Source organism: Garra rufa, chromosome 1, assembly GCF_049309525.1.
Source record: "Garra rufa chromosome 1, GarRuf1.0, whole genome shotgun sequence".
Taxonomy (NCBI): domain Eukaryota; kingdom Metazoa; phylum Chordata; class Actinopteri; order Cypriniformes; family Cyprinidae; genus Garra; species Garra rufa.
In genome coordinates, this window is record NC_133361.1 from 35,088,235 (window position 1) to 35,230,704 (window position 142,470).

Consider the following 142,470-nt stretch of genomic DNA (forward strand, 5'->3'; position numbering starts at 1 on the left):
ACCGCGTCTCTCTGGTCAGCCTAGGGTCCAAGATATGCCAAAAAAACAATCGGCGCTATCAACTATTCCACAGATAAACAAACTGTGTTCCAACCAATCAGCGTCAGGGGTTTGGTGTTGTGGACTTTCCTACTGGTGCAGGGATGTGAGGGAGGCGGAGCGAAAGTCCACAACACCAAACCCCTGACGCTGATTGGTTGGAACACTGTTTGTTTATGTGTGGAAAGGTTGGTAGTGCCGATTGTTTTTTTGGCATTTCTCGGACCCTAGGCTGACCAGAGACAATTTATGGGGCAGGCAGCGAGCGGATCACGATGAAAGGTCAGCTGAATTTGACACTTTATGTTTCAGGCTAGAAATCGCTGATACAACCTTTAAGATTTTTAATGTATTTTAAATTAGTTTCTAATGATCATCAAGGGTGCGTTTGTTAGATCACAAATACTGAAAAAAAAAATGTAATAGTGAAATATTATTACAATGTTGCTTAATATTTTTTTGGAACCTGTAATACTTTTTCAGGATTCTTTGATGAATAAAATTTGAATCATTATTTAAAATAGACATTTTTCTAACAATATACACACACTACTGTTAAAAAGTTTGTTGTCAATACATTTTATCCTTTCTTTTTTGAAACAAATTATTACTTTTATTCAGCAAGGCTGTGTTAAATTGATAAAAGGTGATAGCAAAGACTTATATTGTTAGAAAAGATTTCTATTTTGAATAAATGTTGTTCTTTTCAACTTTTTATTCGTCAAAGAATCCTGAAAAAAAGCATCACATGTTCCAAAAACATATTAAGCAGCACAACTGTTTTCAACATTGATAATAGAAGTAATAAATCAGAATATTAGAATGACTTCTGATCCCAGAAATAAATTATCTTTTAAAATTATATTAAAATATATTTTTTACAAATAAATAACTTTGATGAGCATAAGAGAAAAAAAAAACATTACAAATCGTACTAATCCCAAACCTTGTGTCAAAAAATGTCTTCATGCAATATGATCTTTACATAATATCCTAATGATTTTTGACATAAAAGAAAAAAATCGATCATTTTGAACCAAACAATGGCTATTGCTACAAACATACCCATGCTACTTAATACTGGTTTTGTGGTCCAGGATCACATATGTAACATTATTGTAAAATTCTGCCATATGTATGGTAAGTAAAAACTATGAATTACTATACAATTGACTGTGAGAAAGAGTAAAAGAACTTTCCCAGAAGTCCTGGTGTGACACATCGCGTATTTTATATAAAGTTAGTCATAGTTCTCATTTTGCGGCATCAGTAATGTACATCAGGGTGTTTTGTTATATTTTCTAAACATTAAATGAACAAAAAGCCACATTTTGTTGACATTCCAGTTGAAAAAAAGTTTGTTCATGAAACAGCTGGTCTTTAATTATGAATCATTATAAATAATTACAGTTTGGCATTACACCAAAAATCTAACACCAGCATATGGGTGAAAAAGTTAAAAGTATATTCACATTCAACTCGTCTGTTGCACAAACCATCCACAACGTGCTTGCAGTGCTCTCAAAAGCTAGATGTCTGAGATGATGATTGATGTTTGGCAGTGTGGCGGGCTACGGTTCGAGGGATGTCCGGATTCTTTAGTGCATTCCTCAGGCCGGGCTTCCCCTTCCCCATCTCAGAGCTCATATTAAAGAGAGGAAGACAGAACGAGAAAAGAGCTCTGGACTGCAGCAGGAGCCCAGTAAAGGTCAACCTGTATGACCTGGAAACCCTTTGATGTGGCTCAATGTGGCTAACCAAACGGAAACATAGCAATTGGTCATAATGGCAGTCAGCCGACTGTTTGGTGTTTCATCGTTCATAATTGCGAACTAATGATGAGTTAAGTCATGTAATTTGTATGGTAATTGTCAAACAACTGTACAAATACCTAGTATGCTCTGAGTCATAAGGTTACTTACTGGATTCTAAAAGTCTCCCTTGGTAAAAAAAAAAAAAAAACCCATGGGCTTTGCAGATACAAAGCGGAATGGCAAAAAACTGACCACACTTCCTATTCGCTACACGATACTGAGTAATGTTCTGAAACCATACACACACAAACACCTAGCACCTAAATTGGGACTTCCCATCGACCTTTATTGTTTTTAAATTAAGCTAAACAAGCATCAATATTACGGTTTACGCTTAGGGTTATGTATTTGATCAAACCTGTAGGTATTAAACTAGACGTGCACTGTTTGAAGATTTCATGTAAGTGGACTTACAATTTTCCCCTGGAATCAACACAGTAAAAATGCACTAGTACTGCACAGCTCTAGGAACCACACAGCAGAACAACCTAGATACTCACAACATTCTAGCAACCGTAGTGCAATGGACTAACAACAACTCAGGACATGCAAGCCAACTGCACAGGAGCATGCTAAAAACACCCAGAAAACTCTAACCACACTGAATCATGGTAAAAACAATGTCATAGCACAAAATTCAGTTTTTGTTTCATTTTTACATGATCTTTCAGTGCAATTACAGACTAATGTATGTCCCTGGTGACACACTGCAACTCAAAAGATCAGTAAGATTTTAATAGTTTTTAAAGGTTTCCTATGCTCATCAAGGCTGCATTTATTTTATCAAAAATACAGAAAAAACGTAATTTATTCCTGTGATACAAAGCTGAATTTTTAGCATTAATACTCCAGTCTTCAGTGTCACATGATCCTTCAGAAATCATTCTAATATGCTAATTTATTATCAATATTGAAAACAGCCGTGCTGTTTAATATTTAGTTGGAACCTGTTTTTTTCCGGATTCTTTAACAAATGAAAAGTTGAAAAGTACTGCGTGTATTTAAAATAGAAATCTTTTGTAACAATGTAAACTACCATCTAAACGTTTGGGATCAGTACATTTTTATTCTTTCTTTTTTTAAGGAAAATAAAACTTTTATTCACCAAGGGTGCATTGAATTGATAAAAAGTGATAGCAAAGACTTTTATTGTTAGAAAATATTTATATTTGGAATAAATGCTGTTCTTTTTCACCTTTTATTCATCAAGAATCCTGAAAAAAAAAAAAAAGAATCAAAGGTTCCAAAAAAAATAAGCAGCACAACAATGATAATAACAGTAATTAATCAGCATATTAGAAGAGTTGTTTTATTAGTAATGGCTGATAAAAAAAAATCAGCTTTGCATCACAAGAATAAATTATACTTTAAAATATATTAATATAAAAAAAAACATTATTTTAAACTATAATAATATTTCTTAATATTATTTTTTTCGGTAAGTAAATGCAGCCTTGATGAGCATAAAACATTAAAAATCTTACTGATCCCAAACTTTTGAGCGGGAGTGTACATTATGTTGGACTTTAACAATCACAGTCAACTGCAAAACTCTGTTATCTGGGTAACTCAAATGAATGTCAAAATAAGAAAGAAATGTTGCTACTTCCATTTCTTTGGAACTTTGGCATTTTTTAAAGAGACAGTTCTCACAAAAATGAAAATTCTGTCACTAATTACTTTCCTCCATGTCTTTCCTAACCTGTAAGACCTTCATTCGTCTTCAGAACACAAATTAAGATATTTTTGAGCTTTCTGACCCTGCATAAACAGCAACTGACATGTTCAAGACCCAGAAAGATAGAGCATAGTTAAAATAGTCCATGTGACATCAGTGGTTCAACCGTAATTTTGAAGCTATGAGAATACTTTTTGTGTGCAAAGACAACTACAATAACGACTTTATTCAACAATTTCTTCTCTTCAGTGTCAGTCGACACACGTTCACGAGAGTACCATGACGAAAAAAAGAGGAAAAACTGTTAAACAGTTTTTTGTACATTATTTTTGTTTTCTTTTAGCACAAAAAGTATTCTCATAGCTTCATAACATTACGGTTGAACCACTGATGTAACATGGACTATTTTTAATGATGTCTTTACTACCTTTCTGTCTATGCAGGGTCAGAAAGTGCTTGGATTTCATTAAAATATATTTAATTTGTGTTCAAAGATCAACAAAGGTATTACCGGTTTGAAATGACATAAGGATGAGTAATTAATGACAGAATCTTTTTTGGGTTGAACTATCCCTTTAACATATTATATATTTTTGGATTTTAATTTTGCAATTTGGCTAACAGTTTTGGTTACTAGGTCATAAACACACACACACACACACACACACACACACACACACACACACACACACACACACACACACACACACACACACACACACACGTTTACATGTTTTATGGGGACATTCCATAGGCATAATGGTTTTTATACTGTACAAGCCGTATTTTCTATCGCCCTAACCCTACCCTACACCTAAACCTAGCCCTCACAGGAGATTGTGCAAACTTTTACTTCATCAAAAAAACTCATTGTGCATGATTTATAAGCCTGCTTCCTCATGGGGACCTGAGAAATGTCCCCACAAGGTCAAAATCTACTGGTATTACTATCCTTGTGGGGACATTTGATCCCCACAACGTGATGAATACCAGACCACACACACACACACACACACACACACACACACACACACACACCTCTATGAACAAGTGCACTTAGTAACAGCACCTCTTCTGTAGTACTTGGCAGTGAATTCAAACACACAAACACTCAGCACTTCCTGGCACTTGACTGCTGCATGCAGATCATAACATTCAAAATAAGGCCTGTTCTTAGAACTGACAAAGACATAGAGAGCTTTTGTGCTCAATCTGTCTACATGCAATACCAACCCAGTTCTGCCCCACCCAGCCCCTCTGGGCCAACTCTGTCCCGCAGCCAACTCTTAGACCCTTCACACCCAGTGGACGGTAAATACACACTGTCCTTTCCTGTGAACAGATTTGTGGTCAGCTTTAGTTTCCTCTCTGTGCTACCTGACATGCATGTACACGAGCCTGAATATTAAAGGAATAGTTCACCCTAAAGTGATCCTCATGTCAAACCTGTATGGCTTTTCATTCTTCATTCTCCAAAATATCTTTGTGTTCCACAGATGAAAGTCAGTCATACAGGATTGGAACGGCATGGGGCTGAGTAAATGATGACAGAATTTTCATTTTTGGGTAAACTAAGCCTTTAATGGCATACGAGAGGAAGGGACGAAGAGAAACAAACGTCAAGACATAGAGAGAAACATTTCCTGCTTTGAAATGCGTTGCCTCTGTCAACACTATTAAACTAAAACACACAGTGCAAAGCCTCGAATACCTTCTGGGAGGTGATGGCTAAAAAAAAAAAACATGTACAAAACTGTCTTGAAAAATTAGTTGGCTCCTACCGTTTTGCCAGCAATTTTCCTGTGAATGGTCCTGTACTCAATAAAAGCAGTGTTTCGCCATACAGGCAGCGTGCATGCCGCAATTTGCAATAAATACTGTTTATGAGTGGATTCAAGTTAAAGTTGATTTCCAGGAAAATTACAAGGAGCCTCATTTACACAACCATGTATTTCTACCCACTGAGATGACCATCTGACCCCTGTCAACCGCCCACCCACTGGCAGGCCAGGGTTGCGGTGCCACGCTCGGCTCACTGCGGGTTCCTGTTAATGACTGGTATGCATTTGCTCTGATTCTGCCCTTTGGTCCAGTGACTGGGTGAGGTTTATCAGAATCGATCCCGGCTGTAAACTGACTCAGTCTGACTCCCCCTCATCAGCTGAAACTCTAGCCCCTCCTCACCTTGACCTCTTTCACAGACACGCACCTCTATGTGTGTGTGTGTGCGTGTGCATCTAAGTCTGTGCCGCTCTGTGGCATCATGTTTCAGGGCTCTGGCACGGCCTCGTAGGAATGTTCCGTGCCGGCCTGGGGGCTCCTGAGGGTCATGAGGCTAAAGAGTCAGGAAGACTGTTCTTTTCTTACACAAACACTTTCAAAGAAACAACAAACATTTCATTTGTGTGAGAAGAAAATCTTAGTTTATTTTATTTTATTTACATTAGTACCAGGTATTAATACTTGTATGGCTTGAAGAGTTACTCCACCCCAAAATATTTTTTTTTTCATTAATCACTTACCCCCATGTCGTTCCAAACCCGTAAAAGCTTTGTTCGTCTTCGGAACACAATTTAAGATATTTTGTATTAAAACTGGGAGCTTTTTTGACTTTTTGACTGCCAAGTAAATAACACTGTCAAGGCCCAGAAAAGTATGAAAGACGCTGACAAAATAGTCTATCTGCCATCAGTGGTTCAACCATAATTTTACGAAGCTACGAGAATACTTTTTGCACACACAAAAAAAAAATATATATAAAAAATAACGACTTTATTCAACAATTTGTCACCTCCACGTCACTGTAGCACCATTTTGGAGAGTATCCCCTGGACGTATATGCATACACTGTTCTCTGTCAGCCACAACACACGGATACGTTTTCTACATTTATTTACACTTAGATTAAAAGGAAAACAGCATATCTGCGTGACGCAGCTGACAAAGAACAGCGTACACCGTTTGCGTCCAGGGGATACTCTTCAAAATACTAGTGCTATGGTGACGTGGAGGAGACAAATTGTTGAATAAAGTCGTTATTTTTGTTTTCTTTGCGTATAAAAAGTATTCTCGTAGCTTCGTAAAATTATGGTTGAACCACTGATGGCAGATGGACTATTTTGACAATGTCTTTCATACTTTTCTGGGCCTTGACAGTGCTATTTACTTGGCGGTCAATTGGACAGTCAAAAAGCTTCCGGTTTTCAAAATATCTTAAATTGTATTCCGAATACGAACAAAGCTTTTGGAAGGGTTTGGAACGACATGGGGGTAAGTGATTAATGACAAAAAAAATTCATTTTGGGGTGGAGTAACCCTTTAATATAACAAAACAAACAAAATGATGTCTCTTACTGAAATATGTAGTAGAAAACTCCACATATTTTGGACTATGGGGTCACCATTATTTCGATGGTTGTTCTTCGGAAAATACTGATACAATGCCAAGGCTTTTGGTTGTAATTTTCAGTCGAAGGGCAACAAGAGAAGCAATGTAAGTATTCACCACTTTCCTTGCGATAAGAAGATGAGAAAAGAATTGGAAGATACCTGTGGACCAATAAAACTTCTTAAAGACCCGCGTCTTTGTTCTCTCCACTTTAGCCCTGATGCTTTTGAGGTTTTTAGTAGACCACAGCTACTGAAAGAGCTTACAAACGGCAGAGAAAGAAACGCTAGATGCCATCCTGGCAGGATGTAAACATGCCGACGCTTGTAATGAAACCGCAGCTACTGAAGGAGTTTCTCAGTGCAGATTTCACTCGATATCCAGGTGCATTTATCCTCCTTGTGAGGAAAAAAATCAATGGTACGACATTTGCTTTAAGCCTACGCTTATATTCATCGCCACCTGAAAGCTCAGTAGCTGTGGACATCGTATTAGTATTTTATTCTTTTTGAGTTGTATTGTGTGTAAAATGCATTGTTACAGTTTAATGTGTCAAACACACATTTCTTTTTTTTTTTTGCCATATGACAGAGATCTGATATTCTATTGGTCGTAACATACAACACAAAGTACCTCACGTGAGAAATACTTAACGTAACATGTAAATACTAAAGAACTAAATGTAAATCAAGCAAGCTAGTATGCATAGGCCACAAAGTGTTGCAGATATAACACAGTAGTGGACCAGAAAGAATATTATGGATTTTTTTCCTAAAAACTTCTTGCACAAAATAAATTCAAGCACTTTAAAGGAAGTGTATCTATGTATGTTTATTTTTGAAAACTTTCTAGGGCCTTAAAATTTATTTTCAGATTCACAAACTTTCAAGGACCCATGGGAACCCTGTTAAAAGATCATTTAATGCTGCAAAATGGATCAATAAATTCTGTTTGAATGTAAGAATGATTGCCGTCAGATAAATATTGAAATATTATTGCATTCTAAGGTGAATGTGCCATGTGAACCACTATCCAGGTCAGTGGTAAGACGCTTCCCAACTAGCAAGCCACAATTTACAACTAGAGCTGCTAAGTTTAGTACATACGCACGCACATTCACAATCATGGCGTAGGGAGCAGGGAAGTAGTACGTCCACTTGGCATTGGGAGATGGACTGGCTGAGCTCCCTGCCAGAGGAAGAGTGGAGTTAAAAGAGCAGAGGTGAGAAAGAAGGTAAAAGTTACAGTCGAAAGGGGTGTGTATTATGAGACTCGCTTAATGTTTAACCAGGGTGGAGAGGCACCATAAATGTTGGACAGGCTCAGCAGAAGAGACTTAGAGGTGTCAATAAAGCTCTCTCTCGCTCACTCTTCACCTTTGATTTCCTCCGAGTGGCCTACGCTTTTCATTCATTTGCTAATGTGGTGTACGTGCATTTCTTCATATCTAGGGCTTTATTCAAAAAGAACAAATCAGAGTTTAAATTCAGATGGATTTCTGGAAAAGACACATCCAAACTGTTCCAACACAAACCATTTTCCAAGACATATCAAGAGTTCACAGTGCTCAAAGTTACTCACATATTATCTAATAAAGCTTGATTGGGGGGTTTGAATTGGTTAGGAAGGCTGGGAAAGGTATAGCGTGTGAGCGGAACCTCTGGATGAGGAGCAGGATGATTCATACGGGCAGGAGATGCTGTGATGGGTTCGTTCCGTGGCTCACTTCCGTTCCTGTGTCCCAAGAGATGGGGTTGAGTAAGTGGGCGGAAATGCCGCTGCTCTGCCAACCACGGGTCTCTGGAGCAGATGTTCGTCTGTGTGCTTTTTGTTTTTTTCCCTATGCATCTACCCTGAGGGGACTTTTAGGGACAGGCAGGATTAGCCAAACAAAACAAACTTCATTTACATTTTTTACTTTTTTCCGAGTGTCCCTTAAAGACCACCACATCAACTTCTTTTATTGAATTTCAAGGTATCTTGCAATCCCGTTTTATGTTTATGTAACAGTTTGTCTGAGTAACTGTGTGTTGCTGGGAAACTAAGTCTAAAAAGTGAAAACATAAGGGGAAAAAAAAACAAATGTAGCGTTATGGAAAAACGGTTTATTTTGCCCATATCGCTCCAACGAAAACAACAACAAAACATTAAACCTCAATTTAAACCTGCATAGCGCAAGAATTTGGCTCACCGTAGAGGGTGTGGGGGAAATACCATCTCAAAGCTCTGTGGTTCGACCGTTATACATTAACAGCACTGCGTCTGTGCCAGAAATGCCTGCCAGTTTGTGTTTCTTTCCCAGGATGCCCTGCTCCTCACCCCAACAGCTGCAGTGGGCGGGTGTCCTGGTGTCATAACATCTTCAAGGCACAGCGTGAATGTCAAAAACAAAAAGAAAGAAAGTTCTGTGTCTCCTAAGAAACACGGAAGGGATGTTCGGCACTCCAAAATAGGAAAGAGGGGGAAGAGCAAGAGCGTGCAGGACAAACAGAAGCGCTCTTTCAGCTTGCCCGCTGTCTGTTTGGCCAGCTTGATTGGGGACCGCTGCTGACGTCAGAGTCGCACACATGGAGGAGCAGATCCCTGAACCAGCACTGCACCGCTGCATGCTTGCTATTATGATGGCCTTAAAGGGAAAGTGTCACTTTTGTGTTGTCCAAACTTTCATGATGTTCTTTCTACTGTGAAACCCCCCCAAAAATATTTTGAACAATGTTTTTGCAGCTCATTGAGTGTTGAAACATCTTTTTGGTTCCACAGAAGATCGAAAGTTATTCAGGTTTGAAACTACATGAGGGTGATTAAATGATGAGTGAATTTTCATTTTTGGGTGAACCAAAATATCAGCTTTATATACTTAATGATGAAATGAGGGGTTTGTTTCAGCATATATATAGTACAGATGTATATGTGAGTTGAAAGTGGATCTGTCGAGATGATACATTCAGCTGCGGTCTCCTGCGGCACGAAAAAAAGGACCGTTAACAGTCGCTGCAGAGAGGAAGTATCCAAACACTCACGTCTGTGGGGTCTGACCACCTGCTTGAGTGTGTGGCCTACAGAGGGCTGGGTGCAATGGAGGAGGTCTTTGTGTGAACACGTCAATGGATGTTTCCGGAGCGGCCTTTCCTAGATTTCAGCCAAACCAGGCCTCTCTGTACCCTCCGTGTCTTCCAAGCGTGCATTTCCTCTTCGCCAATAATAGTTGACAGTGAAAGCCCAACTTCAATAAGTATCTGGTTTTAAGTGTGACTAGGGGAAAAGCTTGCTAGTGCTTCATCAAAACAGAGCAAAAATTAAAAAGCAAAATGGGTAAAGTAATGAAACTAAGCCATGCTTATTTAGCCAGCAGAATTCCAAGCTTGAAAATCAAGTTTAAGCCCTTAGCTATGCGTTATAAAATGGTAGACATGGTCACATTAGCAAAATTTCAGTTAAATTCTGTAAAAATTCTGTCATTAATTACTCACTATCATGTAGTTCTAAACCCGTAAGACCTTAGTTCATGTTCAGAACACAAATTAAGATATTTTTGATTAAATAAGAGATTTCTGAGCCTGCATGGACTGCAACGCAACTACCACATTGTGGTACTCTCGTGAACGTGTGTCGAAAAAAATGACACAGAAAAAAAGACATTTTTCTTTGTGCACAAAAAGTATTCTCGTAGCTTCATAATATTACGAATAACCACTGATGTCAAGACTATTTTAACAATGTCCTTACTACCTTTCTGGGCCTTGAACATGGTAGTTATGTTGCTGTCTATGCAGGGTCAGAAAGCTCTCGGATTTCATCAAAAATATCTTAATTTGTGTTCTTACGGGTTTGGAACAACATAAGAGGGTTAATGACAGAATTTTCATTTTTGGGTAAACTATCCCTTTAAGGTCGACTGTCATTAGTATAGTGGGGTAAGCACCACTCACACAGAAGTCACTTTCAACGCAGGTAGGTTTCTGTTGGTCAATGAGGTGAATTCGCATGACCAACTTCAACCAGATGCGAAATCTAAACAGGGATTTTTTTTTCCCTTACACAAAATTCCCAGTGTGGATTTGTAATAATATTCCTGGACTTTGGCACAGGGAAAGTTGCTGAACAATGATAAATGTGACTGCATCTTAAGCCAATCATTAGCAAATCCAAAATGATCATGGCCTGGTAGACAATTTTGGACTCAAACTAGTTTAAGAAGGTCAGGCTGGTTTTTGGAGGCACAAGGCGGCTGGTCAACCAGCAAATGTCTACGTTGAACAAATTTAATCACCAGTATGGTCCAGTTAGAAACCAGCTACCATGTTACAAAACACAGTTACCAGATTAAGCTTAAATGATCAGTTCACTCCCGATTTAAAATGTCCTAATAATTTACTTACCCCATGTCATTCAAGATGTTCTTGTCTTTCCTTTTTCAGTCAAAAAGAAATTAAGGTTTTTGAGGAAAATATTTCAGAATTTTTCTCCATATATTGGACTTCAATGGGGATCAGTGGGCTAAAGGTCCAAACTGCAGTTTCAATGCAGTTTCTTGCACTAGTTCTGCGGTGCGCATTGTGGTTAAAAAGATTGTTTCACTAGATAAGATCCCAATTCCTCGGCTGGGATCGTGTCGAGCCCTTTGAAGCTGCAATAAAACTGCAAGTTAGACCTTCAACACGTTGGCCACCATTGAAGTCTACTATATGCAGAAAATTCCTGGAATGTTTTCCTCAAAAACTTTAATGTCTTTTCAACTGTAGAAAGAAAGACATAAACATCATGGATGAAATAAATGTGAGCATTCTGAATTCTGACGTGAACTAATTCTTTCAAAAATAAGCTTTGATAGTTCAAACCACCAAAGAGCAGAGTGCTATTTATAAACAACAGAAAAATAGATGCCATCCACCAAGACCTGAGCTGCAACCAATAAGTTTCTCCTAGGAAGGACAACTGAAGGTTGTTGCTTGGACTATTGATCCTGCTTGGCATGAAGAGGAAGCCTGGCTTTGCAGATGCACTCTAGATATCAATATCTTTTATCAATAATCAATAATGGCACCGTGGCAACAGTGAAAACGGCAAGAGTCAACTGTGGTGGTGCAACAGCAAGAAAAAATGATAAATCATAATAGAAGTTTAGGCTCTGTAAGCCCTAAAACAATGACTCAGCAAACGGTCACTCATATTACAATAGCCATTCATATAGTTAGAGCTGATTATCAAGTCTTCAAAGCTGCTTCATTACAGTATATGTGATACCCAAAGATGTGGCAAGCACTCGGTTGACTATGTAACATTATCTAATGGTTACATCACATACTGGAGACTGGCAGCGTTCAGTGGATCAAGTTCAAATTTAATCATGCAATCAAATTCAAACGGAGCTTGTCTGAAACTCTCTGTGTTAGACATCGCCCATTCACATGTCTAAATTTGTCTGTGCTTTTAGACTATCCCATCTTTCTTCCTGGTCATGTCTTTTCTTGCCAATTGGCTCCGAGGACTCTTAAAAAAAATAGGTGCATGATGACCCTGGGGAGGAGGGGGATGCAGTGACCTATTAACCTCCTATATTCTACCCCCATTACCCTAACACACACACATACAGAAATCCTTCACAGAACCATAAATGGGTTAATGGCATAAGACTTCAGCAAGGAAATACAGGGATTATTGATTTCAGGACGATTAGTCCATAGAGGATGGATGGAGTGGGGATAAAGGGAGTAGGGAGAGATAAAAGGTCAGTCCATAAGAGATTGGCGCAAAAGGTCCCTCAGGCTGTTTCTTATTGATTGGCCCAGTGCATTTGTGTGTAACACGGTTTCACAATATGCGACTGATTAGAAAACCAGTGGGTGTCTCATAAATCACGTGTGCGTATATGTACTGACACGCCAATATGTCTTTATACCTGCCTATCAGAGAACTGATATGAACTGTAGACAGAAGTAAGTCAGCATTACATGTGGGTGTTGGGTCATAATGGGGTGAGGAATACTTTCAGTTGTAGGTGATTAGCCATCCCATGGAGTACACAGGGTCTACTAAGTGTGAGACGGAAATATTTCTGCTTAAATGCTCAAAACTGCCTTTGTGTGAGTGTGAGAAAGGCTCGCTGGCTGTTGAAAAACTAATTTAGTGTACAAGAGGGGATCAATACCAGAGATTTTACTGACAGAGGAGCCATTATTAAATATTTGATCATGCGGATGTGTTCAGTTGCACAGAGGCGTAAAATAGGCGGGGAACCTGAGTGCTGGCTCAGCTGAATGTCCTTCACTGTTCATTACATTTCACAGGAACCCTTCATCTCTGTTCTTCACTATGACATTCACACATGGGCTAATCATGAAACACCTCAACAATAAGCTCTTGTGTGTCACAACAGTTGCCTTACAGACAAAGCAGCAGCATATTTTGTCATTCATTTCACTCTAATAGGGTCGCTAGAATTCAAAAGCCCTCAAAACCACATACAAAGTGAACATGTGTATGAATGTCTCACAAATTATAACTTGGATGCAATGGTATCATAGCATGCAAACTTTGTGCGAGTGCGCCCTTCTCTTTGATTCTCAAAATATGACCAGAAAAACTAGTTTTGCTAGAATGACCTCAGCGTTCTTATCACACTCCATTTCCACCACTTGAAACATGAGCAATCAATACATTTGCACGTCACTGCTTCAAACATATGTCTGTATATGTCTTTATTATAATGTGTGAATGTTAAAATGGGACCCTTGACCATAAAACCAGTCATAAGTAGCACGGTATATTTGTAGCAATAGCCAACAATACATTGTATGGGGCAAAATAATACATTTTTCTTTGATGCCAAAAATCATTAGGATATTAAATAAAGATCATGTCCCATTAAGATATTCTGTCTGTAAATATCTTAATCTTTGATTAATAATATGCATTGCTAAGAGCTTCATTTGGACAACTCTAAAGGTGATTTTATCACTAATTTCCATATTTTCAAATAGTTGTATGTCGGCCAAATATTCTCCTATCCTAACAAACCATACACCAATGGATCAAAGCTTATTTATTCAGCTTTCAGATGATGTATAAACCTCAATTTAACAAAATTGACCCTTATGACTGGTTTTGTGGTCCAGGGTCACAAATGTGATTATGGTAATGTTCATAGTATGTAATCAAATAGTCTTTTCAATTTCACTAGTAACAACTGTTTATTTAAATATTGGTATTCATTAGATACTAGTGCTTATACCAATAGTGACTAATAGCTATTCAATAAACCACTAGCACTTGTTCTTTACATGAACACTCATTTCGTTACTACAAGTAATTAGTTTTAGTAGTACTGAGTAAACATACAAGAATAATTAATCATATATGACAAACAAAACAACAATTGGGTGAGACAAATGTAACTAGTGACACTTGGGAAAGATACTAGTGTTTAGACAAATAAGTACACGTATCTAGTAAATAAGTACGGGACTAGTTACTAGTAAAGACCCAACAAAAAGTACTAGTAATGAATGAAATGCTACTACTAAACCGGAACAGGTATATATGCAACAACTAGCAATACATGCTAGTTGAAAGTGAATAGCTGAGATCTGAGGCACATCCCCATACAATTTAAATGGCAATTTTACTTCAAAACAATGAAAGTTTCTTGTTATGTTTAGGATTTAGACTAGTGGAATAGTAAGTAATGTTATATAAAAAAATAAAACAAGTATACAAAAATATTTATACTTTTCAAAAGTGACAGATATTAGTTTAAACTACAGTATTAGGTAGTAGGTAGTCAGCTTACTAGGTTTTGCTACACAGCTTTAGTTTTGTCTACATACCCGTCCCGTGTGTGTGTGCTCGTCCTGATTGCGTAACTCGAAAGACTCTTCCTCCTCTTTCTCCCCATGATCCCGAGCCAGCAAACTGAAGCCTTGTCTGCAGCACACAAGCCAGCAAAGTCCTTGCAAAGGCATTCAAATCACAACGTGTCGTCCAGTTTCTATCCGTAAATGTCCAGTGATGTTCACCGTCCTGTCGTGCTATAGTGCAGATGGGACAGATGGAGAACGTCTAGTCGCATGAAACGGGCTGATCCGAGAGAATAAACTCCTTGATTTCGGTTGGGACAACTGACAAATATCGCGTTTTATCACGCGGGATATATCCAAATATACCTGTCCGACTTCAGAGAAAGGCTGATAAAATACTTTTGATCCCACGGGTACTTTTAAAAGGAGAGTTGATAAAACAACGCTTCTTATCGGCTTCTGTCGCGTCTCTGATTCTGCGGGACATGAGCATGCAGACTCTCTGAGAAGCGTGAGTGAAGGGGCGGGGCGAATCACCCCATGCGTCAGGATTCGCAAGGTGATTGGTTCATCACGCACACGCCCAAAACACGCCCCGCCCACTGTCTGGCAAGCGGCACATGTGAAGTAGGCATTTCAGGAAATGGAAGCAAATCGGTGGTGGGATCAGAAATGTTTGACTTACAAGGTAAAACAACAACAAATGTCAAATCCCAGTTCTTAAACGTCAAATTTAGAGCGTAAACAAGAAAATTACACTTTTTAAATGAACCTGCCTGCACGCTGTGCTCTGTTTACTTAGTAATTACTACACATAAGAGCTATTTTCCAGGTTTTACCTAAATTTGCTCTTGTCCAAACTATGATGTCACCGCAGAAGGCCTATCTACTTTGAATGGCAAAGTGAAATTCGCCTTCTACTATTTGGAAAGTGCTGGGACTGTGCAGTTGCATTAACAAGTTAGTGTGAAGTTCTGGGTAAAGGGGTGAATGAGCACTCTGTGTTTTGAGTGTGTGTGTGTTGGGGGGTAATGTAGTCTCCTGAAACGCATTATGTGCCTGAATGGAAAGCAGATGGACTCCTTTATTCCAGGAAACTCCTGTCACGAGAGGCTCTGAAGAGAGGGAGACAGACAGAGAATGAGGGGAGAGGGTAGAGGGTAGAGACTTCCAAAAGGTCTGATGATCCCCCTTCCTCTTTATTGTCTTGTGCAATGTCTGCTTTCTACATATTGTTTCTATAATTTATTTCATTTTTATAGCTTAAGAAGCAAATGTCTCCTTGTGGACACCAAACAAACATCACTCGTTTTCATTTAGTTTTATTGTACTTGTCTTCCAGGAAATAACTGGTCAGATCAGTGTTAGTGTTCATTAAATGAATCAGTCTGAAATGAATTTCACTTAACGTAAAGATTATTAATAAAAGTTGTTATTATAAGTTGTGGAATAGTTCATAAAAAGGTTTATTGTCCCTGTTAAACTACATTGCTGTATTTATTTGATCAATAATACATTAAAAACAGACATATTGTGAAATATAATTACTATTTAAAATAGCTGTTTTGATATATGTGACCCTGGACAAAACCAGTCATGTGTCAATTTTTTGAAATTGAGATTTATACATTATCTGAATAAATAAGCTTTCTACGGATGTATGGCTTGTTAGGATAGGATAAAATCTGGAATCTTAGGGTGCAAAAAACAAATCAGAATACTGGAAAAATGTAAAGTTGTCCAAAAGTTCTTATAGCAATGCATATTACTAACCAAAATTAAGTTTTGATATATTTATGGTAGGAAATTTACAAAATATCTTTTTGGAACATGATCTTTACTTGATATCCTAATGAATGTTGGCATAAAAGAAATCAATCGATAATTCTGACCCATACAATGTATTGTTGGCTATTGCTACAAATATACCTGTGCTGCTTAAGACCAGGGTCCAGAGTCACAAATATCTTTCAGAATAAAAATATATATATATAAAAAAAAATACTAAAGATATTTTGTGTTTTATTTTAAAGGTTTATACACTTTAGTGCAGAGGTGCCTAAATTTTTCACAGTAAATGAACAAAAACTCAACTTCATTTCATTTCCTAATGATTTTTGGTATAAAATAATTTTTAACAGCCACAAGTCTTTAGTGTCACATGATCCTTCAGAAATCATTCAATATGCTGATTTGAAAAATCAGGATGCTCAAAAGAACAGCATTTGTGCTAAAAAAAAAAAAAAGACAAAATATGACTTTTGATTGATTTAATGTGTCTTCGCTGAATAAAATTACTGGCCGTAAACTCTTGAACTTTACAATATAAATGGCTTACATATAGTATATAATTATTAATAAATTACAAAATTCTCCTCTAAAAATCGTTTTTAAACGGGATTGAGTGCCACTTCTTGAAATTTGATCATTTCCTCAATGTGAGTTCATAATTTTTACCAGTTGTGTCTTAAAGCTTAATTTTTCCATCACACACATTGTCAGTCTTTCCACTCTAATCCTTCTTTTCCTGAAGTCTCACACAGAACCCAGCTCAGTCACTCACTCGTGTACACTCATAAATCACGCTTTCAAAAAGCACAGCGAACACACTCTCGCTCGCGCACATTCATGCAGATGACACATGATATTTTTCAGGGCCCCTCTGTTTCTGTGCTCCCTTCGCTCTCTCTCTATGCCTTCATTTCCTCTCGTTTGCTCTGCTCGGCTCTCTGCTGACTCTCTCCACGCATTCATCATTCTGCAAGCTGGCCCTGGTGTTTGTCTTTAAGTCTGCCTGTGGCTTTACCAAACACACAAACGCACACACTTAGGGGCGCAGGGGGGCTAGCTAATGTGCTGTCCAGTAAAACTCCCCCTGCTTGGCATGTCTCTTTCTCCATCAGTCAGTTCCTCGTCTTCTCTCTCTCTTACAGATTACAGTATCATTTTCCTCACGGCTTATACCTCTGCTTTTCTCTCTTCTCATCTTCCTTGTCATGGCGTGTCAGACCTGCCTCCCACCTGACCTGCTCCTGGAACAGATGTTTTATTTTTAGAGTGCTCTCTCTCTCTCTTTCTCCCTCTTTCTCAATCTCTCTGCCCACGCGAAGAAGAAAAAGGGAGTCTTGTGTCTATATATGGCTTGTGAGAGAGTGAGGTTTTCAAGTAAAAAAAACAGACTGTCATTATAACACCCATCTTTTGTCTCTGAGGACAAGGGAGTAAGAAGAATTTGACCACACTGATGTTTTCAGTTTTCTTTCTCATTTTCACAAAACAAACTCTAAATCTTCATTCGGGCCCTTTTTCGGTTTTCAGTCTTGATGCCACAGTCCGTTGTGCCTCCACATCCTGCTGACTGTTCAAATGTGTACTTTACTTCTTTTTCAGTAGTCTGCTACACTACGAGTCAAACGTTTTTGAACAGTAAGATTTGTATTGTTTTTTTAAAGTCTCTTCTGCTGACCAAGCCTGCATTTATTTGATCCAAAGTACAACAAAAGCAGTAATACTGTGAAATGCTGTTTGAATACAGTTTACATACGCTTTGTAGAATCTGCAAAATGTTAATTATTTTACCAAAATAAGAGGGATACATGCATACATACATACAAAATACATGTTATTTTTTATTTAGTACTGACCTGAATAAGATATTTCACATAAAAGACATTTACATATAGTCCACAAGAGAAAATAACAGTTGAATTTATAAAAATTACCCTGTTCAAAAGTTTACATACCCTTGATTCTTAATACTGTGTTGTTACATGAATGATCCACAGATGTTTTTGTTTTGTTTTGTGAGAGCTGTTCACGAGTTCCTTGTTTGTCCTGAACAGTTAAACTGTCTGAAGTTCTTCAAAAAAAAATTCAAGTCCCACAAATTCTTTGGCTTTTTAGCATTTTTGTGTATTTGAACCCTTTCCAACAATGACTGTATGGTTTTGAGATCCATTTTTTCACACTGAGGACAACTGAAGGACTCTTATGCAACTATTACAGAAGGTACAAATGCTCACAGATGCTACAGAAGGAAAAATTATGCATGAAGAGCCGGGGGTGAAAACTTTTGAACAGAATGAAGATGTGAACATTTTTCTTATTTTGCCTTAATATCATATTTTTTTTTCATTTAGTACTGCCCTTCAGAAGCTACAGAAGATACTCGCGTGTTTCTGAGAAGACAAATTCACCCTGATCTTCAGATCATTCAGGTAACAACACAGTATTAAGAATCAAACATATGTAAACTTTTGAACAGGGTCATTTTTATAAATTCAACTATTATTTTCTCTTGTGGACTATATGTAAACACTGTTTATGTGAAAAATCTTATTCAGGTCAGTACTAAATAAAAAATAACATGGGTTTTGAATGATCCCTCTTATTTTGGTCAAATAATTAACATTTTGCAGATTCTGCAAGATGTATCTTCAAAATGATGCACTGAAGGGAATGTAAAAAAGCATAACAGAACCCCTTTAATGATTTAAATTAAAATAGTGAAACTTGGAGTCAAACTGAAATAAAATCATGCAAGAAATTCTTGCGTTATAGTTTTGGTTAATGTGCGTCATGGTATTTTTTCCCCTGCTTCACATTTCCTCTCTCGCTTCATGACTTGCACTCAAGTCCCAACTTGGTATAATTGACATTTCCTGTCTAAGAGGTCGTTTTAGGCCTTAAGGTGTTGATGCTGCTTGAGAAATGGGAGTCAATCCCTGAGTCAGCCTGACAATAGACAGATACCACTCACAATATTCATCCTATAAGGCTCTTCCACCATAAACTGCTTGTCGTCTTTTCTTAGTTTGCAGCCTTATTCTCCAGACTTTTTTCTTACTTTGTTTATTTGTCCTACTGGTTTGTCTGAAATGTGGCTGAATGGCTCAGCTGTAGAAGTCAGAGGTCAACTGAAGCCTTGTAAATCTAAGACGAGGACATCACAGATGACCACCATACAAACATTTACTATACTGGGTCATGGAAGAGTTGTTATAAATAGGTATAGTGATGCCTTTAGAGCAATATTTTGGTTATGTTTCTTTATATATGGAATATAACTGCAAAGGAAAGTAAGTAGGAAGTAAAGGGAGATTCAGAGTGCAAATGGTTTATATAATATCTGTTTGGTTTATTAAAGGTTATTACTGTGGGGGTTTGCTCACATAAAAGTGGCAGCAAACACCACAAGCTTCCTCATCAATGAACACATTGTATTAAACTTTTCTGGGCAGAATACTGTGATTAGCTGTGCTTTTTGCAATGGAGAGTTTGGAAGCCTGTTTCCAGTGCCTCGGAGAAAAAGTAAAAAAAAAAAAAGGTAGTTATGAGATGAAGTTTAAAAAAGGGACATATGAGAAATAAAGTCACATTGTGATATATATGGTCAAAAGTCACTTTTTAAGATAAAGTCAAAGATAGAAAATCACATTATGCGATATACAGTTACGTTGTGAGATAAGAAGTCATTTATGCAGTCACATCTTGAAATATAGTCAGACTGTCAGATAGAAAGTCACATTTTAAGATATACAATCGCATCGTGAGATATAAAGTCAAAAGTTGTGAGATACAAACTCAAATATGAGATATGAAGTCACATAATGAGATAAAATCATGAGGTAATTTGGATCTTGAAATTTGGCAACTCTGAGCATTTTAAATGTTCATGAAAGCTTTCTGGGGCTATTAAATGAAAAATGTTTTTATAATGTATGACCTGCAGGCTTCATTAAACCATATGAATGCTGAATTCAGGCTGTAAGGCATAGTTTGCACATGTCTGCTTTAGGAGAATCAGTGTATTTGTATACGACTCACTCTTCTTTGTTTTTCTTTGTGTGTGTGTGTGTATGTCTTTCCTCCTTTCCAAATCTCTCTGAAAGGAGGGGTGTTAGGGAGAGGGCACATAGAAGAAAAAATATTCTCTTCATAAACTTCTGACCTCTCTTCCCAACCCCCTCTCACCTCCCTTCATGGTCTCCATTACTCTATCTTTAACCCTGGTTCCTCCAACTTTTTTTTTTCCCCCTCAGAAATCCCAAATCTCCCTCTCCTCTTGGCCAAAAACCGCTCACAGCCCATTTAATTTCCGTAAAGCGTACTGTATGTGTCCCTTAACCATCTCCCTTGTGGACACATTCCCCTGGTCTTTTACAGGAAGTTGTTGTTTTACTCTTGAGAAAGAAAGCGAGTGCCACTCATGTTAGCGCCATTCAGAGCGAACCTCCTGGTATTTCCTTCTGCAGAATGTTTCTGTTATGGTCACAGCAGTGACAGAACAGGATCTGAGACACTTCTCGGCTATCTGATAGTAGCTGATTTCTGTCCATTGTGAACTGGCCTAGAAAATTAAAGGAGAAAGGAGGACATAAACAAAAGCAGGCCTTATCATGTCTTGCATCAGCGTTGTACAACAATATCCAGGAAGAAAGGCGCAGATCTGTGAATGCTAGACGCAAACACAGACACATATATTCATATAGGGTTGCTTGGAGCACGGGAGGAATAAGACAAAACAATGGCAAAGTGAAACAAGCAGCGAGAAAGATCCAGCATCCAGACGCCCGCATACTGCACGGTATATGCACACTAAAGAGGGAGAAAGATAAGACCAACTGCTTCTCTTCTCTTCTCTTCTCTTCTCTTCTCTTCTCTTCTCTTCTCTTCTCTTCTCTTCTCTTCTCTTCTCTTCTCTTCTCTTCTCTTCATTTTCTTATACTTGATTATTCTATGTTTTACTTTGACTGGATCTACTTTTTTTAGTTTTATTAACTTTCTTGTTAACTACTGGCCCTGACATAAATTGTGTTTTTAGGACAAAAACTGTGGAATTCACCATTTAAACTGAGCTGATAGTACTAAACTGGTAGCTGAAAGTAGGGAAGCACTAATATAAAAATTCTAGCCAATACCAATAATTATTTTCCTGTTAAGACTGACAAATGACTGCTATTAAAATGATGTACCATTTTGTCGTCTAAATCAGTGGTTCCCAATTCCAGTCCTGGGGACCCCCTGCTCTGCACATTTTGCATGTCTCCCTTTTTTAACACACCTGACAGAGATCATCAGCTTGTTAAGGGAGAGAGCCATGAACTGAACTAATGATCTCAATCAGGTGTGTTAAAAAAGGAGACATGCAAAATGTGCAGAGCAGGGGGTCCCCAGGACTGGAATTGGGAACCACTGGTCTAAATGATAATTAATTTTTTTTTTTTTTTTTTTTTTTATGATATGCCTACAAGTGAATATTATGGAAGCCCATTTCTGCCACAGAATACATAATACAAAGAGGTAATTGCAACTTTTTATCTCGCAATTTTTTTCTTGGAATTGTGTGATACAGACTCGTAATTCTACAATTTTTCTCAGAATTGTGATATAAACTCGCAATTGTGAGTTATAAAGTCAGAATTGCGAGAAAAAAAACTCAGAATTGCGAGATATAAACTCACAATTGCAAAGAAAAAGGCAGAATTGCGAGATATAAACTTAGAATTCTGACTTAATAACTCACAATTGCGTGTTATAAAGTCAGAATTCTGAGAAAAAATTCAGAATTTTTACGTTTATATCTGGCAATTCAGATTTTTGTCTCGCAATTTTGTTTATATCTCGCAATTCTGATTTTTTTACTCAGAATTGTGAGTTTATATCGCAATTCTGACTTTATAACAAGCAATTGTGAGTTATAAAGTCAGAATTGCAAGATATAAACTCAAAATTGCGGAAAAAAAAAGTCAGAATTTAGATATAAACCCGCAAATCTGAGAAGTAAAGTTGCAATTTTTTGAGAAATTAAGTCAGAATTGTGTGATACAGACATATAAACAAAAAAAACTCTGAAATGTGAGATTTAAACTCATAATTCTGAGAGAAATAGTCAGAATTGCGAGATATGAACTTACAATTCTGAATTTGTTTCTCAAAATTCTGACTTTATAATGCGCAATTGTGAGTTAACTCAGAATTTAGATATAAACCCGCTATTGTGAGTTTTTTTTCTCAGAATTGCGAGATATAAACTTACAAATCTAAAATTTTTTCAAAGAATTCTGACTTTATAACACGCAGTTGTGAGTTATAAAGTCAGAATTGCGAGATATAAAGTCAGAATTGCGAGATATAAACTCAAAATTGCGGAAAAAAGTCAGAATTTAGATATAAACCCGCAAATCCGAGAAGAAAAGTTGCAATTCTGAGAAATTATGTCATAATTGCGTGATACAAACATAAACTAAAAACTCTGAAATGTGAGATTTAAACTCATAATTCTAGAAAAATAGTCAGAATTTCGAGATATGAACTTACAATTCTGATTTTTTTCTCAGAATTCTGACTTTATAACATGCAATGCAATTGTGAGTTAAGTCAGAATTGAGATATAAACCTGCAATTCTGAGTTTTTTTTCTCAGAATTACGAGATATAAACTTACAAATCTGAATTTTTTCTCAGAATTCTGACTTCGTAACTTGCAGTGGTGAGTTAAGTCAGAATAGAGATATAAACCCGCAATTCTGAGAAATAAACTTAGTTTATATCTCGCAATTGTGACTTTTTTTTTCCAATAATTGTGTTTATATCTCGCAATTTTTATGTTATATCAGTCTTGTTTTTTCCCTCAGAATTGGACTTGCAATTGCAAGTTTATATCTCACAATTCTGAAGAGAATAAAAGTCAAAATTGCAAGATATAAACCTGCACTTGCAAAAAAAAAAGTCAGAATTGCAGTTGACTTTATAACTTGCAATTGTGGGTTCATATTATGCAGCTGTGAGAAAAAAGTCAGAACTGCGAGTTTATATCTCGCAATTCTGACTTTATTAAACACAATTGCAAGTTAAGTCAGAATTGCGAGATATAAACTCACAATTCTGACGTTTTTCTCAGAATTGCGTCATACAAACTCAGTCTACATATCTTGCAATTCTGACTTTATAACTCACAATTGTGAGTTTAGATCTCGCAGTTCTGAGAAAAAAGTCAGAATTCAGAGATTTAAATGCACAACTGCAAGAAAAAGTTAGAATTGTTTTTTATTCAGTAGCGGAAGCGGGCTTCCATAGAATGTTGGCATCACAACATATACCATACTGTAACATTATTGAGTTATTAAATTATTAGTGATTCATTTTAACTTAAAATTAATCTGTAAAATCACTAATAATAGCACTAATAGTAGTGAATGTACTTTATATCAGCTGATAACACTTAAGTGATATGAGCTTATAGACAGTACATTCAGTATTAACTGATAGAATACATTTTTAGTATTACAGTATATTGCACATTCCCTGTTAAAACAGCATTAAATGAGCTGCAATATGTAACAAACAATCACTCAAGTGGCTGGGGATCTCATAATGCCTGATATACTGTAGGTAGCTACATTTTATTTCACAATATGTGAGAGAGTATGTTTTCAACTAGAGTGAAAATGCAAGCTTTTTCATCCAAGCTTCAAAAAGCTATAAATTACCCATCTAATGTTGCTAAAAGCATCCAAAATCCAGTATATTTATGAGTGTGTGTTTACATTTATGTACATGGCATATGCGCTCTTAAAAGAGGCTTTCTTACAGGTTTGCGTGTGAGCAGAAGTGCACGGCCTGTAACTGTAGGGTAGACCCACTGGTTATTAAGAGTTAAGGAAGGGTGGGCAGTCGTCCAGAGGCCTTGCTCTATTTATAGCCTCTAGACTGTGTGAAAGTACTCAGAACTCGTACAAAGCTGCCAAATCCCTGAACCTCTGTGTGTGTGTGTGTGTGTGTGTGTGTGTGTGTGTGTGTGTGTGTGTGTGTGTGTGTGTGTGTGTGTGTGTGTGTGTGAGAGATTTGCATGCGTGACAAAGTATTAAACCGTATCCATCTTATAGAAAGACTTCAACTTCAGTGTGCGCTGGTAGGGGCAAGGAAAAGAAAAAGCAAAGAAATGTTGGCATATTTAGGGTAAATAACCGAGGGTCTGTTAAACTGAGTGGAAATCTGTGTGTGTTCCCAGATCTCATATAACTGTGCTGTGATTTCATATGCATAAGGCCTCAGAAAAAGCATGGCTTGCTTTGCTTTAGGGTAGGGTGGAAGCCACAGTGAACAATCATAGAAACCTGCAATTTCACCCCAAATACACACACACATACTCACATTAAAAAATATGGGTGAATGAAACCTATTTCAGTATTGAGGTGGGACCGAACTGTTAACCATCAGACCAGTGTGTTGAATTTACAAGCTATTGTGGTCCAAAGCCTGTGCAATTATGACTGTTAATGAAAGACATTAGCTTGCTGCTTAGCCTGCAGACACGCACACAAGGAGACGTATGCAGACATAGAATCGACCTCTACGCACATTCAATTGTATGTATAGCTGTGCACGCAGTCTTTCGCAAAGAAACGGACGGGGCAGCCAAGAATAAGAGGCTGTGGGTCAAAGGGTTGGCAGGGCGTCCACATGCTCGCTGGATCAGATTGCGCTTGGAGAGTTCAGTAAAGCTTCCAGCACACCCAGACAATCACACTGCACATACAATATACAGTCCATTTGTCATATTGATGCTTTTACAAAGCCTTAAGCAGCTGGAATGAATTCTGGCACTGGTGGCTGGGGATTGTGGATTAAAGCTCAGACCCCTTTTATTTCAAATATTTACTTCGCACGTCACACCACATACATCATGCACACACATTCTCTCTTACATTCAATTTGCATGCACTGAAAAAAATGAGGTGTTTGTCGAACGTCAGAAAAAAGGGCAACAGTTTGCATTGGTTTTTTGAGTTGTATTCATTCACCTCATGAGGTAAATGTTTTGACTGAATGTAGAATTTCAGGCTTTCGTGTGTCCAAGAAGATTTGTAAAGTTGTATGCAATTTTTTCTCTTTATTTAAATGATTACAACTTGTAATATTATATGCTTCATCTTAGGTTTTCTGTTTTTTAAAGTGTTCAGTATGCCAATTCTTTCATGAAACTCTAGATGGCGCAGACTGATGAGTCCTTAACGCAAACTGATGATATTCACAGCGTTAATCTACTTGGCACAAACTGATTGGTTCATGTTGCATATGCAGCCATTGAGCTTGCTGCTTTACATTTAATGGCTGGTGAACATTCACAGAGTTCCTCTGAAACCCTCCACCTCCCCAGCTCCACCTGTATAGATCTGCTACGGGGTTATTATATATGCTACTTGTGCAGCAGCATGTCTTAAATACAGCCCTGTGTCAGTGTATGTATTGGCAGTACCAAGTTCCTGTACTTGCTTTGCAGCAGCAGCAATAATCTACAACAACAGCAATAACCAACAGCAGCTGCAATTCAGCAGCAAAGCAAATCTATTCGGCCAAGACCAAAATAGATTAACATTGTCATATCCATTATAATAAATATTATGAGATAGTATGAGAGTTGTCATGATAGAAACTATAGTTTAAAAAAAAAACAGAAATCACAATAAATTTACCACAAAAATATTGATAATGTTGTCTATGTGACCATATTTCAAGCATTTGGGAGGAATTTTGATGCGTGATTACTAAAATAAACCTTTTTTTTGTTTTGTTTTACAGATTATTAAGGGAATTCATATAGCTTATATTAAAAGTTACATTAAAATTGGGTCACTAGAGACCCAAGGTGTGTAATAGTGTAGGTATATTTTTGTGCACAAAAATATGTAAAAATCTGACTAAATATGCGCAATGTTTAATAGACAATAATGACGTGATGTTTTACCCATAACTATCGCAGGCATAAAACAAAAGAATATCATCAGCAAAATTTTAACTGGTTTGAATGGATTTACTGCAGAGCAATTACTGTATGCAATATAAATGCCACTGTTATTTGATAGTGGATGTGGTGAATAAGCTGCCAGCGATCAAAATATTGACTTTGAAGTCATTGAAAACGATAGTTTTGAGAATATGGTTTAGATCGCAAATATCAGCCAGATGCTGAATGTACCGTACAACCGTGTTCTGAGGATAGCGGCGATCGTAAAATCATCTGGTCATGACGTAGAATAGGAGGGATCTTACCTACCCTTAATCTGCATGTTTCCACCCACTCTGCCACCATTTTGTTTTTGCAAGCGACAACAATGTACCAGTTCTAACGCCATGGCAAAAGTTCAAACAAAGCATGCTAACTCTTCTGTCGTTGGCTGCACATATGAGCACAGAACACCATTTAGAGTCCCAGCCTTAGAGGAGAGTGGATTTATTGATTTATTTACTGTATATTACGCTGCTGCCACACAGATCTAATATAAACATGCAATTTCTTTCCCAGCTGTTTACCATCACAGACATAACCGACTATTTTTGTAACTCATGTGTGTTTTTAACATAAACTTGTGTGTATTTGACAATTTAAGCGCAATAAGACATGAAAGACAACTTAGTTTAGTATTCACATGCCGTGTGTCAGCCGAAGTTAGAAGTTTAAACTAATATGGTTTAAAACGCATGATTTCAGTGCAATAGACATGATAATCAAAACCAAACAGATGTTTTTTGGCAGAGTATCTTAAGCTGTTATAAGCTGTAAAGGCACAGCTCTGTTCTGGAAAAGGGGGCGGGGAGCAGCAGCTCATTTCCATTTAAAGAGCCATGCATGAAAACATGTTTCTGCTTCCACTCAAAATAAGCATTTTCAAAATGATATAATTGGTTTGTGGAATATTTTAAACTAAAACTTCAGAGACTTCAAAATCATAATTATTTATATGGCTATTATCTAAAAGCCCATGTGTCACGGATTAGGCAGGAACACACGAACAACGACGTAATAAAAAGACGTATATTTAATAAATCCAACGAATACAGGTAGACACAGGAACACCAGGGGAAACATCCATCAAACATCAAAGACCGACAAGAATACAGGGGAAACACACACCTTATATACACACAGACTAATTACACAGACAGGTGCAGACAATGACGGAGAAACCAAAACACTCAGAACAGCGGGGAAAATGGGAAAAACCAAACAAGAAAGTCCGGGGGTGTGACACCATGACCTTTGGAAGGCATTGTATATCCTAAAACAGGGGTTTTCAAACCTGTCCTGGAGCCTCCCCTGCCCTGCACATTTTGTATGTCTCCCTTATTAGGCACACCCAATTCAGGTCTTGCAGTCTCTACTAATGAGCTGATGATTTGAATCAGGTGTATTAGATGAGAGAGACAAGCAAAATGTGCAGGGCAGGGGAGGCTCCAGGACAGGTTTGAAAACCCCTGTCCTAAAACATTTCAATATGACACAACATAGTGACCACCATGACAATAAAATAAACATATAAATAACATGAGCACAACCATATTAATTATTCATGTCCAAGTGCTTTCTGGGAAAGGGGAAATTCAGACTGAACCACAAAATAATTTTTCTTAGTAGCCTATTTGAACTAAAAAATTCCAACTGGCCTGCTGTGCATGTTATTTTGACTTGAAAATCCATAGTGGAAGTTCCATTTTTGAACTAAAGATACTACAAGTAAATCTTTGGTACTTTTTCAGAATATTATTTTACTGTATAGACAATGATATGTACAAAAGATATACCTCTCAATGCTCACACACATATAGCAGCAACAGCTACATATAGACTATACACACACACACACACACAGTTTCATCTCCCACACATCTGACAGGCCTTGCATGTTTGGTCTGCCCGTTTGTTTGCACGCCAAAGTGTTTGTTTGATATTGACAGGACTATGCTGACTATCATACTTGGCAGCGGTTACCAGGATTGTGTTTCAGTGTTCGAGTCCAACGTGTGTGCTTGTGTGTCTGCAAGGGTGCAGATAGCATTTTGCATTCTTTCATATGCATTTGCAAATGTTTGCAAATTTTCCCCACATGTAATTCACTAATACCTCTCTCTACAGGCTTCTGCAGTGACTTCAGTAAAATCATAGAAAGAATGGATGGGTGCTAATTTCATTTCAAAGGTGTTGGTTGATGGCCATTGACACCCTGATAAGGCAAACACTATTCTAGCCTGTGAGCTGAGCTGCAGTCATGGTTATTTAAAACTGTAAAGTGGAACTTGATGACAGGACTAGTCTGGCCTCTGTAAAATACAATACTTGCTTACACTGCTTGCTCTCTAATGCGCCTGCTATTGAAACTCTTGCTGACAGAGCTAGCACACTAACCTCTGCAGTGTCTGCGTGCTGTACCCAAAACTGTCCAAAACAGATTATTACTTGAAGGGAATTTGCAGATTTAGGACGTAGTAATTGGTCGTTTGCTCTTTTAGATGGAAATTTCTCTTTATTGTCTGCGGTAGAGGGTGTCAGGCAGCTGGCCAGCGCTTGCAGTCAGGGTATTTATTTGTTTATTTGCCCAATAAACTCCACCACAGCCATCTTGTTGTAGCAGCTGTCCTGTCAGGGGATGATGAGCCATGGAGAGGCTACAGGTGCCCCCCACCAGCACCACCAAGACGTGGTTTGCCCCTGCCGGGCAGCGAAACAGCTGAAGGGTTCCAGGACAAGAACAAAAATAGTTGAATGACATGACATTTTTCTCATTCTATCAATTCACTTTAAATCTATGAATCCATTAAAAATGTAATTCATATATACAATTACTTCTATGGCAGTGGTTGTCAACTGTTTTGATTCCAAGGACCCCCATTGATCACAATATTTGATCCAGTTGCTCAGAACTTATTTTTACTCATAATTTCTACCAGATGAAATGGAAAAATGGATGTTCATTATAAAAACACTCATGGAGTTATAATATTTCCTACATTTAAATGCCTTCCAGTTCTAAAGTCACACTTTTAAAATGAGGCTTCCTCATATTTCCTGGTTTTCCAAGAATATGTGAACTCAAAGAAAAAGAGTTGTTGAGGGATTGAATTAAAATAAGAAGTATCACTGACTTTCTTTTCTTACATCAAAAACATGCATAAATTCTAGTCATTTAATTGTTTTGGGGCTTTAGATCTTTAAGCAAATCTGTTCTGGATCTCTCTAAACCTTTTTAAAACTAAATGGCAACTAACATACCAAACTATGTGTTTTACAGTAAAAATTAACTTATTTTTACTCCATTTCTACTGAATAAAATATTTTAGTGCTTAGGGTAAATAGAAATATGGATATTCAATATAAAAATGCTTATGGAGTCACAATATTTCATACATTTATATGACTTCCAGGTCTGAAGTCACGCTTTTAAAATAAGGCTTCATCATATATCCTGGTTTTACAAGAATATGTGAACCCTGTTCTTCAAAGAAAAAGGAAAAAAAAAGAAAAACTGCTGTTGAGGGATTGAATTAATATAAGAAATATCACTGACTATAAGTATTTTCCCTACATCAAAAACATGCATATATTTCCAGATATTTATGTGTTACCTGCAAACTTTTAAGCAAGTCTGTTCTGGATCTCTTTAAACTTTTTTGACAACTAAATGCCAACTAACAGATCAAACTTTGTGTTTTACAGTTAAAAATTAACTTATTTTTACTCATAATTTCTACTGAATAAAATATTTTAGAGGTTGGTGTAACTAGAAAAATAGATATTCATTATAAAAATGCTCATGGAGTTACGTTTATATGACTTCCAGATCTAAAGTCTCACTTTTAAAACAAGGTTTGCTCATATATCCTGGTTTTCCAAGAACATGTGAACTCTGGTCCTTAAAAGAAAAAAGAAAAAACAGTTGCTGAGGGATAGAATTAAAATAAGAAATATCACTGATTTCATTCTCTACATCAAAAACATGCATACATTCCAGATATTTATATGTTTTTGGCCTGTAAACCTTTAAGCAAGTCTGTTTTTTTGCCATTAAATGCCAACTAACAGATCAAACTATGTTTTACAATAGAAAATTAACTTAACTCAGTTACTACTGAATGAAATATATTTTAGAGATTTGTGTAACTAGAAAAATGGATATTCAGTATAAAAATGCTCATGGAGTTATAATATTGCATACATTATATGACTTACAGGTCTAAAGTCACACTTTTAAAATGAGGCTTCCTCATATATCCTGGTTTTCCAAGAATATGTGAACCCTGGTCCTTCAAAGAAGAAAAAAGAAAAACAGTTGTTAAGAGATTGAATTCAAACAAAAAATGATTTCATTATTTTATTTTATTTTATTTAGGTCATCCTTTTTTTGACAATTTATTCATTTATTCATTTATTAGTTTATTTATTTATGTTGGGGTGGGTTAGGGTAAAGTAAAAATGTCAGGGTGATACAACTGCTCTGATAATGCATCTCATAAAAAAAAATCATTGGTTATTATTTTTTTTACAAATTATCTGCCAATTTAAACAAAACAGGAAATTGTATCATAGAGGGGACCACTAAAGGCCTTTATGATCATGTGTCATGGTCAATAAGTCTTTCAAAAGTCAGATTTAACTTTCTATGATAAGGCAAGGATAGTTCAGGTCAACGTGGTGCAAAAACATAATGATACTGTAAATTAGGAACTTTTACATTTATTCACATTTATTCCCTTCCTTTTTATCCTTTATAATGGACAAGATTTTATGTCATTGACTTAGTTCCCCACATAAAAAAAAACATGCATAAATTCCAGTTATATGTTTTTGGCCTGTAGACCTTTAAGCAAGTCTGTTCTGGATCTCTGTAAACATTTTTGACAACTAAATGCCAACTAACATACCAGACTATGTGTTTTACAGTACAAAATTAACTTGGAGGTCATATAATGTTTGTTTTTGCCTGATTTATCTCAACTTCGCCGGACAAGACCACATCTCGGGTATGTTTAGAGAATGACCAAGAGATAAAAATGCAAATACCCATATGGAAAATTCATATGCACCCTGTGACAACCACACACATATGCATAGCACACAGATCTCTCTGATAAACAGTGAAGAAATCATCAGATCAAAAGAAAATCCTGTTGAAGGGAGGAAACGGAATAGAAGAGAACTGCATGTTCAGGGGTTCACGTGTGGTTTTATGTTCATTTCTGAGAGCCGAATGTGTGTCAGAGACTTTACAAAGGGGAAGATATGAAGAGGAAGTGCATTTACATTTGAATGTATTCTGTAGTTCCTACTGTCTCTATTTGCATGTTTCTGTAACCTGAGCCAAAGCAGCACACTTTGTTTGATCAGGAGTTTAACTTTCCAGCCAAAGATGTTCCACAGCCTGAGATTTAAGACAACTTAACCAGAACCAGCTAAGCTCTAACCTGACGAATAACTACCTAGAGACCAAAGTAAAGGAAACCAAACAGCTGTGAGTAGCCTGTGTCTCAACGTGAAACTTCTCTCACGTGTAGAAATCCAAAGTCAAAAATCTGTTCCTCACTAAGTCACACGAACAGCTTTATTTCCTCTTTTTGGAGAGGTCACCGGTTGGAATAGAAAAGGGAAGTGGACATGATGGCCAGTCCCAAATTGTTTGTCCAGCGGCTTCGTTCGGTAGCTTGTAGCGTTTGTTTGACTAGAAACCTCACGTTATGACTTGTGTGCGCCATCTGGTGCTAATAAGAGGCATTTAATCAGTTCATGTGGTGCTTGTCTTTACTGTACATACACAGAGACTATAAACAGTTTAAATCAGGGTTATCCCTGCTGAAAAACACAATAGAAACCAACACAGAATTTGTAATGGTTTTACTGGTTATAATGGAAACTGTAATGGTGCCTGTTGGTCTCTATTGTTAAGGTCACCTTTTATTGGTAGCTTGTTAAATCCACTAAATCCTAATGGAATATGTTCCAAAACTCACTACAGGAAACCATTTTGAATTATTTTAATGGTTAAAAGTTTATTGTTTGTCATTATATTTGTAGTGGAAACCATTAGAATTTCTGTGATGGTTTCTATTGTTTTTTTGTTTTTTTGTTTTTTACTTTCAGCAGGGATTATAGATAACCTAAACTAAAATCATAAAACAAAACTTTGTCACTTGAAAAAAAAAAAAAATCCTAAATATTACAAAATAATATTGAACAGATCATTTCAGGGTATTATCATTTTTCATTCAGTTTAAGTGAATGTATTAAAATAACTAAAACTATAATAGAAATTAAAACTATATAGACAAAATGACAAACTAACAAAATTACTAATAAAAACATTAAAACAGAACATAAAGATAAAAACGAATTCAAAATGTTAATAAAAAGTATAATGTTCTCAATAATAATACTAAAATAACACAGAATAGATAATAGAAAAAAAAAGTCAAAATATTACATTTTTATAAATGTTGATAACCAAACTGTTTTGGTTACTTTATTGACTTACATTGTATAATACGCATAAGAAATAAAGTCATACAGTTTTGGAAAAACATGAGGATGAGTAAATGATTTTCATTTTTGAGTGAACTTTTCTTTTTAGGTACTATTTCTACCTGGTCTAACCCATTTGTGTAAGCTAATGCATCCATTCAGGTTATTATATTAATATTGAACTACTCACTCACTGTTTGAAGTTTCAGCAAATAATTAGCAATAATTATTTATTTGATTATAAAGGTTAACTGAAAAGAAAATAATAGAACAGAAACATAGTTTATATGACCAAGATCACTGAAAATAATCATTTTATGACTTTAGTGGCATAATAAGTCTTTTAGGCATTATCAAAACAGTAGTCATATGCATGGGTAGACTTTACCTGCTGTCATATTTAGGTATACAATGATCCCTGGCAGTTAAAGTGTTAAATAATATTTTTTGACATAGCATTTAGATGTTATCACAAAACATAGTCAATATAGTCACTTATAATGTATATAATGAACTCAAGCTTTGTTAAACACATTGACACCGTTGTGTTTCGGACTTGAAACAGATGGTGATTATATGGACTTGATTTCGGGATGAGGTTAGGATTATAAAGACAGTAGATTTTGTCTGTGTGTAAAGAAAATCAATAGAGGATTCATGCATGGATTTATCACTTAATCCTTTGCTGAATCTATTGCATTTATTTTATGTAAAAGCAATAACGCATGCTTTAAATGTAATATTCTTCACATTTCTCCTACCCGCCCAGTTAAAAAAGTAATCTGTTTTCACAAATCATGTTACTTATAAGTTTTCCTCAATAATATATCAATTGCAACTTGAATTGTGTGTGTGCATGGGGATAGAGATCTTACCTAAATCAAAAGACATTTTAACCTCTTGCACTGCTTCCCCATGCAAATTCATATTCATGAATGAGTATTGATGTAAGATGATTGTAAGAACAGGGAGGGACTTTGGTAAAACCCCAATCTGATTTGATTAGAAACTCTGCAAATCCCCCTCTGCCCCTGAACATGGCCCTGCTCCCACCCTGCTCTGTTGCTGTCCTACAAACCCACTTCTTAATCCCAAAGCCTTTTTATATCACAGAATCATGGACAGACTGCCTCTTCCAACACAAATCCGGATTTTCCACCCACCTTGTACAAACGACCCCTACAAACAAATCTGATTGTAACCAGTTGGACTGACTGTAGTAATGAACTTGTGCTCTCTGGGCAAAGGGAGACACTATGATGACACAAATAGAAAATTGTATCATTGAAATGGAGCATGGTGCAGTACTTCATAGTCAGATCTTTTCAGTTAATCGGTTCAGAATAAAAGTCAGAATAGCATATACTTTTACCTTTCTAAACTAAGAATGGTCCATGCATCTGTCTCGTTGCAATGGCCCAATAACTGATGAACAATTTGATATGAGCAGTGCTGGGTAGATTACTTACAAATTGTAGTCTGTTACTGATTCCAAATTACATGACAAAATTTGTAGTTACATTACCATTCAAAAGTTTTTTAATGTTTTTTTTTAAAGAAGTCTCTTCTGCTCACCAAGCCTGCATTTATTTGATCCAAAGTAAAAACAGTAAAATGTTGAAATATGTTTACTATTTAAAACAACTGTTTTTTTATTTGAATATATTTTAAAATGTAATTTATTCCTGTGATTTCAAAGCTGATTTTTTAGCATCATTACTTGTCACATGCTCCTTCAGAAATCATTCTAATATTCTGATTTGCTGCTCAAAAATATTATTAATATTATTACTATGTTGAAAACAGCTGAGTAGAATTTTTCAGGTTTCTTTGTTGAATATAAAGGTCAGAAGAACAGCATTTAGAAATAGAAATCTTTCGTAACATTATACATTTCCATAATTTCTTATTACATTACATTTTATAATATATATTTAAAACAGTTATTTTAAATAGTAAAAATATTTCAAGATGTTACTGTTTTTGCTGTACTTTGGATCACATAAATGCAGGCTTAATCAGCAGAAGATACTTCTTTAAAAAACATTACAAATCTTACTGTTCAAAAACTTTGGACTGGTAGTGTAGTAACATAACCATTACATTACACATTTCAGGTTCACAAACTGGGGTTTGTGAAGGAACTGAAGGGGGTTTGTGAGTTTAATAAAAAGCTAATAATTAAATCATAAAAATGTTAAATTAAAATACATCAACAGTCAATATTACACTTAACAAAAAATGTGAAATATTATACCTGTTTACCTGCATGGCATGTGATCACGGGAATAATATGTAATCATGTAATCAACAAAAAGTAACTGTAGTCTGATTATGAGTTTTTTGAAAATGTAATATAATCTAATTATATGTAGTACATTTTTGGAACTCGATTAAGTAAAAAGTTATTTTTAATAAAATTAAGTTTTAATAATTAAGTTTAAAGGGCTTATCAAGGCTGAAGTAAACATGACAATAAAGCATCATTATTAATAAATCTTAGTTTAAATTTATATAAACTTTTCATTCAAAACTCATTTTATGTGCTTAGTCAACACCAGGGTGTCAGGAAAACGTGATCTCGTCATTACGTAAAAGAATCATTTTAAGAGCTTCTGTTCAAAAGAACCGATTCACGGAAAAGATTCGGGCTTCCCATCACTATGACGAACTGCTCGAGTCCAAAACTTTTTTTTTTCATACTGTTCTCATCTTGCGCCCCCTCCCTGACTGCAAACCCGGACACAAAGTCGTGACCACTGTCTATCCACCCATACGACTCCACTTTCCCTCTATATTAAATACCAGCGAGTTTATATATCTATTTCGACCAGATTGTCACAACTTTGCAAGTTTCAAGGCATTTCGTTTAATGGAAGTATGCGCGCTCCCGCCAAAGCGCAGCATCAGCACCACTATCTCGCGCGCGCGCCCGCCTCTAGCGAGCGAGTCTATCGCCATCCCGGCCGAGAGAGTTAAAGTTGGCCGAAAGGACGGATAAACGATGCTGTACAGTCCGGTGACGAGGAGAGGATAACATTTGATTTACTCATCTAATAGCAACTCCATTTCCTGGAGAGGATGGCTATCAAAATTCTTGCCCCAAGCCTTTTACTCTTTCTCGCCTTTCAGCATTGCTCGTCACGTAAGTCAAACTGCAGATGCAAAATGCAGTGTAAATTGTTTCTTATTTGCCATAAACGTTACTGTTCTCCATCAGGACAGGTGCATCAGTAAAGCTATGACATAATGATTTTGATTTCAAAATTGCGATATTTCAAGCATTAAAACAGCGCTAAATTGTAGAAAATGTTGCTAATCAATATTCAGATGAATAAGTCTAAAGGGTTTGTGCTGAAAGTACGACTGTTGCAGTCCTGAGTCCGGGCTCATCGCGACTTTGCCTGTGTCTACGGGCTCTTTCTGCATTGCAGTGCTTCTGCGCGCTCACTTAGGCAAGTTTCTGCATGGAAAGGTGCGTCTTGCGCAGGGGACACGCGGGAAGGACACGCCGTCCTGCTGCTACACAGGGACGCTTGAAATCATGTGTGTGGAGAATTAGTCGTGTCTTTAGTGTCTTGTGGGTGAAAAGTTGAGATTGTCGCTGTATTTGAAATGGCGTGGCTCGTATTCCGCGAAGTTGCTTGTGGGAGCAGCCCTATGCGGAGACAGAGGGCGGGCGCATTAACTCACCGAACTCCCAAATTCACATGACGTAGAACACTGCATGCGAATCCTCACGTAAGGTTACCTTCAAGATGGCATTTAAATCCTCAATCCACAAAATATGTCCTAACATAATCGATGGTCTATTGTGTGATTTAGTGAATCTCCACAAAACACCACAGTTGGGTTGTTATTTTAGTGCTGCGAGAAAGCTTGTGAAATTTGTGAACATGTACCACAAGTAGGACCGGTATATTTGTAGCAATAGCCAAAAATGTATTGTATGATTCGAAATTATAGATTGTTTTCTTTTCTGCCAAAAATCATTAGGATATTAAGTAAAAATCATGTTCCAAGATATTTTGTACATATCCTACCGTAAATTGTTTGATTAGTAATATGCATTGCTAAGAACTTCATTTGGACAACTTTAAAGGCGATATTCTCAGTATTTAGATTTTTTAGTTGTGTCTCTGCCAAATATTGTCCTATCCTAACAAACCATACATCAATGGAAGGTTATTTATTCAGCTTTCAGAAGGTGTTTAAATCTCAATAAAAAAAAAGACCCTTATGACTGGTTTTGTGGTCCAGGGTTACATTTTATTTTAAAGTTAAGGGTGCATTTCATGTCTATTGATTTTTTTATAATATTTTTCTTGCAATTTTCAGAAAAATCATGAAATTAATCATTAATTAATGGAAAGCATATTATAATTTGACACCGAAAATTTAAGCACTTTACATTTCAGTTTGCCTGAAATTAACCTTAAATTACAGTTCTTGCGGTAAAGTGAGTGGTCTCAGGTTGCAAATGAATTAAAAAAATATGCAATCAACATTTTTTGGTAAATTTCTAAGGTCTAAATGCTGCATTTCTAAAAGTGATTTTTCTTATGTTCTGTCAACTGTTAATAACAGAACAGCATATGTGACCACAAAACCAGTCATAAGGGACCATTTTTTTAAATTGAGATTTATACATCATCTGAAAGCTGAATAAATAAGCTTTCCATTGATTCATGTGGAATCTAAGGTTGCAAAAAAACATTTTTTTTTTTTTTTGAGAAAATCACCTTTAAAGTCCAAATGAAGTTCTTAGCAATGCATGTTATTAATCAAAAATTAAGTTTTGACATATTTACGGTATGAAATTTAGAAAATATCTTCGTGGAACATGATCTTTACTTAACATCCTAATGATTTTTTACAATAATTTTGACCCATTCAATGTATTTTTGGCTATTGCTACAAATATACAGTACCTGTACTACTTAAGACTAGTTTTGTGTCCAAATGTCCCCACAAGGATAGGAATACCAGTAGATTTTGACCTTGTGGGGACATTTCTCAGGTCCCCATGAGGAAACAGGCTTATAAAGCATGCACAATGAGTTTTTTTGATGAAGTAAAGGTGCACAATCTCCTGTGAGAGCTATGGTTTAGGTGTAGGGTAGGTGTAGGGCCATAGAAAGTACGGTTTGTACAGTATAAAAACCATTACGCCTATGGAATGTCCCCATAAAACATGTAAACCCAACGTGTGTGTGTGTGTGTGTGTGTGTGTGTGTGTGTGTGTGTGTGTGTGTGTGTGTGTGTGTGTGTGTGTGTGTGTGCTCTAATACTAATGTAAATTTGCTAATATTCATTAGTGGTTGTTTTTCAATACACTGTTTGCATAATTTATTGAAAGCATAATAGCACATTGTATCTTGAAACAATGAGGTTTTGTGAAATCCCAAAAGTGTGGTTTTGCTAGGCTCCCACTTCACTACAGATTCTTTGACAACAAGAGCTTCAGTAAGATATATTGTGTATAGAAGATAATCCAGACAGCACTGAGCAGCGGAATGAGACCGAACGAACACAGCGCATTTAGCGTAAATCTTCAGAAGGGAGTGGAAACTGTCCAAAATGAAAACGGGTGCTGTGTCGACACATAAAATGTCGTTTTTATTGAGTTTTAAGATGCCCTGTCTGTTTAAAAGCTGATTTAGAGAGTGTGGTTGGTGAGATATTGATAAAGAGGTTAAATGTTGTGTTTTGGACCAGAAACAGGGCTACAGAATAGATCCAGGATAGAGCAAGGTGTGAAAGATTCAGGAAACAGGTTTGTGTGTATTTTTAGTCTATGACAAAGGGGTGTGTGTGCTATGCTGAAAGACATGCTGTGGCGTCATAAATTGGCTCAGCATTTTGAAGTCCTTTTTGAGCTTATCTTTTATTTCATTCAAAGACTGCCATCTACCGTGCTGCGAGACCTCTTATGAATAATTTATACCAACGTGACCCCTTTGGTCTCTATTCACCATGCTAAAAATGCTAACCACAGCCTCTCCATCTGATAGTTAACAAAGACAATTGATCAGAATTAGCAATCTTAGTCTAGACCCTTGTGTACTGCAGCCTCCTCCCAGTAATGAAAGATAGATAGCTCACGTGATATGCACTCAGTTCTCCTACAGCAAAGTGCTGCGTCAGCCTGCAGAGACTGGGGGAGTGCCTGTAATTCAACACATGTGTTACAGAGAGAGAGAGAGAGAGAGAGAGAGAGAGCGGTCAAGATTCTCCTTCACATGTGTCACTGTTTCCCCTTTATCTTTGAGTGGAGAGCAGCCAAGGGCTTTGGTGGGAAAGAGGAGAAGGACAATTGAGAGCAAAAAAATAACATCACAAGGGAGCGAAATGGAGTTTAAAATTTCAACATGGCGTTTTGCAGAAATTGGAAACACCACTCTGTGAGCACAGATTGAAAGGGAGCAAGAGACAGATAACTTATTTAGGTTATCAAGAGGCATATGAAAAGTGAGAATTTAATTTCACCTCCTTTGCCAAAATATCCTGTTCCAAAACCTAAAGAGGCAACATTTTAAAGCCATTTTTGTTGAGATCTTTAGATGAAGACTGTTTTAAAAGGTAGCCATCTTAATTAAGAAGCCCTCTAAGATACCTTTATTCTGTCCCAAATTACGCACTAGACACTGTCATCAAGATGTTCATGTCTTTCTTTGTACATTTGAAAAGAAATTAAGGTTTTTGATGAAAACATTCCAGGATTTTTCTCCGTATGTGGAATTCAGTGGGGATCACCAGGTTGAAGATCCAAATTTCAGTTTATCTTCATAGCGTTCTACACAATCCCAGCCGAGGAATAAGGGTCATATTTAAATATATCAAAACTTATTTTTTGATTTGTAATATGCATTGCTAATAACTTAATTTGGACAACTTTAAAGGTGATTTTCTCAATATTTAGTTTTTTTTGCACGCTCAGATTTCAGAATTTCAAATAGTTCTCTCACCCAAATATTGTCCTATCATAACAAACCATACATCAATGGAAAGCTTTCAGATTTGTTCAGCCTAAATAAATAAATCTCAGTTTGAAACTATTGACCCTTATGACTGGTTTTGTGGTTCAGGGTCACATTTGTGGTTAAAAATAAATGTAGAAATTTCACTAGATAAAACTCCTATTCCACGCATTTTTGAAGCTCATAGTGGGCAGGAGTCAGTCGTAAGGCGGGACGTGGGTGGAGCTGGTTGCAGCGGCCATCCACCTGTCACTCAAGTGGCCGCGCCTTTAATTATGCAAAACATAACAAATATAACTTAAACGGATGAGTTATAAAAAAATTAACCCCCCTCACAGTTGACGTGAAGGGCAAAACTAGCTTTATAAACCAAAACCACTTTTTGTACCAGGCTGTAAACATACTTTTCTTCTGCTGTAAAGTTGCTCATTTTAACATGTTGCAGCCAGTCTCTAGCGGCCAAGCGATGAATTTTGCCGATGAGGTTGCCGTTTGATTGAAACTGCAATCTGGACCTTTAACCCGTTGATCCCCATTGAAATCCACTGTAAACTCCACTATAAATCCTGGAATGTTTTCTTCAAAAACCTTCATTTCTTTTCAACTAAAGAAAGAAAGACATGAACATCTTGGATGGCATGGGGGTTAGTAAATAATTATATTATTTTAATTAATTAAATCAATTATATTATTTTAAATAATTAGTATTTTAATTCTGGAGTGAAATAATCCTTTAAATAAATGTTTAGTGTGAAGACACAATTTATACTACAAATTGAAACGCACCTCTTGTTTTAGTCAGATTGTAAAGCAAAATTGCTTGTGTCCTTCACAGAGAAGACAGTCCCAAAATGAAATGGGAGAAGTTCAGTAGGGCAAAAAAAGTTGGTGTATAAAACATTGTTACATGTTAGCTTCCATAACAGTTAGGATGCTCCTTTAGAAGGCAGCTGCCTTTGTGGGCTATGGGAAGCAAGATAGCTCACTAACAGGTTTTGGAACAGAGCTTTTGTATTTAAATAGAGAGTTCTGCACAAGCATGTCTACGTGCAAGTCTCTGCATATATCCATGACACTGTCATCGCTTATTCCCAGTTTACCTTGCAGCTTCTCTGCACCGAGTGCTTTAATAACTGTAATGCTTCTCCTGCAGGGCAGGCACTCCTCTCTGTTCTGCACAGCTGCTAGTGGGGAAAGAATAACACAGGGTGGATATCATTGATCTCAGAGCTGGTGGAAAGGGACAGACATCTCTGCATCTAATATTTTACAAAGATAGATGGGGCTGGGTCACATTCAATCGATTCATTTATCTGCCTAATGTGAATCAGAATACTGCTCTGGTGCTGGTGCTCTTGGGAGAGTTTGGAAATGAGGCTAATTTTAGACAAGGGTCTTCAACATGGATTTTTAAGATTATGCTTTTAGCACCATTTTTATTTGCATTATTATAATAATTACAATGTTTATAATCTTTACATTATGATGATCAACTAGTCTTGAATCCAGGCCACATGCTGACCAAATCCAGACATCTTCCAGACACGCACATCTTCTTTGACCAGCCAAGGTCATTCTCGGTCAGCATGTCTTTCACTAGCGAGTCATATCTTATTAAGCAGACGTGCAGCTCTTCCGGTGGGATCAGCGGGAATAAATGGATATTCACAGGATGTTTCCACCACAAGTTAATTCTTTCAGAAGACTTTTATAATGGAGTTCATAGCTTGATGAATCCGGCTATTCAAAGGCGGAAAGATGACAGAGCAGGGGACTGTGAATCAGATGGGAATTGAAATCACTTGAGAATAAGCTAGATGACTCATGCAGTATTCTGTTATCTCCCTTGCTTTCCCCCTCCATCTCACAATTTCGCTCTCTCATTCAATCCAAAATGTTTCTTTTTTTACCTCTGTTCCCTCACTGGCAGTTGCAGTGGTCAGAATACTAATAACCTCTGCTGTGTTAAGCAGCCTGACCCCTGCAGTCTCTTTATGGCAGCTACAGTTAATACCTCAATGAGAAATACACACAGTTACATTACAACATTACTGTTGTTTTGGTAACACTTTACAATAAGGTTCATTAGTTAACATTAGTTAACCACATTAGTTAACATGAACCAATAATGAACTGCACTTATACAGCATTTATTAATCTTTGTTAATGTTAATTTCAACTTTTACTAATACATTATTAAAATCTTGTTAACATTAGTTAATGGAGTGTGAACTAACATGAACAAATAATGAACAACTGTATTTCTGTTAACTAATGTTAATAAAGATTAGTAAATACAGTAACAAATGTATTGCTCATGGTTAGTTCATGTTAGTTAATACATTAACTAATGTTTAACTAATGAACCTTATTGTAAAGTGTTACCGTTGTTTTAAATACTACAAATTACAATACAACAAATATACCCTGACAACTCTGTTCACAGTTATTAGTTTCAGTGCATGCCTCTTTAAATGCTAATGAGCTCTGCTCACCCGCCCCTCTCTTTTGTGAAAGAGGAAAGGCAAATTGCAAATAATCATAAAAATATAAAATGTGAGACTTACTGCTTCTGGAGGTGCAGCTGGATAATGAACAGTGGGTACTGATTTATCCTTGAGTTACATTTAATTACATGTTGTCCCTTGTTCAGAAAGCAGTCTGGAGTAAAATTATTTGCGAAAACATAAACGAATTTAGGTATATTTAGGCATGTTATCATCAAAAACAAAACTAATCCACTGCGTCCTCAGTAGCTCTGATGTCGGGAGAAAATGAAGACTCTTATGTTCAAAACACCTGTATTGCTTACAAGACTGCTATTGCTGTCGCTATACAGCTGGTCAAGTGCGGATAAAATGCTGGACAGCGTACAACTGGCTGAAGGTGTAAATATGCTAATAGGTGGCAGTCCGTCAGCGGTTGTGGGTGGGACCTGAGCAGTATGACATTATACTGCTCAGAAAATCAAAACGGCTTGATAATTGAGACTGTTTAGGTTTTTTGGGGATTCAAAAAAAAAAGAAGTGAATATATTTTTATCATTGTAGGGTGATTGTGTCCACACACTGCTAAGACACATTTACACTGCCCTCCAAAAGTTTGGAAACACCCCTGGCAAAGTGTGGTTTTGGACGTGTGAATCATCTTTGGGAAAATCCTTAAGGAGGCTTGGTTAAACTGTCCGCTGTTATTCAAAATGAATTGCTTCAGGACCCGTTTTTTAGCATTAACAAGTCCCTCAGTTGTCCTCCATGAGAAAAGATGGATCTCAAAATCATACAGGGTTTAATAAACAAACATGCAGAAAAACCAAAGAATTCATGTGACCTGAAGGATTTTTCTGAAGAACAGCGGACAGTTTAACTGGAGTAATATATCAAGTCAATGTTTGAATGAACTGACAAAGTTTTTTCTATGTATATACTGTTTATGTAATAAAATATGTTATCATAGTTTGTGTTGTCCCTTATCAGTGCAAAATTATCACAAAATAAAAAGGATTCATGCCAATATTGTACAAAACCCCACTTTTCTAGGGTGTTTCCAAACTTTTGGGGGGCAGTTTATATGCAAACACCATGTAAAAGTGAATTTTGCATTCAAATTTAAATCCCTTTAAACTCAAACAGGCCTCATAGGGCCATAATCAATCCTTGAAAAAACACATTCATTAGAGAGCCACTTTGGCTGTTTTGGTAGCACAGTGTACAAAGTCACTTTCCAATAACTTCACACTCACTGTTCCAGCTCAGTTTAATCAATTTTGTCTCCAGCAGTCTTCAGAAAGCACCGGGAGACACAGCTCTGCTGTAAACACTTTATTATCTTCATATACATCTTCAATAAGGCACATTCAATATTCGTTTCTGAAATGAACCATACAAAATATTAATCTGTCTTGTATGCTGTTTGCTCTTGCTTTTCAGTAGAACCTTATGAACTATGATATACTGTGTGGAGAATATACAGTATGACTTACACTCTTAAAAAATAAAGGTGCTTTACAATGCCATAGAAGAACCATTTTGTCAAAATAGTTTGATAAAAAACCCTAAACGTCTGAAGAACCTTTCTGTTTCACAAAAGGTTCTTTGTGGTGAAAGAGGGTTCTTCAGAATTTAAAAAGGTAAGAAAAAGATGGTTCTTTAAAGAACCTTTGGCTGAATGGTTCTTTGTGGAACCAAAAATGGTTTCTCTATTGCATCGCTTGAAGAACCTTTTAAAGCACCTTTATTTTTAAGAGTGTAGGTTGTCCTTTTATCTTGATAGCATCTCAGCATCCCTCTTCATTTCTTCCTCTCTTACTCTTGTTGGTTTGTGTGTCAGCTGTTGTTAGAGAGGTGAGGTGGATGGGCTGTGAGATGTGATGCCATTTGGGCAGATGGCTTTATTAGAGCTCTGTTGAGAGGGTGAGATTGAGGTGGGTTTATCTGACTCTGCTGTTCAGATTAGGCTGAAATGTTGCCAGGTCTAATTGAAGCAGGGATTTGTGTAACAGAGGGACTGATGAAATGCCATGGCAAGACTTGCTAAAAGGGCCTGTTTAATATTCTGTCCTATCTGTCCATTAAGTCGCATACATATATTTGTATATTACAACTGTAACACCTGTAACGCATGATCCATTTGCAGTGTCTATGCTGTACAAAGTATGTCATGTGCAACTGATCCATGGCTTTCTTTAAACTACAAATAATCTATTCAAAATGAAAATTCTGTCATTAATTACTCACTCACTCTCATGTTGTTCCAAACCCGTAAGACCTTTGATGGTCTTTAGAACACAAAAGAAGATATCTTTTGATGAAATCCGAGAGCTTTCGGACTCTGCATAGACAGAAACACAACTGCCACGTTCAAGGCCCAGAAAGGTAGTAGGGACATCGATAAAATAGAAAACAAAAATAATGACTTTATTCAGCAATTTCTTCTCTTCTGCGATAGTCTTTGAAGCGCATTCACAAGAGTACCGTGACACATGCATGTGGTACTGCTCAGGCAGGAGTTGTTTAAGCTTTTTCAGCATTGTGAACAGAAAATTTTGTATTATAGAAACATTCAGAAAAGGACCTGAAGGTGAAGGATTTCAGGACTTAACGTTAAGTGCAACATTGCACAGTAACACAATCTAAACTCGAATATACTGTAAAAAAATAATATTTCAATTTCAGTCTTCTTATGCAGGTTTATATATGAAGCTGCTCAAGCAAGTGGAAAAGCATTAAACATGATACTTGTTTGACTCTCTGAGCATACAGTAATTTGCTCTGACATTTGTATATTTTTTGTTGTTTGCTTTTGCAGTAGATGGTTACATGGTAGATTAGATGCCATTTTCAGCGCAATGCCAAATGTTATTGTTGTTCATTATGTCTAGTGATGATCTCAGCTAGAACAGCAAAAGCATTAGATTATGTTGGGCAATAGTTGTTCCAGTCAGTTTTTCACTTTGAAGAAATGGATATTTGAAATCACAGACACTCAGTTCTCATGATATTGTGGTTTTATTGCATTTGTGGTGGTACTATGAACTGGATAAACTGTATATACATCATCTACCAGCTAAAGGCTGATTTTAAATTTGATACATAATAACAGTAATTAAAAGTATTTATTGCAGGTAATCTATGTACATCACTTGACAGAGTTTCATTGTTTTTTTGATTGTATTAAACTGCTATCTTGTGTCAGAAATAATAAAATTGGTTTTGTAAAATGTTGTTATCAATAAATATTTTTAGTAATTTTCTTTTTCTTTCTCTCCATTCAGGGCCATGCTTAGATTCGCTGATCTCTCCTCTCTATGCGTCCTCTTTCCATGCTTCCTCAAGATATAATTTTTTTTACTCTGCACACTTTGGCAAATTGTATGGTAAGTGTCTAGGCCACACAATTCATGGGTTGTGGAAAGCATTTTGAATAGGTCTCACTGAAAATGGTAAAGTGAATTACTAGCGTCTCTTAATGGATAGGTTGCCTTTTAAAGCAAAATGTCTTGCTTTTTTGTGAATAAAAGCGGCTGTAACTATACGTGACATTACTAAACTACGAAAAAAAAAAAGGAAATAACAAATGAGAGAAAGTAAATGCTAAACACTGTGCTAAATGCTGACTTTTTTCAGATTCAACAAGTATTGGTCATATTGTCCTATAGTCTTACAGTGCCTTGCAAAAGTATTCACACCCCTTAATTTTTTCACATTTTGTTATGTTGCTGCCTTATATTAAACTGCTTTAAATTACTTTTTTTTCCCATATCAGTTTGCACTCAGTACAGCATAATGACAAAGCGAAAAACTTTTTTTTAACATCTTTGCAAATTTATTAAAAATAAAAAAAACTTAAATGATTCCATTGCATACCGTAAGTATTCATACCCTTTTCTGGAACGCTTAAAATTTAGCTCAGGAGCATTCATATTGCTTGTAGATGTTACCGCACTTCGAGAGAAGTTAACCTGTGGCAAATTCAATTGAATAGGTATAATTTGGAAAGGCACACATGCCTTAATAAAAGGTCTAACAGCTGAAAATGCATATCAGAGCGAAAATCAAGCCCTGAGGTTAAAAAAAATGCCTGTAGAGCTCAGAGACAGGATTGCATTAAGCCACACATCTGGGGAAGAGTTCAGAAAAAATTGAAGAAAAAAGAAAGAAAAAATTGCTGCTTTAAAGGTTCACAGAAGCGTCTTGATGCATCATACCCAAAAAGACTTCAGCTAAGTACTGAGTTAAGGGTATAAATACTTATGCAATGTACTTATTTTAGTTTTGTTTGTTGTGTGTTTATAAATTTTAGTTGTGACAAATCTGTTTTTGCTTTGTCATTATGGTGCATTATGAAGTGTATAATGATGTGGGGAAAAAAAAGTAATTTAAAACAGTTTAATATAAGCCAGCAACATAAAACATGAAAAAAGTGAAGCAGTATGAATACTTACGCAAGGCATTGTATATTGTCAACATGATTTATTATATTTTAGTCACTAGAACAGTCTGGAATTATATTTTAGTTAATTTTTTACCTGTAATTTAATCTGTAAAATAAGATGTGCTGTAGATATACCCATATGGATTCTGTAGGCATCAATTCAGTTGGTTAGTGGAGAAAATTTTAGACTTTTTGCTTTATTTGAAGTGCAAAAAAAGACTCAAGGCATTTGAGAAAATTCTCTTTAATTTCCCTCAGAGGAGAACAAATCCAAAAACAATGTAGATTATTTTTATGTTTTTTAATATCATTGTGTCATTTATGTAGGCCCAAAATACGTAGGGAGCAAGACGTAATGATTTCTGCATCCCATGACTAGTATGTCTGAAGTCCCTGAAGTAAACTGAATTTCTCAAAAGAATATGTGATGATGCATTTGGATAAAAGCATCTGCTAAATAATTAAATGTACATCTGATGATCTAGGAAGCAGCGGTTGGTCTCCGTCCCCTCGGGACAGGCAGCCATGGATGCAGATTGACTTGGGGAGGAAGTATCGAATCATGGCCATTGCTACTCAGGGTACCTTCAACTCTTATGACTGGGTCACCAAATACATGCTGCTGTACGGGGACCGATTCGACGCATGGACTCCATACGTCATGAAAGGAGGCAACATGGTAAACATAATCATTTTTCTCTTTTTTGACCTCGAACATGAGTCATTCAATCAGAATTTAGAGTTCAAATAAGTTTTCGATGTTAGATTTGTTGTAGGTAAGAGACGCGGTTTATTTGTTAAATCATGTGTAACATTCACAGAGCCTTTAATATCAGATTTTTGTGTCTTTCAGACGTTGCCTGGCAACTGGAATTACTACCAGGTGAAGAGGAACGTCTTTCATTATCCGTTCACTGCCAAACATCTGCGCATCTATCCCATGGGCTGGAATACTGAGAACGGAGGCAAGATCGGCCTTCGCGTAGAGTTCTACGGCTGTCCTTACGGTAAACAGCACACGAGCTTGTGTTTTATCAGCAGCCAAGAACTTTATCTTAACATGATACAGAAAATCTCCTCAGTGCTTTGTAATGTCAACCGGTCCTTTGATTTGCACTCCAGAAAATCTTTTTTTAATTAGTATTTTAGTCTTGTTTTCCAGTAAGTATATCTTACATGTGCTCGAGAAGGAAAATGGCATAAGATACAGGGGTTGGACAATGAAACTGAAACACCTGGTTTTAGACCACAGTTAGTATGGTGTTGGGCCTCCTTTTTTTGGCCAATAGAGCATTTCGTCTTTGGAATTGTCATATACAAGTCCTGCACAGTTGCCAAAGGCACTCTTGCAGATCAGGGGTCAGGTCACTACATGATACTGGTGTAGGAAAATGTTATCTGACTCGCTCCTCCAAAACACCCCAAAGTGGCACAATAATATTCAGATCTGGTGACTATGCATGCCATGGGAGATGTCCAACTTCACTTTTCTTGTTCATCAGACCACTCTGTCACCTGTCTTGCTGTGTGTACTGGTGCATTATCATCCTGATACATGGCACCACCTTCAGAGTACAATGTCTGAACCATTGGGTGCACACAGTCAACGTTCACACCTGTTCTTACTGGTGGAATGTGCAGTCAGTGAAGATTGGCCACCAGGCTGCAAAAATATAGCCATGAAACCTCCAACATTATATTGGCCAGTGTTTCAGTTTCATTGTCCAACCCCACAGAGTGGTCTTATGAACAAGAAAAGTGAAGTTGGACATCTCCCATGGCATGCATAGTCACCAGATCTGAATATTATTGTGCCACTTTGGGGTGTTTTGGAGGAGCGAGTCAGATAACGTTTTCCTACACCAGTATCATGTAGTGACCTGACCCCTGATCTGCAAGAGGAGAATGGCTCAAAATGCCTTTGGCAACTGTGCAGGACTTGTATATGACAATTCCAAAGACGAAATGCTCTATTGGCCAAAAAAAAGGAGGCCCAACACCATACTAACTGTGGTCTAAAACCAGGTGTTTCAGTTTCATTGTCCAACCCCTGTAAGTCATTTTCATAAAAACAAAAAAAGTGAGGTTATGAAACATTTTAATCCTTTGAATTAAGTTGAAATGATTGTTTCTTACTGCAAAATTTTCTTCTCAAGTATTTTTAAATATTAATACTGAAAATCATGAGCAAAATACTTTTTTTAGCAGGGTGCCAAGCAGAGTATCATTCAAACTTTAACATCTTTGCATTGCAAAACATATTATTTCTTTTTCCAGATCAACACCAAGCACTCACACCTACTGCCTGTAAAGCTTATGAATGAACTCAATATTCATGTGTAAATTCAATAACTATGAACACTGTCTTATGCTGATTTATGCAAGCTAGAAGCAATTATTAAGGAGACAATGTGCACCCCTTGATGATCTGGGTTCCTGTTGTGCAACTAATAGTACCTGTAGGCCAAGGTCATTCATTCAACAGCTAGAGACATCAGCTTGTCTATTTTGTGTTTGGATTTTAAAATGAATAATGTCTTCCAATACAGTTTTTAACAGTCTTCTTCATACTCTTGACCTTTGACCCTAACAGACTCGTATGTGATGCAGTTTGATGGGGATGATATGGTGGCCTATTCATTCCCACGGGGCAAGATGAGGACACTTCAGGACCACTACGCTTTAAACTTTAAGACATTGGAGAAGGACGGTGTTCTCCTGCACAGTGAGGGTCTTCAGGGAGACTCCTTTACTCTGGAGCTGAAAACTGGACGCCTTTACTTACATATCAGCCTGGGTAATGATGATAAATCTATCTACCTATCTATCTATCTATCTATCTATCTATCTATCTATCTATCTATCTATCTATCTATCTATCTATCTATCTATCTATCTATCTATCTATCTATCTATCTATCTATTGTTCTTTTGTTCTTTTGTTCTACCTACAATAAGACTTCTATGCTCTTTTTAAGGGAGTAGCACAGTCCATAACACCAATGGGATGACTACAATGATGCTGGGAAACCTTCTGGACACTCAGCACTGGCACTACGTCACAGTCAAGCGCTATGGACGAGAGGTTAACTTCACGTTGGATGGCCAGACTGAGACTGGTATCCTTAATGGAGAGTTCCAGTACCTTGATCTGGACAAAAAGGTATTATATTGGATTAAACAATTGGGTCTAGATTCACTAAACAGGGCAAATTTGTGCTAGAGCGCAATTCCATAAAACGCTGTTGGGGGGGGGGTCTTAGTGTGATTTACTGAAAATGTGCACATTAAATAACACAGACGCAGCCAGACAATTTCCATAATGACCAGCACAATCTATCAAGAGTAGCACAAATTACCACCTGCTATAAAACATGCTTTTTTGGGTTTTAAATAATGGTGCACATACCAGTAATTTGACGAGCGCAAACATTATTAAATTGCATTGTGTGATTAATTTTAATACTGTCCTTCTATAAATTTTGTATCTGAAAGGGAAACTCCTACAAATGCATATTCAATAAAGTCAGGCACAAAAAAAACTGTCCATGCCTTTTCAACACTAATTCTTTACTGCGCCGCTTTAGTAAATCCTAACGGTACTATTTTAAAGCCAAAAGAGGGTTTGTGTTGGTGCAAGCTGTTAGTAAATCTGGCCCATGGACTATTAATGAACACTTTATCACAATTCACTAAATGACTCACATTTGTTCAGAAGATTTAAATGAAGAGTCAATGTTCCATGCATCCTGATCACAATTATCCATTTCTCTTTAGATTTATGTTGGCGGCGTGATTGAGAAAGACTTGCCCCATCTGCCTGGTAAGGTTAACTTCCGTGGCTGCATGGAGAATGTCTTCATCAATGGAATCAATATCATCTACAAGACACAGTACGAGGAGCCTGAAATTCGACTAGCTCCTAAAAAGGTATGTAGAGTTTTCCTCATATTCACACAACCAACAAAGAGTATAATGTGAGGTGAATTATTATAAGGGATAGTTTAACCAAAAATGAAAATTCTGTCATTAAATACTCACCCTCATGTTGTTCCAAACCTGTAAGACCTTCGTTCATCTTCAAAACACAGATTAAGATATTTTTGATGAAATCCGAGAGCTTTCTGACATAGACAGCAACACAACTGCCACTTTCAAGGCCCAGAAAGGCAGTAAGGACATTGTTAAAGTAGTCCATGTGAAATCAGTGGTTCAACCAAAATGTTACGAAGCTACAAGAATACTTTTTGTGTGCAAAGAAAACAAACGTACTCGGTTACTTTCGTAACCTCGGTTCCCTGAGATACGGTAACGAGTACTGCGTCTGAAAGACGCTTATGGGAAAAGCTCCTTTTCTCCTGAGACTGAAGCATTTCAATAACGCAGTGTAACTGCACGGCCATTGGTTCGTGCAGTGTTAAAGAAACGAACCAATGGCTCGGCAGCGGAGATGCACAAACCTATGGCGATGATTCGCGCCCGATCGCGCCAAAAGGGGCGGAGCATCTGGCTATATAAGCGAGCATTTCGCCATAGGGAACTCAGGTACTTCGACTGAAGCGACGACTGAGTCGTGCAGCTACCTAGCACGGCCAGCAACGCAGTACTCGTTCCCGTATCTCAGGGAACCGAGGTTACGAAAGTAACCGAGTACGTTCCCTTTCGATACTTTCACTCGTACTGCGTCTGAAAGACGCTTATGGGGAACCAGTACAATCCCGCCGTTGCTAAGGTAGAGGAACGACTAACATGACCCTAGCACTAAAGGGCTAATAAGGGCCAATTTGTTCGATCAGATAGCCTGATAAACATCCGTTCCAAGGAATAAGTACACTTGGAGCTCCACAGAGGCCAAGATGCACTATATATAACATACTGGTAACAACATACCACTATGTGGAAAGGACCCGAGTCTGTAAGACTGGAACGTCCAAGTTATAGAATCTAGCAAATGTGGACGGTGAGGCCCAGCCTGCCGCCGCACAAATTTCTGCAATGGAAACCCCACTAGACCACGCCCAAGACGAGGCGATGCCCCTAGTCGAATGGGCCCTTACTCCCATGGGACATTGTAGGCCCAAAGAGGAGTAAGCCAGCGTGATGGCTTCCACAATCCATCTGGATAATCTCTGTTTTGTGACCGAACACCCCTTGGTGCGGCCACCAAAACATACAAACAGCTGTTCTGACTGCCTAAAAGGGGCAGAACGCTCCATATAACATCTCAGAGCCCTGACAGGGCAGAGAGGGTTAAATCCCTGGTCTTGCTCCGCAGGAGGAAGAGCCAAAAGGGAAATAATCTGGTCTCTAAAGGGTGTAGAGAGACTTTTGGGAACATACCCACGCCTTGGCTTCAGGATGACCTTGGAGTCATTTGGCCCGAATTCCAAGCAAACGGGGCTCACAGAGAGCGCCTGTAAATCACCCATGCGTTTGACTGATGCTAATGCCAATAGCAGGGCAGTCTTCAACGTCAGGGGGCGAAGGCCTATGGACTGAAGCGGTTCGAAGGGAGGGCTTTTCAGGGCCCTCAATACTGTGGGTAAGTCCCAGGACGGAACCGTGACGGGGCGAGGGGGATTAAGCCGCCTTGACCCCTTTAAAAAACGAACGACCAAGTCGTTTCTTCCCACAGATTGACCGTTTACCAGGTCATGGAATACCGCTATAGCTGCAACATAGACCTTGAGCGTAGAAGGGGATCTCCCCTTATCCAACAGCTCTTGCAAGAAGGACAATATCACAGATATGTCACATAAAATTGGGTCCGTACCGCGGGTGGAACACCAGGCGGAAAAGACAGACCACTTGAGATCGTAGAGCCGCCTCGTAGAGGGTGCTCTAGCTTGTGAAATAGTACTCAAAACCGACTCAGGGAGACTTAAAGGCTCCCGTCTAGAGCCCAAACGTGCAGCGCCCACAATTCCGGTTGGGGGTGCCATATCGTTCTGTTCGCCTGTGTTAAGAGATCTCGTCTCAGTGGCACGGCCCATGGTGCTCTTGAGAGCAGCCTGGGAAGATCTGGAAACCAATGCTGGTTCTGCCAGAATGGAGCCACTAACAGGACTTTGAGTTTCTGTTCCCGCACTCGCCTGATGACTTGTGGCAGCAGAGCGATAGGAGGGAATGCGTATAACAGGAGATTGGGCCATTCTTGGGTCAATGCGTCCTGTTCCTTCGAAAAATAAATTGGGCAGTGATGATTGTCTTTTGAGGCGAAAAGATCTACTCGCGCCTTGCCAAAGACAGCCCATATTTGCTGAACCGTGTGAGGGTGAAGCGTCCATTCGTCTGAGGAGACGTTGCTCCGAGACAACATGTCTGCTCCCTGGTTCAGTTTGCCTGGCACATGCGTCGCTCTTAGAGAGCGGAAGTGCAGCTGAGCCCATGTCAGGAGACGTTCTACCATCGTAAATAGACGTCTCGACGAGAGGCCCCCTTGGTGATTTATGAAGGACACCACTGTCATGCTGTCCGAACGGACTAAGACATGGTGACCCTTCAGTGCAGGTAGAAGGGTGTGAAGGCCTAAACATACTGCTAGCATTTCCAAGCAGTTGATGTGAAGGCGACTCTCCGCTTTCGACCATAGGCCGAAAGCAGGCTGGCCGTCGCACAGCGCCCCCCAACCTAAGTTGGAGGCGTCTGTCGAGACCGCTTTCCTTCTGACCACCAAGTCCAGGGGAACGCCCTGTTCCATCCATTGAGCGCACCTCCAAGGAGCCAGGGCTGCTATACAGGCCCGATCTACCTTGATGCGCTGGCGTCCCAAACGCCACGCTTGAGGAGGAACCTTTGGTTTCAACCAGAACTGCAGGGGGCGCATTTGAAGCAGACCCAACTGAAGTACTGGAGATGCTGAGGCCATAAGGCCGAGCATCTTCTGAAAAATCTTGAGTGGGCGAAGGGCTCCTATTTTGAAGGAAGCCGCGAGCCTGCGAATGGCTTGGGCTCTCTGCGGCGCAACTGCTGCCTTCATTTGACGTGAGTCGAAAACTGCTCCCAGGAACGCAATGCGTTGGCTGGGAGACAGCACGCTCTTGGCAAAATTGACCTTGAGTCCTAGGCACTCTAAGTGGCTGAGGATTAAGGCTCTGTGGTGTGTTAGCTCGCTCTCTGACTGGGCTAGGATGAGCCAGTCGTCCAGATAGTTCAGGACGCGGATTCCCATCTGTCTCAGAGGGGAAAGTGCTGCGTCCATGCACTTTGTAAACGTGCGAGGGGCTAACGACAGTCCGAACGGAAGGACTGTATATTGATATGCCACTCCCTCGAAGGCGAATCTCAAGAATTGCCTGTGATGGGGGGCGATCTGAATGTGGAAGTATGCATCCTTCAGATCCAGTGAACAAAACCAGTCCCCTTTGCGTATCTGCGAGAGGATCTGTTTTAGTGTAAGCATTCTGAACGGCCGTCTCATGAGGGCGCGATTCAGCTGTCTGAGGTCGAGGATGGGACGTAGGCCGCCATCCTTCTTTGGAACGAGGAAGTAACGGCTGTAAAAACCTGACTCGCTCTGTGTTGGGGGGACCGTTTCCACGGCGCCCTTGGCCAACAGATTCTTTACCTCTAATCGCAAGACGTCTGCGTCTTTGCTGCGAACTGAGGTGGTGATCACACCATGAAAGCGAGGAGGTCTTCGAGCGAACTGGAGTACATAGCCTCGTTCTATTATACCCAAAACCCATTTTGACACTCCGGGGATGGCTTGCCATGCCACGGATCGTGTCGCTAGGGGCTGCAAAGGTTCGCACAGCTGTATGCTGTCTGAAAGCATTGGAAGAGGAAATTTGCTCTTTTCTTGAAAATGTTTGTTTTTTATTTTTCCCGCTATCACAGCGGTTTGCTGTAAGGGCGCTGATACAAAGGGCCCGTGAGTTACAGCTACATTGTTTACAAACATGAGTTCCCTTACACTCGGAACAGAACGGAGTGTAGAAGGGTTCAAAAGAGGCACTTTGGGGGCTGGTCCGGCTGCTGCGAGACTTGGCCCCTCCCTCTTCCTGCTGTTGAGATCAGGAAGATGCTGGCGGCGCCTGGTCCAACACCACTCTTGGCCGAGGTCCCTGGCGCTTGGGGAAGGGAAAGCGCTTGGCTGGGCGTGAACGTGGACGGAGCTCCGTCTGAGGAGCTGGTTGCGCAGCTGGGGGTGTGGCTTTTGCAGGCTGCTGAGTCGGCGCCGGCTTGGGGCGACTAGGAGCCGTTGCGGAGCTTGAGCGTTTTGGCAGAAAGTGTCGCATGGCTTGGGACGATTTCTGCGCCGCGGTGAAGCGCTCCGCGAAACCCTCAACAGCTGGGCCGAACAGGCCGGTCGGCGAGATGGGGGAGTCAAGGAAGGCGACCTTATCCGCGTCCTTAATCTCCGTAAGGTTAAGCCACAAGTGGCGCTCCAGCACCACTAAACTGGCCATCGATCGCCCGATCGCCTGAGCCGTCATCTTCGTGGCGCGTAACGCCAAATCCGTAGCGCTACGTATTTCTCTGAGCGGGGAATCGTCCAGGCTCAACTCGTCCAGACCGCGGAGGAGCTTTGCTTGGTACACCTGGAGTACCGCCATAGAGTAAAGCGCTGAAGCTGCCTGTCCAGCAGACGAATACGCTCGTCCAGCGAGGGTAGAGGTCGTCCTGCAAGGCTTAGACGGGTGTGACGCCCTCGCCTTCCAACCGATAGCGGTGGGCGGGCAGAGGTGCGCAGCAACTGACTCGTCCAGCGGGGGCAGCTTCTCGTAGCCCTTTTCCTCGGCGCCGTCGACCGTAGTGAGGGCAGCAGAAGAGGAAGTATGGAGGCGGGCTGAGTATGGAGCACGCCAGGACTTAGAAATTTCTGCGCCCCGGCAGAAACCATTCGTCCAACCGGCTCCTAGAGGGCTCCTCGGGAGGAGACCATTGAAGATCCAGCTCCTCGACAGCTTTAGATAGGACACGGAACAGTTCGGCGTCCATACCGGCGCTGGCGGCGCTGGATTGCGCAGACGGCAAGGGGGCGGGGTCATGGGAAGAGCCCGACAACTCCTCTGCGTCAGATGCGGCCAATGACATGCTGTCATCCTCGCATTCACTTCCTCCGAAGGAGACCAGATCGCTCGCAGCCGCAGAGGGACGCTGGTCAGGATGCAGGAAGAGAACTGGCGATTCCTCTCCATGTGGTGAAGGCGAGGCACGCGGGGTCTGAGCCGGCGTGAGCTCGCCTGTCACCGCGCTCTTAGCTCTCCTGCCCCGCTGCTTCTTCCTAGCAGGCTCTTGCGAGGAAGTAAGCGGGAGGGCGTGAGAAGCGGCGTCGCTCTCTGAAAAGAAAGCTAGCCGCGAGCGGAGGGAAGTGAGACTCATATTCCCGCAATGGGAACATTCCGTCTCATTGAGCGCAGCCTCAGCGTGGGCGTGACCCAGGCACGAGACGCACTCAGCGTGAGTGTCAGCGGCGTGCAGAGGGGCTCTGCACGAGCGACAAAAACGCCGTGGCATTTGAAACAACGCCGTAGAAATTTGCTCTTAATTTGCTCTTTTAGATGTTCGCCGGATAGCAGCAGGGAATCAGCTCCGGAGCGTCAATCCGCCGAGCAGTGAGGATCCGCTGCGAGGCTCGTCAACGGCGAAGAAGAGGCTTGCTTGAGCGAAGTCTGCGTAGTCAGTCTCTGCGAAGATCAGAAGTCGTCGCTGAAGAAGAAGGATCTGAGTTCCCTATGGCGAAATGCTCGCTTATATAGCCAGATGCTCCGCCCCTTTTGGCGCGATCGGGCGCGAATCATCGCCATAGGTTTGTGCATCTCCGCTGCCGAGCCATTGGTTCGTTTCTTTAACACTGCACGAACCAATGGCCGTGCAGTTACACTGCGTTATTGAAATGCTTCAGTCTCAGGAGAAAAGGAGCTTTTCCCATAAGCGTCTTTCAGACGCAGTACGAGTGAAAGTATCGAAAGGGAACAAACAAACAAACAAACAAAAAACACTTTATTCAATAATTTAGTCTCGTGAATGGTGGCGGAGACGGACACGGAATAGAAGAATAGAAAGAAGTCTTTATTTTTGTTTTCTTTGCGCATGAACCACTGATATGTGACCCTGGACCACAAAACCAGTCATAAGGTTAAATTTGACAAAACTGAGATTTATACATCACATAAAAGCTCAATAAATAAGCTTTCTATTGATGTATGGTTTGTTAGGATAGGACAATATTTGGCTGAGATACATCTATTTGAAATCAGAAATCTGAGGATGCAAAAAAATCTAAAAGACTGAGAAAATCACCTTTAAAGTTGTCCAAATTAGGTTCTTAACAATGCATATTACAAATCAAAAATTACATTTTGATATGTTTACAGTAGGAATTTTACAAAAAATCTTCATGAAACATGAACTTTACTTAATTTCTTAATGATTTTTGGCATAAAAGAAAAATCAAAAATTTTGACCCATGCAATGTATTTTTGGCTATTGCTACAAATATACCCCAGCGACTTAAGACTGGTTTTGTGGTCCAGGGTCACATATAACATGACTATTTTAACAATGTCCTTACTACCTTTCTGGGCTTTGAAAGTTTCAGTTGTGTTGCTGTCTATGCAGGGTCAGAATCTCAGTCAGCTCTCAGATTTTATAAAAAAAATCTTAATTTGTGTTCTGAAGATAAATGAAGGTCTTATGGGTTTGGAACGACATGAGGGTGAGTAATTAATGAAAGGATTTTCATTTTTTGGGTGAACTGTCCATTTAAGGGACGTAGAATAACATATGATGTCACATTTGGATGACCACTGTATTGCATTTGCAAAATATCTGAAATATTATTCATATATTTCCGTCTTCTCATCTGCCCTTCTTCAGAAAAAGATGCATTATACTTGCCGTGATCTTCTCTGGAAGCCCATGACCTTCGCAGGGCCCAACAACTACCTGCAGCTGCCTGGCTTCTTCCGGAAGAACCGGCTGGCGGTGAAGTTTAAGTTTCGTTCATGGGACTACACAGGGTTACTGATGTTCACCAGGTTTGCAGATGAGTTAGGCTCTCTGGAGCTGGGCCTCAGTGAAGGACAAGTCAACGTCACTCTTATGCAGCCTGGAAACAAAAGATTACGTTTTGCTGCAGGTATGATTGAGCATTGTCATGACATTTTGAACTCTGTTTCTAGGACTGAATGAATAAATGGAGCCCCTGTCGACCAAAACTGGTCAGATCTGAAGATAAAAGATTACATACAGTAAATATTAACCTATTTTGTCCTGTCTCAGGGTACCGTCTCAATGACGGCTTTTGGCACACAGTAGACCTGACTGCCAAAGACAACTTATTAACTATCACTATAGATGAAGATGAAAGCTCACCACTGAAGATCACCAACCCCTTCACGGTTCGTACAGGAGACCGCTACTTCTTCGGGGGTAAGTAAGATCACAAAATATAAGGAGGATTAGTCTTTTATGATTCAATGCCACATGACTGAACCCAAGTGACACTCTTCTCTAAGGCTGCCTTAATAATTACTGTAAAATGCCTTTCAGTTGCATAGCAGATAACTAGATTAATATTTCATATCTGATGTGCTGCAGGTTGTCCTAAGACCAATAACACGGCTCGCTGTGTGACCAAGCTGTCTCGCTTCCATGGCTGCATGCAGCAGATTTTTATAGATGATGAGCCGGTGGATATAGATGTCATGCTGCAGAGGAAATGGGGGAGATATGCCGAAATCCTGCTGGGCACCTGCGGAATCACTGATAGGTGTGTGTGTGTGGGTTTTGCCAACACTGTACTCACAATTATAGAAGCCCAGCCAATCTTCCTTGTGTATCTAAAATACAAAATGGGTTCATGTATAGTGGTAGGAGATAAAACATCATTAGCTCAGCTCTATAAATACAATATATATCAATGGGAAGACACCACGTGATCTAAAAACTAGCATGCATGTGTGGGACACAACTTTAGTGTAAATTTCTTACCTCAAAGGGAATTGTCTTCTGTAATAGGCAATCAGGAAGAACATAACAACAAAAAAAATGTAAATGCAAAAAAAGTAGGACAGTAATCTTGTTTTCCCTTTGAATTCAGTTTATTTTTCTTTCCCTACTGACGAAAATTATTTTTATGTTGATTCACCTCATACTAGTGTCACCCGCTAATCTTATTTCGTACAATATGTAACAACTGCGCTGACAAGAAAACATGACATGTCTAATGTAATATCTTGAGATTTGTATTAATAAAGTGTCAACCGCCTCTTGTTTTTTCTCAGGTGCTCTCCAAACCCTTGTGAACATGAAGGCAGGTGTATTCAGTCTTGGAATGACTTCCTGTGTGTGTGTAACAACACAGGCTACAAGGGGGAAGTTTGTCATAACTGTGAGTGTCCTTTACTGAGGAGATTCCTCTGTATTGACTTTTTGTTGGTGTAACATGAGAATCAAGCCTCTGTCTCTCTTTCTCTCTCATCATCTCAGCGGTCTACAGGGAGTCATGTGAGGCCTACAGACTGAATGGGAAGTACTGGTCAGGCAACTACACCATAGATCCAGATCTGAGTGGACCACTGAAGCCTTTCACGGTCTACTGCAATATGTGTATGTATGAAGTATAAGATATTGGCACATTCAAAAGCAATTTCAAATGATTTTACATGATAAGGTTTATCCTATTACTTTTTTAGTGCAAAAATCATGGACCGTCATCGAGCACAACCGCATGAAATTCACCAAAGTGAGTGGCTCCACTTTGGATCAGCCATATATAGGGGACCTCCAGTATGTAAATGCAACGTGGGATGAAGTCACTGCCCTAGCAAACACCTCTTTATACTGCGAACAATGGATTGAGTTTTCATGCTACAAGTCTCGCCTCCTCAATACTCCACGTAAGTTATAAAATTTTGTTTCACAAGATGCAAAATACATACCAATAAGTATATATCACTACAGTTTCCAACAGAAATGAACACTAGAGGCGGTAAAACAGCAAGCTCTTGTAATCGTTTTCATACACCTATGATTACAGCTCCATATGTTTCTCTTTGCCAGCACAGAATTTGACTTAGGATGCGGAATCCTTGGGTACAAATCTCGTGAAAAACATGACTCATGATGAAAGCGCTGAAAGATAAGAGATCGAAAAACAAGCTAAACGGCATGCTTGCGATTGCATTTTTACATCACATTCGCTTTTGTTAATGCTCTCGGGTAGGTTTAGGTGTAGTGCAGATGGTACGTTATTTTCAGAGCATTGGAGTTATAACATTATAAGTCATAACTGCGGTGACACATACAAAACTAACGTCATTTAAAATGTACCATATGTACATTCAAAAACAACCACTCTTTTAGCTCCACTCAGATGACATTTCACATCGGATATGTCACGAAACGTACATGGTGCTGCATATTTTTTGTCTTGAGAAAAAGTTCCCATTCGTAAGTGAAAGAACCCGTCATTTGATGGTTAAAGAATTCACAATGACAGGTGGAAATCAGTATGTGGAATATCCTTGGTCATTTATAATAAGGGATTGAAATGAATGAGATATTCCACCCAAAAATGAAAATTCTGTCAAAATTCATGACCTTCGTTTATCTTCAGAACAAAAATGAGGACATTTTTTGATGAAATCCGAGAGCTTTCTGACCCTGCACAGACAGCAACAGTACTACTCTGTTTAAGGCCAAGAAAGGTAGTAAGGACATTGTTAAAATAGTTAACGTGACATCAGTGGTTCAACCATAATGTTATGAAGCTGTTATTTTATTTTTGTGTGCAAAGAAAACAAAAATAAAAAACAACTTTATTCTACTTTTCTGGGCCTTAAACGTGTCAACTGTGTTGCTGTCTATGCAGGGTCAGAAAGCTCTCGGATTTCATCGAAAATATTTTCTTTTGTGTTCTGAAGAGTAAAGTCTTATGGGTTTAGAACATCACAAGGGGTAAATAATTAATGAAAGAATTTTCATTTAGGATCAACTATCCCTTTAAGAATGAAATGCTGTTATGATACATTATGATGTTTCTCTTATTTTAGTGCTTGACATCCTCAATCCTTATTCACTTTTATTACATTGAAAAGCCTGGACAGGGTGTTCCTCAAAAACCTTTTGGATTCCATAGCAGAAATACACTCATCTGAATGTTTTGTTACAGTGTACTATATAAGCAGTGATCACTGTGTAGCATAGTAGAAGAAAAGGAGTCACAGCTGTAAGTTTTAGATGGCTGTTGAAGTATTGATCTTGGGGGAATCAGTTCAAAAACAGATAGTCTGACTCAGCTGAACTGACAGGAACTTGAACATAATTAGTCTCACTGACCTTCTCAGCCCTTTTCTCCGCTGAGTAATACTTCTAGGAATCCTATCAGTCAGCTTTTACCATTCATATGAGTGTTTTGTATTTCCAAATATATAGTAAGGGCCCAGTCATCATGGCCCCCTGCTTTGTGGACCCAGGTGAGACTGGCTCACCCACATTACTAAGAGTCATGCAACTGTTTCCCATTTAGAGTTGCTTTGGTTTTATTTATTGTTGTAAACAGATGGACGGCCTTACACTTACTGGATTGGTCGGTATAATGAGAGTCATGAATACTGGGGAGGAGCTTTCCCTGAAAGTGGAAAATGCGGATGTGCTGTCAATCAAACTTGCACTGACTCCAAGTACTGGTGCAACTGTGACGCAGACTACCGCCAGTGGTGAGAATGAATAAACAAATAAACAATTTTTTTTTTAATCTAAGCATGCCTTTTACAATGTGTCTGTATGGGGATGTTTTGTATTATTAAAGACAGAAAATAAATTTTATTTATTATCTATTTATATACTTAGTACAGTTTATATTAGATTTCCTTCAAAAACATTAAAAGAATGCAATTAACCCCAAACCTTTAAACAGTAGCATATATATATAAGTACCAGCTAAACGTAAACTGATTATTTTAAAGGCTAATTTCAATTCACTAGGCACTCAGATAAGGGCTACCTGTCGTTCCGAGACCATCTGCCTGTCAGGAGGATTATCATTGGAGACACTAACCGCACCGGTTCAGAAGCACGCTACAGTGTTGGGGCGCTGTACTGCCACGGAGACAGTGAGTAATGAATATTACAAATATAACATGGATGAAAAGTCTGTTTATATAATAAAACGTGCCATGTAAATGTAATGTTAAATTAACCAGAAAGGGTTTATTTTGATGGCTTACTGAACATTGTCTTTATTAAAGGTTTAGTTCACCCAAAAATGAAAATTAACCCATGATTTACTCGCACTCAAGGCATCCTAGGTGTATGGTTTCCTTTTTCAGACAACTCCAATGGAAGTTATATTAAAAATGTTCTGGCTCTTCCAAACTTTATAATGGCAATAGGCGGGTGTTTTTGTTCAACAGTCCAAAAGAAGTTCAATAAAGCGCTTCCGTCCATAATAAAAAGTGCTTCACACAGCCCCAGGGGGTGAATAAAGGCCTCCTGTACTGAATCGATGCATTTTTGTAAAAAAAATATTCATATTTGAAATGTTCTAAACACTTTTCTATAGTTGTGCAAACTGTCGTACGGGCGGATGATGTAGCGCATGTGCAAGTGAGAATATGCTAGTCTCACGACAACCAACATTTGTTTACAGGAGCAAAGGAAGCAAAGTTTCATTACTTTAGCAAAGGAAAACCAGTATCCTCTTTTCTTTACAAATCCTCGTTTTGTACTTTAAAGGTGCAATGTGTAATATTTAAGATGATCTCTAGACAGAAATGCAATATAGTATACATAACTATGTTTTCAGGGATGTATAAAGACCTTACTTAATGAACCATTATGTTTTTATTACCTTAGAATTATCAGTTTATATCTACATACACCGCGGGTCCCCTCACATGGAAGTCGCCGTTATGTTTCTACAGTAGCCCTAAACGGACAAACCGCTCTACAGATCGCGTTTCATCACTGTTGTTCTAGCGGAAAAACACTGACACAATGATGAACATGTAACTGTAATATTCACTATAACATCGTTTTATTGAATTATTAAGTAAATATAATTCCTTAATTTACGTTTTAAAAGAAACCTAATTACTCTTTGCTGTCTAAAACGACGACATCTTAATCCCGTGTGGGCCACCGTAGCTTCTGTAAAGAGAGGGGTGAGCGGTGGACGGGAGCCGTTGGTTGCAATTCACAATCTCACCGCTAGATGCCGCAAAATCTACACACTGCACCTTTAATTTGTGACCGGTGTTTTGTTTTGGTCTCTCCTCTGCACTTCCACAATCATCATTAGGGATGTACCGAATGTTCGGCAACCAAAATTATTCGTCTGAAAATATCTGCTGAATAAATCTGCTGTTTTCAACAAAAAGAAGTACTGAGGTCTTTTTGCGTGTTTCTGCCAAAATAAAAGTCAACATTCATAAATGTTAATATTGTAATTTTGCTGTTGTTCTGTAAAAAAAAAAAAAAAAGTAAGACAAAAATAATGATAACAATAATTACAACAGCTCTGTTAATAAATGTATTATAACATAGTGTTCAGACTGGGATCTGTAAAGTTTTAAAAGACATCTCTTCTGCTCAGCAAGGCTGCATTTATTTGTACATTAAAAAACACATGCATTCAAGAAGGGGGTCTTAAAAATGGTCAAAGAATATTATTTTACTAACTTATTAAGTTAAATTATGATTCATTGGTAGGCTATAATGTAATTTTTAAATTGTTGTTTTGTAATTGATTGGTTTTCTTTCAAAAGCATGACAAAACTGAAAAAAAAACACATTTTGTCTATTTAATTATGCAATGGTGAAAAAAATGGCAAAATACATGGGGGTAAAAACACATAAAACTGTGTTCACTAATCAGACTTCGGCCTTCAGCCCAGTTTCCTTTTGTTCAGTTTCGGCTTCGGCCAAGAATTTTCATTTCGGTGCATCCCTATTCATCATATGTCCTACGTCATCCGCCCGAAACGGCTTGAATATTTTTCTTACAAAAACACATTGATTCACTACAGGAGGTCTTTATTTACCCCGAACCATGTGAGGCACTTTTTATTATAGATTGATGCGCTTTATTGGACTTCTTTAGGACTGTTAAACAAAAACACCTGTCCACTATCATTATAAAGCTTGGAAAAGCCAGAAAGTTTTTTAATATAACTCCGATTGGATTTGTCTAAAAAAAGAAAAGTCATATACACCTAGGATACCTTTAGGGTGAGTAAATCATGGGCTAATTTTCACTTAAGGGTGAATCAACCCTTTAAAACAGAGATATTTACTAAACCAAAAAAAAAATTGCTTGAAATGTTGATTTGAGTAATTCTCACATGGGAAATCCTTTTCATAGGGAGTATCTGGAACACCATAGCTTTCGTTAAGCCCACCTATCTGACGTTCCCCACCTTCAAGCCCGGCACCAGTGCTGACATCACATTCCACTTCAGGACCTACCGAACTTACGGAGTATTTGTGGAAAGCTCAGATGACCACTTGCGTAATTTCTTACGAGTTGAACTCAATTGTGAGTGTTGTGTCCATGTCAGTGGGATTGTAAATCCCATTGTAAATCCTAAAAATATGTGGTGTTTATCTAGTGATTCTGATGTCTCCTTCATCAGTTTCTCTTTAATTTTTCACAGCTACAACTGAGGTGGTATTCATTTTCATGGTGGGCGACGGGATTAGAAACGTGACCCTGCGCTCTCCTAAACCTCTCAACGATAATGAATGGCACTACGTAGAAGCTGAAATCAATGTGAAATTGGCACGTCTGAAGGTTGATTTCCTGCCTCCAGCCATTCACAAGTTTCCTGGCCAAACCTACATCAATATGGCGTTCACACAACCCCTGCTCGTGGGTAAGAATCACACACAGAGCTAGAGTTTTTTTCGAGTTGTTATAAAAACATTGCTTTGAGCAGTTGATGCCATGCATCTGTATTCAGGGGCGGCCAATCACACCTTAAGGCCTTTCCTGGGTTGTCTGCGTGGGCTGAGGATGAACGGGGTGCCTGTGGATTTAGAGGGTAAGGTTGACGAGAGGGCTGGCATACGCAGGAACTGCACCGGAGCGTGTCTGAATGCCTCCATACCGTGTCGAAATGGAGGCCAGTGCATTGATGGCTACGCTTCATACACCTGTGACTGCAATAACACAGCCTTCGACGGCTATTACTGTCATTTAGGTGAGTTAACACACATTTGCATATGCTCTCTCGTACTTGCACTGGCACAAACTGACATGGTTCAAAACAGGCTACAGATGTTTCCTAATAAACATATGCAAATTCAAAATGATGTCTTTTTATCTTCATCTGGAGAAGGACTAATTATTACAAACGCATTTTAATTTCATGAAACCATGATTAGGAGATTTAAAAGATTAAAACTGATTTGAGCGAAGGATAAAAAATGGGAGGAACAAGCAAACTGGTGCCTCTGAGAATCTGCTATAAAGAGATTCACTGCCTGAAAAAGAGAGAGTGACAGACTTTGGCTTTTGTGTCCACTTTCTATTCCAAGCCTCTAAATCCAGAGCTGGTTTAGGCTAACAGAGAGGGATTTGTCTGTGCCGTGAATTAAAATTAAACTGCATTTTTAGATAATCTGTGTGGGAATTTTTAAGATCTTTGTCTTTGAGCTGAATTAATATATATATATATATATATATATATATTTTTTTTTTTTTTTTTCAATAAATCTTAATACACTCACCAACAGAATTCATAATAGGCTCATGATTTAAAGGGATAGTTCACCCAAAAATTAATATTTCCCCATGATTTACTCACCCTCAAGCCATTCTATGTGTAAATGTCTTCTTTCAGACAAATACAATTGGTGTTATATAAAAAAAATTGTCCTAGCTCTTCTAAGCTTTATAATGTCAGTGAATTGTGGTTGAGATTTTGAAGCCCACAAAAGTGCATCCATCTGTCATAAAAAGTACTCCACATAACTCCAGGGGTTAATAAAGGCCTTCTGAAGTGAAACGATGCCTTTGTGTAGTAAAAATATCTGTTATACTTATATACTTATAAACAGTAATCTCTAGCTTCCGTTAACTGTTGTACATAGCGGATGAAAATCTCAACACCCATTCACTGCCGTTTTAAAGTTTGGAAGAGCCAGGACAATTTTTAATATAACTCCAATTGTATTCAGCCGAAATAAGAAAGTCATATACACCTAGGATAGATTGAAGGTGAATAAATCATGGGGTATGTACCTCCTGAGAGAGTGTGTGATTTCAGATGCAGCCAGTCACTTTTGTTGCCAAATAAATCAGCGTTTTTGAACAAACTGACTGAGTAAATGATTCAGTGCTGAGTTTGAAACAGCATACTAACAAATTACTCAAACTATTTGTGACCCTGGACCACAAAACCAGTCCTAAGTAGCACGGGTATATTTGTAGCAATAGCCAAAAATACATTGTAGGGGTCAAAATAATAAAATTTTCTTTTATGCCAAAAATCATTAGCATATTAAGTAAAGATCATGTTCCATGAAGATATGTTGCTAATTTACTACCGTAAATATATCAGAACTTAATTTTTTGATTAGTAATATGCATCGCTAAGAACTTCATTTAGACAACTTTAAAGGTGATTTTTTTCAATATTTTGATTTTTTTTGCACCCTCAGATTCCAGATTTTCAAATTGTTGTATCAACGAAAAAGCCTATTTATTACACTTTCAGAAAATACTTACGACTGGTTTTGTGGTCCAGGGTCACATTTCAGTTCAGAATTCAGCACATCAGCTGTTTTGTTTCTAAATGAATCATTTAAATGGCTCACTCATACAGGTGTAACTATGGAGAAAGAGTAACTGTAAAATCGAACAAATACAGATTGAAATTAAAAAGACATAGAGATACAGCTGTACCGCTTCATTCCAAAAACAGTCGAGCTCCTGGAGGCATGCCAGGGGCGGAGCTAAAGAGTCAGGAACATGAGAGGCTTTTGTGTAGCGATCGTCTTCAAGCTATGACATTGACATAAATTATTCCCTTAACGCTGGGTTCTTTGGGAAGCTAAACAAGGATATATTCCCCTCATTTTTGAATCATTTGGCAGCCATAATATTATAAATCCCAGACAGGTATAATAACCTAATACAAACATCTTGTACTAGAATATTATAAACTCTTACAAGTCTATTCTTCTTATGTTGTTATGATAAAGTTTCTCTATCATGTTCAATTTTATCTAAAAAACTAGTTAAATCAGTATGTGAGAGGCATGAGATTTTTTCCTGGTATAAACAACACTTTAATCTTTGCTTGTGTCACTTCCCATTAGATATCGGGGCTTTTCTTGATGTGGGAGCATGGTTGCGGTATGACATCCGCAAAGAGCCAATTTCCTTTGACGCATGGTGGGCGAACTTCTGGATAGAGCCTCACTGGCACAACTTCACCCTCGGCTACAACACGACAACTGATGACATAGAGTTCAGCTTCAGCACGCTACAGGCTCCAGCTGTGCTGCTTTATATCAGCTCCTTCAGCAATGATTACATCGCTGTCCTGCTCAAGAAAGATGGTAAACATACACACACAATCACACCTGAGCATACAAAACGTTACCTTTAGCACTGATGTCAACACTTTTGCAGGGACTCTTTCACTGAGATATCGGCTCGGGATAATAAGCTACAAATTTAAATTGACTGATAGAAACATGGCCGACGGCTTCCCTCATTTCGTCAACATCACCCGACACAACTACACCATATGGACACAGGTAGGACTTCAAAGTAGATCTAACATGTTTAGTGTTGTTAGCATAGCAAAAGCGCACTGTTTGTATGTCTATTTGCACATGGATCTAGGTGGATTACATGGATCCATGGATTGAGAAGTTAATACCAGGAGAGATTCCCAGATTTGACTCACCGAAGTCTATATTCTTGGGTAGAGTCATGGGTAAGACGAGCATATTTATCTTAACTGCTTGCCTGTGGATGGAAAGTTGCATTTGATTGATTGATTTGTTTTCTTTTCTTCTTTATAGAGGTGGGAGGTGTCGACTATGAAATTCAGAGGCACAACAGTCCAGGTTTTATGGGCTGTATATCAGGGGTCCGATATAATATTTTTGCCCCACTGAGGGCCTACTTCCGACCCAATGTAACCAATCCACCGGTGACGACTCAAGGCTATGTGGTGGAGTCTAACTGTGGGGCGTTTCCCCCTGTCTTAGGATATGTCCCCTGGGAGGATGACCCCTGGTTCACTGGCCTGTGTAAGATTACATCTCCTGACATTCACATGAATGCTTTCCAACATACACTACCATTCAATAATAAACTAGAAACTATTATTCTACAAGGATGCATCAAGAATTGACAGTAAAGATATTGACATGCCTTTTATCAAAATATTTCTGTTTCAAATAATTGCTGTTCTCTTTAAAGTATTAGTTCACTTCCAGAATAAAAATTTCCTGATAATTTACTCACCGCCATGTGATTCAAGATGTTTCAAGTGTTTCTTTCTTCAGTTGAAAAGAAATTAAGGTTTTTGAGGAAAACTTATCAGGATTTCTCTATATAGTGGACTTTAGTAGGACCCAAAGGGTTAAAGGTCTAAATTGCAATGCAGCAAAGTTTTAATGCAGCTTCAAAGGGCTCTACACAATCCCAGCTGAGGAATAAGGGTCCAATTCCCCTTTACAAATAAAAGGTAAAACAACGATGTTGGACGATTTTGAAGTCGGAGGAGAAAACGAGATGGAGATTTTCACCCTACTCTAAATTTTTTAACCGGAGTGCACAGACAAAGAGCTAACCGTGTGGTATTTCTAATGCAATTGCGTAATGTGTGAAGTACAGCTAGTGCAAGATTTGCATATGTGGTTAAAAAGTATATAAATTTGTATTTTTTTTAAGAAAATGACAGGTTATTTCGCCTGATAGGACTCTTTTTCCTCGGTTGGGAGCCTTTTGAAGCTACATTGAAACTGGCTCCCATTGAAGTCCACTACATGGAGAAAAATCCTGGGATGTTTTCCTCAAAAATAAATCCCAAAACATTTGAATAGTAGTAAAAGTAAATAATTGCTGGATGAAGTCAAGTAAATCTGACTGTAACGCATAGATATGGTCCAATTACCTGAATTTACCCTACTTTAATTACTTTTGAGCAGGTTATTAGTGCATGTACTGTAAAAGTATTTGTTTTTAAAAAAATTTTTAACTCTTTTATGATGTTTGTGCTTAAAGGTTGTTTGTAACCCTCAATTAATGTTTCTTGTTTTAGTCTTTTATTACATTCATGATGATGTTACCCCACCTTGGATGACACGTAAGTTTACAGTCACATTTTATTATCTTGTTTTAAAGCATATTAAACACTATTTCCAAAACTCCTATTATACCTTTTGCTCCCTGTCAGATTTCCACCATCCTCCTAATGAAATTGACAAAAAAGATTTCCTTTTGCATGTTCTTCTTGCTATTTCTTGGTCTTTTATTCCTATTCAGCATTTCAGCCTGTTGTACTGCAAATGTTGCGGATCTCTGTTTGTGACGCTAAAACCTGTTTTGTAAAATCCTCTTAATTTGCAGAACACAGGATTAGGGAACATTCATGGGATTATAAGATTCACATAAAGACGATCTTATGCACATGACAGAAACTTGGTATAATCAGTGAAAAAACGTCACATAAGGATAATATACCGTATGTGGAATAAATCAAGGTGTCATAAGCGTCAGATCCTTACAATATACAAAACTTCTATTATAACATTATTGAGATCATTTGTAACCCTGGACCACAAAACCAGTCATAGGGGTCAATTTTTTAAAAATTGAAATCATCTGAAAGCTTTCCATTGGTGTATGTTTGTTAGGATAGGACAATATTTGGCTGAAATACAACTATGTGAAAATCTGCTATCTGAGGGTGCAAAAAAATCTAAATATTGAGAAAATCACCGTTAAAGTTCTCCAAATTAAGTTCTTAGCAATGCATATTACTAAGCAAAAATTACGTTTTGATATATTTATGGTAGAAAATTTACAAAAAAATCTTTATGGAACATGGTCTTTACTTTTTGGCATAAAAGAAAAATCGATAATTTGACCCATACCATGTATTTGTGGCTATTGCTACAAATATACGTGCTGCTTAAGACTGGTTTTGTGGTCTAGGATCACATTTAGAGATTAAAGACCCATCGGTACAATACAAGGTCATTTTTTCAAATTGAACACTTACATTTTCATAAAAAGATTTCTCAGAATCCTTGATCATCATTTGCAATTATCCGTCATTGCTTCACTTAAATCCTCATCTTTAATAACTGTCTGATTGTCATCTTTTTTCCAGGATAAACAAGACTTGTTTTTCCCACACACACGCACACACACACACACACACACACACACTTAATCCTCCTTGCCAGCGGGTGTTGATCTCACAGCAAAACAGAATCTACAAGATGTCAAAGATGTTAAAAGAACAATTCGTCCAAAAATGAACATTCTGTCATGTTGTTCCAAACCTGTATATTGTTATTCTGCCTGTGGAACATGAAAACAGAATTTTGAAATAGAACAGCTTTTTTTAAATAACAGTTCATAGTGAACACCTGAAAGGGACTAGAGGTTTGGTAGTCATATAAATTGGGTTGCATGAAAATTCTCCATTTGTGTTCCACAGAAAAAAATATCAGTATACAGCTTTCATTTTTGGGAGAACTATCACTTTAAAGCTTATAATTACATTTGAGTTGACAGTCAGCAGTGAATTCTTGTGAATTCTGCAACATGATACAAATTATGTTTAAGCCATCATTTGCAGACAGCTCATCTAGAGCACCGTAAGAGTATTAAGGATAATGCTAACGACTGCTCTCTCTCTTTTTGTGTGTGTGTGTGTGTGTGTGTGTGTGTGTGTTATTTTCTCCTCAGTAATCGTGACAGTGTCTCTGATGCTGCTCTTCCTGATCCTGTATGGGCTCTACATTTACCTGTACAGGTATAAAGGCAGTTACCACACTAATGAACCGAAGCAGCTGGAGTCCCCCAGCTCCTCTCGGCCGCTCACTGATACTCTGCGCAAGGATAGAAAGAACCTACCGGAAATACAGGAGGAAAGTCCCAATGAATAACAGACTGAGGGTTGTCAGGAGGAAAAAAGGTGATTATGAGGGGGGTAAAATGGTGAAGACTGAGGAATGAGTTGTAAATGTGATTTTTTTAATGTATCTTTTGCCTTTATGGTAATGTAAGTATATTTATTTTTCTGTCCCCTTATTTTTACAGTGTAATCTGATATTTGGTGCTTTTGGCAGGGTTCAAAATAAGCAGGCTAGAAACAATTTACCACCTGATTGATGAGTGCTAGCAGTGCGGGCCGACTGAAGTGCCTCATCAACGTTACAAGAAACTTTGAAAGATCAATGCAGGGTTCCCACTGTGTCTACGTTCACACTGCAGGCAAATGTTGCCTAAATCCGATTTGGCTCAGATCTGTTTTTCTCATGACAGTGTGAACAGCACAAACCACATGGAATCTGATCTTTTCAATTCCACTTCCCTATGTGGTGCTAAATCTGATTCAGGTCAGATGTTTTGCAATGCGACCACAGTCTGAGCAGTCATATCGGAAATTATGACTTTTACGCCACTCTAGATCAACATTGGTCACTATTCTGCACTCACGGGAGTCGCTTTAAAGATTTTACATAGCAAAAGTTATCAAGACAGTTGCAAAAGGTAGTCAGTAGAAGTACAGTGGTATGTCAAAAGTCATGAGTATTACAGTGGCAACTCTATAGACAAGCAAAATGAGGGCTTGTATCATAAAAGTTAAAAAACTCTGCTCTTTTTTCTCTCACACCCTTGTCTTTAATTTTCACATTGCCTGTGCATAATTTTCTGCTGCAGATCATGCGATAAATAGATGCATAATGGCTTACTTTATATTTTCCGTGTACAGTGTGCTGCAAGTGTTGCCAAGTCAACAGTATATATCCTGTGGAATTGGGATGTTTTTTCACTGTTGCCGCAGGTTGTTTTTCAACTCTGTGGGTTGAAGTAACCCCACTAAGGCGATATTTATCCCCCGGAATGCGAGTTTTGAGAAGCAATTGGGCAGATTTTGTTGAAAACCTGGCAACCCTGTAATATTGTTCTCTGGCACATATGGGTCAGTTCAGAACCATGATCTGTTCACACTGGAAATCTGATATTGGCCAAAAAATAATAATAATGTGAACAGCTATACAAAAAAAAATCAGAATTGAGCACTAAGCCTCGCAGTGTGGACGTAGAGATCTGGAAATTTGGGGGAATTTTAGAATTGTGGTTTGCAGGCCTAGAAAACAGTAATGGAAATGCATACAATTATGGAAAAGTCATAGAATTTGTGTTGTAAGTATACATTTATATAGTCATGTCCATCTCAATTATATTTTATTGGTTAAAAATTGGATTTTTGTCTGCAATCTTGATCAAATTGTTTTTACAAAATCAGAAATGACTGAAAAAGTCATGAAAATTACTAAAATCTTAAAGTTATGAAAATTTCTGTCGTTTGTAAATATAAATCTTTCTTTTTATACCCATCTCAAAAATATTTTATTGGTTACAAATTCACTTTTGTAAGTGTAATAAAATTATTTTTTCTTTATATCTAAATCTTTATTTTTTAAAAATCACAACTGGCTGGAAGAATGGAAATGGACAAAAATCTTAAAAAGAAAGAAATTTTGAAAAAAATCTTTCTAGTTATGTCCATAAAATAAATATTATACTGTAATAAAAATCTGTGTTATTGCTATATAAAAAAATTAATTGGTCTAAGAATGTGGGAACCCTGTATATACAGTTGAGGTCAAAAGTTTACATACACCTTATAGAATCTGCAAAATGTTTATTATTTTTCCAAAACAAGAGGGAACATACAAAATGCATGTTATTTTTTGTTTAGTACTAACCTTAATGAGATATTTCACATAAAAGAGGTTTACATATAACGCACAAGAGAAAATAATAGTTGAATTATAAAAATGACCCCGTTGAAAAGTTTACATACACTTGATTCTTAATACTGTGTTGTTACCTGAATGATCCACAGCTGTTTTTGTTTGTTTGTTTGTTTAGTGATAGTTGTTCATGAGTCCCTCATTTGTCCGGAACAGTTAAACTGCCCTCTGTTCCTCAGAAAGGTCTTTCAAGTCCCACAAATTCCTTGGTTTTTCAGCATTTTTGTGTATTTGAACCCTTTCCAACAATGATTGTGATTTTGAGATCCATCTTTTTATACCGAGGACAACTTAGGGACTCATATGCAACTATTACAGAAGGTTCAAACACTCACTGATGCTCCTGAAGGCAAAAAGATGCATTAAAAGCCGAGGGTGAAAACTTTTTGAATTTGAAGATCAGGGTAAATGTAAATTTTGTCTTCTGGGGAGCATGAAAGTATCCTCTCAAGGGCAGTACTAAATGAAAAAAAAAAATCATATTAAGACAAAATAAAAAAAATCTTCACATCCTCATTCCGTTCAAAAGTTTACACTCCCAGCTCTTAATGCATTGCTTTTCCTTCTGGAGTACTGAATAAAAAATAACATGCATTTTGTATGATCCCTCTTATTTTGGTAAAACAATTAACATTGTGCAGATTCTGCAAGTCGTAAACTTTTGACCTCAACTGTAGTAAGTGAAAGTTTTGGCTCATTATTGTGTACTGGCATAAGTAGTGTAGATTTAAATATGTTTGATCGCCATGTTTCGTTCATGAGAGAATCTGCACAAAATGCACAACAACAACCTTAGTACAGTGTTTTGAAAATGTAGATATGTTGACACATATCTGTTTTAACATCACCAAAACTTCATTAACATATGGAGGAATTTGCTCTGACATAGCTAATGGTATATAAGTAAATATATATGTTGTACTACCGTTTAAAATTGATTGCAGCGCTTATAAGAGACGAAGAGTCAAATGGCATTGAATGGCTTCAGCTTTTTTTAGAGCACAGTGACATTAATGTGCTGAACAATAACGTGTCTGGGGAAAAATTATTTCTGTGACATATTAACAACTGCAGAAAGGTGTTTTTATGATAGCAGCCATATTACATAGCATTATGAGATATATGATTCATTAAGATTAGGAGATTAGGCCTGATGAAACAAGCGAGGAGTTTTACATAAAATTAGCTCCATGAAAGATTTACATTGCACTGTAATGAACAGGGTGTGTTGTACTGTACGTCTCAGGGTTGGTAACAGTGGTCATGAGAGCTCCATTTTCTTCTCACTGCTGCTACAGCAACACACACCAGCCTTTTCAAGCCGTTCTCTAGACGTTTTGACACTGAAATATAGTTTGTTTATATCTAACCTAACAGTACATGAATGCAGGCAGGTTAAAACTGTATTGTGTCTGAGAGTGTCTGATTGTAATGATGCCACAGATCAGTGATTGGAGTTGAAGATGTTTTCTTCCTTGTGTCTGTTTCTGTCTTTTCAAGAGAGTTCTTCTTGTTGGCCAAAGCAAAATGATATAGTTTCTTATAATAGACTACAATAATGTCATACATCTGTTCAGTCCACATCATATTAATGTCATGTTTTTGATGAAAAAGCATTCAGTGATTCCCAACCAGGAATATTTTTGATTTTACTGTCAAATATATAAAACTGAATATATATATATATATATATATATATATATATATATATGTATATATGTGTGTGTGTGTGTGTGTGTGTGTGTGTGTGTGTGTGTGTACAGTGCTGCTTAAAAGTTTGTGAACCCTTTGGAATTTTCTGTATTTTTGCATAAATATGACACAAAACATCATCAGATTTTCATTTAAATCCTGAAAGTAGACAAAGAGAACCCGATCAAACAAGTGAGAGCAAAATGTTTTCTTCGTCATTTATTTATTGAGAAAAATGATCCAGTGTTACATATCTGTGCGTTGCAAACGTATGTGAATCTCTTGGATTATCAGTTAATTTAAAGGTGAATTTTGAGTCCATCTGTGCAGATGTGTTTTCAGTCAGTGCAATGACTATCTAATGACAATACGTGACCTGTTTTATTCAAAGAACAGGGATCTATCAAAGTCTGATCATGTTTGTGGAAGTGAATCATGCCACGAACAAAAGAGATTACTGAAGACCTCGGAAAAAGTGTTTATGTTGCACATCAGGCTAGAAAAGGTTACAAAACCATCTCTAAAGAGTTTGGACTTCCACAAATCCACGGTCAGACAGAATGTGTACAAATGGAGGAAATTCAAGACCACTGTTACCTTCCCGAGAAGTGGTCGACCAACAAAGATCATCTCTAAAGCAGAACCTGTAATAGTCTGCGAGGTTGCAAAAGTTCCCAGGGTAACTTTTAAGCAACTAAAGATCTTTTTCACATTGCCTAATGTTAATGTTCATGAGTCCACCATCAGGAGAACACTGGTGTGCATGACAGAGTTGCAAGAAGAAAGCCACTGTTCTCCAAAAAGAAAATTGCTTGCTAAAGATTATGTGGACAAGCCAGAGGACTATTGGAGAATGGTTTAATGGAAAAATAGGACACACTGCATTCCAGCGTAAGAATCTTATCCCATCTGTGAAACATAGTGGTGGTAGTATCATGGCTTGGGTCTGTTTTGCTGCATCTTGGCCAGGACAGCCTGCCATCATTGATGAAACAATGAATTGCGAATTAAACCAGCAAATTCTAAAGGAAAATGCCAGGACATCTGTTTAAGCACAGAGTCTCAAGAGAACATGGGCCATGCAACAAGACAATAACCCCAAACACACAAGTCATTCTACCAATGGATGTTTAAAGAAGAACAAAGTTAATGTTTTGGAAGTCAAAAGGCAAAGTCCAGATCTTAATTCAATCAAAATGTTGTGGAAGAACCTAAGCAGGCAGTTCATAGGTGGAAACCCACCAACATCACAGAGTTTAAGTGGTTCTGCACTAAGAAATGGGCAAAAACTCTGTTATTGTGCAGGACTAATCAGCATTTACAAGAAACTTTACCTTCAGTTACCACTGCATAAGGGGGTCACAGATACTGAACGCAAAGATTCACATACTTTTGCAACGCACAGATATGTAACACTGGATCATTTTTCTCAGTGAATAAATGACAAAGCAAATATTTTTTTCTCTCACTTGTTTAATTGGGCTCTCTTTGTCTACTTTCAGGACATATATGAAAATCTGATGAAGTTTTGGGTCATATTTATGCAGAAATATCGAAAATTGTAAAGTGTTCACAAACTTTCAAGCGGCACTGTATATATATATATATTTAATTTTATTTTTCTGTAAATTATGTAAGGACAAAGAAGAATTTTGTAATATGTGGAAGTTTTATATTTTTGTGGTCTGTTTTTCATCCATAAATTCATTTTTTTCTTTACAAAATAACGACATACAACTAATGATGGGGTACTTTTGCCTTATTGATGGGCCTGTTGGCTATATAAGACATAACTGTTTGGGAAACACTGTTTTAGACAGTCTGCACTTTTTAGTGTGGATCTTCTGTGGGCTGAATGTGTTCACTTGTAGCTGTGGAGTCTATTATCTACATACTGACCAGACAAACGGTGAACAGGTGTGTATATTTGATCAACAACAACTGAGTGACAGACATACTAAAATTGCATCTTTAGAAAAAAGAGGAACAACAAACTTGATGTTTTATCGTCTGTTACAGATCTAATATCTTCAATTACAATCAGTTTGTTAAAGCTTAAGAGAGATTTCAGACAGAAATAATCATAAAGCAGCTGATATTTTTAAACAAGGACACGTATGAAAGCTTTCTTAGCATGAAACACTGAGCAGTTCAGCACAAGTCTGATTATTGTGGTCAAGAGGCTTTCGCACATCACAGACGGTCTGTGGATGAAAGACTCCCATGTATAAAGTCATGGTTTTTATAAATCCATTCATGCGTTTGTTGTAGGTCACCATTATTGCTGCTGCTGCTGCTTTTTAGCTGTTTTGATGGCGGTCTTACCAAGAGCTTAGAGCACTTTCATCATCTCTAAAGTGAGCTATTAAAACAAAAGAGCAAATAATGTAGAACACATGTATTATCTTTAGAAGCTATGCATTTTGCATGACTACTGCACTTTTCATCGAAATGCAATAAGAAAAAGAGGAATCCGCTGCTTCCAGTGCCAGGCACATGTTCTTTAGTCTGTTTCTTTAACAGAGCCATAAGAGCTTTTATCAAAGAAATCACATGATATTCACCCACAGATTATGCTGTTTATGTATATGTATAAATAAAGTGTACTTCTCTTTTTATCATTCTAATTTGTATAAAAAGCAGGCAAGCTAGAATATTTTGAATAGATGAGAGCTGAATGAATAAGTCCAGCTTTAACCTCATGACCTCTGCCAGGTTTTTGTCTTCTGTTAATGTTTTTTTATGTATCCCTCATTCTTAGTCCTTCCCTTCTATTGTCCTCTACACCAGTGGAATTTAGACTTTCAATTTTTTTTCGTTCTGAAAAGTGTCTTGAATGAATTGCTACTGTATAGAAATATTAAATTCAACAGGGACAAACTCCTCTCAAAGTCTCTTCATACTTGGCATTTTCTTATAAAAGTATGCAGTCAGTATAAATGATAGCTCACCAACCCAAGTTTGGTAGTTGATGGTGTTCAGACAAAAGTAAATGCAACCCACAGTTTCCGATGAATGTTAATGTGAAATGAGAAGCAAGCGGATAGTGTAAATGACAACATAAATGAGGTATTGTGTGTTGTCTATGTCAGTACTGAAGCTAATAGGAGCATTACCTCATTGACATGCATTTGAATGAATGTTTGAACAAAACATCACTTATGGGCATCTGGAGGTCCATTTGTTTCATTTGAGGAAATGTATTACTTCATACGTGACCTTCACCTGTTTTGTAATAAGTTTTTTATGCATTTTTCATGTAGATATAAACACTAATTCACTGTGAAGTACTCTCTTCATCATCTTTTCCAAATGCAGTACATATTTACAAGTCCTGTTTAAACAAATCTGAAATCTTGCAGGCCATTCATCTGGTGGATAAACTTCCTCCAGAGAAGACTTCTACTTTGACTGTCATGTTGGTTACAATAGTAGCTGTATCTGTCTTAACTTTGTTAAAGAGATAGTTCACTTTCAGAATAAACATTTCCTGATAATTTACTCACCCCTATGTCATCCAAGATACTCATGCCTGTCTTTCTTCACTCACAAAGAAATTAAGGTTTTGAGGTAAACATTCCAGGATTTTTCTTCATATAGTGGACTTTAATGGGGATCAGTGGGTTGAAGGTCCATTTTACAGTTTCAGCGCAGCTTCAAAGCGCTCTACACGATCCAACACGATGAATAATGGGCTTATCTAGTGAAACAACTAAAATTTATATATACGTTTTAACCACAAAATGTTCATCTTGCACTAGCTCGACTTCAGGCATTACGTAATCACTTGGGAAAAATCACAAGACTTGTTTTGTTAATATTGCACCCTCGCACATACAGATGTACATAGTCTATATTTCTACTTCTGCAACATAGCTGTACTTTATTATGTTTGTTTGTATGTATGTCTGTATCTCTTACATAGTTTGCACTTGTTTTGGTATTCAATGTGGACATCAAAGAAAATTTTTCGTTGTACAAGGATACTTGTTTTTCCTCACTGTGCACATAACACTTTGAATTGAATTGAATTACCGACCCAGTGTTTACAAAGCGAACATGCAAAGAAAGTCAAACGCCCTTTACAAAAAAAGGTAAAACAACAATGTTGGACGATTTCGAAGTTGGAGGAGAAAATGAGATGGAGTTTTTCGCCCTACCCTACCTTTCTGAACCGGAGTACACAGACAAAGAGCTAACCGTGCTAGACTTTTCCAACGTGATTACGGTATGCGTAAAGAAGTGCATTTGCATCGCAGAGCTAGTGCAAGATGAGTATTTGTGGTTAAAAAGTATATAAATTGATTTTTTTTTTTTTTTTTTTTTTTTTAGAAAATGACAGATTGTTTTGCTAGATAAGACCCTTATTCCTCTTCTGGAATCATGTAAAGCCATTTGAAGCTGCACTGAAACTGCAATTTTACCCTCAACCCGTTGATCCTACTGAAGTCAATATCAGGAACTTATTAGTACATTTTTATTTTGAAAGTGAACTAATCTATTAACAGTGACTATTTCATGAACATAACCCACTGTTTCTCAGGCAATTTTTCCATAGTGTAAATTACAACACATTTTTAAGTAGCATCTACCACTATTTGCACTGTAAACAAGGTTCTATTTGTAGTTGGTGCCCAAACCCTTTAAAGGTATGGGGTTGATAAGTTTGTTAAAGGATGCATTTAGTAGACCAAAAGTGATGGTAAAGTGTGTGTCTGTGTATAAATATATATACACTATATCGCCAAAAGTAATTGGACACCCATCTAATGAACAGGTTTGACTACTTTAGCAATGAGTACAAATCCTAATGTTTAAGCATATGATGATATTCTAGGGAATTGTGTTCTAATTTTATAGGAACACTTTGGACAGGACCCTTTTCTTTTTTTAGCTTGACAATGCCTTTCTGTATAAGGCAAGGTTAAAAAAAAAAGTACTGATTCAGTCTGTGTGGAAAAACTTGGTCCTAAACCCAGCTGGACACCTCTGGTGTGACTTTAAATGCAGACCTTGAGCCAAAAACTCATCACTAAACACCAATGACTTGTACATATGGGTGCAGTCATTTTAGACACTTCCAAAACTGTTGCAACAGAGACGGAAATACAATTTTTAAATTCATTAATTATGTTTCCATCTTCGTTGCCACTGTTTTGGAAGTGCGTTTTCTCTTCTAAAGAAGTAGGTGTCCCAATACCTTTGTCCATAAAGTGTTTGTACAAGTCATTGATGTTTGGTGATGAGTTTTTGGCTCAAGGTATGCATTTTAAGTCACACCAGAGGTGTTCAGCTGGAATTAGGACTTGCCTTTGTGTAGACCAGTCAAGTTCTTCCACACTGACTAACTGAATCAATCATTTATTTTTCAACCTTGATTACACAGAGGCATTGTCATGTTAGAATAGAAAAGTTTTTTTTTCCAAACTGTTGCTATAAAATTAGAAGCACACAATACCCTAAAATATCATTATATGCTTGAACATTATGATTTGAACTCATGTAAATTGTTAAAGTAGTCAAATCTGTTAATTCAAATAGGATGTCCCAATACTTTTGGCAATATAGTGTGTGTGTGTGTATATATATATATATATATATATATATATATATATATATATATATATATATGTATGTATATGTATGTGATAAGTGCTAATATACATTATTTAGGGGTAAATAAGGTACAAAGTTTGGTAATATTTGACAAAATTGGTCAAATAAATGCAGCCTTGGTGAAAATTAGATTTCTTTTTTTCTAAAACAAAAAAATAAAAAATACATTGTACACCCCAAACTTTTGAATGGTAGAGTAAACAGCATCTGTCATTAACTAAGGTTGCAGATTCATTCTTGTGTTGAGGTGATCACAATGATCTTTTATTACCACTGTGCTTTTGACATTGATTCAGGGGAACTGTACGTCCTGTGAATGCGAAGCATTTGCCAAAAAAATTCCCATGAAAATGCCCAAGGTTAAAGATGAACTAGTTTCACGGAATCAGACAAAACCTTAAAATAATACTCTCGTACAAGCAGGTAATTTCAGCTTTGTGGACAGGTGTGACAAGGTGTTCATTTTGAGTTTTCCTAATTCTTTAGTTCTGGTTTTGTTTGTGTCATCCTCACTGTAAATGACCATGACTGTGTAGAATCAACACAAATCCCGAATGACACTTTAATAAAAGAAGCCTGAAAGAAAAAGAAAAACTCTTGAGAAGTCTTTTTATAATGGATTCCAGAACGGTGTTTTTGTCATCTGACAAAATGAATGCCTGAGAGAGTTAAGTATGTCCAACAGATGTACCTGCTTTTAAATGCATCTGGAAATCCGATTACACTTGTCTTTTATAGAAAGCTCTCGTCACGGGATTCAGCGTTTTGGGATAAAAACGTTTTGCAAAATGATTGCCCATATTTGCATTGAGCGGACATGTGAAATGCATTTACAATTCTAGGGCATGTTAAACAAATATGCTCATTTGGTTTAGCTCTTTATTTTACATAAAATGTAACATATAACAGTGGAACCCAAACCCTAACTCTAGTTAGGCCTATTTTGTACACTCTTGTGTTCACTCTTAAAAAAACAAACAAATATCCTTTAAGTCACTCTTTACCTCACAGTTCACATTCAGTCTGTCGGTTTATATGGTTACTTATTTTGTTTATTTTCTACAGAACATTAACAATATTTGACCTCATACATTTTAAGCAGAGATGAAGACTAACTGCCTTAGTGCTATGTTAGCTAGAATGCTAATCTCTGACAACATGAGCCAGCTTTGTGCAATACAGCAAGCAGCTTACAGCTGATTAAGAGAGAAAGAGATAGATAGATAGATAGATGATAGATAGATAGATAGATAGATAGATAGATAGATAGATAGATAGATAGATAGATAGATAGATAGATAGATAGATAGATAGATAGATAGCAGAGCACATAACGGTAACAGGCTAACATCAAATGACACCAGGTTTCAGATGAATTTAAATTTGTTATGAAGAGAGAAGATACTGACCTGACTAACTATGAGTGCAAATGTAACTATGAAATATTGCTTGACGTTTTGCACAACAGAATATTTTGACCAGAAACAACAATGGCTAAGTGTGATGCATTCGGTTTGCAGTTACAGTATATATTGAGCATATAGAGGTTTATAGCTATTTTAGAAGCTGTTTACAGAGCCTTACGAATGAAGAAATGGGATAAAAAAAAAACGTTATGACAGTTGTCTAAATTGTCACTATTCCTTCCATGACAGAGAAAATGGTGCCGTCTACCAATATCCTGTGTTATTGGCCATATAGTGCAAATGTGTAGGAGTGGATTTGTAAATGTGAGGACACCTTTTGGTTTCTTTAGGTCATCACAAACGTTATCACAAAGAAGTAAACAAAAACGCTTGTTCAGATAATTCAATTAAACCACAGGTTAGGGTAGTGACATCACTGTCTGACTGCATCATCAAATCAATCTGTGATGTCAGTGAAGTGCAAAGCATTGTGGGTAGGCAAAATGTTACCAGGTAACACCATAGATATATATACACGTAGATACTCCATTGGACCGCTCCAAGCACGTAGATGCGTCCGCCATATTAGAACGGTCCTCTTGACGTCATTCACCATACTGTAGGTTCGCAGACCAACGGCTGTGCAGGACTGAGGCATTTCGAATATTCAGTGATTACTATGGTGATTTACATAGATCTATGGGTGAATGACGTCAAGTGGACCGCAGCAAAATGACGGACGGCTAACGTATAAAGGCCCATAGAAACAGTCGCTAATGAGGCATCTACGTATATATATATATATCTATGGGTAACACATTCAAAGAAAGTGTGTCTACACAATTTCGATTTCCCTCTCAATTCCCACATACTTCAATGCATCTGCTTGACTGTACCTAAGAAGCAGGAAAAATAAAATGGCATCACAAATAAAATATATCTATATATATGTGAGTATATATTAGTGTATATGTGACACTGGACCACAAAACCAGTCATAGGGGTCAATTAAAAATCTGGAATCTGAGGGTGCAAAAAAATATATATAAATATGGAGAAAATCACTTTTAATGTTATTCCAATTAAGTTTTTAGCAGTGCATATTACTAATCAAAAATTAAGTTTTACAAAATATCTTCATGGAACATGATCTTTACTTAATATTCTAATGCTTTTTGGCATAAAAACAAAAAAAATGGTAATTTTGACCCAAATAATATATTGTTGGCTATTGCTACAAATACACCCTTGCTACTTACTACTGGTTTTGTGGTCCAGGGTCACATATTTGTGATGTACCAATGTTGCTGAAACAAACAAAACATACCTGTAGTCAAAAAAGAGCTCCTCTCCTCGCTGTATGGCTCGCTTGGCAAAGATTCCAATGCGGTGATCACCATTAACCATGACAACTGTAAGAACCAACACAAACCAACATGGTAAATAACATCAACACAAGGTTAAATTTGCACTTTGATATATATATCATGAAATGAAGTACCTTTTGCGTAACAGTTGGGGTTGACAGAGTGGTTGGCGAATCGTATTTTATTCCCTTTTCGAGTTGCATCCACTACAAAGTCTTGAATGAAAAAAATACTATTTTAAAAACACCAAATTGACATCTAAAACACAACTAATTAATCTAATTAGGGCTGTCATGATTCCTCGATTAAATTCAAGTACTCAAATATTTACAAAAATTCCTTGATTGCATTTTGCCCATGTCGATTAATTGACAAAATACCGGAAGTGGTGCATTATTAGACCGTTTTCTAAAGCTGCACGAAATATTAAACCATTTAAAAATCACAATAAAGCGGAGTGCAATTTAATTAAATAAATATATGCACTACAGGTTTAATATGCGTGTAGGTTAGATACATCTCAGAGTGGCTCGGTTCACCGTAAATGCTGCTCCACACAAACAGTTATCATATATATTTAAACTGACCATCTCAAACTCCATCTTTGCATATGCTGTGAGTCTGAGTTGCTTATAACATTCATCTGACTCAATATGCACCATTCTATCAAATTTATCAGGCGAATCATTTATAAACCTACGCAAACACAGATTACATCATTATCTTTCTAGGTATGCTAACTGTTCATCATGACTTCAAAATAAAAGCTCAAACCCTCACTCTTGAGTTGTTCAAGTTCTTGTTCAAGAAATGACAGTGGTTGTAGCATTTCTATGATAAAGGAGAGGCCAAATATTAAAGATTAAGTGGACATTTGAATGAAATGTCAATATTAAACAAAGATTAGATCGCGCAGTAAAGTGTAAAAACAATCGTCAGGCCATTGGCGCCCTCTGCAGGCATTTGATATAATACATAATGTGCATAAGTTATGATTATACTGTTTTATTACATTATGTATTTTAACACTTTTGTTCAATAAAACCATATGATTACTTGCTTTTGATATTTTGCCTCTTTACTATTATATATGTATTTTAAAAGTGATATAATAAAGACAATACAATGTCTAAAAGTGAAGCCAATACCATTGTTCAAGTTGAACAGAAAGCTGGACATGTATTTGTCATAGATTCTGCCCCTCCTGTCTGCTTCGTCCTGGGAAATAAGCTACACACACAAATAAAATCCATTAATCAGATCACTAAGAATACAACTTTCACAAAAATCAAAACATCTATTGCCCATCATTAGGAGTGTGTGTGATTTCCACACCTCTCCACAGTACTCAGAGATGAACTCATTCTTCTGGACTGGCTCTTTGATAAATGTACCCCAACCTGCAACATCAGATGGGGCCAGGAGCAGGTGCTGGCGAACAGGTTAAACAAAATTTATATCACTAAACATCTTCTGTATATATTATTTCCCTTTAATTATCAGCATGTTGGCATATTGGATAAATACTAGATAGACAGATAGAACAAAATAATGGTAGAACAATAGAACGATAGATAGAATGACAGATCGATAGAACAAATGACAGAATGATAGATAGATGTTTACCATTTAGAGTGTCACTAGAATGTACTTCATACCTTCTTGAGTCCTCTCTGAATGCTGCAGTTTTTACAGGAGACCTGTTTGCTGTCCCAGTGGTCTGCGGCCCCACAGGTCATGCAGAGGTCAGGGTCACACTCCCGCACCGCCAGGTAACACGGGCACTGCTTGGTGTTACACTGAGTCTTGCAGCGACAGCCAGGAAACCTATTCTGACCTAGAGCAAACACCAAGAGCAGATGCTGGTTAAAGTGACCTGTGAATGTTGAGGTATTCTTATGCCTAAAATCAATAGATGCTGAAAATCACGTCATTTGAGTAAAGGTCAAAATGGTACAATGATTTATTAAAGTGTGTCTTTTCTTCACTGCACCACTAATGGTCTAAGCTTGTTTTGTTGGCACCCCCTAGTGGTGGAAAGATATGGAAACAGGAGCAATAATTGAGACAGAAATATGTAATTCTATAGACATTATATATCTACACAATAAAATATATTTTTTTAAAGTGTAAGATAAGATAAAGGAAGAGCGAAAGGAAAACTTCATGCTACATTAAAAACCTTTAAACCTTTTTACTTATTTTGTTATAATCAAAAAGTTGTTCTTTCACTGATTTAGCACAGAGTAATACTGTATACTTGAATGTAATATTTCATGTGTTTGCATGTTTGGTGTGTTCATTTGTGTTGAACTCACACTCCCGATCGCACTGGCAGAATTTCTCACAAAAGTTTTGTGTCATCACACACGAGCAGGAGCTATCACATGGGTGCTCAGGGTGGTCACATGGCTGATAATTGTACACTTGATTGGATGAGTTGTCTGTAAGACAGATAGGAAGAGAAATAAGAACAATTCATTCTGAACAAAGACTTTCCATTATGATTCCAGTCATTTGCGATTACTACATACATATTTGTGACCCTGGACCACTTTGACCATTTTCAATTTGAGATTTACACAACATCTGAAATCTGAATAACGTTGATGTATGGTTTGTTAGGATAGGACAATATTTGGCCTGAGATACTATTTGAAAATCTGGAATCTGAAGGTGAAAAATATTTTGGGAAATTGCACCTAAAGTTCTTGCATATTATTCAATGCATATTACTAATCAAAAATTAGGTTTTGATATATTTACAGTAGGAAATTTACAAAATATCTTTATGAAACATGATCTTTACTTAATATCCTAATGATTTTTGGCATAAAATAAAAATCAATAATTTTGACCCATAAAATGTATTGTTGGCTATTGCTACAAATATACTTGTGCTACTTATGACTGGTTTTGTGGTCCAGGGTCACATTTTTAAATTACTTTTCAGAAACTGCACTCACAAAGAGCAGTTTTGCAAACATTTACAATAAGGAGTCTTATTGCATTAACTGTTAAAAAATTGACCGTATTGTAAAGTGTTACTGCAATTTTAATATTTAATCATTACATTTAATGGAAATTAAATGTTTTAGAACTGAATTATACTGACTATTATTAGTATGATGATGATAGATAAGCCTTTTGCAATTTTTTAACACAGTTCCAACATTCGGACTACATTTTAAATACTTAAAAACCACTGAAACCTCATCCCAGTCTGGTATTGAAGTTGAGAGTCTTACCTTTCTTCAGCTGTATCTTTGCCCATAATCTATCAAACAAACAGAAACATAGTTAAGCTCTAACATCCAGACTATAACAGCATTAAATCTGACTGCCAGGTAAGGGTGTGTTAACATCTTGCCTGTGCTTTCGTTTTTTCTTCTGAGGCGAGATCCCACCATCCTCAAGCGGAACACGGTGAATCAGCACCTCTTTCACTGCGAACTCGTAAACCTGACAGAAAATCATACATAAGGCAGAGCATTGCAACATGTTACACTCACACCCACACACACAGACACACTGCATCACTATCCCATGAACACTTAATGGGCGTTAGTCAGAACTTTGAAACCCAACTGAGACATAACCGCTCATTATCATGCTGATCTTTGCCATATGAGCTCTAACACACACTAACACGCACACAATCAAAACAGCGCTCTTCTAGAAAAAGATTTGGACCATTCCCTAAATGAAAGAAAAACACATGATTTGAGGTAATCACGTTTCCAGTTAGCCAAACCACAGTCTTTCTGGGAAAAACACACAGGCGCACATGCTCACAGTCGTACATTTAAATGCTTTTGAGTAAATACTGTAGAACTTTCCATACATTTGATACAATTCACTTTAGATATGCATTAATAAACTCCAAGGAATAAACAAAAGACACATACATGACCTACTGTTCATCGTCATTTGTGTGCGTACCTCTCTACATGTCTTGGTACCAATGAGTCGTGCAATAGAGCAAAAGTTGTTGTAATATGTGCCGTGCAGGACTCTGAACAGAGACTCCTCTGCTCCGCTCCACTGAGGAGGTGATTCGGACTTCTCCGCTCCTTCCTCTCCTGGTCTCAGTTTGGCAGGACTGGGACACCGAGAATTACCCTCTGACACACAAACATGCACACAGCTAAATGTCAAGTTTTCATCCAAACACTCTTTCCTAAAGTAATTTAGAACTAAATAGAAGCGGCTGATATTTGATATCAACTTATTAAATTCAAAGTCTGTACTATTTTGTTTAAATTCCATACTGTTAAAATGTTTAAGGTCAGTACGATTATTGAAGAAATCACTTTTATTCAAGGATGCACTAAACTGATCCAAAGTAAAGACATTAGCACCTTTCAAACATACAGTCTTTACTGGCAAATTACTGGTAAATTACAGTTAAGAGATCATGTGTGAACACGACCTTTTCAAAAATACCACTAAATTCGTTCCAGCAATTTACCTGTATGAGAAGTTGTAACATTACCAGTAAATTACCGGTAATGTGCTCTGTGTGAACGCAGAACGAGATTACCGGTATGAGCATGTACGAGTTAAGAACGCGCTAACATAAGATGTCTATTCTGGGCCAATCATAACATTCTGACGCAGATGACAAATTTACTCCACGCTCTGTAGTTTGGTTTGTGTAGTTCAATGTCTCTGGACTAGAAGAAGCTGCATGAACGTGAATATAAACACTGATGGCGTTTACCCCTCCATGTTTACAAACACAACACGGGAGGCGCCGCCATCTAGAGGTCATTTCTAGTTAATGATATCACAGAATTTACCGGTATTTTGAAAGTGATGTGTGAATGGTGCTCTACTGGTAAAAAGACGGAATGTCAGAGCCTGTGTGAACAGCTTATTTTTGTATTTACAGTCATTCTGGTAATCTTACGGCAATTTACTGGTATTACTGTGTGAAAGGAGCTATTTATAATGTTATGAAAAAATTCTATTTCAAACAAATGCTGTTTTCTATAACCTTCGATAAATCGAAGAATCCTAAATTAAAATGTCATGTTTTCCACAAAAATAATAAGAATCACAACTGTTTTTAACATTGATAACAGTAAGATTTGTCACTTGAGCACCAAATCAACATGCTAGAATGACTTCTGGAGTAATGGCTGCTGAAAATTCAGATTTGCCATCAAATAAAAACTTTTTACAAGTAACCATTTTAAATGCATTATAATGTACAGTATTTAAATATATATATTAGGGCCGGGACTCGATTAAAAAAAATAATCTAATTAATTAGAGGCTTTGTAATTAATTAATCGAAATTAATCGCATTTTAATCGCATATAAATATTTGACCTGAGAACAGTGAGGAGTAAGTTTTTTTCATATGGATTTTTAATTATACCATTGAATGACTGAATACATAAGCTTAAGCAACAAAATATTGTTTATTTTTGTTCAACCAAGTCCAACAGACCAGTGCAATATTGCCATTAAGTGTAGCAATAGGCTCGATGTCCTGCGGTGAGATGCGAATTCTTTGTTGCATAGCTTGCACACAACCATGCTCTTATCGACGCTTTCATCCATTCGTTTTTTATAACAAATTTCCCATCCACAGGGCCAACCAAAGCGGTCTCATCAGCTTCTTTGCCCATGTTCACTGTGGTTTGTTTTTGTCTGAACGCTAGTTGGTGCTCCAGTATAATCGGTCCGCCGAAACTTATCCAGTGAGAGACGTTCCGCAGTGCAAAAATAAGTGAGATTAAAATGCGTTAAAAAAAATTAACGCGTTATTTTTGTGTAATTAATTAATCTAAATTAACGCGTTAAAATCCCGGCCCTAATATATATATATATATATATATATATATATTCATCTTGAGATTTGTTAAAGATTACAATGTTATTAAATTGTTTGTGTTTTCAAAGATAAGATTTAAGTGAGCATAAGATGGCAAAAGTAATCTGAAAGATCAAGACCACGTCAGCAAGAACCTGGTCCTTTTTCAATTCATTTTTACCGTAGATTGGTTTCCAAACAAGGAACAATTCAAAACAGGACTTTCAGAAACTAAATGACAATGATTCATTGAAACTAAAAGACAATGATGTGCCGACTATACTGGATCCAACAGTAATGTCACACCTAGGGCTGCCCTCAACTAAGGATTTTTCTGGTCAACTAGTAGTCATTCAATTTAAACATTAGTCGACTATTATTTGCACGTTTATTAATAAACCATATAAATCATAAAAGCAAGCCTTTAATTGCACACATAGACTAATAAGCATGCAAAAAAGCTTTTGTCTGAGGTTTACTGAGACCGAGACAGCGGAAAGCACATCCTGTCTGCTTTAATTATTTTACAAATGCGCAACACTTCTTTGTTATTCTGCGTGCACAAGAATAAACAGAGTTTTTACAGATTTGAAAGATGTATTACTTTTATCTGTATGACCAAAAATTTGTATTTTAAGAGCAAGTGACCGCACTGGCGCCTCCATCTGTCATGCAGTGAGCACACTACTATTTAGCTTCCATACTCCGCACAGACACTTGATTGCGCACATTTTTCTAGGTTAACATTAGATTGTGCAGCCATGTAAAGTTGCTACTACTTACATATTTCAGATGAAAAGCCATATTTGAGGTCAATGAATGATAGGCAAGCGTTTGGACAGACTAGCCATTAACAATCTGTCTGCCTGACTGCGTGACTTCCCCACTTCCAGCAGAATTTTTTTTTCTGTGACTAAGCGACTAATAAAACCAAGCATCTTCTCGTCGGCTAACCATTAGCTGACTATCAAGGGGCAGCCCTAGTCGCACCACACAAGTGTGAGTAACTGTTTTTATTACGTGGTCACTATTGCTTTGTCTGTTATTAAAGATAATTTGATATGTACTGATTATTAATACATTTTTAACCTAAATCTCAGCAGCGTCAATCTATGAAGGATGTAGGCTGTCAAACATACACAACTGTTTGCCAATCATAGCAGTGGTGGGCGTTAACTTCGGAGTCTACAATCCGCCATGCCTATTCAAACAGAGTGTTCAGATGTGTGGGGTCAAAACATGCCAGAAAATAGCCCATTACTACTAAATGATGATGTTTTTGGATGTAAAAATCTTGATAACATTGTGGACTTCAAGAACAGTACAAAAAAAAAGAAAAAAAAAAGACTGTATATAATACATTAAATAGATTGTAATATCAGCTGATGACCAGATGATGTACCTGTAATGTTACTGTTACATTGTGTATAAGTTTATGGTCATTATGGAGTTGTTATTAGTGCATTGCTATGTGGTTACTAGAGTATTTTAGTGGTTGCTACAATGTGATGGTTTTATACTCTAGACATGGCTTGGATCCCTCCTTTAATTCTACGTCTTTAGGGAATTGTTTTTCCCATTTTATCATCTGACAGGTGAAAATAATAATTATTACCTTAAGCAAGCACCACTAATAATGATCCTGTGCTTCTACACACATTTTCTGTGAAGTCTCTGTTGCAATTTAGACAAATAACTCACCACGGGACAAGAGTTATTTTTGGCAAGGGAAGGTTTGGCTCTTTTATCTGTGTTATTTTGGTCTGGACAAACTGTTAACTCTTTATCTGCTGTACATTAAGGTGTGGTGTACCTGAAGAGCTGGTGGTCTCATGTTCGCTGTCTCCTTCTTTTCCCTCCTCACCAGAGCCTGAGGCGGTGGGGCCGCATGAACTTGAGGGACGGGGCTGTCGCCGTCGACGCCGGGGCCTTTGAGACCTCTGCATGTTTTGATCAGCAAACTCTTTTGCCCCTTTCTGTGACAAAAGAATGAAAAGAAAGGGATATAAATATTCAATTCTATTTCAATGAAATTATAAATTTAAGAAATACTGTACCTGCAGCAGAAAGCAGTTCAGTCCACAGGGCTCCGTCTCCATTCGGATCTCTTTATTCTTCCTCTTATAAACGTTAGGTGATGCATGGAAAGCTGAGCACAAACAACATGTACTTTTCATTTCGGCCATTCTGGGTGATTCAATCACAAGTGGTCACTGGCGACAGCTAAATTTAGCATAATTATAATTATACTAAATATAGTATGATACTCCGCTGACCACTTGTCAGCAGATAATTTCAGACTAACTTTATTGCCAGGTTTAAACAATGCAAAATATTGCATTGTACATAATTGTACAAAATGTACTGAAGGACAGATTTAGCATCACTCTCTTCATATAAATAAACACAAAGAGGCAGAAGACTAGAGAAGGACTTCTTACGGTGCAAGAAGCAGTCGTATTTAAAGCAGCGCCGACAGAAAAGTGTGTGAAAAGAGTGCAGACTTTGCTCTCTCTGAACAGATTTGGCAAAGGGGCCATCCATGTTGGGCGTGCAGAGAGGAGGCAGCTTCACAGGGCTGGATGGCTCCAGGAGATCCTTATACCTGCAAGAGAGAGAGAAAAATACAGCTACATTATTATTTGTAAAACACAAAATTAAAACTACAGTTAAAAGTTTGGGGTTGACAGAATGCTTTTGCTCACTGCAAAAAACTTTTTTGTCTGGTTTCTAGTCAAAATATCTAAAAATTCTTAAATTAAGATGCATTTACTAGATAAGCAAATGCACTTGCAAATGCAAAATGCACTTAATCTAGTTTTTTTCCCCCTCTGGAAACAAGACTAAATGTCATTTTGTTTATCTAGTAAATGCATCTTAGTTTAAGAATTTTTAGATATTTTGACTAGAAACAAGACAAAAATTGTTAAAAATACAGTAAAAACTCTAAAGTAATTTGAAATAATTGTTTGCTATTTTAAAGCAACACTAAGTAACTTTTTTATCCTTAAAATAATGTTTCCGAACATGTCAGTGGTTCATCAACTCATAACAGGGTGAAACGGCACTTTCGTATTCGCTTTACGACACTTTATCAGCCATAACAGCACTATGTAAGTTTGGGTCGTCGGGTCGCGGTTTTGTAGTTCAAATGATACTACAAATGCGACTTGCTTCACGGCAGGCTTCACAAAAGTTTTTCACACTTTTATAAAGTCATACATCACACTCTACCTTGTCACTGGACATCGTTATTTCCAAAGCCGCTCCTGGATAGCCTTTCAAACAAATAACGTGCATGTGACACGACGGTAGGCTAAATTATTTACGACAGCGGTAATGAACAATTCCGCTTCTAACCTGTAGAGGGAGCATTGAGGGAAAAGTTACTTAGTGTTGCTTTTTGTAAGCTGTAATTTATTCCTTTGATGGTATAGCTGAATTTTCAGCATCATTAGTCTTCAGAGTCACATGAAGAAAATCATTTCTTCAGAAATCCTTCTAATATGCTGATTTGCTGCTTAAGAAACATTTCTCATTATTATGAATGTTTAAAACAGTGCTGGTTTATATTTTTGTTGAAAACATGATACATTAAAAAAAAAAAAATCTGATCCCAAACTTTAAGTGGTAGTGTTTGTGGGAGAACAGTGCAATTCTGCCATTATTTACTCATCCTGATGTTGCTCCAAAACAGCTGTAGTCACAATGAGCTGTTGTGCTGGGCGTATTTAAGTATTATTTCTGCGTATTTTTTGCTCCAAAAAAGAAAGAAAGAAAGTCATACAAATTTGGGGTGAATAAAAGGATGACAGAATGTTCTGTTTTGGACGAACCATCTCTTTAAAGTGCTGAATTTGTTTTACACGCATAACAGGCCATTAAATATGACTCTCACCCACAGATTTCCCCCAGCCAGCGGAAAGAAATAAAATGAGCACAGCTGGTGGAATGAACAATAATGACATGAAAGGGTAAACAGTTGGATGATAAGGCAGACTGTGACTGGTTTTTGTTTTCACTGTTGCTGCGGGGGCTGCACAGCTAGCTGACAGCAGAGCCCGAGGAACTTCCCATGAACCTTCATTTACCACAGCTTTAAGGTGGCATGACATATTTTTTCCTAGTCATGTGAGGAATGTGCATGCATGTTAGGTTTGCCATTATGAATGCATACTCTTGGTGAATAAAAGCCTTTGTTTGGAAGAGCATGAAATTAAAGAGATAGTTCATCCAAAAATTAAAATTCTGTCATTAGTTACTCACCCTCATGTCGTTCCAAACCCATAAGACCTTCGTTCATCTTCGGAACACAAATTAAAATATTTCTGATGAAATCCGAGACCTTTCTGACCCTGCATAGACATGTTCTTGGTCCAGAAAGATAGTAAAGATGCTGTTAAAACAGTATTTTTGTAGCTTCATAACATTAAGGTTGAACCACTGATGTCACATGGACTATTTTAATGATGTCTTTACTGCCTTTCTGGACCTTGAATGTGTCAGTTGCATTGCTTTGGGTGTACTATCCCTTTAATGTAACTGGGCTGAATTGAAAAATCACTAAAACAAGCTAAATCTGTGTGTCCAAACAACGACAGACAAGGGAGTGCTCAGAAAAAAGTTTCACTTTTAAAGATATTGACAGATGTTGTTGGATCAGCCTAACCATTAGTGTACATAATCTAAATGGTGTGCATTTGGGAGACTCATGTAATTTCTTTCTAAAAATGAAGGTTAAAAAAATCAACAGGGTGGCCTACTTTTCCTTCAGCTCCTCCATGGTGCCTTTGTATGGAAACATGGATGCAATAGCTGTGAAAATCTTGTCGTGAGGAATCTTCTTATTGGCGGAGAGCTCTTTTCCTAGTAAGGGAAAAAACAAGACTAAAATCAGGATTGTCCTGAATTTGACTTCTAAAGCAAAAGTTGAGTAGTGCATGGGCTTATGCGTGTGTGCATGTGTAGGGGTCAGTGTGTACCGTAACTGGATACTGTCCTAAAACAAACTGAATGAACTAACAGGTTTGTCCAGCCCTCACTGGGAATAGAGGCGACACTCAGAGCAAACAATTGTACACAGACACAGAGACACAGAGGCTGATCTGATGGGCAACGCTTGTGAGATCTAGTCTGTTTGTTGTTCAACCAGTGAAATCCTACCTCAGTTTCAGTGGTTGTATGGTGCTACACCACCGATTGTCTATCGAAAGCCCTAATTCTATTGTAATTTCACAAAACATATGGTTATCAAAATATTTTTTTTTGTTTATTCAAAGGAGAAGTTCACTTAAAGAACTGAAATTTACGGACAATGTACTCACCCCCTTGTCATTCAAGATGTCTTTCTTTCTTCAGTCATAAAGAAATTACGTTTTTTGAGGAAAACATTTCAGAACTTATATATAGTGGACTTCTATGGTGCCCCGAGTTTGAACTTTCAAAATGCAGTTTAAATGCGGCTTCAAACGATCCCAAATGTGGTTGTAAATGATCCCAGCTGAGGAAGAAGGGTCTTATCTAGCGAAACGATCTGTTATTTAAAAACAAAAAAATTACAATCTAAATACTTTTTTAACCTCAAACGCTAGTCTTGTCTTGCTGTGCCTGAACTATGCCTGCTTTTTTTCCAGTTCAAGACAGTACGGGTAAATCGAAAAACTCCTATCTAATTTTCTCCCTCAACTGTTTTACCTTTTTTGTCAATGTTGTTTGATCTTCTTTGCCTGTTCATTCTGCAAACACTGGGTCAGTACTTCTGCAGCGATGTAGGATGATTTTGAAATGATTTTTGAAGCTGAGGGAGAAAATTAGATCAGAGTTTTTCGACATACCCTAACTGTCTTGAATCAGAAAAAAATTAGTTCAGGCAGAGCAAGACAAGAAGAGAGTTTGAGGTTAAAAAGTATCTACATTGTTATTTAAAAAAAACGATCGTTTCGCTAGATAATACCCTTCTTCCTCAGCTGGGATCGTTTACAACCACATTTGGGACTGTTTGAAGCTGCGTTTAAACTGCATTTTAGAAGTTCAAACTCGGGGCACCATAGAAGTCCACTATATGGAAAAAATCCTGAAATGTTTTCCTTAAAAAAGCAATTTATTTCTGACTGAAGAAAGAAAGACATGAACATCTCGGATGACAAGAGGAGTGAGTACATTATCTGTAAATTATTGTTCTGGAAGTGAACTTCTCCTTTTAAGCTGCAGTTCATAACTTTAACTCATAACTTTTCATAAAATGTATATTAGCCAGGAAATCATGAATCCATTTTCCAAAGTATGTTTTTGGCTTATCCTGAATCGCAATGGTACACCTATAATGGGTTTTTATATTCTGAATATTTCAAATTGATTCTGGTAGGAACCACTGTAGAGTAGCCCAGTACCTGCATGACTCGCATAGACATAAACAGAGAGAAATAGCTCCGGCTACAATGTTCTTCCGCAAGATGCATGCAGTTCTGTTTATTAACTGAGTGCCAAAAGTTATGGACTGCAGCTTTAAAGGTCTTTTTTATAATACATAGGCATTAATACATTTTTGGTCAGTAAACCTGTCTTTTTCTTTAATAAATAATGAATGCAATAATCTTTTATATTTTTACATGTAATTCTGATTCTGTTCAAAACCAACTCACCTTCAGCAGTACTCCTCCTCTTCCTCTTGAAGAAGCCTACTTTTGACTCTTCTGGTCCTTCAGCTGTGGTTTTTTGCATCGGTTTCTCCTCCTCCTCCTTATTCTCTGTTTTCTCTGAGGGCTCTTCCTCCTCCTCTTCCTCTGGGTCTGAGTATTGGCTCAGTGCCTCCACCAGCTCTTTAAAGATCTCGTCATTTATGAAGCCTCCTTCTGTTATCAGGGTACAAGATAACTTACATACTGCCTCTTTAACATTCACATACATGTGATATATTGATTAGCATGTACACTACTGTTCAAAAGTTTGGAGTTAGTACTATTTTTCAAAAGAAATTAATACTTTCAATCAGCAAGGATGCATTAAATTGACCTAACGTGACATTTAAGACATTTACAATGTTACAAACACCTCTATTTCAAATCAATGTTGCTCTTTTGAACATGCTATAGATTATTGAAAAAAAAGTGTAAGAGTTTTTAAGCTTTTAAAACTTAAGCACCACAACTGTTTTTAAAATTGATAATAAGAAAAAAAAATTCTTGAGCAGCAACCCAGCATATTATGTGACACTGAAGACTGGAGTAATAATGCTGAAAATTCAGCTTTTCCATTAAAATGTAATATTCAAATTAAAAAGAGTTATTTCAAATTGTAATATTCACAGTATTGCAGTTTTACTGTATTTTTCACTAAAAATGCAGCCTTGGCGAGCATAAGAAACTTACAAAAACAATAAAGAATGCCTTTAAAGGGGACATTGGATGCAAAATTTTACAAGGTGTCTCCATATAACTGTGTCTAAGCAGTGTAAACACAACCACCCTACAATGATAAAAATCCATTCTTTCTTTCTTTTTTATTCCCAAAAAACCTAAACAATTATCAAGCTCAATTATCAAGCAGTTTTGAGTTTCTGAACATGACTTCATACTGCTTAGGCCCCGCCCACAATCGCTGATGGATTGTCCTGTATTTGCATATTTCCACCCTCAGCCAGTTGTACGCTGTCTGCCATTTTTTTTTGAGCTCGAGCAGCTCTAGCGACAACAATGACCTGTAAGCGATGCAGCTGTTTTGTATTTGGATGTAAAAGTGAACATAAGAGTCTTAATTTTCTCCCGACATCAGAGCCACTGAGGACACCGTGGATTAGCTTTGTTTTTGTTGGAAACACGTCACCAAATACACAAAAAAACAGAAGAGAAACAGGGTGAGCAGAGCTCATTATCATTTAAAGACACATGAACCGAAACGGGTCACTGTGAACAGAGCTGTTTTTGACTAGATAAGAAGGGTGCGGTTTTACACGACCACTGAGGAATTTTAACCAAAATATGTTGCAGACCTCAAAAAATCATACAAACTTGTGGAAAATGGGCATCTGATGTCCTCTTTAAAGGGGTCATCAGATGCCCATTTTCCACAAGTTCATATGATTCTTTAGGGTCTTAATGAAAAGTCTCTAATATACTTTGGTTAAAAATTCTCAATAGTAGTGTAAAAAAACACCCTTTTGCCTTGTCAAAATCAGCTTTGCAAAATATCAGCTTATTTTATCGCATGGGCTCTTTAAACGCAAATGTGCATAAAAAACCCTTATACTCACTTCTGCTGTGGGTGAAGCTGCATCACGAATAATTCACACGAACATAGATGCATATGTAGATCAGGATCGGTGCTTTCCTTTTAAAAATGAAAGTAACATTGTCCTCTGCCTCTTAAGAGGCTCAGATGTCAGGAGTAAATGACTACTGCTATGTTCATTTATTACATCCAACAACAGAACACCTCAAACGCTCAATTACAGTCTTCCTTTGCACCTGAGTCGACACAATGGCGACTGTATTCGGACTGTTTCAGCTCGGTGAGGGCGGGTCTAAGGAAAGACACTCAAAGGGGTCATCGGATGCAAAATTCACGCCATTGTTTTGACGCCTGAGCAGGGGTAGACAGGAATGGCTCGTAAGTGATTGAGGTGTTTGTTTGTTGGATGTAATAATGAACATAGCAGTCGTCATTTACTCCTGACATCTGAGCCGCTGAAAACGCAGAGGATTACTTGTTCATGCAAATCATTCATGATCCAGCTTCGCCTACAGAAGAAGTGAGTATAAGTTTTTTTTTAATGAATCTTTGCAAATAGCCTTTCACAATAATGTGCTAGCAAATTTCGTGGCTAAAATGTACAATATCTAAGAAAATGGCTCATCACCCCATGGTAGAGAGGGGTTGGGTAAGCAGAGCTCATTATCATTTAAAGAGGCATGCACCGAAACGGGTCGCTGTGAACAGGTGTTTTTGACAAGGTCAAAGCGACGTTGTTTTATACGACCATTGAGGAATTTTAACCAAAGTATGTTACAGACATTTCATGAAGACCCTAAACAATCATACTAACTTGTGAAAAATGGCCATCCAATGTCTCCTTTAAAACGTGCAAGACTTTACAGAATAGATTCGCCTCAGGTAATGTGTATAAATACATATTGTGATGCTCACCTCTGTCTCCATGCACCCCGTCATAATTGTCAATAAGCTCTTCCAGGAAGGCTTCATCCTGTTCCAACACCTCGTCTCCCATGTAGGGGATATTATGCAGAAATGTCTCATCCTCCACCTCAGAAACAAAGAGAGGGAGGAAAGACTTTTTTGTGATTTTACTGATTTATATAAAGACATGTTCCATATTCATGCATCAGTGAGATTCTTCTAATGAGAGATAAATCCACAACGGTATTGTAAATCTGTATTGTGGGTGGCTGTTTTTTGTGTATGTCTATATTTGTGCCTTTAAGTGAGTGTAGGCGTTTAAAGACGCAGATCCTCCTCTACCTGAGAGATGATTTCAAAAACACATGCTTAGAGCTGTCAGAACATGTGAATGCACTGCTGCAGGGTGACCTACTTTCAAAATGACCAGTGTCATAAAATGATGCTTTTCTTCTATTTTCATCTCTCTCTCTCTTTCTCTCCTTCTTTTTCTGCAGATACAGGCTTCTAATGGTGATCATGATTGAGTGCTTTTTATGTGTGTTAATGTGTGTGTGCTTATTGTCCACATCCAGTACCATGAAGTTCTGCTGCAAAGGGGACCAGGAGTACATGAATGGTATCCCAGCAACAGTTGTCAAGGGACGCATGGCAACTGCCTGGTTCGGAAAAGACGGAAAGCCAGACTCTACCATGCACAACTGTGATTGGACAAGAAAGGGAAGACAGGAAAACAGAAGACAAGTCAAAGTGTCACTCGAAACTATTAGAAGACCATTAAATTGCTTTAGCTCTGCCTATGTTAATTAGCCAATGTCATTTGAATAGATTCATTTACATTAGTTGTATTTTAATACATTTTCCCTAGAGTTTTCTTACAGATTACTAAATGCAAATCTAAAAAAGTCATGTATTATTAAGGAAAAAGTCCAAAAAGGAAAAAAGGTGAAATTTCAAGAATTAAACTGGTCAGTTCTTTCCATGCATTTTACAATAAATAATAACTGAGGCTTTCAAGCTTCAAAAAAGATGCAAATGCATTCCCTGAATTCCAAGTCTGAATTTCCTAAAGCCATATGATAGTTATAAATCATTTGAGTCAAGCTGAACCTGAGAACCAGATGAGGCTGATTTGTGGCCAGAACATTCAGACCATTTTGTGGATCAAATGATTCATTAAAAAGATTTGCAAACCAGTCACCAAACCTTCTCTCATGAAGAATAAGGATGTGAGAGAATAACAACTTATTTCATAGTTTTGTCAGTTAATCACTCAAAGCTTGTATGTCTTCAAAAGAAACATAGTGCACTAATTGTACAGACCGTTTTATGATTTTTATGATGCTTTTGTATCCTTTTTGAAGTTTGAAAGCTTCAGTCAAGCTTAATTGTATTCAGTATGTCTCCTTTCGTTTCACAAGGAAAAAATGTGGGTACTGGAACAACATGTGGGTGAATAAATAATGTAAGAATTTAATTCCACACCAAATATGTGATAGAAACATCATAAGATCAAGAAGAATTAAACTGGGACCAAATGTGTGCCCAGGGCAATTACACCTGTCACCAAAATCATAATCCACTAGTCAAAATATTTGTTCTGGTGTTATCTAAAGAACATCAAGCATGGTATTGTTTTTTAGCACTGCTGCATGCAGGATCCAGCTGTGCTGGTATGTTGATCAGTCTCTCTGTATTCCACAGAGAGCTAAGCTCTGCTGTGCCCGCTGGCTGCTTTTATTGTGGATATCACAGGAGTTTCAGATATTGAGCTCTGGCTTGGCAAACATACAAATACATTTTTGGCAACAGAGCACATTTATGAAGAGAAAACCCCCCACTTTGCTTCATTTTACCGGCCTGCTGGTAATATTTGCCCGAGTAATTAATTAGAGGTTAACTGTGCCACAGTCAGTCCATTAATAACATCATTAGATTGATCTAAATGCTTGTCCGGTAGGATATGATAGAGTATGTTCTGCAGGAAATGGAAGGCAAACTGTGGCACCTGATCTTGAGTCATTACTGGCATTTTGTAAGAATAAATTATGTTTGAAAAAGAGGCAAAGCTGACTATGTATTGATTCAGCTCATAAATTAGCTGGGGGGCAATTCACAGTAAAGCTATCTAGTGTCGTAGAGCATATGCAAGATGACTGGCACTGGTTAGTGGTGGTAAAGGCCCCTAGCTGTGTCATTCTTGCCTTTTTGTTGGGTAGAGAGCCACTGGCTGAGGACAGAGGAATAGACTGGATTCGGAGCTTGGACCATTCCTCATTCAGAAGCTCGGTTCTTTCTTCAATCTTGCGGCGATTCGACTGGAAAAGAGCCTGCAAAAAACACACAGCTTCATAGTTATTTAAAGCTATGTTTTGCAATTAGAATGGCATAGAAAATAAATCAAGGAACATAAAATGAATGATGAAAAACATCTAAATTCTAAAAGAAATACACTACCGTTCAGAAGTTTGGGGGTTTTATGGTTTTGAAAGAACCAGATATGCTCACAGAAAACAGTAAAATATTATTGCAACTTAAAATACAACTTTAATATGTTTACAAATAATTATTTAATGGCATAATTTATTAATGTGTTGCAAAGCTGAATTTTCAAGAGTGATTACTCCAGTCTTCAGTGTAACATGATCCTTCAGAAATCATTCTAATGCTGATTTGCTGCTCAGGAAACACTTATTATTGTCTTTATTTTTGCGATCTTTTTTGAAAGCTGATTCTTTAGGATTCTTTAATGAATAGAAAGAAATCTGAAATCTTTTGTAACATTATAACATTATAAATAATTTACTGCCACCTTTGAACAATACATTCTTGCTGAATAAAACTATTAATTGCTTAAAAAAAAATCCTAACCCCAAACTTTTTAATGGAGTGTATAGTAAGAAAAAACTTTTAGAGATAAGAGAAAACAGACATACAGAATAAGTTATATATAGTAAAACAATACTGCAAAAGAACTTTTACCTTGACCTCCTCCGCTTTGCGGAAGCGTTTCAACTGTCGTAACCTCATGTACTCAGACTTGACTCTCTTTTTCCATTCCAGCAGACTGCGGGGGGGCTTTGCAGTGCAGGACCGGGGGCCTGACACCTCCTCCATCATCAGCCTCAACCTGGCTACAATACACAAAAATACACATACAGTTGAGCTGAGCTCACATTCAGACAACACTGGAATAAAGTAAACCTGTTCAACACTGACACAAGCATGTAAAGTTCCAGTGGGAATCAGCTTCTCTCGCGCCTCCCCTGAGCCCATTGAGTTTTACCAATCACCCTAAAGCATGCTGTGAGTTTGGTGGGGGGTAATTGACCATATGCACGAATTACTTCCTTGTTTACTCAAGCCAGCTAAGTCATTTCCGGTCAACTGTACTGTGCCGTAATATGAGCGCACTTTTGTTCGTTTTCTCTACATAATCCATTCACAATCAAAGAAAAGTGTTGTTTGTCTAAGAGGACCAAACGTCCATGTACACCGTTTCAAGAATGACAAATGGCAGTTTAAAAAAATACGCGAGTAAATCGGCTAAATATGCGTGAGTCATTGCTATGATTGACAGTAATAACCAGACCAAACAAATGACAATCTGATGTCAAAAAAAGAGCTTAAATGATTCAGACTAATTTCACAGTAACAAAACTACAGCAGTAGCAAGTTTGTGTTGGTTAAATATAGGCTATTAAATAGCTTTTACAGTTCAAGATAAAACTTAAAAGATGTAGTTATTAAATTTGATAAAATATTTCAAATTCATATTGATTCATATTGAGTGCATTAAGTACTACAATTTATTATACTAGTAATTTTATAATAAATCGAAAAGCAAGACGTCTTGAAAAATATATATGGATTTTAAAAGTCAGCTTCACAATAAATAATCCTCTGCTGCCATCTATTGGTTATATGGGTAATTCCATAAATAGACGTTGTTTTCCGATGCCGTTTTTATGAATGAAAAGTGAGTCCTTGAAGTACATTTTATTTCACAGCTGTAGAGTTAGAAAATAAAAAAGGCTTTAAAATATTGCAAGATTTTAAAAATGTGTTCATGACTATGAAGGCAAGTTAGTGATTATCAAGAATACGATTAAGATGTCCTTGAAGAGAAGTATCGCTAGCTAGTTAACGTTAGCTTAAACACGTTATGATAGTGTTTAGCTGTCAGCATTTAAATGTACAACTATGCAGATACAGAGAGTACGGGATTGCCAGGCTCCGCATTTAAATTATATGTTGTTAAATAATATGAAACTGAATGTTCATGCCGCATAACATTGTTTATAATGTTGCAATTATAATTTTTCTCAGTTTCTGATAAGAACGAGGCAGTAGATGAGTCTCAATAGCGTCCACCTAATATATAGCACATAGAAAATGAGCTTCAGCGGAAGTTTACGAGCTGGCTTATCTTTATGCGGAAGTTCTAAAGAACGCTCCTTGCATAAGGTCAATTGAGAATGAATGAGGGAACGTCACGTGACATGAGGCAATGCCTCCATCGCGATATGATTGGTTATGACTGGTTATGATTGGCTGTGATTGATTCATGCAATAAATGCCGCCTCTTGTGTTTGTGCGTGTTCCACGTTTGCAAATCATTCTGAATGAACAATAATGTGGCTGCCCACATTTGCACTGTGTATCCTTGATGACCGTGTAAACATCACACTAATTATGAATGATCATGTGACATACGTTTTTGGTTGTGTAGTGTGGACGGAGACCATTTCTGAAACGCAGTGAAAACGTCAGTGTAGATGAGGAATAGTGTAAACATAGCCTAAGTTTATTATTAAAAAGAACAGCTAAACATTAGTTAAAAAATAAATAAATAAAAAATTTAATTATATATATATATATATATATATATATATATATATATATATATAATTAAATGGTTTATATATTAGCTATTTTTATATCACCAGCACTTTATTCTTATATTTAAAATAGTTGTTTTTTTAAATGTGTATCTGAATGTTATATTTAGCATACTAAATCACGCAACTATGTGACTATTATTATTAATAATATTAATAACTGAAAGAGAAATATAATAATAATAATAATAATAGACTGATAATCATTTTTATTCGATTGATTACATTTTAAACGAAGATTACTAAATGTCAGAGCTCATGTACATGTTTGCATTCAGGCTATTAATTATAATTAAGTAAAAAAAGTATCATTTATCATTAAGCTGATGAGATTTATACTTCTATTAATAAATAGAATAACCTATTAATTACCTTGTTAATGTAAAAATACAATATGTGACCCTGTACAACAAAAAATTTGTAGCAATAGCCAAAAATATATTGTATTATGCCAAAAATCATTAGGATATTAAGTAAACATCATGCTCCATTATAAATCTTAATTTTTGTTTTAAAGAATTGACCCCTATGACTGGATTTGTGGTCCTGGGTCACCAATAATTATCCATAATACTTATATTATATACTTATATTAATACTTATATATATTATATAAATGAATATATAAATATAATAAGGTGCATAAAATTATCTGTATTGATAGTTTTTCTCATGAATCCATAGATTCATCGTCAAGGGAAACATATTCTCCGGGATGTGATAAACAACACCTTCCATAAGGATTCCCGTTAGATGTGACTCATTCTCTGTCACAGACACACACACACACACACACACACACACACACACACACACACACACACACACACACACACACACACACTCAAGGGACCTATAAATCGCATGACTCAAACTTTATCATTCAGTAGTGACTCTATATAGGACTCACTCACTCACTGCCCCCTGCAGTTCACAAAACACAACTAACATTCCGCATCACACCATTTAAAGGTCTCCAAATTCAGACCAGTACTTCAGATTACCGAAACAGTCATTTAACGGAAAATGACACGAGGGGACGCGTTGGCAGCCACAGAACAAAACAGCCTATGCAAATAGCATCCAAGTGACACCGTGCTCGGAAAAACACGCGCTCCTCACGCTGGAAGTGGGCGTGTCTCTCTCGCAAGCCCATATCACCATGGTGCGGATAAGTGCGTAGTACACTTTTCACCATTTCTTAACCCTCTAATACTGTTTTCTCGAACTTTCGAGGAACTGAAATGAAATATAAAATGTTGTTTGGGAACAAATAACGCAAACACAGGCCACGAATGAAAGCGTTTATGTTGAAGGACGCTAAGCTTCTCCAACGCCACACGTTGAAAATACTTGCACGATACACGCCGAGACGATTTAAACATGTCGTGTGCACATGCTCTATCTCTCTCGCACATGCTGGAGAATGATACTGAGATATCGCCGTCGCAGTTTGAAATACCTTAAGAGTCCCTTCTCCTTCCTTTAAATCCTCGCCGAAGCAGCTTCTGCTTCAAGTACGCAGCAAAGAAGTCCGCTTGCCCAAAAACGTCCTGTAGTAAAAAAACGGTGTCCTGGCTACCGACCCACTGCAGATATCGGTGCCAGAATGTTTGAGTTGACGAGCGCAGGGGATGTGAGGATTCCTCGGTCGTCCGTAAGCATGTCGAGGTTGTAGTTGTACAGTTAAGAGCTGCGCACTTGGTTGGCACGGTCAAAGCACAGGGTGACGTCTTTATTATGAACATACTCCAGCTCTCTTTGGCTGGACCACAGGCTTCGAGTAAGTGCGCTGAGGAGGAAAATAATAATGCAACTCATTTTCTGAATAATTAATAGCCTGAATGCAAACATGTGCATGAGCTCTGATATTTAGTAAGCTTCGTTTGAAATGTAAATAATCGAATAATAACGATTATCCGTCTATTATTATTATTATTATTATTATTATTATTATTATTATATTTTTCTTTTAATTATTATTATTAATAATAATAATAGTCACATAGTTGCGTAATTAGTATGCTAAATATAACATTAAAATACACATTTTAAAAAGCAACTATTTTAAATATAAGAATAAAGTGCTGGTGATATAAAAATAGCTGATATATAAAACATTTAAGTAGTTACTTTATAGCAAGATGCCTAATCATATGTATAGGCGTGATATGTACACGTGGATGTTAATGTATGCAGAGGCACAAGTCTCCGCGCAAAGGGGCTTGGCTTGAGGATCCAATGCTTGTTGTTTTTGCACGGCTCCCTTGAGATCCGCAGCGCTTAGCATGTGCCGTTTTCCTCCAGAGAGCGAGCGAGGGCAGCGTGAGGTCCGCCCGACGCGCGACGCAGAAGGCACGGCCCTTCTCTGTGCGTCACACGTGACCAGCGAGAACGCGCTTGAATGGACGCGCTTTTGCAGTTTAATAGTGCGAGTAGCAGTAAAACGCTTCATGCGTTCACCGACCCGATTATATCAGTAATAGGGTATTAGTATTATGTGAGCCACTATGACTGCTATTGAGACTATTATTTAAAAATAAATAAATAAAATAATAGTTTAGGCGTAGTATGGTAATGATATAGCTGCAAATGCAATAATAATATTAAGTTATAGTATATGTTATATAATTTAAGAATACATCCCATAGCTTGCTTTCGACAGATGTTTTGATATTTGTGAATTCACTAGATGGCGACATGTAGCCATTCATACCTCAGTCCTATTTTATTAAAGAGACAGATCACCCGAAAGTCAAAAGTCTTACTCAAGTTGCTCCAAAGTTGTTTGGCTTTTTTCTTTCGTGAAACACACAGAATGAGATATTAGGCAAAAGGACTTAGACCCTATTCAGTTTTCAGATTTTGTTTAAAAAATACGTAATGAAAGTGAATGGCGACTCTTTTTGTGTTTCACAAGCAAGGAAGTCATGTTTGGAACAACATAGGGATTTTCATTTTCATTTTTTGATACAACTATCCCAGAGTATTTATTCACACTGTAAGTTCTACAAGTAAAATAAAAAACCTTCTGCCGTGTTGCAAGAACATGGAAGTAATTGGTTTGGTTTTACAGATTAATAATTTAGGAAAAACTTTTTTCTGTATACACCTAAAAATAAAGGTTCTTTTTGGAATCAATGGTTCTATGAGGAACCTTGAACATCCATGGAAACTTTCAAATGCAGAAAAGGTTCTTTATAGTTGAAAAAGGTTTTTTAGATTTTTGAAATGTTCTTCAAAATGGTTCTTTTAGGAACCAAAAATGGTTCTTCTATGGCATCACTGCAAAAACACCATTTTGGAACCATTATTTTTAGGAGTGTACTATATATTTTACCATAAAAGACATAGTAGATGTAGACTAGGTCATTTCACAGACTTTTATTCTGTGAAACATGAAAGAAGATAGTACAGTGGTTGTTAGTACAATGGAAGTCAATTGTACTGTTTGCTTACAATATTCTTCAGAATAAAAACTTTGTTTCACAGAAAAAAGCAAGTAATGTTGGTTTGGAACGACATGAGGGTGAGTAAATGATGACACAATTTTAATGTGTGGGTGAACTACAGTGCCTTAGAAAATCATCATATCCCTTTGAAATACTTTATTTGTCATACAGTCTGAAACCCTATTCCAAATAACTTTTCCAGCTTTATTTACAATTTTGGTCTTACAACATCAAACCAATGGGAAAAAAAACATAACAGTTCTGCAAATTAATAGAAAAAAAATACAATAACATGGTTGGAAAAGTCATCAGCCCCTTGATTTAATACTTCAAAGAGCCACCTTTGCTTTAATTACAACCATCAGTCTTTTTGGATATGTCTGTACAAGCTCTGCACATCTTGATTGGAGAATATTTGCCCATTCTTCCTTGCAGAATTGTTCAAGTTCAGCCAAACACTGTAGTGAGCGGAAATGGACTGCCCTCTTCAAATCCATCCACAGATTTTTGATTAGATTTAAGCTCTGACTTGGCCACTTAAGGACATTCACCTTATACTGTTGCAAAATGTTTTTTAAAATGATGTTGTAAGATACTGATGTTTTGTTTACTAGATTTTCTGGTTTCTGTTTCTGATACTGACATTGTGTGTGTTGGTTTGAGCTTATGCAGGCTTGGTTAAAGACTGGTCATGTACACGTGCTATAGAGTTGAAGTGGAATTGCTCAGCACTTCAGTATGTGATAGATGGAGTGGTAACGCAATTTTTCCTAACACCCTTATCCCAGTAATGGGCCCATCCTATCAGGGTTTTCTTAGGCCAGTCCGGTGTTTATCTTGGACCTCACAACAGAAGCAAACACAGGCAGAAAGATAGACATAAGAGGGAGGTCTTATCTGTGGAAAGTTTTTAATTATGTGCAGTGTAAACCCTGGATGTTGGTTTTGGCATGTCAAATGAAGATTAGTATCAGCTGGTGTGTGAGGTACTGAGGGATGGGCTCTTTGCTCTGAGGCCCAGAGTTTAGAGGCTGAAATGAAATATAGTAGAGACTGTGACATTTGACATGGTGTTGAACAGCTCTAGATACAGAGGCTTTAAAGATACAGCTCCAGATACAGAGGCTCCTGTTTTGTAAGTCGGTTTGGATAAAAGCATCTGCTGAATGTAAATGATGTAAATGCAAATGTGTGTATAAGATATGAGAATGATTTTTTAATACAAAAGGAATACATTTGACATACTTTATATTATATTGTGGCATCCTTACCATTAAATCCTTCTTGTTAGTTTCTCTCTTCAGTGAGCATGCTATATTTTTCAAAATAAAAGTTCCAAACGGGTGTTTTGGCAATGTCACTAGAAGAACCATTTGGGTTCCAACAAAAAACGTTTAGTGAACAGTGCTTTAAAAGAAAAGAGGTTTTCACTTACATCACGATTTGGTCAGTTACCCAGAATTGCGGCCATATTGGTGATACTCGGATGTAAACAACAGCATGGATTGATTGGTTAATGTACTACTGAATGCACTGTTCTGCTAATTTATGCTGTCTAAACCACAAAACAAAATGTGTAGAAGATGCGAAATCATATAGAGAAGGACTTAGTAGTCCTAGTGGTAAAGATTCGTACGAGCAGTATTAATTAAGATATTAGCCTAATGTTTCACCTACCTGATCGGAAATGATAAGAACAAACATGAATGTTGTCAAGATTCTTGCCCTGAAAATCCTGTTTGGTTAATCCTGGTTAAGTTTGGCCAACCACAAACGACTTTGGTTCCTCAGACAGTTTTTTGCACTCTTCTCCTTGATTTGTTAATACTTTTGGCAGTCTATAGTACTCCGCTCCGACCGATTAGTACAGCCCAAAACATGACAATAATTGACCATTTTCAGCAGTAATAATCAGCATAACATGCAAGATTAATTTGGTTCAGTGGCATTGTTTACGTTCAGTGCTGCCACTATGGCCGATTGATGACACGTAAAATGTTAAAAATCTAAAGACATTTTTTATAAAGAACTATTTATGTACAATGGAAAGGTTCCAAAGATTCCAATAAAGAACCATTGTTTTTAACACTTTGAACCTTTATCAGAAGAAAATACAACAAACAAAGACCAAAATAGTTTTGAGAGACATCGACATGAAAGTGAATGCTCATTACATTAACGAAGACTGATAAAATTTGTTGGCAAGACTTTTTCCCATGACTAAAACGAGACAATGACAAGATGACAGGTCAGAAAATGATAACATTGACTATATCAACATGCAATATCGTCGATAATAAAAGACTAAAATGTATTTAAAAAAATAAAAACTATACTTTTATATTGAAAATTTTATGTACTTTTATTTATTTTTTCTTCGAAAAAACGGAGACTGCTGTATGTGCCTCTACTACGCGAGCTTTCATGTGTGCAGTTGCCAGATATCAAGAGTTCAAATCCCCAAATCAGAGTTTCTCTGTTAAAAGGATACATTTTTTGCTCTGTGTTTTGCTTAAATTTTGCAATATGGCAACCATGCACACACGCTCACTCTATGTTACTGAAGCATTGACGATTATCTGAAAACACAGACAAACAAAAACAGGACAAGGTTGACTAAATGATAATAAATTGAATGATAATGATAATAACTACAAAGTGCATTTGACACAAGACTAAGAAAAATTTAAAAATGGCTGACAAAATGAACACTAATATTCAGTAAGATTTAGTAGCCACACTGATGGATTGAGTCAGTTAAGTTAATAAAGTGTTTTTCACAACGCGTCATCAATCGGCATATTGGCGGCACTGAACTTAAAAAATGCCACTGAACTGAACAAAACTTGCATATTTGGCTGATTATTGCTGCTGAAAATGGTCAGTTATTGTCATGTTTTGGGCTGTACTAATCGGTTGGGCTGGAAGAAACATTTGAAATACTATAGATTGCCAAAAGTTATAGCGAATCAAGGAGAAGAGTGCAAAAAATTGTCTGAGGAACAAAACCAGGATTTTCAGGGCAAGAATCTTGACAACATTTCTGTTTGTTCTCATTTCAGGTCAGGTAGGTAAAATATTATCAGACTAACATCTTAATTAATACCACTAGTATATGTCTTTACCACCTATTAATTTTAGTTTGTCAAAATACTGCACCCTTTCCTGCTTACTAAGTCCTTCTCTATATGATTTAGCAGCTTCCACACATTTTTTTTTTCCGTGGTTTAGACAGCAGAAATTAGCAGAACAACGTATTCAGTAGTACATTAACCATGCAATCAATGCTGTTCTTTACATCCTAATATAATCGTGACGTAAGTGCAAACCCTCTGTTCTTTCAGAAAGCAATTCAGACTGAATTATTGAGATTATAAGTCTTTCTGAAGAATTCAGTAAATAGGCTTAGGCTTCAGTAAATAGGCTTATAATAGTCATTTGTTTTGTGAATCAGATACAGGTCGTGACCCACAGTGCGAAAACCACTGACCTATAGCAGAGCAGCATGTGTGTTTCCTTTGGAAAAAATAGTTTTTGACTTTAGTAAACTTTATCTTAGTGAATCACAAAATAAGTTTGACAATGTCATCCCTATGTGACCATGATTCTAATCAGTTTTTCTGATGTTTATAAGTTGCAAAATACTGTAAAAATACATGATTGTACTCATTGTGCCATTTGGAACTCCAGTTCTGCGAAATTGAAGTGTCCCGAACTGCTAAATAAACCCTGTGTTTTCTGTCCCTCTAACTTAATCTGCTTTATAAACAGAGCAAACCAATTAAGGGTGGAAAACAAGCCTCTCCTTACTAATGTGAATCAAATGTGGAAGTAATTTGGGTCCTCAGAACTTCACCAGGCACTGGACCAAGCCCAGCTGAGTGAGAGAGGAGGGAATCGCCAGATGACGTTGACTTACACATCTGTGGCTGTGAGTGTGTGTGTGTGTGTGCAGAAACTCTAAGGGAATGATACTTTCTCCTCTTGCATCACTCCTGAGCTGAACCGAGTGCACGCCAGTGGTGGTCATAGCGTACATGCGTCAATGGCAGTGCTGTAGCTCTGTGTACGTCAATAGCGAGGGTAGACACTCCTCTGAGCCAATGCTCAGGGGGTGGATTTGTCATCAGTCTTTATCTCTCCCCTCCTCACTGCAGCACAGTTCACTCTCCAAAGCACCTGGGGTGAGACCCCCTGAACGGCCCGATGAGGTTAAAAGAATCCCTGCCAGAAACATTAAAAGAAACAGCCTGTTTGAATTGAGGCTGCTTACTCAACTCTATAATAATAAACACTGTGAGACCTACCACAGAAGCCAGTTCTGCTGTGATATTTTAACAATGTAATTATTTCATATTAAACATATATAGAAATTTTAATATTTTATATAGAAATAGAATTCACTCAGACTCTCCTTAATTGAATGAATGTAGTGTTAGAGGAAAAACATGCCTCAGATGAACCTCAAATGCATGTATACAACAAATATTTGAATAACTGTTTATTATTAAAACATAAAGCAATACTTTAAAACCTCAAATTATAGATAAATATGATAGATTTAATACAACAAATAGTGATAGCAAATATGACACATACATACAGATAGATAGATAGATGGGTTGGGTGGGTGATGGCAACATTGGGATATATTTGACAGCCCGCCCTATCTGTAATGTCTCTGCATTTGTGAATCCACCACCCCTCTAAGGAAATGAGCACATCCTGTTGTTTTAATAGAGTCTTCCTGTTGAAGAGTTCATTTGAGCAAGCTGAGGTGGACAGACAGATTGAACTACCACTGGATTAAAGCAGAATGGCGCACATATCTATATCTACGTCAAAACCAAAAGGGACCCTTCTGTTTTGGGGTGAGTATCTGAATCTTCAGATACTGCTTGAAACTTGAAACTTAAATTCAGAGGTGATCTCCAGAAGAAAATGCTAGTAATTGTACAAAGACAGAATGAAGACTCACTGTATTCGCTATCTTTTATTTACACTGTTTCTAAATGATAATTCAGAATAATAATTCTGGTGTGATTATATATGGGATGCTATGTGGATATATGTGTGCTGTTCAAAAGTTTGGGATCAGTAAGATTTTTAATGTTTTTTAAAAGAAGTCTTTTCTGCTCATCAAGGCTGCATTTATTTGATTAAAAACAAACAGAAAAAACTATAATATTGTCAAATATTGCAATTTAAAATAGCGGTTTTCTATTTTTATATACTTTAAAATAGAATTTATTTCTGTGATGCAAAGCTGAATTTTCAGCATCATTACGCCAGTCTTCAGTGTTAAAAGATCCTTCATAAATCATTCTAATATACTGATTTATTATCAGTGCTGGAAACAGTTGTGCTGCTTAATATTTTAATTTTTACAATTTTTTTTATTTTTTTTTTTGGAACCTAATACTTCTCCTGTGACACTAAAGACTGGAGTAATGACTAATGAAAATTCAGCCTGGCATCACAGAAATAAATTATATTTTAAAGTATATTAAAATAGAGAAACACTATTTTAAATTGCAATAATATTTCATAATAAATAGAACTAAGCATAAGGCAGTGTATTGCCCTCATGACCATAAAGACAATGTAATAGAATGTCATGTAAACTATAGCGCTGACAATAGATATAAATAAATTAGAAAGCTTCTGAGGAAATGACTGTCATGATCCAACTGGTCAGAACAAAGGGAGGATGTTCCATGCCTTGCTCTTCATCTCCTCCCTTCCTGCATCTTTTTCCATGTCAGTCAAAATTCTCCAAACTGCTGGAATTTGCTCTCTTATAATGACAAATAAGTGTGTTTCTGAATTTAAGTGTGATTTATGTGTATAATCTAAAGTTTTTTTTTTTTTCATGATAGTCTGTCTGTGTCTAATGGTCTCAACTCTGCAGACCCTGGTACCAAACGAACAGAAACAAACTGTGGTGAGCTGTGTTGACATTGAATTCTATTTGCTCTAAAAAGTTATTTTTGTAAAATATCCTCTTTATCTCACAAGCATTTATTTTTCTTCTGCGCTCTAGAGACAGACTGCATCAACCATGGCGACAGAAGTACAAACCACTGCATACACCAGAGCAGGTGAGTGATACAGCTGTGTAAATATGATAGACATGTCTGCTAATTTTTTTTGTTTTTGTTGTATGTCCAAATAAACCCTACTGTGAGGTTGTTTTCAGTGCATGGATTGAATTGAGTGCTTACTAAGCAGCTTAACAATGAATAGCACACAATCAGCACTTAGAAAGGTTACTGCTACAAAGTTGTTGATAAGAATTGGTGAAAAGAATATTGTGTTGCAATTCGACACTGCAGTGAGAGGTTTTGTTGATGCATGGAATATGTGACCCTGGACCACAAAACCAGTCTTAAGTCGCTGGGGTATATTTGTAGCAATAGCCAAAAATACATTGTATGGGTCAAAATTATTGATTTTTCTTTTATGTCAAAAATCATTAGGAAATTAAGTAAAGATCATGTTACATTAAGATTTTTTGTAAAATTCCTACTGTAAACCTATCAAAATGTAATTTTTGATTAGTAATATGTATTGTTAAGAACTTAATTTGGACAACTTTAAAGGTGATTTTCTCAGTATTTTGATTTTTTTGCACCCTTAGATTCCAGATTTTCAAATAGTTATATCTCGGCCAAATATTGTCCTATCCTAACAAACTATACATCAATAGAAAGCTTATTTATTGAGCTTTCATGTGATGTATATATCTCAGTTTTGTAAAATTTAACCTTATGACTGGTTTTGTGGTCCAGGGTCACATATTTATATGCATGGGAGAGTCTCTGGAACAAAGAATAAATTAACGGCTTCAGTTCGAGATCTGAATAAACACATTGGCACTGGGGAGATTTAGACTGGCCTGTTGTTTCGAACCAAAAACAGAAACAAAGTCTGTATAGTTCAAATATATATTTGAAGTTTAATAATATAAAGCATGCTACCTATAAAACATGTTCACACAACAAATATGTTGTCTTTCTCTGTTGTTTGCTTTAGCTTACACACATACAAAAGAAAGCCCTTATTTCTCCTCACTTCCAAATTTTTAATATCACACAAGTAGCAGTGGAATATGGCTGTATATTGGCACGTATATGCCAATATGCAGCCATATGGCACAGCTACGAGTGTGATATTGTGTTTGTACAACAGTTTGATAGCATTAGTGAAATACACGAGTAAAAACAGTGGAGAGTCTTTAAAAACCGTCTTTTGTGCAAACTACTTCCGTCCACCATCGGCTGAGCCCAAGCCTCTGTTACTAATTCAAAAACACCCCTTTAGAACTGGTAACTTTGAAAGAACATTGAGTTGCTTCATTGAAAGCTTACTGTATTACTGTATTAAAAGCTCACTGTATTACATAGAGTATTATGAGAGAGAGATGGACTGAGTGAGATTATCTGCATCTGATACAGCATTCATTCTTTAGCTCCATCTCATATTCACAACATCATTAAAGGTCTGGTCGGTCTCATGGGTTCATGAGCGTTGGACGAAATCTATATCTCTGAAAATGTTGAGGCAATTTTTCAAATAGACGTTATCGTTATTAACAAACCACATATGTGAAGTCTAAACAAGTACATTCTTGCTTAAAAAACTACATTCTGTCATACAAAATTCAATCCATATTGTAGGAAGCTTTGCAAAGTCATTTACAAAACTTCATGGGAGAGAATTCTTGCTTCAGTGGAAACGACTTACAATTGGTGGATCTCTCTTCAGGGTTCTAGAGCTTAATCATGGTTGCACCATATTTAATTTTTGACAGGAATGAAAACGAGGCTGTAAGGTATAGTGTTTAAGTGTGTTCAAATGACTGTACTTTAGTGGATTAAACATCTGATTGTTCAACTAACAAAAGGGAAAAAAGAAAGTTGTTGTTTTTAAAAAAAAAAAAAAAAAAAGGTGATCTGGGACCTTTATAAAGTGTGTGCCATTGGTTGTAAGTCTATCCCTTGAAGCCTTGTTTTTGGATAATGTTTTTGAATGTTATACTCAATATGGCGTCTAACTCGACTAAGATCTAGGCTATAGGAAGTTTTGAGTTCTGAAACTCATCTGTCTTTACAGATTAATATTAACGCAAAACAAATATTTGAAAAATTGTAAGATCAAAACTTTGTAAAACATGAATACTACACTAACCACTTTTTTGTAGATTTAATCTATTAGTACTGGTCGAAGACGATCTCACATGGTCAACATGAGATCCACAAGCCCAGAAGTGTTACATAAACTGTTCCAGCCCTCCCTCGGCCCTGGATTCGCTTCTTTCTTTTCCTTTGAAGTGAGTGAGCTGAGAGTTTGTTTCAATCACAGCTGGGCTCAAACCAAAAAGTGCGGCCCTTCGAGCACAGATGGCAAACTCTGATTATATCGTTTCCCGAACTCGATCTGTTTAATATGACCCAGTTATTCTTAAAAGTGTCCGTTCCATCAAGCCGCCCTGCTCTGCCCCTAAATGTTCACTTATGTTTCCTATTTGGAAACAGATGCGAAAAACGCAAATAAATCAGAACCACTGAGCCGACGAGGAATCAACCTGAGAGAAATGGAGTGTTCTTTAAAGGGGAAGACCCATTTGCAGATGTGCATCTGGCCTGGGTGTGCTCAGCCTAGAAAAGATCCGCGCCTCAGGGAAACAGCAATCTTTAAACACAACAGTGCTTTACAATATCAAGAGTCAGGACTAGAGATGAGAACCGGTTCTTATGCAGAAACCGTTTTGTTTTAACAAAAATACTGAAGGACTTTTGTGAAGCTTGTTTAACTTTTCTCAAACATGCGTTCTTTGTTCTACAAAAATAATCTGACATTTCCACTACTAATCACTGCAACACCACTACTAAAGGTATGTTTATACAACGATGATGTACTAAAAACTGTAAAGTAGGGCTGCTCCCTAATAGTCAACTAACCGTTAGTCAAGGAGAAGAGGCTTGGTCAACCAGAATTTTATCAGTCGTTTAGTCGCAGGAAAAAAAAATCCACAGGAAGTGACAAAGTCACACAGCTAGTGAGGGACAGATCATTTATGGCAGGTCTGTGTGGTAAGACAGTACATCAGGCAGGACATCCAAACACTCGCCTATCATTCATCGACCTCAAATATGGCATTTGATCTGAAAGTTGTATGTAGTAACAACTTTACGTGGCAGCCCAATCTAATGTTAACCTAGTAAAATGTGCGCTATACGAGTGTCTGTTGCTCCTAAAATACTCAAATTAATTTTTCATCACACAGATAAGAGTAATACATCTTTCAAATCTGTAAAAACTCTACGCTTATTTGTGTGCACTCAGAATAACAACGAAACGTTGCGCTTTTGTAAAATAATAAAAGTAAACAGGATGCGCTTTCTGCCGTCTCGGTCTCTGTGAAGTTGAGTGCGAAACTTCGAAATTCTGTGTATACTTGCCTTTACAGACATGAAAAATATATCTATAGAGAGTAAAATGTCTACTTTTAAATGAACCAATTCAAACAGAAAACAAATATTCTCAGATGATGTAATCCGTATGAAGCATCACACTCTTAAGCCGGAAACAAAGAAAGCACTAGTTTATCAATAATTTATTAAAGGATGCAACTAACTTTTACATGTTGTTTGAACATTAACGTGTGTTGGCAGTTTGTGTACACAACCACCCAGTGATAAAAATTCACCCAGTGGTATTTTTTTAATCTTTAAAAGTAATATCTCCTTTTTAAAATCAGGTCGTTCTGAGCTTCTTGTCGTTGTGATGAAACACAGTTGATTGACATGAGCGTCTTACCTTAGACCCGCCCTCACTGAGCTGAAACAGTCTGAATACAATTGCCATTGTGTCAGCTCAGGTGCAAAGGAAGACTGTAATTGAGCGATTGAGGTGTTCTGTTGTTGGATGTAATAAAGAACATAGCAGTAGTCATTTACTCCTGACATCTGAGCCTCTTAAGAGGCAGAGGACAAAGTCACTTTCGTTTTTAAAAGGAAAATGCCGATCCCGATCTACATATGCATCTATATTCGTGTGAATCATTTGTAATGCAGCTTCACCCACAGCAGAAGTGAGTAATAAGGGTTTTTTATGCATCTTTGCAAATGGCTTTTCTTAATAATGTGCTTGTTGGCAAGTTTAGCTGATAAAAGCGGCTAAATGTGGCTAAAGTAAACATTACAGCTCATAATCCCTCAGCAGAGAGGGGCGGGGCAAGCAGAGCTCATTTGCATTTTAAAGGGCCCATGTGATAAAATGAGCTGATTTTGACAAGGTAAAAGGGTGTTTTTTTACACTACTATTGAGATTTTTAAACAAAGTATATTAGAGACTTTTCATTAAGACCCTAAAGAATCATATGAACTTGTGGAAAATGGGCATCTGATGACCCCTTTAAAACATTAATGCAGTCTCCTTGCTGTTTTTCCCTGACAAATTCAGAATTATTATATCTGCTGGTACGCTGTGGCAAACTTTTTTTTGTGTGCGCTTGAGCGCTTATTAAGCTATGTAGGCAATTTAGGGACAATTATTATGATTTATATGGTTTATTAATAAACATGCAACTAAAAGTCGACTAATGCTTAAAATTAATGACTACTAGTCGACCAGAAAAATCTTTAGTCGAGGGCAGCCCTACTGTAAAGTTTTTCCTTTGCGTTTTTTCTTCATACACTGTCAAAACTATTCCCATTTACACAGATCTGTGAAAAAGGACTAAAACTGCACATACATATAGACTAAACACATTAATATGAATGTACATAATATCCCCGTAAATTTGTGTCCCATGAGGGAGGGTTTACACAACCTGTAAAAGGGCCTACATGACCCCTTTAAGGACCTGAAAACACAAACATTTAAAAACTGGTTTTAGAGTGCAAGTTTTTAAAAACAATGCCATTATCATCTCTGTGTAAACTGCAAAAATATGAATTTAATTTTTTTTTTTTTAATGCATGCATATTACGTGTTCATTCTATAGGTATTTGCTTCTTTATTGTTTCTTTACTCTTTTATGTTTCTTTACACAGTGACCTCACCAACTACTGGCCTGGAATAAATAATACATTTATTTAAGTCATTTTCATTGATAATTTTGACAATGTTGTCATCTGTATGCAAAACCTTGTAAAAATGTAAAGGCAAAACTTTTCCACTTTTAGTACATTGTTGTGGTGGAAATCCACAGTGCAAACAGTGACAGTGTAGTCTGATTCAAAAACGAATGACTCTTATTTGCCATTCTCTTGAATTAATAAAACTGTACATTGGAAAAACATACCATGTGACTAGTAGGCTCGAAATCCCGAATGAATGACTCTTATTCACTTTATTTTCCAGTAAGAATGGGTGCGACCATTTGTAAATTTAATGTGTCTGGCTTCTGGTGTCATTTGCTTCCAGCTACTTTTTCTGCATTTTAACTGGTGTGTCTTACCATAATGTATTATCTTAATTATGAACACACTGGTTTGTAGTGCAAACAGTTCTACCATTTACTGCACTTCATTCTTCTTTATTCTTCTTCACTCTTACCTATAGCGGCTGAATGGGAAGTCTCGCACATTCACAGAAAACAGCTTACTTCCGTGTTAAATAAGGTGGACTTGTTTAATTTAAGTTAATCAAAACCACACAGTACAACACATGTGGTCCCAATTCCTGAACTGATTACTTGTATAAAGTGGTTCTTTATCAAAAACACATATGAATCAGTCGGAACGCAAGTTTTTGTAGTTTTGGTCAACTCTAAATTAACCAAGAGCTACCTTATGATGTAGCCTACTTAGGAAGGCATATTGTGAGACATAAGTAAACAGAGAGGTTGTAGACTTAAAGGATTAGTTCACTTCCAGAATAAAAATTTCCTGACAATTTACACACCCCCATGTCTTGCAAGATGTCCATGTTTTCCCATTTCTCAGTCTGAAAGAAATTAAGGTTTTTGAGGAAAACATTCCAGTTTTTTTTTATAGTGGACTTCAATGGGGCCCAATGGGTTGAAGGTCCAAAAATTGCAGTTTCAATACAGCTTCAAAGGGCTCTACATGATCCCAGCCGGGAATAAGCGTCTTATCTCGCAAAACGATCAGTCGTTTTCTTAAAAAATAACAATTTAGACACTTTTTAACCACAAATGCTTGTCTTGCACTAGCTTAACTTTACATATTACATAATCACGTTGGAAAGGTAGGCAGAAGACCGACCCAGTGTTTACAAAATGAACTTGGCAGTCGTGGCCTAATGGTTAGAGAGTCGGACTTGTAACATGGGGGAGTGAATAACCAGCGCTTTCTCCACCTTCAATACCACAACTGAGTTGAGATCCTTGAGCAAGGCATCAAACCCCCAACTGCCCCCCAGGCGCCGCAGCAATATGGCTGCCCACTGCTCCATGTGTGTGTTCACCACTGTGTGTGTGCACTTGAATGGGTTAAATGCAGAGCACAAATTCCAAGGATGGGTCACCATACTGAACCGAAGTACACAGATGAAAAACTAACCATGCATGACCTTAGGAGCATTTGTGGTTGAAAAGAAAATATATATCGTATCGTTACACTAGATAAGACCCTTATTCCTCGGCTGGAATTGTGTAGAGCCCTTTGAACCTTCAAACCGTTGGGTCCCATTGAAGTCCTCTATATGGAGAAAAATCCTGCGATGTTTTCCTCCAAACCCTTAATTTCTTTTTGACTGAAGAAAGCAAGACATGAACTTAGGGCTGACATGTCATTAGCAAGACATGACATAGGGCTGAGTAAATTATCAGGACATTTTCATTCTGTAAGTGAACTAATTCTTTAAAGATAAAATTTCAATTCTGTGAAAAGTCATTGAATAGTCTTATAGGTTTTTTTCTGTTGAAGACTGCCTGGAAAAGAGAGAGAGAGAGAGAGAGAGAGAGAGAGAGAGAGAGAGAGAGAGAGAGAGACGACCAGAGGTGGAGCATTGTTACGTGGGAAAATTAAAGCGCTCTCGGTCAGCAGCTTTGTGAACATCTGGTAACCGTGATTCCACATGTGGTGACGGCGCATCTCGCTTCCACCCGTCGCGTTTCCTGTTATGCCTCGCGTTCTTCGGTGTAAAAGTTCAGGCACATTCAGCGGCGGGTTGAGACCAGCTCGCCAGCGCTCGTTTGCTCTGATATGAGGGTAGCGTTCAGCTTCTTTGGCGTCTTTCTGTCTGTTCTTTGTGGTAAGTTTTTTTTGTGTGTGTGTGTGTGTGCGTCGACAGACAAATTCAGCTTTAATTTAACCTGAATGGGACACTATACAGTGCATAACAAAGCTGTGATTTCAAGGATGCAGATGAGCATGGTATCAAAAGATCTAACAAGATGAATAATTATCTGTTTTGTCCTTTTTACTGAAGCAATTCGTTATTATTGTTATTATATTTTTAATAATTAAATGCAAAGGGTTTCATTTCATTGCAACAGTATATGCACATGTTGCGTATATTTACACATATGTGTATGTTTATGTATTTATATTTTTTAGATCATAGCTATGGAGATGGAGGAACATTTGGTAAGTACATTAGCTGTCATAAGAAAGTTTAAGTTAATAAGATAACCTAAGATACTTACTGTAGGTATCAGCTCGACTGTGACACTATGCAGATATACAGAAAACTCCATTATGCATTACAGAATGATTCACATTGCTTTTTGTCAAAGTTCATCATTTATTCATTTCATTTACATCATAGACTGTGGTGACAAGAGCATCTGTGAGGCATACTGTTCAGTTTGTGAGAGCGGTTCCTTCAAATCGCAAAATTGCTATGAACTGCTGGTACACTGGTGTAAATATAATTTTGAAGTTGCTATGGCGTCCATGAACAGTACCGACTGGTGTTCATTGGAAAAAGTAAAAAGGTACATTCTAAGGCTCCATTATCAAATGCCATATAATATTTTGATGTGTTTAATAACAATTGTTGACTCTCTTTCTCTCTCTGTCTCGCTGGCAGTGCATACAACAATTTTACTATGTGTACTGAGACTGTTGCTGACTGTCTGCTGCTTCCCTGGCCGAATCAGTTTGTTGAACACATATTTGTGAATATCCACACCGTCTATTTTCAAGAATGCCCCACCGAGGCACTGAGGGACCCCCCTCCCAGCATCATCCTTGCCCTTGTCATGACCCCCATATGCCTAATCCCTGTTATGGTGGTCCTAGTTGTTCTCAAGACTAAAAATGGAGACAGGAGGTCCTAGACGTCCAGGTGCAAGAAGTTTTTGTTCTTATTCCTTCTTCTGCTCCGTTTCTTCTTCATCTGAGATGGTATCCCACCTTGGGATAATGTCCTGGCTCAACATTCCCCAGTGAATGTACACCTGACTGTCTCCAGGATCGACTAAACCAGGATGAAGGATGAGCATGCGTTCTAGCGGTGATCTTTGACTGGAAAATGTTACTGTACTTCAATGAAATAATTGTTGGTTAGAAACTTATATGTTTATCATCACCTAATGTGCATTAGATATTTCACAGCATTATTATCTCCAAATTGCACATATAGAATTTGTTGTCTTCAGGATGTAAATACACAATCCACTGAAATGTGAAAAAAAGGTTCATTTGAAGCAAAATTGTGTACATAACCAGATGTACAAAACAACAATGCAGAACGACAAACTCATTTGAGCATCCACTTTATGCACTGTATGAAATCTTTTACCTATGTTTTAATGTAGATTTTGTTGTTAGTTAGTGACAAGAGCTGTTTAGCTGACTCATCTTTATAATTTCTATTTTGACACAAGTCATAGCAATTGACTTTCTAAAATTATTATGACAGCTATTGAGGAAATAAGCATAAATGAATTGATCTGAATGCATGACAAAACAAAGCCGACTGAAAGTTTCAAAAGGCAGCTTATTAAATATCTGTTTATTTATATAAGTTAATGACATGCACATGTCTCAGAAAAGAAGAGAATGTCAGAAAATGAAGGTTCATATATTTTGCAATGTCCACTTTCATTGTTCATTTTGATTTTACTGTGCCCCTCACACAAAACTGCATTGTACTTTACCTAGCTACAATATAATTACTGTATCATTGTACTCACATGAAAGAGACTGGCATTAGATTGTGGGTTATAATTATTTCAATCTTATAAGAGAAACTTGAGACATTTTTTCAAGTGTATGTTTTTTTTTTAAATAGACCTACCACTTTAAGAGCCTGTGAACAACTTTATACTTTTATACTTCAACTATTTTGATCGGACATGTTTTTATATAATTAAACCATGTTTTACCTAAAGTCTGTCGTTGTGATTTTAGTACAACCGTCCTTGTTTTGATTTTCTGTATTAAGAATATATCATGTTTTGATGTGCATCTTAACATAGAAAAGGTCTGCTTGTCTGTGACAGAGCTCAAATATTCAAGCTCAAAATTCCACTCACACTTCATACAGAAGGGTGGATGTTGGAGTCTATGAGCAGAAAATGCTGGAATAAGTGAGTGAAAAAGCTGATTGTCTAACATGTTCCAGTGAACCCTGTTAGAGTCAATTAAAAGTACAAGTTCTTATTTGTTTATAGCATGAAACACTAGATTTCACAGCAATTCAGTGAAATGGTCTCCCAGGCAGCCTGGCAAGCAATGCAAAAAACAATAAAAATGAAAAAACAGTTCCTTAAACTAGTCTAAAATGTTTTTTTCAGCAGGTATGCCTCGGGCTACCTTAACTGCCAAAACATTTTGTAGATGTGCGACGATTCCATTGTAAAACACACACTCAAAGTCTTCAGTGAAACATTATGTGTTTGTCGGGGACTCGGTTTGGCAGGGTGTGGTGGGAACGAGAGTAATCACCCTCCTCCTTTGTCTCGCTCTTCGGCTCTCCTCCTCGTCCTCCTCCGCTCAGGTCAGGCCTTCCATACGCTCCGCCCTCCTCCATCAGCTCATCCAATCCGGCGTCACTCTCACAGGTCCCGCGGGAGAGGACACACCTCACATCTTAACCATTCAGCCATTCACAGCCGGCCAGATGCTCCAGGCCTTCATTACTGCAAGATCTCACTGTCAGGTCCCCGGCACTGATCCAAAAACACAGATCCACATCTGTACCCTCCCCTGGCCAGCGGCTTATGCAATTAAGATCTTACAGTTGCATTGTACAGCACTACTTACGAGCTTATGACAGACCCGTTATTTCGTTAAAACTATTAAAATACGGAATTCACATTACGGATCCATTAGCCTATATAAAATTAACTTAATTTGAATGCGTTTCCAAATACACTTCACAGTAAAACTGTAATATCCTGGCTTGAAGTTATGGACACTATTTTGTGTTTCAACCTTTTTTTTTTTTTTTTTTTTTTGAAAAATAAAAACATTTTTCATTCAATGTACTTTCTGACAGAAAGGGAACGGATTGTTAAAAGGTTTTATGTGATATTGCTGCCACCCAGTGGTTAAGTTTAAGTTGGAGATCAGTCGACCCATTTGTGACCCTGGCCTGTACCACAAAACCAGTGATAAGTAGCAGGGTCATTCTACAGAAATGTCCACTTTTGGTATGGCAAGATGTCTTCAAATTTATTTTATTTTTTTAACTTTTAAAATTAGACCACATTATTAGAGTACCTTTTGACTTTATGAATATGCATAAATGACAGCTTAATCATTTATTTATCCATAAGGAAGGTAACACCAGTAACAGTACCACCAGTGACAATTTTCATGAAAAATTGCATTTTACAAAATGGCTGCTGCTAGTTATCAAATCACAAGTTGTCAATCATGGTATACTAACTAAATTAAGTCGTTTTACCCATTTGTACTCTAGTTTTTTACAATTCTCTAACAGTAAAGTAGGTCACACCAGTGACGTCAACTAAAAGCTTCATATGAAATCAGGAGATAAAATTTCTGAAAATTAAAAAGAGACAATGGACTTAACATAGGCCCACCTTCATAGATCTTCAGGAAATAGGAAGGAGGAAGAACAAAATAAAAGACTTTTGTCAAACGGTAACACCAGTGACAGCTTCAGGGGACCACTGTTTTTATTATATATTTTTAAATATTTATTTGGTGTTTTGTTTTTTATGTCATTTACACGATATATTTGATAGTTATGAATAGACTTGTATTTTAAATTGAAAATCCTGTTTTTGACCCTAAAATGAAGCACTTTCCCTCAGTACATGGCTGTGGGGACAAGCAGTTTTGTGGTACTTGGAATTCTATATACTTAATAAAAAGAAAAAAAAAAAAATAATGCCACGTTGATGGCTCAGGAAGGTGTAATTGTTCAAATAACATACTGTTTCATCTTAAAATATCAAAAAATTGTAACCCTAATGTGTATTTCAATTGTAATATTTCTGTAAAGTCTAGGGACAGAAAAGTGGATGTTTCTGTAGAATGACCCAGCACAGGTATATTTGTAGCATATTAGCCAACAATACATAATATGTCAAAATTATCAATTGTTCTTTTATGACAAAAATCATTAGGATATTAAGTGTTCCATGAAGATATTTGTAAATTTTCTACCATAAATATATACAAACTTGATTTTGGATTATTAATACGCATTGCTAAGAACTTTATTTGGACAACTTCAGATTTTCTCAATATTTTCATTTTTTGCACCCTCAGATTCCATATTTTTAAATAGGCTAGTTGTATCTCAATAAACCATATGTGAAATGAAAGCTTTTTTTTAATTAAAGCTATAAATATCAATTTAAATTTATATAATTATTAAACTACTACTCCCTCAGTGTCAGTTTGTGCTCTTATTGTTATTTGTGCATGTATTTCATGTTATCACTGGGGAGTGTTTTCTTCTGTTCTTTGCTGCTCTTATTTATGATCTTGTCAATGATGGTACATGATTCAACCAAAATAATAGATTATTTGTCTTCAGCTTGATGTTCATGGTTAAAAATATGTTATTTACTCACTCACGTTTGTCCAAACCGGACTTTTTTTTGTGGAACATAAAAGATATTTTAAAGAGTTCTATTGTTTTTTTGTCTAGATATACAGTAGAAGTCAATGGGAAACAGAACTGTTTGGTTAACAACATTTTTCAAAATATCTTCTTTTGTTTTATACATATAAAAAAGACATACAGGTTTGGGATGACATGAGGGTGAATTTGCAAGCCTATTCAGAAGTCAAATATGCAAATACATGCAGTTTACTGCAGTGATTTGCTACAAGTATCTGCTGGAACAAACTATGATTGTGATAGTAAGCACATATGAAACATGACAACAGATTCAAAGCACAGTGTCTATAAATAGGAATGTTGACATGGATTTTGCATGTATATATCTTCTGGATTTCATAAATTATTTCTGTCACGAATTGAGAGATGAGGTCAGGGTCCAATTTGCAGGGAAGGGAATATTTATTGCAATAATAAACAAATGAACAAATAAACAAACAAACAAAAGGCCAACACGGCACAACAGGACACGATAAACAAGAGCGAGACTGGAGCAACAGTTCAAGGGACACGAATACAATACCAACAGGAAACAGGAAATAATGCCACCAGACAGAGTGTTGGGAGTGATAGTGCTAGGTGATAGGAGACAGCTGTGTGATCAGGGAATGACAGGTGTTCGTGATGAGGCATGGAGTGTGGAGGGAAAAAACGGCGACATCTAGTGGAGAAAGGAAAACACCGCAGCCCAAACCCGTGACAGAACCCCTCCTCTAAGGAACGGCTCCCAGACGTTCCACAAGGCCAAAAACAAATCTGGAGGGAGGAGGAACGGGGGAATGGTGAACCAGGGGGAGGGATGGCGGGCCAGGCCCGTGCAACAGCAGCAGGGCCGGAGACGAAGGTTCCGTGAGGCTGGGCAAGACCAGCGCAGGGCCTGGGAACTCGGGCAGGGCGTGACCGAACTCAGGAGGAACGTCAGTTGGCATCGCCGCCAGAGGAACATCAGCGGGCACCGCCGCCAGAGGAACATCAGCGGGCACCGCCGCCATAGGAACATCAGCGGGCACCGCCGCCACAGGAACATCAGCGGGCACCGCCGCCAGAGGAACATCAGCGGGCACCGCCGCCAGAGGAACATCAGCGGGCACCGCCGCCAGAGGAACATCAGCGGGCACCGCCGCCACAGGAACATCAGCGGGCACCGCCGCCACAGGAACGTGAGCTGGCATCGCCGCCAGAGGAACATCAGCGGGCACCGCCGCCAGAGGAACGTGAGAGGGCACCGCCGCCACAGGAACGTCAGCGGGCACCGCCGCCACAGGAACGTCAGCGGGCACCGCCGCCAGAGGAACGTCAGCTGGCACCGCCGCCAGAGGAACGTCAGCGGGCACCGCCGCCAGAGGAACGTCAGCGGGCACCGCCGCCACAGGAACGTCAGCGGGCACCGCCGCCACAGGAACGTCAGCGGGCACCGCCGCCACAGGAACGTCAGCGGGCACCGCCGCCAGAGGAACGTCAGCGGGCACCGCCGCCAGAGGAACGTGAGCAGGCAACTCCACCCTGAAGACCGAGCCCCCCAAGCCCAAAATCCGATTTACGTACTCCTCAATTGACTCCTCGGGAAGCCAGTAAGGCATAACGGACCTGAGGGGCTCAGCCAGACCCATCCGAAAAAAAAACACGAGGCCGGCCGGCCCAGTCCCTGCCTGACGAGCCAAATCCACAAAGTCCCCGGCGTAATCCTCCAAACTCCGGTCTCCTTGACGAAGGTTGAGCAACCTCCCGCGTGGACCCATCTTAGCTGGTGGCATTCTGTCACGAATTGAGAGATGAGGTCAGGGTCCAAATGCAGGTAAGTATTTTAATGAAATAATAACAAAATAAACAAACAAAAGGCCAACACGGCACAAACGTGATAAACAAGAACAAAAAATAAACAGAACAGGGAACACGGTCTAAGGCCAGGATCTCAGGAACACAGAGCAGACAGACAGAACAAAAGACAATGCAGCCATAATACAGGAGTGAAAGGTGAGAATTCTTATAGTCCAGATAATTGTGAACAGATGTGAGTGTAATCAGTGCTAATGACAAGACAGATGTGAACAATCAGGGGAGTGCAGTGCAAGGGGAACAGCGACCTCAGGTGGCTGAGGGAACCCACAGCCCAGAGTCATGACAATTAATGGTGCAATATTATTATAATAGAAATAGTAAGAATACATTACAATAGTTTCTAATCACTACATTCTATTTTTCTAGATGCCAGATGCAATCCTGGCTAAATAATAATGTACACCCAAGGTATACAAGAAGTGGTATGTAATAATTATGTAATAATTTTTATTAAAGCAATTACATGTACAATTCACATTATGGAGACATTAGCCTGTATAAAATGAATATAATTTGAATGCATCTTCAAAATGAAATTAACTTTTCAATTTGAATGTGCTGGATTGAAGTTGTGGATACTTTGTTGATTTTCACTTGTATATTGTTTATTCAAGTCTATGTTCAAAAGATTTTGTTTTGTTTACTTTTTAACCTTTTTTTATGAAATGTGCCTAACTGAGAGAAAGAGAATGGATTGTTGAAAAGTTTCACATAAGTTATACATACATTAGTATAAGCTGGTTATATCAATACTTTTTATTAAACTATTCCTCTCTTCGTGTCCGTTTATGCTTTTAAATCTGTATTCTTGATCTTTGTGCATGTATTTCATGTCATTGGAAAGTATTTTCAGCTGTTCTTTGCTGCTCTATTATATGATATATGATATGTTGTTTTTCGCATAGTCTTTGTCATTGATGATACAAGGTTCAAGCAGTAAAACAGATTATTTGTCTTCAGTTTACTGTTCATGAAATACAGTAGACTACGTTTAGAAGGAGTCTTTATTGAGGTTCTTATCACACACAATGGCAAAAGAGATCAATGCATTTTCACGCAGCAAGCTTTCATATCATGTAGCCTACATGTAAATGCTACAAATGAATCTCTAGCACTGGACTCCTGTTGAATCACTTCTGACCACTGGAGGTGGAGTTGCAGCCTGTGACTGAGTTAAGGAAAGAGGATGTTGTGCTTTTTGCAGTGTCGCCTAACATTCCAACAAAGAAACAAAGTGAGAAATGTGTTAAAGGAACAGGTAAGATAATTACTTTGGTCGCGCAGATTAACGGAATTAAAAATATTCATGACATACCGAAAGCTCCACATGCTCCTCCTTTAACTGAAAAATGAAAGAATTTAGAACAAAGTCAATCTAGACAAAGACACAGTAGAGATACCAACTGAACTGAGTCCAAAATTATGATAATTCCAAATCATTTATTTATTGATTTGTTTGTTTTACATTATAAGAATGATTATATGGCTTACCAAAAGAAGAAGCCTTGAATTTCTCTGAGGCAACACAAGTAGCTTGGGGAGGAAAGAGAACATGTCTGTAAACATGTCTGATGAATTTACTTCATTTAACATATTTCACCTAAATATCTGACCCTGGACCACAAAACCTTAAGTCTTAAGTAGCAAGGGTATATTTGTAGCAATAACCAAAAATAAATGAAATGGGTCACAATTATCAATTTTTCTTTTACGCCAAGAAAAAATCATGCTCCATGAAGATATTTTGTACATTTTCTACCGTAATTATATATTATTTTTCATTAGTAATATGCATCGCTAAAAACTTCATCTTCATCTTTATTCAGCTTTCAGGTGATGTATAAATCTTAATTAAAATAACCTACCTTATGACTGGTTTTGTGGTCCATTGTCATATATGCTAAAATCTGAATTATGTATTTCTTACTCTACAACTAATTTAGTTGACTTAAAAAATGCAATAAACCAAGCAAACCAAACAATCCATATAGTAATACATGCTTCATTTGCTACTCAAGTAGTCTTTTCATTGGATCCTTCTTATACATCTACAGTTTTTGTACTAGTTTATTATTCACCTGTCGCACCATATCCAACAATAGATGAAACTGGTTCAATGGAACGACACACTTAAGAAGAAAGAAAAGAAAATTAGCCCATAAAAGACTTAAATTATATTATAACAACCTAAAAAAAAACAAAGCTTAGAGACACTTACTGAAGGATTTCTCATCCTTGTTCCCAGGTGTTCCTGTGTTGGCAAAGCCTTGGAAAGACATGCTTGCAACTTCAGTTTGTCTCGTTAAATCTGACTGCACTAGAGTAAAAGCGAGTTAAATACTTGATTAAAATGAAACCAAAACCAAACTACAAACTGGTTGGGCAAGAATTATGAACTCTCACCACCTGTTTATTTATGCACTCTAACAACTTTCACCATTGCAAAATTTTCCTTTCATACTAAAATGAATACTAAAGTAATAATAATAATTATTTTTTTTAATATTCTTCCAGCCGGGAGTCACTTCGGACACAGAACACCAGAAAAATGAATTTATATAAAAATAAATACATGTATACACTAAAAATAAAGGTGCTTTAAAAGGTTCTTCACAGCAATGCCATAGAAGAACCATTTTTGGTTCCACAAAGAACCATTCAGTCAAAGGTTCTTTAAAGAACCATCTCTTTCTTACCTTTTTAAAATCTGAAGAACCTTCTTTCGCCACAAAGAACCTAACGTGAAACAGAAAGGTTCTTCAGATGTTAAAGGTTCTTTATGCAACCATTTAGACATAAAGGGTTCTTCTATGGCATTGTGAAGCACCTATATTTTTAAGACTTTATTGATAATCATATTTAAAGCACCCAAGTTGCATGAGGCTTGCATGTGATTTACAGCATTCTTCAATTTGATTGGTTACACTCATACTGGCCTGACCGCAGCTGGACTATCCCTCTATGTACACAGTCAGTATTCTCTTTCCAAAATCTACCAAAGCAAATAAAAACAATTCACTCAAGTAGTAAAGACGAAACAACATATTTAACTCATAAGTAAATGCCCTAACATAAGTCAAATGGATGTATGTTTTGAAAGTCATTGGATGAGAGGTTTAAAGAGGGTGGGGCTTATGGAAGACCATTAAAATCCGTAAGATGTCGCTATTGCTGTTTAAACCAATAGATGGCGGCAATACGTTTCAAATGCTTTGTTTTCATACACGAAGATTCCATTTGTTTATTAGTGTGTTGTCATGGCTGTATATTAATTTGGTTTGTTTTTAATTTTGTAAACAATACAAAAATGTACAGCCTATTTATAATGTTATTAATTCGTTTTATATTTACACAACCAGCATTGTGACAATGCTGAAGCTGGAGAATGCTGTTTTTAAATGGAGCACTGGATGTCAGACCAAGGTCTTTAAGGGAGCCCAGAGTTCAATGTTTCACTGTGTCAAACTAGACTGTTGTTGATACAAGCAATTACCCACAGAGAGGCCGAGAGTGTGAAACGCGGTCTGGCCTGAGGTGAGCCAGTGTATTTCATTTGGACAATGACCATGGCGGTGTGGTTTCAGACAGGCAGCGGTGGTCAGAGGGGGAGGGTGGGATGCAACATCGTGAAAATGTCTTTCACCAATGGCATGCTAGGAACTGTTTGTTGATCGTCATAGTGTTACACAATATATGTCTTCCCACTCTTGTGAAGCGAGAGCATAAGAAAAAACAAACAGCAAGAGGCTATGATCAAAATCTGAAACAGTGAAAGGCTGGGCTTTTGAATGAATAGATTGAATAGAAAAACGAAAGCTCTTTATGTATAAACAGAAATTAGGATATTTTAATGTCTAAAGTTAACCACAGTAAACAAGTATTGTTCTTTTTCTTCTCCAGTTCTGCAAGTTGTTAAAACAGCTGTCCTTTCTTTATAGTAAAGAGATAAATCAAGATACTTACATGCAGTTTATCATAGTTTGCCTGTAGGAATAGTTGAATTTTACCTGTAAAAACATTTTGCTGTTATAATTATAATTATGTCACTATAGCTAACGCAAGTGTAGCTGCCTTATGAATCACAATGAACTTATTTAAGTTCTGTATCTGAAGTAAGTGATATTTCTGTATCTAAAGTAAGATATTTGAATGTTTTTAAAGTCTCTCAGGCTTACCAAGGCTGCATTTATTTGATCAAAAATACAGTAAAAATAGCAATATTGTGAAATACTATTACAATTCAAAACACCTTTTCTATTGTAATATATGTTGAAATCTATCTTATTTCTGATGATGAAGCTGAATGTTCAGCAACCATTACTCCAGTATTCAGTGTCACATGATCCTTTAGAAATCCTTTGCTGCTTAAAAGTATTTCTTATTATCAGGGTTGAAAACGTGTTCTTTGATAATTAGAAAGCACAAAAGCATTGTTTTTCATAACTGACACTTTTAAACAATTTAATGCAGCCTTGCTGAATAAAATTTGTGTCTGATTAAGTTATTTGAAATCATGACCAATCAGTCAAACAAAAACTAATTGGTTAAGAACACCTTATATAAATGCGCCTCTAATTAAAATGTATGTGTGCAGAGTACTGGACATTTGGAAACAAACGTTTGTTGTCCAGTCATTTACTGGTATTGTCTTCATCGATCTTCAGGGAAGTTTATTTTGAACCTCTGAAACCCTGAGAAAAGAACATTGGTTCATCATCATGACTAAGTCTTTGCCTTTGGGCCATCCCAGTTCCTGTAAACCATTTGCATCTGCATACGCATCAGTTTCTTTTTGCTATTCTTCGAGAAGACGAGGTTGTCATACGTCAAAGCTAAAGAGAGACAATGAAGTGTCAGGACCAGTGATTTAGTTAGAGAATAATTTTCCACCTTTAGCGCACAAAGCGCATCCAAAGAAACATCAAATGATGTCAACTGCACCTTTTACATATTTTTTTTTTTTTTACATTCCCTAAGATTCAGCGAAACCACAAAATGAGTAATGAAATGAACTCTGGGATACTTACAGTAAGCAAGCACAAATGGAAACTATTAAAGACACTCAACACATGATGATGTGCTCGTGTAGTTAAGCAACACTGAAAGTCATCATCTCATGCAGTTTGTTCCACAATATGTGGCTTTTATCACTTGTACTCCTGTCATTTGATTGGTCAAGCAGGTTTATGGGTCACTCACATTAAATCCATTTTAGCATTAAAAAAAAAAAAAAAAAAATTGCAGTTTTTAGAAAGCCATGTCAAACACAAGAATCTGCAAAAGGTGCATTCAAGTTGGGATGTCATAACTATGAAGTCAAGTGTGTTCAAGTCATTGTTTTCATTTTCTTTGCACACAAAAAGTATTCTTGTAGCTTTATAATATTATGGTTGAACCACTGATGTCAAATGGACTACAGTGCCCCCCACTAATATTGGCAGCCTTAGTAAATATGAGCAAAGGTGACTGTGAAAATAAATCTGCATTGTTTATCCTTTAGATCTTTCATTCGAAAAATTCACGAAATTCTAACCTTATATCTTATAAGAGAGATTCTGGAGAATCTAGAGAGATTCTGTTTGAAGGAATGGCCTCTGATCTCTTGTCAGGTGTTCTCCAAACTCATTAGACATTGCTGGAGAAAACTCAGAACTGTTATCTTGGGAAAAGGACGTTGCTATAATTGGGTGCACTGTAAACAAAATCTGTAGAAATTACAGTATTACTGGCAGCTGGTTGCCAGTAACTTACTGTAGATTTAAATTTATGCTATTTACTGGCAACAGTTTGTTCAAAGTTAATTGAACATTAAACATTAACAAGTCTTTATCTTTACAGAATAAAATTAAAATAACAGCCTCATGCAAAGCATTCTGGGAACCAAAATCTGAAGGAAAAAAACAGAAAAAGGTTGATGAAGGTTTCTGGTTCCCAGAATGCTTCGCAGTAGGTTGTTATTTTATAGTTTTATTCTGTAAAGACAAAGACTTGTTAATGTTTAATGTTCATTTAACTTTGAACAAACTGTTGCCAGTAAATAACATAAATTAAAAATCTACAGTAAGTTACTGGCAACCAGCTGCAGAACTACAGCAATTTTTTTACAGTGTGCCAATAATAGTGGCCAACGTGAACTAGAGAAAAACATTTGAATGAAAGATCAAAAGGATAAATGATGCAGATTTATTTTCACATCCACCTTTGCTCATATTTACCAAGGGTGCCAATATTAGTGGAGGGCACTGTATTTTAACAATAAGACAAGTGTCCTTACTACCTTTCTAGGCCTTGAACGTTTCAGCTGCATTGCTGTTTATGCAGGGTCAGAAAGCTCTCAGATTTATCAAAAATATCTTAATTTGTGTTCTGAAGATGAACGAAGTTCTTGCGGGTTTGGAGTGACATGATTGCAACAGCAGTGTGATATAGCTTAATCAGGAATGACTGCCCTTTACGGAGGCCTAAATGACCACAGTGTTTTCTGACATGAATATGTTTCCTGTTCATAAGAAGAATTCATTTTTGGTCTCCATCTGATGTGAGTATATTTTCACGTCGTCTGAGAACTCAAACAGAATCTTACGCTGTTATTTTGACTAGACTGTTTGCTGCAGCGTGAGGAGCCAGAGGAAGTGTAGGTGATCTGCGTCTGGTTTACCACTGCATGGCTGTTGCTCCCAGCCCATCTGGTGGAGGCCGCTTTTTCGCGGCCAGCCAGAAGCGGCCCAGCCAAATGCTGTAATTGAGAGTGTGGAGGTGGCAGGGATCCAACTAAAGGAAACAGTCGATCTCCTCACTGCATCCCTGTAGTCAGTGAGTCACCTCCCACAACATCTTATGCAAACAGGCCGCCTATGTTTTCCTCAGAGGAGCTCGCAGTTGAGGCCTCTGAGGAAGCTGTCTGTATGTTTCTGACACTCAGAAGGGCCTTTTCTTTCCTCTGTCTGCTCCTTTCCTCGGTTTTGGTTTGGGATGTGTACTTGCATTACGTTCCATTAAAATGGGTCCAAAAATAGGACCCAGACGAATTTAGTTATAGTTTACTTCAAGTTTATATACATGTAGTGCATTAGAAAGTATTCTCTTATCCAATACTTCAAGATACAAGCTCTATTAAAGGATTAGTTCACTTTGAGAATAAAAATTTCTTGATAATTTACTCACCCCTATGTTATCCAAGATGTTTATGTCTTTCTTTCTTCAGTTGAAAAAAAAAATGAAGGTTTTTGAGGAAAACATTCCAGGATTTTTCTTTATATTGTTGACTTCAATGGGGAATCAACGGGTTGAAGGTCCAAATTGCAGTTTCAATGCAGCTTCAAAAAGCTCTACATGATCCCAGCCAAGGAGTAAGTGTCTTATTTAGCTAAATGATCTGTAATATTCTAAAAAAAAATAAAAATGTATATACTTTTTAAACACAAATGTTCGTTTTGCACTAGCTCGACTTCACGTTGGAGAGGTCACGCATAGGCCTGACCAGTGATTACAAAGCGAACTTGCAAAGAAAGTCAAAAACTCTTTACAAAAAAAAGGTAAAACAACGATGTTTGACGATTTTGAAGTTGGAGGAGAAAATGAGATTTTGAAATCAGTTTTTCGCCCTACACTCCCTTTTTGAATCGAAGTACACAGACGAAGAAGTAACCACATGTGTCCTTTCCAACGTGATCACGTAATGCCCCAAGTCGCGGAGTCCCATGTGCTTCGCAGAATCGCAGAGCTTCGTGTAGAGCCCTTTGAAGCTGCATTGAAACTGCATCAACCCATTGGCTCCCATTAAAGTCCACTATATAGAGAATAATCCTGAAAAGACATGAACATATTGAATGACATGGGGGTAACTAAATAGGGTGACAGTGGCAAGAAACCCAAACTCCATCAGATGACAGAAACGGGGGTGGGGGGGGGGGGGGGGGGTGGGGGGGGGTGACCAGGCTCAGTCAGAGGAACGGTAATGTTTACAGTCATGCACAGTGGAAATCTCCACAGCAAGGCATTGTATCAGAATACACATAAAAATACACAATTTTCATGTTTAGTTTTATGTTTAATTGTTTACTTTAATTGTTTTCTACAAATCAAAATGATTTGCCATAGTTATCAACATGTTTTAATACAGTTTGTATCAGACATTTCTTTAAGTATCGGATAAGAATACTTTCTAATGCACTATATAGAAGCTTAAAGTAAATTATAACTAAATTTGTCTTTTCTCAAAAAACCATGAGCCTCATGGCTTTTCTATCCTGTAATTGGACCCTTCTAATGGAACGTAATGCATGAGCACATCCCAAACCAAAACAGAAGGAGAGAGCAGACAGAGGAAAGAAAGGGCATCTGAGAGTCAGAAACCATAAGACTTGAAACTTTTTGAATTTGAACAACAGGGTAAAGTTAACTTATTTTGTCTTCTGGGAAACATGTAAGTATCTCCTGTAGCTTCTGAAAGCCAGTACTAAATGTAAAAAATATCATAATTTGGCAAAATAAGAAAAATGTAAACATTCACATTCTGTTCAAAAGTTTTCACCCCCTGTAATATTTGCATATGAGTTCTTCAGTAGGAAAAGATGGACCTCAAAATCATACAGCCACTGTTGGAAGGAGTTCAAATACACAAAAATGCTGAAAAGCCAAAGAATTTGTGGGACCTAAAGGGTTTTTCCGAATAACAGCGGGCAGTTAAACTGTTCAGGACAAACAATGGACTCATGAACAACTATCACTAAACAAAAAAACACAGCTGTGGATAATTCAGGTAACAACACAGTATTAAGAATAAAGTGTATGTAAACTTTTGAACAGGGTATTTTTTATAAATTCAACTATTATTTTCTCCTGCGGACTATATGTAAACGTCTTTTATGTGAATTATCTTATTCCGGTCAGTACTAAATAAAAAAAAAGTACATGCATTTTGTATGATCCCTCTTGTTTTGGCAAAATAATTAGCATTTTGCAGATTCTGCAAGGTGTATGTAAACTTTTGACTTCAACTGTAATTCAATTGCATTAAATAGTGCTTCAAGTGAAGTGACTGTCCTCTGTCCTGTACGGATGAGGTGTTCAAAGCAAGTATCTTGAGACCACATGTTAAACCATTCAACTAACAACCACACTACAGTCTCCAGAAGTCATCTAGACATGTTTTAGGTTTACGGTAAGAGATATTTTAATAAGGTTGTGCAGCATTGCATATCCTATGCGTGTAAATTATTCTCAATGGCTATAATAGTTAGTTGTGCAATTAGATTGCACCACAGACTTTTACAAGGAGTTTAAGAAAACTGGAAAACAAGAAAATAATAGTAGAGACTCACCTGTTGTTGACTTTTTTGACCTATAAAGTTGTCCAAAAGCACACTATTCCTGTTAGCTTGTAAAACAGGCTCTCCTTGAAAACAAAATCAGCAGGGGAAATTGCAGTTTACTTCAATATACAAAGCCAATTTTCACCCAAAGGTCACTGTTGTGATCTTCATTTTCGGTTGGACAATGCCAAAAGCACAGGCCAGTGACTCTGAGCATACAATCATCTCCTCGAGTTTTGGAAAGTGCTGGCTGTAATGTATGCATCCCAGAATACAAACACAACGCAGTATAGTTATCCTGCTATGCAATTAAGTAATCAACACACAATAAATCTCAGATGAAAATTTCAGTGACTTTAAATAGTCACTAACTACGCATGATGTATATAATTCAGATATATATCTGCTTATTTGAAGGCTTTTTGGAATAACGCTTTGGTTCAGAAATTTTAAATTGATTAAAAAATTTGCCTATAAATCCATTGCTTTATGAAAATGATTGCCATTTCTATTTGCAAAAGCTGTTTCTCCATAAAAAATTCCACTGTCATCTGTAACAGCCATTCATTAAGTGTGGAAACAAGCTGGGACAGCAACTATTAATGAAGACAGAAATAGTGAGCAATGTGTCACTGTAAAAATAGTTATAAGATGTAAAGTTCCATTGCAAATGAAATGTTTTTGTGGTTGTTTTCTCCGCATTGCCATGTTTAGGTGAATATTAAATGTTACTACCAATCAAAAACACCACTATTCTCATTTCTTACAGATGAAAAAAATTCAGATGTACCATTAACATCCTTGTGTTTGTTTTGATGACTGTCTACAGTCTAGTCAGCGTTGAATGAAAAAATAAAGAGAGAAGCTTATGTCATAATTCCACCATGTGTACAGGAATGAGGGAATGGTTTGTGTGTCGGTTACGGAGCTTCATTAAAGCACAGTTCTCTCAAAAGGAAAATCCCCTTATAAAATTCTCTACTATGCCTTTTTGCCACAAAAAGAAAAAAAAGACAGGAAATAAGAGGGAAAAAGGGGGTAATGGGATTGGGAAATGGGACTTAGTCACAACCGGAATTAATTTTGTACCCTTTAGAGCTTCAAATAAGTTTAAATAAATCCAAACAATAGCAAATTTACTATGTCAGCACAGCGAAAGACGTTTAACTGCATGTCATGACCATTATGTAATCTCAGAACAGCATGTTTGACATGCTAGCCCTTATTTACACATGCACCTAAACACACAATACTCCTCAATTTCAGCACACTGAGATGCTGCATTCCTCACACTGGTGTCACACTTGTTCTTTTCAAGCTTTTCAAGAGTCCTTCTATTGATCTGGCAGAGCCTCCAGACACATTCACCTCATCTGAGCTTCTCTCGTTCTCAACCCTGTGCTGGAGCAGACAAAATAAGTCAAGGATAACAAGAGTTAAAAAGATTTCTAAGGGGGCATTCACACTAGCAATTTTGGTGCACACCCAGGTTTGGTTCCTTTGGATAATGTTTAAATATAAACATTTAAATGGTGGCAGTCATAAAAACTTGATGGATTTATTAAATAATATATTACCTAAATAAAACATTACTCACAATGAAAGAGCTGAAAGATGAGAGATCGAAAAACCAAGCTAAAACGGCATGCTTGAGATTGCGTTCGCTTCGTTTCAGACTTAGATTTAGGTGTAGTGCTGATGACATTTTAAAATGCCACAGAGCTTTGGAGTTATAGCGCCACTCAACAGATATTTCAAATCAGAACTGTGGTGACACGTAAAAACCAACGTCACAAAAAACGTAGTCTTGTGTAGCCAGACCTTCAGACTGGAGGCTGAAGGTCTGGAACTCATGGCAGCTTTCATTGGCCAAGTCCTGCCCATAAGACCGTCTGATCGACATGTCAAACAACCAATCACAGTTCGTTTCGTTCAGCGTCATGTTTCTGTGCGTGGAAATGCCCCCACAACAACAGACTGGCGTGCAACAAGTCAGTCACTGAAATAACCAGCATTGAAAGATAACGAAGAAGAGGGAGAACAAGCAGTAAGTCAGTAATTTGTTCGCAAACGTCGCATATGTGTATAACAACAATGGCGTCTGCATAAGCACATTTTAGCAAAACGCCGAGTAAATCAGTCTGCGCTTTGTTTCCCGGCGGCCCGAAAATAAACGCGACACTTGCGCCTTCCGGAAATCCGGTCAAATTCAACTAATCAGATGACTTCGACATTCCTGAAGTGTTTCCAGTTAAGCGTACCATATGCATCAGACGTTTAGCCAACATTCCGTGGGCGTGACGTCTGAGGCTGAGGCTACAAAAAACGTACCATATGTACGTTCGTCAGTTCTGAGGAAACAAACAAACACTCTTTTAGTGCCACACAGTGGACATTTCACTTCGTATATGTCACAAAACGTACATGGCGGCATGTATTTTGTGCGTTGCGGACAAGTTCCCAGAGGTATGCTTTTGTCATGAGACCAGTTTGTATATTGTTTTGTAAAAAATGAGAATTGATTAAAAAAAAACACACAGTATGAACACAAACCAGCGGGGGCAGGGGTTAGTGGGGTCAATCAAACTCGATTTCGGACCAGGCAATCGAACCAAGGGTCTGTTCTGAAAAATAAATTAATAAAATGCAACCATTTGCATTTTAAAAGAAAGTATGATTAAATGCATTTATACTACGGGGATGTTGAATGCTTGAATCTGATTGGCTGACGAGCGTTCTAAGGTGTGCATTATTTTCAGGGAAACACGCGACGAAGGTAGTTCCAGGCAGCTCTTGACCGCAATACATGTCTATATTACTTTGCCACAAGATTTTAGTTATTTCAAAGGTCCTTGCAGCCTAAGTTAAATAACCAAAACCCACAATGACATTGGCCAAACAAAAAAATTAAGTAAGCAATAGGATAAAAACAACTGATTATTTCCATGTTTTTGCCACCAAATTATGTTTTATTATGTACGGAAAGCACTACTCTATTTCTCCCTCTCTCTCTCCCTTACAGACTCACACACATACGGTTTGCACACACATTAACATATGTGCTAATGTTATTAACGCTGCTCTGACGAGTAACAACTTAAAAGCTACATGACATTTCTCACAAGCGAGGTAACAACGGCATGGTCCTGAAGAAAATGAACTAAAAAGTTTCACTATTAGTAGAGACGCTGCTGCCGATCACTTTTAAGGGGGTCGCACACCGAACGCGAAGCGCAGCGCCGCGTCACGCCACGTCTTTAAAATTCGAACACATAGTTTTCAATGAGCATACGCACACCGGCGGCGCCATTCGGTGTCTTTCCGCGGCGCCCAGCTACGACTCAGGAAGCTGTTCAAATTTCTGCCACGCCACAGAGCACCATCTGCATAGTTTTATATTAAATAACATCATATTTGTCTCAAATCGTCCTATTAGATTAAAAAGACAAGATACCACTGCTGCAAAATACTACTTACATTAGGTTTACAGCTTGAAAAAAATGTAAACCTATATAATTCATTCATATTTTATTTTCTCAATACATTTTTTCATACGCAAAATCTAAAGTCCTATGTAACATTTGCCTGTCGTAATTACATTCACTGTCTTTGACTGCCACCTACTGGATTTACAAGGTCACAACCCTCACTTGCAGTTCAGAACTTCACTGAAAAATGAGCTGACGCGTATAGAATGTGCGCGTCCGGTGTGCGATACCTCCAGCTGTCCTCGGCGCGACGCGACGTTGCGCTGCGTTTCTCGTCCGGTGTGCGACCCCCTTTAAGATAAACAGGTAATTCACAAGATTAATCTCTCTCTCTCTCTCTCTTTCCATCTGTCTGCCTGTCTGTCTAAACTTCATTATTAACTATCAATGGCTCAAGTGCCGTCACTAGGTCTAAAATTATGTTTTGGAATTAGCAATGGAGGAGTTTACTTTGCAACAAAAACACAGTGGAGTGAATATTTGGATAGCATGAAACCACCCTGCTGAAAAAAGCAGCTAAAACCAGCCTAGGCTGGTTGGCTGGTTTTAGCTGGTCATAGCTGGGAGGCAGGCTGGTTTTAGAGGGGTTTTGGCCATTTTTCCAGCCTGGCCAGGCTGGTCAGGCTGGTCTTAGCTGGTCAGGCTGGGAAACCACCAGCTAAAACCAGCCTGTCCAGCCTGGCCAGGCTGGGAGACCAGCTTAAACCAGCTACTTCCAGCTTAAACCAGCTAAGACCAGCCAACCAGCCTAAGCTGGTTTTAGCTGTTTTTTTCAGCAGGGCAATAAAATTCAGTTGTGTATGCAAACCTATTCTGGTACTGTGTTGGGATGGATTTGTGTTTACATGACTTTTTAAGATTTCTTTAACCATTTCTTTCACACAAATTATGTTGCTCCATCAATGTTCAATAAACAAAAAATGAACAAATTGTGATTTCATGCACAAAGGACAAACAAATTAATAGCTTTGTCAGGACTACCCGTGGCTCCACTGAACCCCACACAAAATGCCATTAGAGCCACCTGTAAACAGCTTCTCACATTCCTTATTTGCCATAAAACCTTTTCCCTGTCCATTAAACACCAGCATGGAGAGAGGAAGGGTGGAGTTGGGGGAGTTTACAGATGCGAAACCTGAAGGAGAGTGGGGTGTGGCCACATCTGTGGCGCTCTCATCTCCTCCAGGGGAGTGTCTGTGGTACTGTGGCCACAGCACACGTGGGTCAGAACGACGAAAGAGAGCAAGGAAGATAGTTTTACAGAGTCCAATTCTTCCACCCACCTGGCAGGCCAGTGCTCATAAACAGGACAGTTACACAAACCTGGTGTCAGACTGTAGCTCTGACAAGACTCAAGTCAGAACACAGGAGGCTGGCTTACACAAAAGGGGCTGAAACACACACTCAGGCACAACTACTGTCAAACACACTTACAGTGCCAACAGAAACTACATAGACAGGAGAGTGAGACACCGCTGATCTCAGGGAAGCAGGGATTTACTAGAGGAGGTGAAGTAAAGAAGAGAAGAACCTGGATGGACACCCTCTGCAGTCTCAGTGGCCTGGACCCTCTCTGGGTGAGTCTCAGATAACTGATGGAGAGGTGATATGTAACTCTAATGAGATAAACTCAAGGACTTCAATAGTCATTTAAAATGTAGAAAGGTTGCTTAAAAATAACTGCATGCTTGTGAGGTACATGTTACCTCATCCATTTCTGTTATTAATGCCCCTTTATTCTTGGAAGTGATCATGGTTTTTGACAACAACAGCCATTTGGGGTGAGTCATGAATTTCTTACCCAATGATTCATTGGCCAAGATTGAATGCGGGACAGAATGTGAAACTAAATGCTCAGTTTTAAGGTTTACTCTGTTTTAGTCACACATAACCTGTGTTGCAGGTGTGAGAAGATATTTTGCAACTGTGTAAAAAGAATATTTGTGTGCTTTAACTTCTCAATGTTTTTACATTCAAACAGCCATATTCTGATATCATCAAGAGTGCATGCAGATTGTGTAACTGTACTTTAGCCTATATTTTGAACAATGATTACAGTTACGATAACCAGTGTTAGAATTCTGGTTAATAATAAAAGATTAATGCTCTCCTCTTATTTTGTGTAGAATAGTACACTGTAAAAAGTTTTCACCAGTTTCAACTTAAAAACTTAAGTTTAGCAGCTGCCTTAAAATGTTAAGTTAAATCAACTAATTTTCATTGTAATAAATTCAAAAGACTTGTAGTTTTAAGCTGATTTAACTTAAAAACTTCAGCTGCTGAATTTAGGTTTTTAAGTTGAATCTGGTGAAAACTTTTTACAGTGTATAGGTCATTTAAAATCAGGTGTAATGATATTGGTATGTGTGAAAGAGCCAAGCAAATGTTGTTCCAGGCCCTGTGCCCACTATGGTTCTGCACGGTACAGCCTACTCATTTAGCAATATTTACCATTTCACAATGACAGTGGAACAGATGATGCACATTCAATAGGTAACTGACCGCATTCTGTCAGAATGATTTCAAAATCAGAACCTTCTCAAAATGTGCAACCAAAGCATTCTTGCAGTAAGGTTAACAGAACAATCTTTCAATGTTACCAGCCTAGATATAGAATGTAATTTGAACATCACTACAGGCATGTGTGTCCACTCTTGTTTTAAATAATAAACCAACAGTTAATGAATCAACTGTTTTAAGTTTAGTTTAATCAATAATATATGAGCAATATAACATGAGTAGAAGTGAGATATGGCTGTATATCGGCTCAACCGTAGGTAAACTCAGCATGCTGATATACAGCCATATCTCACATCTACAAGTGTGATATTACATTTATACAACAGTTCAGGCAAAAGTGTGTAAATACATCAGAAACAACAGAGTTTTATGCAGAACTACTTTCTTCTGCCATGGATTTAAATCTCAGTTTAACAGCTGAGCCCAAGCCTCTGTTACTAATTCCAAAACGTCACTTTATAACTAGTAACGAAGGAACATTGATTTGCTTCATTGAAAGCTAATTGTATTACTATATTGAAAGCTCACTGTATTATGCGTAGTAAAGTATTATGAGAGAGGGATGGACTAGGCGAGTGTGATTACCTGCATCTGATACAGCATTCATTCTTCAGCTCAATCTCATGTTTACAATAAAACATTTGTTTGAATGTCCACTGAGGAAAGCGATATCTTTGTCACAACGTTAATATCCTTTTATTTGTTAATGGTGATTTCTGATAACAGCGCTGCTCAGTGCATGTAAAAATAAACTAAACTATAAATTTGCAACAGTGTTTATTTTTCCAAAATAAAAGCCTTTACTGCTGTCTGTTGTCGCCATCTAATGGCTAAACAATGTAACTAACATCACCATCATGAACACATGCACCGTTTCTCAATACTAAACACTGTTATTAAATACTGCAATTGTTTATATAAAAAATTATTTATTGAATTATATTATTTAATAAACAACAACAAAAGTCATCATAAAGTTGCTAGGTAATTCAGTCAAAAGTACACAGG

General features: G+C 37.5%; 5 protein-coding genes across 6 annotated transcripts in view; 3 read left to right on the forward strand and 2 right to left on the reverse strand.

Annotated features, from left to right (window-relative positions):
• Positions 1 to 15,164, reverse strand: part of plekhh3 (pleckstrin homology, MyTH4 and FERM domain containing H3) — a 54,485-nt gene extending 39,321 nt beyond the window's left edge. Inside the window, exon 1 of the mRNA XM_073839249.1 lies at positions 14,746 to 15,164. Within this exon, the coding sequence (XP_073695350.1) occupies positions 14,746 to 14,880 (135 nt within the window). The 5' untranslated portion in view covers positions 14,881 to 15,164. The remainder of the gene's footprint in view (positions 1 to 14,745) is intronic.
• Positions 15,165 to 36,084: 20,920 nt separating this feature from the next.
• Positions 36,085 to 80,799, forward strand: cntnap1 (contactin associated protein 1). Its single transcript, XM_073839259.1, has 24 exons — positions 36,085 to 36,148; positions 45,757 to 45,858; positions 47,402 to 47,595; positions 47,770 to 47,923; positions 49,510 to 49,713; positions 49,895 to 50,079; positions 50,694 to 50,846; positions 57,741 to 58,002; positions 58,146 to 58,295; positions 58,464 to 58,635; positions 59,150 to 59,256; positions 59,355 to 59,474; positions 59,561 to 59,764; positions 61,429 to 61,585; positions 61,854 to 61,981; positions 64,231 to 64,404; positions 64,523 to 64,741; positions 64,829 to 65,068; positions 67,191 to 67,433; positions 67,507 to 67,634; positions 67,723 to 67,816; positions 67,905 to 68,135; positions 69,152 to 69,196; positions 70,810 to 80,799. The coding sequence occupies exons 1-24, from the start codon at positions 36,085 to 36,087 to the stop codon at positions 71,007 to 71,009; spliced, it is 3,930 nt and encodes a 1,309-aa protein (XP_073695360.1). The 3' UTR covers positions 71,010 to 80,799.
• A 426-nt stretch (positions 80,800 to 81,225) lies between these two features.
• Positions 81,226 to 104,583, reverse strand: ezh1 (enhancer of zeste 1 polycomb repressive complex 2 subunit). 2 transcript variants are annotated; one of them, XM_073833479.1, is made up of 21 exons: positions 104,288 to 104,583; positions 100,907 to 101,058; positions 100,129 to 100,254; positions 98,503 to 98,625; positions 97,934 to 98,051; positions 95,434 to 95,643; positions 93,556 to 93,658; positions 91,234 to 91,397; positions 90,850 to 90,941; positions 90,606 to 90,768; positions 86,911 to 87,092; positions 86,339 to 86,430; positions 86,217 to 86,245; positions 85,287 to 85,412; positions 84,627 to 84,805; positions 84,304 to 84,399; positions 84,117 to 84,198; positions 83,749 to 83,799; positions 83,103 to 83,183; positions 82,929 to 83,013; positions 81,226 to 82,497 (listed from the first exon to the last, which is right to left on the reverse strand). In XM_073833479.1, the coding sequence occupies exons 2-21, from the start codon at positions 101,042 to 101,044 to the stop codon at positions 82,437 to 82,439; spliced, it is 2,301 nt and encodes a 766-aa protein (XP_073689580.1). In that variant the 5' UTR covers positions 101,045 to 101,058; positions 104,288 to 104,583; the 3' UTR covers positions 81,226 to 82,436. The 2 variants fall into 2 exon arrangements, with proteins under 2 accessions (XP_073689580.1, XP_073689587.1); XM_073833486.1 differs by lacking the exon at positions 83,749 to 83,799 and having other exon boundaries at positions 104,288 to 104,582.
• A 6,451-nt stretch (positions 104,584 to 111,034) lies between these two features.
• On the forward strand, positions 111,035 to 121,589 carry ramp2 (receptor (G protein-coupled) activity modifying protein 2). Its single transcript, XM_073833494.1, has 6 exons — positions 111,035 to 111,148; positions 112,157 to 112,221; positions 112,321 to 112,378; positions 119,810 to 119,839; positions 120,021 to 120,189; positions 120,285 to 121,589. The coding sequence occupies exons 1-6, from the start codon at positions 111,094 to 111,096 to the stop codon at positions 120,532 to 120,534; spliced, it is 627 nt and encodes a 208-aa protein (XP_073689595.1). The 5' UTR covers positions 111,035 to 111,093; the 3' UTR covers positions 120,535 to 121,589.
• An 18,707-nt stretch (positions 121,590 to 140,296) lies between these two features.
• Positions 140,297 to 142,470, forward strand: part of LOC141334124 (multidrug resistance-associated protein 1-like) — a 30,870-nt gene continuing 28,696 nt past the window's right edge. Inside the window, exon 1 of the mRNA XM_073839265.1 lies at positions 140,297 to 140,519. Coding sequence (XP_073695366.1) covers positions 140,478 to 140,519 — 42 coding nt within the window. The 5' untranslated portion in view covers positions 140,297 to 140,477. The remainder of the gene's footprint in view (positions 140,520 to 142,470) is intronic.

Bases quoted from the DNA above. Each gene is read 5' to 3' on its own strand.
- cntnap1 (XM_073839259.1), top strand. From the start codon at position 36,085: ATGGCTATCAAAATTCTTGCCCCAAGCCTTTTACTCTTTCTCGCCTTT. The intron at 49,714-49,894 runs GTAATGATGATA...GCTCTTTTTAAG, and splicing joins TTACTTACATATCAGCCTGG to GGAGTAGCACAGTCCATAAC. The intron at 58,296-58,463 runs GTAAGTAAGATC...GATGTGCTGCAG, and splicing joins AGACCGCTACTTCTTCGGGG to GTTGTCCTAAGACCAATAAC.
- ezh1 (XM_073833479.1), bottom strand. From the start codon at position 101,044: ATGATGGAGGAGGTGTCAGGCCCCCGGTCCTGCACTGCAAAGCCCCCC. The intron at 91,398-93,555 runs GTAGGCCACCCT...TCTCTCTTGCAG, and splicing joins ATGGAGGAGCTGAAGGAAAA to GTATAAGGATCTCCTGGAGC. The intron at 84,400-84,626 runs GTATGAAGTACA...CCTGTTCGCCAG, and splicing joins TTCAGAGAGGACTCAAGAAG to CACCTGCTCCTGGCCCCATC.
- ramp2 (XM_073833494.1), top strand. From the start codon at position 111,094: ATGGCGCACATATCTATATCTACGTCAAAACCAAAAGGGACCCTTCTG. The intron at 112,222-112,320 runs GTGAGCTGTGTT...TCTGCGCTCTAG, and splicing joins ACGAACAGAAACAAACTGTG to AGACAGACTGCATCAACCAT. The intron at 119,840-120,020 runs GTAAGTACATTA...TTTACATCATAG, and splicing joins TGGAGATGGAGGAACATTTG to ACTGTGGTGACAAGAGCATC.